This window comes from Pseudophryne corroboree, chromosome 5 (assembly GCF_028390025.1).
Source record: "Pseudophryne corroboree isolate aPseCor3 chromosome 5, aPseCor3.hap2, whole genome shotgun sequence".
Classification (NCBI taxonomy): domain Eukaryota; kingdom Metazoa; phylum Chordata; class Amphibia; order Anura; family Myobatrachidae; genus Pseudophryne; species Pseudophryne corroboree.
This window is the reverse complement of record NC_086448.1, coordinates 474,007,357-474,151,535: the sequence shown is the minus strand read 5'-3', so window position 1 is coordinate 474,151,535 and position 144,179 is coordinate 474,007,357. Positions and strand designations below refer to the sequence as shown.

General features: G+C 43.9%; 2 long non-coding RNA genes across 2 annotated transcripts; one reads left to right on the top strand and one right to left on the bottom strand.

The window, feature by feature from the left end:
• Nucleotides 1-25,130: 25,130 nt before the first annotated feature.
• LOC134929139 (uncharacterized) lies at nucleotides 25,131-111,335 on the top strand. The gene is made up of 3 exons (XR_010178316.1): nucleotides 25,131-25,321; nucleotides 110,497-110,614; nucleotides 110,848-111,335. It is a non-coding gene; the product is annotated as an uncharacterized LOC134929139 (long non-coding RNA).
• Nucleotides 111,336-115,894: 4,559 nt separating this feature from the next.
• Nucleotides 115,895-124,459, bottom strand: LOC134929138 (uncharacterized). Its single transcript, XR_010178315.1, has 2 exons — nucleotides 124,388-124,459; nucleotides 115,895-116,248 (listed from the first exon to the last, which is right to left on the bottom strand). It is a non-coding gene; the product is annotated as an uncharacterized LOC134929138 (long non-coding RNA).
• Between the last annotated feature and the right edge of the window lie 19,720 nt (nucleotides 124,460-144,179).

The following is a 144,179-nucleotide window of genomic DNA, read 5'->3' as shown; positions in this document are numbered from 1 at the left end:
TCACCCACCGCCACCAGGGGTGTGGGGCATAGCACTGAGCTTTCAGCCCAGTGCTGGTTGTTGCTCAGGAGGGGGGGGGCCCTCTCAAATTTGTGGGGTCCGTACTTTCTGAGGAATGCCAACCCTTGGCTGACTGGTTTGGGGAATGTTAATGTTATGGCAAGGGGAAACCATACAGAGTGTCTCCCCTGCTATGGGATTATCCCCCTGGCTGGTTCAGCCTGTTGCTGGTTTTAGTGATGGAAGGGGGACTCTACGCTTTTTTTTGGGGGGGGGGGGTTGGGTAGTAGCAAGTGCCTCACCAGCCACTGACCTCACCGCACGTCACTGTTAGTACTGTATATGTTCTATCACCCACGCCAATGGTGAGGGATTCCATGGGTTTACTACAATTACAATCCATTCTAGAGTTACAGTATGACCACATTTTTCTACATTGCAAAAAGTCTGTTGATCAATTTTATTTTGTACGTTATACATTTTTAAACATTTTAGTTAGGTCTCAATCAATATAATGCAATTTAGTGCTGCTTTTATTAATAAGGTTGCCTTCATCTGAACCTGTTTAAGTTACTATTATTGCTGAAATCTTAGGCTGTCTATCCCCTACCTGGGTTGGCCCTATCTGAGGGCCGTGTGCTAGCCAATCATCCTTGCATACCCAGTTCTGTAACCTTCCTCTGGGTCCTGACTGCCCATCCTGCTAACCCTGAAAGGCATATTTGGTGCTGAATAGACCTGTACCAGAGGAGTATATAGGGGTCTGAGTAAGGGTCCGTCACCCCCCCTCCCATATTTACATTGTGAACTTACAGTATAACTCTCACTCACACCTCCCCCTCACACGTGGTCAGTCTAGCCTCACTTTGGGTGAGATGTATGACACTGGTCCGGATTGTGCTAGTAAAAGTCATCCCGCTTTGCTTCTTTACCGAGGCAAAGCAGGAAGCAGTATCGACAAGATGTAAGAACATCTTGTTTGCCAGAGAGGGGGAGTGAAAACTTCCCCCTCCAGCAATCCCTTTCAGGACCACAACGTATCAGTCTAGTGTTACTTCGCTGTGTGTAACTATCGGGAGATAGTACTCGATACTATTGCGAGATCACCCGTATGAATTCTGGTGCTGGTAGCTGCAGCAGCCGCTACAGTGGCAGTCAAAGGGGCAATGACACCTGCAGCTGTTGAAATTGATAGCTGCAGGTGTCTTAATGGTTAGTGCCACTGACCATTCTTACATTGTCCTACACATTATCGTGCTATCTATTACAGATAGCAGCTTGTCATTCAGCATACACCACTGAAGTAATACACGGGGAGAAGGATGTTATCAGTGCATATAACATAATGAATATTATTACAGCTACCCCTTTAATATCCCTTTAACACCGCAGGCTTTGAACACGGGTTTTTGCACATGAGCGCGCATAACCTGTATTGCTGTGCAGCATAAAAGGGCCCAGTTGCAATAATCTGGGTCAAGTGACCCAGTATTCCAACTCGGGTAGCTTGCAGGGTTGAACACAGGTTCTACCTGGCTTGCTGTGCTTTGTAAATGGGAAGCCAGGTCAATACAACCCATTTCCCGTTCATCTGTGTGGACGGGCAGCACTTGGAGATCATGTGATCATGTGATCTCCAAGCGCCGCCACCGCCGCCGCATCACTGATGACGTCACCAACCCAGCAATATGCCAGGTTTAAAACAGCAAGGGCTTAAGGCAGGTCGCAGCCGGGAAGCAGTCGTCACAGGCTCCCAGGTGCTACCAGCTTCATGTTGTCTAAAAAGAATATAACAAACTAACGGAAACCCTTTCAGTTTGCCCTCTTATACCCTCATATCCTAATTATACACATTGCCCTCCTACACGGCAGTGTATGTAAGACCCCCATAGTACCCCTTAGTATGCACTGCACCCTCCATAATACCCTTCAGTATACACAACACCCCCATAATACCTTTAAGAATACACAGTGCTTTCCACCATATTTCCTCTCAGTACACATAGTGCCCACTATGGTATTTATTCCTACAGTACACAGCGGGATGCGGTTATTATCCCAGCAGTTGGGATCCCGGCACATGACATACCGGTGCTGGAATCCCAGCACACAATGGGGACAGGACACTGATGCCGGAATCTCGACAGCTAAGGAACCTGATCACACAGGCAGCAGACCAGATATGTAATAAACTGGGGATGGGGTGTTAGGTTTAGGTGACACCGGGGGACTTAGGGTTAGGGTGTGGGAGGAAGAGGGTTAGGTTTAGGGTGTGTTGAGGGGAGGTTAGGGGCAGACACCAATGAGGAAGGGGGGTTAGGATAAGGTTGCGGAGGGGGGATGGTTATGGTTAGGGTGTGGGGAGGGGGGGTATAGGTGTCGGCGGGGTTTTGGTTAGGCTCTTAAAAGGGAGGATTAGAGTAAGGGGAGGGTTGCCAACCCCTGTCAGAATTTTAACTGTTGGGATGCCACTGTCGGCCTCCTAACAGCCAGCATTTCATACCCAACCCCACAAAGCACCCCTATATAACCCTTAGTATGTACTTACAGCACCCTGATATTATCCCCAATACACACAGCACATCCAAAATACTCCTAGTATATACTGTACCCCAGCACCCCCATATTATCCCCAATACATTCAGCACTCCCCATCTTACCCCTTCATACACAGAGCACCACTATATCATCCCAAGTACATTCAGCACCCCCACATATCCCCACTACACTTAGCACCCCCATATTACCCCCTAAAACACAGTGCCTCCATGGTACCTGTCTTTTTTCTTTCCTGTGAAGGGCTGTAAGGGTAGCTGAGTTTGCGGGTGACACAGGATCACAGCCGCATGGCTACCATGGAATAACAGTATCGGTTCTGGCGGCACAGACTGCCTGGGGGTGAGGCTGCAACCACTGCCAAGTTCTTCCCTGTGAGCCACCAGTGAGGAAGGGTAGGGGGCGGGACCATGTGATGTGGCCATAGAGGCTTGCACTGATGCTGCTGCATGGCCCCAACAGACATCTCCAGGTTCCAATATTAATGTAATGTGAGAGAGTGCTGACGTTCTGACTCTATTATGTTGTATGTTACTAGTGGCACCTGTTGAAGAAGAAAGGATTCGTTTTTTATAAAATGTTTACACTCTTTTAAGTGATAATGTGGATAGCCTGCAGACCATATCCTGTGGATGACTTTTGCAGATGGTGAATCTCCCTACCTGTCTGACCCTGCTTTGATGGTGTTGTAGCCACTGATGTTCATTTGCCACGGCTCTGGGCTCCGTTCTGTGCAGCCGATGGTGGGGCTGTCAGCGCTCTGAGTCCCACTGCATTCAGCAGGCTGTGAGCAGCGTGACATCACTCATTTTGTCCTGGATGTGGCTGATGTTGTGGTTCATGATGCGGCCGATGCTGGGGCCATGCAGAAAGCTTTACGCTTGTTAGTAGAGTATCCAATGCATGTCATGCGACCCAAGCTCACTTTTTCGAGGATAAATTCTTATTAAAAGATACTTTATTTTTATTTGGCTTTATTGATAAAATACTGTAACTTCCGGATTGAAATTACCTCACTTTTTGTGGGAACCATGTGTTTCATTATAAACTATTCTTTAAAGTTGAATTAAAAAAACATAATTCATATACTTTTTAAAAAAAAATCTCTAGTGCCACTTGTTATACTAATATTAATAAAAAATTTAATTTATTAAATAAAAAATTGGTTAATTTGTTAAGATTGAAAGAATGGATTTAACTCAATGTTAAATTGTTAAACAATGTTAAACATCCCGCCCTAAATGTTACCGCACTAAGTTCAGTAAGAGGACTCGCTTTCCGTTGGAGATAGATATATTAAGCGGTAATACACGGAGTGACTCCAATACTGCATCAGCAGGGACAAGCACTTCCCAGGTTCATCACCCTTTGGGAGTAAAAACAAGAGCACAGAGAGAGGCGGCAGGAGGAGCTGTACCAGAAGGGACCACCAATGCGAGAGGCAAAACAAGAAAGCTGGCAAAAGCCAAGAAATAGTCTATAACTTGTCATCCAGTACTTTCACTGATATTGAACTGGGGGTTTTACAAAAAGGACTGAGTTTTGTGCAAACTAATGAGTTTAATGATCTGTCTAGTAAGATTGATCTTGCCAGGTTTGGCAGGCAGCTACGATTACGAGAATTCTATGATAAGAATGAGCAGGTAACTAATACTGTTTCATCCTGTCCTATTAGACCTAAATCTACATTTGATCCTATATATCTGTTAACTCAGCTATTAAGTCATTTACGCGGACAATGAGAAATGAAGTTGATGACATCAGTAAACATTCTACTAAATCATTACATAATTTAACTAGAGATGAATACAAGGCTTTGAATAATATTGGCTCACATAGAGACATCATTATCCACTCTGCGGATAAGGGTGGAGCTATAGTAATACAGGATCTCACTGATTATAGTGAATAAATCCACCGTCAATTGTCTGATTCATCTGTCTATGTTAAATTAATGCATGACCTGAGTAATGAGTTTTCTGTTGTTCTAGAAAGGGTGTTAGATGAGGCTATTTCCAGGAATATAATTAATGATAACATCAAGAGAGCCATTTTCATATTTTACCCTTGTGTACATATTTTTTACACTATACCTAAACTACATAAAGGCAGTTACCATCTACCTGGGCGTCCGATTATTTCGGCTCGCGATTCTATTTTTTATCAAGTTTCAAAGTATATCGATTATTATTTACAGCCAGTAATTCAGAATGAAAATACTGTCAGGTTTGTGACGGCACTTGGTTGTGCACGGCTGACGTCATCAGCCTGTATACCGATATACCCTTGTTAGGGGTATAAGTGCAGTCAGAAAGCTGATTACCGATAATCCCCTCTATCATGGTCCAGACATTGACTTTTTTCTTCAGTTATTACACATGATTCTTACTATGAATTATTGTTTGTTTGATAATGAGTATTATTTACAGGTCCTGGGCTGCGCAATGGGTTCTTGCGCAGCCCTGGAATATGCTAATTAATTTATGTTTGATGTAGAGCAAAAGCAGTTTTTTCATTAATTGGAATATCGGTCAAAAAATTTATTTTTTACATGTTACATAGATGACTTATTTTTTTATGGTCTGGTACTAAGCAAAGGTTCATTGATATGATGCATAATATAAATGGACTTGATGTCAATGTAAAATTTACTTCTAACATTCTTGAACAGGACATACATTTTTGGGATGTTAGAGTTATCTTGAAAGATGGTGGAATTCAAATATCATTGTACCAAAAGCCCACTGATTGCAATAATTTTTTGTCATCTCCTAGTTACCATCCAGAGCCATTAAAAAGAGGCTTGCCTTTTTCTTAGTACCTTAGAGTGCACCATATATGTAGTGATACTGCAGATGAGACATTGCAGATGCCGAAAATGACTGTAAAGTTTTTACAAAGAGGTTACTCTAATAAGCTGTTAACTGAAGCTAGAACAAAGCACTTTTGGAGCCTAAAATTGAAATGATAGGACAGACTAAGGATGCTACTCAATCTCTTACTTTTGTTAATTAATTTACCACGGGCAGCACGCGTTTGGTTGCGAAGGCTAAAAGAATCTGGCCAGTTATACAGAATGATCCAGATTTAAAATCCTTGTCCGAGACGAATATTCTACCTTGTTTTAAAAGAGGTCGTAATATAAGGGATTAAGTAGTTCACGCAGATATCTCAGGTTTCGATAAAAACCTTAGTGAACATTTCCTTACTAAACGTCCCAGTAATTACAAGTGTTTGGGATGCACTACGTGTATCTACCTTGAAACAGGAGATACGGTAGTGCACCCACGGTCTGGACTAAAGTTTAAAATTAGGCACATCCTTACTTGTACCACTTGGTTTGTAGTCTACTACATACAGTAAACTGCCCTTGTGGGCTGTATTATGTAGGGAAGACTTCATGTTCATTCAGAGAAATAATGGCTGAGCCCAGAAGTGCAATTAAGCAAGCCATAAAAGGTAGATCAATTGATCAACCTGTGTCTAAGCACTTTAAGTTTCACAATCATAGTTTGTCAAATCTGCGATACAAAATGATTGACCATACAGTAGAGAACACAAGAGGAGGTGATAGGAATAGAAGCTTGCTGCAGAAAGAATCCTTCTGGATTAACCATCTCAATATGGTAATCCCTTATGGGTTAAATGAAACCTTGTCTCTCAGCTGTTATTTTTAAGTATTTTTTTTTTGCTCTGAATCTTGAATATGGGGTTCTGTATTCTAGCACATTTTTCTTAAGCCTATAGACAAGTTGTCCTGGAATAATGCATATATCTGTATGTCTACATTTATATTATGTGAACATTGTTTCCATTTTAATTGCTACACCTGTATGTGTTCGAATAGAACTTCTCTTTAAAATGATTGAATAAACTGAAATGTTGCTATGCACAATGCCCTGTGTGTTTGTCATTTTTACACTGTGGAGTGCCGCTTCTTATGGGAACATATATATATATATATATATATATATATATATATATACACCAGCATATAGAACACCACAGCACTCGCCACCCGAGGAGTGGGGTGCAGAATCCGGACTTGCCACTAATAGGGTGGGGTGCATGTAGCCCATGGCCACCTACTCAAAAATATAGAAACAAAAAGTACAGCACTCACCAAAATAGGCTCAATTATCCTCACAACATCTATGGATAAATGAATAAACGATGGGGGTTTAGTTAGTGAATTGGCCAATGCACGGAAGCCTGCATACCGCTTCACGATACCCCACCTTCATGCAGGTCCTACACTATCACCAAATCATCTAAATTAAAACCTGGCAACTGTATCTCATAATATAACTGCAAAAATGCCCACTTGGTGTTAGGTATACCTGCCATGAACTGCATGGCTTTTAAAGGTACACTAGTCACCTGACACTGGCGAATCATTTACTAAAGGGCAGCTGACACAGGTTTAAGATAATTGGGGTGCATGAACAGAGTTTGTGGCCACAGTTAATGAGTTAACCAGGGGTTAACCCTAAAATATACCAGCATATAGAAAACCACAGCACTCGCCACCACAGGAGTGGGGTGCAGTATCCGCTCTGGCCAGTGCTGTGGTTTTCTATATGCTGGTATATTTTAGGGTTAACCCCTGGTTAACTCATTAACTGTGGCCACAAACTCTGTTCATGCACCCCAATTATCTTAAACCTGTGTCAGCTGCTCTTTAGTAAATGATTAGCCAGTGTCAGGTGACTAGTGTATCTTTAAAAGCCATGCAGTTCATGGCAGGTATACCTTACACCAAGTGGGCATTTTTGCAGTTATATTATGAGATACAGTTGCCAGGTTTTAATTTAGATGATTTGGTGATAGTGTAGGACCTGCATGAAGGTGGGGTATCGTGGAGCGGTATGCAGGCTTCCGTGCATTGGCCAATTCACTAACTAAACCCCCATCGTTTATTCATTTATCCATAGATGTTGTGAGGAAAATTGAGCTTATTTTGGTGAGTGCTGTATTTTTTGTTTATATATATATATATATATATATATATATTTGCAGAAAAATGGCTGGCACTCATAGGAGACTAAATTACAGCACACAAATCCTGTCAGTGCGTACCGCCATATCTCCATAGTCCAAGTAGTCACTTAGAGAAACGCATGTAATCGAATATATCTTAAATTAAAACATTTTCCTATTGAACACTATTATAGATATATTTATATACAGTTTCAAGAAGATGACTCACTTCATTCAAATTTGCTTTATCTATAGATATTAAACTAAACAAACCTTTATTTTGAAACAGATACTTAGAAATCTTTGCTCCAACTTTTTAGTAGAAAATAGAAAAATAAAATGTTTAAGGGTCATATGTTTCATAGATTTGAGATTGAAGAAGCAGAGAGAAATAAAATACCAACCAATCAGCTCATAACTGTCATTTTTCAAACAAAGCCTGTAACATGACATTTAGGAGCTGATGGTTGGTACTTTATCTCAATCCACTTTATCTCTTTGCAAGGTTTGATGCATGTGCCCCTAGGTGAGAGCAATGTTATCTAATGGAGGTTCCATTCAGGATACCAGCATTCGGCACCCCAGCAGTCGGTATACCAATGCCAGAATCCAATCACTGTTTGGAATGCCATCACCAGCATTCTGACGTGGATTGAAATGCCTGCACCAGGATCCCGAATGCCGGGATCCTGTAAAACCTTTGCCAGGAGTCCAGATTGGTAAGCTGTGATAGGGGGTTAGGTTTAGGCTGTGAGGGCAGGCTTAGGGATAGGATGCAGGTATGGGGGGTTAGGGTTAAGCTGCGGTAAAAGAGGGTTAGGGTTGGGGCATTAAGGTGTGAGGGCATACATACTTACCCGACTCAGGATTCTCTGCTTTTGGGTCACATGATCACTGGCATGCCATCCACCAGGATATCGTAAGTATCCCAGCTAATGTATAAATGTTTCAGAAATCATCCAATGGAAATAGATAAGGTCATTATGTTGTATCTTGTTTTTTATCTGTACTTGCCTCAAGCCTGTATCATACATATGTCTACAAAAAAAAGTGTCCTGCATGAGACATATATGTAAACAGAAACTTACTGTACATTGCTTATATATGAGTTCCTGTGAACACCTGCTTTTTGCTTGTACTTTTAAAAGAGTAGATGCTTTGAAAATGCTTTTTACTAGAGATGTGCAGAGTTGAGTCCAGGTTCATTTCTTCCCTTCAGACTCGGGTCCAAAAACAAGGCAAAATGTCATGCTCACAGCATCGTACCGCACATGTTTTGGACTGGATAAATCCCCTCCCTTGTGGGTCAAGCACCATTTTACACAAGACACTGAGGGGGGAGGGTGTGGGATTGTGGGCTCTGAAGGACAAAAATAAAAAATAAACATGCACAACACATCACTATCACTGACCTGGTTTGAGGAGGCTGTGGACTCGGGGTTTCTTCCGATGACCGGGAAGTGGAACCGCAACTGGGCCGCAGCAGAGATGGCTGGATGTAAGTCTTCCTCATGCAGGATCAGATCGGCGGACAGGAGGCACGTGCGGACGCTGAAGGTCTCCTGAAAGAGAGAACTTGACAGGTGCTGGTAAATCACGAAGGTGCTGGAGGCACGGAAGTGCTTAGAGGCACAGAGGTGCTGGAGGCACGGAGGTGCTTGGAGGCACGGAGGTGCTGGAGGCACGGAGGTGCTTGGAGGCACGGAGGTGCTGGAGGCACGGAGGTGCTTGGAGGCACGGAGGTGCTTGGAGGCACGGAGGTGCTGGAGGCATGGAGGTGCTTGGAGGCACGGAGGTGCTTGGAGGCACGGAGGTGCTGGAGGCATTGAGGTGCTTGGAGGCACGGAGGTGCTGGAGGCACGGCGGTGCTTGGAGGCACGGAGCACTGGAGATCACAGGTACAGTAGCACGATGATACTCAGGTGCCGGAGCACTGCCCGGCGTCTGAATTTAAACTTCCCGCCAGGGCCTGATTGGAGGACGGGCCGATGACGTCACCCGCAGCTCCCGAGGACGTCGGACGTGGAGGCCTGCTAGATGGAGCGCCGGACGCCGGGACCCGCCAGCGAGGACGGCCGCACGGAGACCCAGCGCGCCCGGAGAGGTAAGTACAAAGACCGCAGTGCCGTGACAGTACCCCCTCCTCTAGGAGTGGCCCCTGGACACTTTCCCGGCTTCGTAGGATGTCTAGCATGGAAGATCCAGAGGAGCCGAGACCTCAGAAGCCTTTATCCAACTTCTCTCCTCAGGACCATATCCTTTCCATTCCACCAGATATTGCAGATTCTTGTGAAGGTAACGCGAGTCTAGAATATTTTTGATCTCGAAGTCTGTTCCTGTTTCAGTCTCCACTGAGGTGGGGCTAGAGGTCTTTGAATGGAAACGATTAAGGACGAGAGGACGAAGAAGAGAAACATGGAAGGCGTTAGGTATAAGTAGGTGCGAAGGTAAACCCAGCTTGCAGACTACAGGATTCAGGACTTGTTGCACAGGGTAAGGACCGATGAATCTTGGAGCAAATTTCATGGTGGGCACCTTCAACCGGAGATTACGTGTGGACAGCCATACCCTGTCGCCAACCTTGTATTGTGGAGCGGCTCGCCGTTTCTTATCCGCAAAGAACTTGTACCGGACTGAAACCTTCTTAAGATTAGCATGAACCTTACTCCAAATTTGTCTGAAGTGTAGTAGAGTGGACATTACAGCTGGAACCTCTTCCATCGGAAGGCTTGGTAATTCTGGAACACGTGGATGGAACCCATAGTTGATGAAAAATGGAGATTCGCCAGTGGAAGAATGAAACGAATGATTATGGGCAAATTCCGCCCAAGGTAAAAACTCCACCCAGTTGTCCTGTGAAGGGGAGAGATAAAAATGGAGGAAAGTCTCTAGATCTTGATTGACTCGTTCCGTTTGTCCATTCGTTTGGGGATGATAAGCGGAGGAAAACTTAAGTTTAAACTGTAGAGTCGAACAGAGGGCTTTCCAAAACCTTGCGGTGAACTGTACCCCACGATCAGAGACTATTTCCTGTGGCAACCCATGCAACCGAAAATGTTCTTGGATGAACAGTAGAGCTAGTTTCGGGGCTGTTGGTAGACCAGTCAAAGGAACGAAGTGTGCCATCTTCGAAAAACGGTCGACGATTACCCAAACGGTGTTGCAACCCTTGGAATGGGGAAAGTCAGTGATGAAGTCCATGGAAATATGAGTCCAGGGTTTCATAGGAATGGACAGAGGACGAAGCAACCCAGCAGGGGGTAAACGGGGAGATTTATGCTGTGTACACTGGGGACAGGAATTAACGTAATCCTGTACATCCTTCCTCATGGAGTCCCACCAGTAAGATCTTTGCAGAAACTTGTACATCTTCTGGGCGCCGGGATGACCGGAGAATTTGGAGATATGGGCCCACTGAAGTATTCTCGACCGGAATTTGACCGGTACGGACATTCTTCCAGGAAGGGGACCTGGAGTAGTCGAGGCAGCAGAGACAGAAATTGGATTTAGAATTAAACTCCGTTCAAAGGAATCCTCATCATCTGTGGGAGTTTGTGAATGGGACAGTGCATCCGCTTTGGTATTGAAAGTCCCGGCTCGGTACTTGATAACAAAAGAAAATCGAGTGAAGAAGAGTGCCCATCTAGCTTGGCGAGGATTCAAGCACTGTGCGGTTTTGATATACAACAAATTTTTGTGATCAGTGTAAATGGTAGTCACATGTTTGGCCCCCTCTAAGAGATATCTCCACTCTTCCAAGGCAGATTTAATCGCCAAGAGTTCCTGGTCTCCAATAGTGTAATTCCGTTTAGCCGGAGAGAATTTCTGAGAGTGAAAGCCGCACGGATGTAATTTCTTATCTGAGGCATACTGAGAGAGAACGGCCCCAACTCCGACCGAGGATGCGTCGACTTCTAGGAAGAAAGGTTCCTCGAAATTTGGTTGTTGGAGTACTGGAGCAGACATAAAAGCTGATTTCAAGTGGGAAAAGGCCTCTATGGCTTCGGGAGGCCACAACCCAGGGTTGGAACCCTTTCTCGTTAGGGCGGTAATGGGTGCAACAATGGTGGAGAAACCTCTAATGAACTTTCTATAATAGTTCGCAAAACCCAGGAACCTTTGTATTGCTTTCAAGGAGAGTGGCTGTGCCCAGTCCCGAATGGCAGAGAGTTTCTCTGGATCCATGCGAAGCTCCTTCCCCGAGATAATATAACCGAGGAACGGTATTGATGTTACTTCAAAGGTACACTTGGACATCTTGGCATAGAGATGATTCTCACGTAGACGGCGGAGTACCTCTTTGACTTGTATTCTGTGTTCAGCAAGGTCTTTTGAAAAAATCAGGATGTCATCCAAATACACCACGACACTTAGGTATAATATGTCTCAGAATATTTCGTTGACGAATCCCTGGAAGACAGCAGGAGCATTGCTAAGACCGAACGGCATCACCAGGTACTCATAATGCCCATCCCGGGTATTGAAGGCGGTCTTCCAAAACACATCTCTAAATTCTTGGTACGCCTCTGGAATAGGTTCCTCCTCGCCTTAGAAGAAACACGAAGTGGACAGACAGGGGTGAGACATTAACGTGAGAAAAAGAACCCCAAGACCGAATCTGTGCAGTCTTCCAATCGATATGGGGATTGTGACTTTTGAGCCAAGGTATTCCGAGAACCAGATCATGATGCATTTCCGGGATCACCATGAACTCCAAATATTCTTGATGTAGAGCCCCGACCTGTAGTTTAACTGGAACCGTGCGTTCTGTTATGATACCCTTGGATATCCTAGTACCATTGATGGCTGTCAAGGAAATAGGCCGTTCGATGGACCGTACTTCCAAATTCAGGCTTTGAACACAGAGGGAAGAAACAAAATTTCCCGCAGCTCCAGAGTCCAACAGGGCTTCAAAAGACTTGGAAGTAGCCTTGGTGATTAACGTTACAGGAAGCAAACAGTCCGAAGTGGGAGAAGATTTGGTCATAACCCCCAACTTGACTCCTCCGGAACAAGCTAGGCCTTCTCGTTTCCCGGACGGGATTTGCAGGACTTGATGAAGTGACCCGCAGCTCCGCAGTACAGGCAGAGCTTACCCTCATGACGACGTTGCCGCTCCTCCGGGGACAATCGGGATCGGTTAATCTGCATGGGTTCGTCTGGACTTGGAACCACCGCTTGTCTTGCAGGAGGAAGCCGGAACCTAGAACGATCCGATCGAGTACGATCTCCTCCACGTTCCTGCATCCGGAGATCTACCTTGACACAGAGAGAGATCAATTCCTCTAAAGAATCCGGAAGCTCTCGAGTGACCAACTCATCCTTCAGGCGATCAGAAAGACCGTTCCAGAAAGCAGCTCTCAGAGTCTCATTATTCCAACGAAGTTCAGAGGCAATGGTTTGGAAATGAACCACATACTGACCCACGGATCGGGAGCCTTGACGGATGCGGAGTAAGTCAGTAAAGGCCGAGGTCCTCCTGCCGGGCTCGTCAAAAATTCGTTGAAAAGACGTGATGAATTCGGAGTAATTGGAAACCAGTGAATCAGAACTTTCCCATAATGGAGACACCCAGTCCAAGGCAGATCCTTCCAGCAGAGAAATAATATATGCTACCTTGGACCGGTCTGTAGGAAAGTTGTGAGCTAGTAACTCGAAATGTACCTCGCATTGGTTTAAGAAACCACGACAATTCTTAGGATTCCCATTGTAACGGGATGGTGTAGGCAGCTGAAGGCGCGGAGTGGCACCGGCCGATGGTTTGACATTGCTGGAGGTGGCAAGTGGTGCAGCTACCGGAACTGGTGACGGAATTACTGAGGCTAGAGACGCCTGAATCTGATCCAGACGTCCGGACAACTCCTGGAGGTACTGCATCACCTGACCTTGTGCCGCTTCCTGACTTTGTACACGGGAAGCCAGGTCCTGGATGGCACTTGAGTCCGTGTTCCGATTCCCCGGGTCCATGTGGCATTAGTATTCTATCACTGACCTTGTTTGAGGAGGTTGTGGACTCGGGGTTTCTTCCGATGACCAGGGAGTGGAACCGCAACTGGGCCGCAGCAGAGATGGCCGGATGTAAGTCTTCCTCATGCAGGATCAGATTGGCGGACAGGAGGCACGTGCGGACGCTGAAGGTCTCCTGAAAGAGAGAACTTGACAGGTGCTGGTAAATCACGAAGGTGCTGGAGGCACGAAAGTGCTTAGAGGCACGGAGGTGCTTGGAGGCACGTAGGTGCTGGTGGCACGGAGGTGCTTGTAGGCACGGAGGTGCTGGAGGCACGGAGGTGCTTGGAGGCACGTAGGTGCTGGAGGCACGGAGGTGCTTGGAGGCACGGAGGTGCTTGGAGGCACGGAGGTGCTGGAGGCACGGAGGTGCTTGGAGGCACGGAGGTGCTTGGAGGCACGGAGGTGCTGGAGGCAAGGAGGTGCTTTGAGGCACGGAGGTGCTGGAGGCACGGAGGTGCTTGGAGGTACGGAGGTGCTTGGAGGCACGGAGGTGCTGGAGGCATGGAGGTGCTTGGAGGCACAGAGCACTGGAGATCACAGGTACAGTAGCACAATGATACTCAGGCGCCGGAGCACTGCCCGGCGTCTGAATTTAAACTTCCCGCCAGGGCCTGATTGGAGGACGGGCCGATGACGTCACCCGCAGCTCCCGAGGACGTCGGACGTGGAGGCCTGCTAGACGGAGCGCCGGACGCCGGGACCCGCCAGCGAGGATGGCCGCACGGAGACCCAGCGCGCCAGGAGAGGTAAGTACAAAGACCGCGGCGCTGTGACAATCACACTGTATAAAATAATAATACACAGACAAAACATGTCGCACACCAGTGTCAGTGACCAGGGAAATAGTGCGTGGGGCTGTGGTCTCTGAGGTATAGTGTTATGTGTTCAAGCACCATGTAAAATAAAAATAAAACTGTTATGTGTTCAAGCACCATGTAAAAAAAAACATTGAAATAAAACTTTTGTGTGTATTCAGGCACTGTGTCAATAGTAACATCATTAGGGTGCCATTAGTGGGAGTGCTGTGAGTCAATACGGATAAGTCAATAGAAGAGCAGAAGCAGAAACCCAGTACTAGTGCTGCTGCTGCCTGTCATGATAGTAAAAGCAAAGTTATCTGGAGATTAATTTATTTTACATATATTGTATGACACATGTGTCTCTAGCTGCCACTACACGGTAGACCACTCACCTCCCAAGAAGTAAGCAGTGAAGAACATGGAATTGAAGGCCTATTTGATTGTGTTGACCAACCGGTATAATATTGTATGTATCTTTTATAATTTTATAAAACAACTGTGATTATTTTCAAAAAAGTACACCTGTTTTGAGTGCCCTTCAATTCCATGTTCTTTACTGTCATGATAGTACTTCAACATCTACAAGACACAACCAGCACACTGGCAAAGCACATATATACACTGTATACAAAAAAAGAGTGTTTAGGAATTTTAAGAAATCACATTATGGGAGTGATTAATGATGTCAAATTTACATTTTCAGTGTCCTTCATACACTTTAACTGACCCAGTTTTTTCCTCCAAAACAGAATGAACACCAACACCTGAAGGTTATTTTTCGGGGGCCACATTGGAGGCTGATGTGCATCTCCCAGTGATGTGTGTCCATATATGGCTGGATCGCCTTGGTGGGGAGGTAACTGGGGAAATGATAGGAGTTATAGTTCCTGAGCTGGTGCTTGGTTGTAATGCTTGTTGGGAACTGAGGTTTTAGCATTGAGTTCTCTTGTAGCTGCAGTGTGACTCTCTTTCTATTTAACATTTGGTTGGTTTCCAAAATGTTGAGGTAGTTTTGATGCTGTCTGTGTTGTTCATTCATTACCCTCTGGAATGTGTTCATCATATGTGTGTTGTCGGCATGCATTAATTCCATTGTGTTGGCGATTCGAGTGACTTGCACATTTAGCCGACTACTATTTTGACTAATTCAGGGAAGATGATGCGGCAGACTATCTAGAAATTGTGTCTGACTACACAGACAATCCAGGTTATTTGCCTGCTGGGTTGACCAAGTATTCCAACAAAACTGATCCTGTGTTGTCACTTGTGGTGATGGTGGACTGATTTGTGGTGCAGGTGTCGTTTCTGTTGGAGGCGTACTCACAGGTGGTATCGTAGGTATTGTTTGGTCGATTGGTTGGAGATGTAATACAAAGCTTTCTTCCATTTGTGTGTCATGCTGGGGGTCTGGGGTAATGCTGTCATCATCTGTATGGGCTGTATTGGAACAAAATTTGAGTTTATGTAGACATATTTTGGTTTAATATGTGTTTTTAATTTTTTTGTGACAAGACATGATAAAGATGATTCAAAATGGGGTTATTTCCAACAACATCAATACTCCAGTTACATTGAGGCCATGCCTCTCTACTATATTAGATGTGTTGCTTTAAAATGTAATATTAATCCAAATCCATCTCAGAAATACACAACATACTGTGCAAACACTGTTTATGGCTTGTTTAAATGTGTGTTAAACTAGGATTGCTTACACAAATTTTTATATGGGTATGCAGGATCTCCACACTACATCTAACTACATCAAAACACACCAAAAGCTTGCACTTGTGCTTTTGTTGCAGCATTTTCATCTAAATATGCTACTCTATTGCTGAAGTGGACACACATATATTTAGTGTAGAGCTGTAACTCCATAACATTCTTTAGGCATTTTGTTGCTTTTGTTGTACAGCCATACGTATGTTATTGTGTTGTCTCCAACCAGGCTAATTATTTTTAAAGTGCCCTGTGTAAGTATGTGTACTAATGTTTGTTTTTTTCTACTCACCAAGCAGCTGACGGGATTGTGGTTCCCGTGTTGGTGGACTCTCCAATAGTTGAAATGGTGGCCTTGAGGACACATTTGATATATGTCGTTGAGGTGGTGACTCGTGTTGTCTGGTGTGCACATCCGGCCTGTGTCTCTTGTGGACCATATGTCTTTGCCTGCCAGAATCCTCAGGATGCCTCCTTCTGGAAATGAGCTGTTGCGTGGATTGTCCTTTACCCCCCAAAAAATTAATGTTGTGCCAAATCATTTGCACTCATAATATGTCCATAAATTGTAACTTTACCTGCTTCACCATCATCATCATCTTGTGCCTGAGTGGGGGCAGGGCGCACTGTTGTTGTTTTTTTGTCACTGTGAAGATATGACAAGTGAGTTTTTTTGTTAATACTGTGTAATCAAAATTTGTACATCATTACCTTTTCTTTATTTCTTAAGTAAATACACATTTTTTTTTATTAAATACACAGCCAATTTTTTGAAAGTGTATATTGTGTGTACTTTGTCCATGAACCATACATAGAAAAATGCACACATAATTGGTCCATGTGCTTAGTTCACATTTCCAACCACTCTAATGTTTAAGCACTAATAGTAACACACAAAAAACACATACATTAACACACAACACTACAAATGACAATCATGTTTTTAAAAAATGTGGCATGTAAAAGAATTAATGTAGGAAGAAACAAAACAGTATGATGTGTTCAATTCCACAAATACTATTACACCATCCCAAAAATGTGAATAAAAATAGTGCTACATTTTTTTAAAACCTAAATGCAGAAAACGTTGTACAGAATGAAACAAACAAACAAACAAACAAACAAACAAACAAACTAACTAACCAAAAAGAGTACTTTTCTCACATGGCAAACAACGTGAACATCACCACCAAATAACGTAAAACAACAGTAAAAAAGGACAAACACACTCAAAAAAAAAATGTAAGCTATTTTTGAATGCAAGACATACATTTTACATTTGCAGACAATTTTAAAATGCATTGTAAGTGCCTCTGCCTCATTAGCCACACAAAAAAGTATACAGTATGAAAACATAGCCATTCAACAAAAACAAACAACTGCAGTAATGTGATTATGTTTTTCCAGACACAAATTAAATATGCACCCTCTAATCTGTGTGAAAAAAACCCAAGAACTACTAAACAGAAATGCATAAAGTCATTTACACAAACAAATACAGTAAATAGAAGATGTCATCTTTGTAGAAGTTACAAACGCACTTAGAAATGATAAAATATATATAAAAAACCCCTCACCATCCTGCCTAGACTAATCCGAATCCCGGACATACTGTAAGTAGCCCCGACAACTTCAGGAAGAAAAAGGCTCCTCATGGTCTCCTCGTATTCCAGATATTTTGCAATACAGTTTAAGATAGTTGTAAACTGCGCTATACATATAAGGGTATATGTGAGTGGCAGCAAATTGTAACCAATGCTAAACCCAAAGCCTCAAGGGAATACACAAAGTAATATGGGTTTTTACAACTGCGCCTGAACAAATACTGATAGTAATAATAATATGACACAATTGACAATATTGAATAAAGTATAAATATTTATTATGTCCACTTTTCAAAATGGTTGCTAATTGACCCAATGGAAGTGAACGTATATCAAAATGGGGATAGAAAAAAATTAGGAGGGGGAGGGGGGGGGGGAGAAGAGAAAAGTTTATGATGGGGGACAGGACTATGTGCAAATTATAAGATAAGTCCAGAAACTGGTGCAATGGAGTGTGGCGTCCCACCTCCTTATATTGCATTGATTGTGTATCACAATGTTTTTATACGTGTAACAACACAGTCCCAGATATAAAATGGAGCTCAAAATATGAATAATTATGAAAATTTAAGGTGGAAAGTCTATTGCGGAGGATAAGTGCTGTCTTCCAGAGAGTAACACCACTCCCGGCAGTGGTCGCAATAACGGGGTACCCCTGATTGATATGCGGGGGTTAAGCCTGCAGAAAGCTTGGTGAACTATTTGCTCTGGACTTGCCACCCTTTACCTCCGTCCGTGGTGGCAGAAAGCGCCCGTGTCCACAGACGCCTGTCACCAGCCGTATCGGAGGGATGTGGTCCTGTCTCTGAGGGGAAAGTGACGCTAGCTTCTAGACCCGGACCGGGACTGTCCCCTCTTACAGAGCTGTTACCTTCATCTTCTGTGCTTGATTCCCGGCGTCCGCTTCCACCTTGCTCCTCCACTACCACTGCACATCACACACCAACCACACACACACACACACACACACACACACACACACACACACACACACACACACACACTGACAATAGACTAAAATAAAATCTGACAAGGAGCAAAAATAAGACTTAAAAAAAATAACACAACAAGAATAACAAGACTACTTTAAAACACAATACAGCACTCAGAACTTGCAAAACCTCACCAAATCCACAAACTAACTCCCCAACTCCACAAAACAACCTCTCACCTCTCCACTAACAAAACCCACACGGTTTCAGATGGTTTGGGGCTTATTTATACGGTGCCGCACAGACTCTCCTACATCTGAAACACAACTAATTATGTTCGAGGGACAAAAAAGAAAGTACAAGTGGTCTCAAAATCCTAAAACACTGCTGCGAATGTAAACTATGAATCTGAGAAAAAAAACTCATCTTCAGCCAGAAAACACTAATCCGGCCATGAATTAAGGAAAAAAAAAATATGAATAACATCGACATCAAAAATACGAAAAACGAAAACCCAGCAGCTTAGTAAATTTGAAAAATTATTTAAAAAAGTTGCAGTAAACTCTGTCTGATAAAATTTGAGTTCAAAGTCCCACCGAATCGGCAGAAACACGAATCTTAGTAAATATACCCCTCTGAGTCTAGCAGAGTTGTCACCTTTAAAACAGACATACTGTATCAGTGCCCCATCCTAAAACAGAAGAATGTTAAGGTGGAATTTAATTAGAGAGAAAATGATTTGCCTAATTTTTTTAATCTTAAATTTAACTAATGCTATTTTTTATAGAACAATTTACCCCTTTCAGTGCAAAAAAACACATTGATGCAGGATAAATTCCCAGATTCATGTGTTTTCATATGTTACAGCTGTGAAAAAAAAGCACTTATCAGGGTTTTTGTGTCTCTTGATTCTGTACCAGTGAAAAAAATCCCTTATAGTGTTGGCTATTAAAGATCATTAAATTACCCACTGGGGATCAATTAAGGTAATATACCGTAGCTAATTTAATTCTTCCTTAAGGCTGATGAACAAACTGTGTGGTAGAAATTTCACAAATCCCTGAGGAGAGTCTAGGGATGCCCATGTTAGCTATTTCTGAGTCTGACATGTTCCAAAAGAGACATTGAATAAAAACACTGTTAGCCGCCCTAAACCCATTAGTAGATTGGTTTATGGGGGCCCAAACAAACCAAGGCCCAGATTTATCAAGCCTTGGAGAGTGATAAATTGCCCTATGATAAAGTACCAACCAATCAGCTCCTAACTGTCATTCTTCAAATACAACTTGTAACATAGCAGTTAGGAGCTGATTGGCTGGTAATTTATCACAATTCAATTCACCACTCTTCAAGGCTTGATAAATCATGGCACAAGTCCACTCTTCAAATCTTGATAAATCAGGCACTGTTGCTGTAGTGCTTTGATTGTAAAACTGTGCATGTCCTATTTAATATCCAACATAGAAGACAAAGTATTATCCCTCTTACTCAGACTCTGGTACACCTCGTAAATGTACTACAGGGTTATGTTGCACAATTAGGAAGGAGGGGGGTTGTAGAGCCAGCAGGACAGCCTTCTAATATTTGTTAGTGTAATATTTGGAGTGTGGAGTAATTTTCTTCATTATTTTTATGTTTGTGCCCCTGCTCTGTCACTTTGATTAGCTGAGAGATGGTCAAAACTGACTGGACATGCATGGCTTGAAAATTTTAAAAATTATTCCATTGTTACTGCTGTAGTACTTTGCACTGTGTCCTAGAACTGTACTGCAGGGAAGAAGCACATTTCAAGGAGCTTTGTGCCAACTGAAAAATAAAGTTCTAAATGTATAACAGTACTACATGTGATGATGTCCCTCACTGGTTAATAACTTTGAGCCATAATTCAGTATTTTAAAATTAGCACTTTGTGTTTAGCTACAAGCAGGATGTTCAGAGACATAATAGTAAGAAAATGAAAATTAGATTTTAGTAAATAAAATTGCTTTGAGTTATGTTGCTGGAAATGTACATGATTCATTTATACAGTATATCAGTATTGTTCCATTAAAAAAGCCCTTACACATTGTTTTGCAGAAAACTGTTAGATTCTATCAGCAGACTTTGTTGATTTACCTAGTAGTGGGATCAGCAATTCTGCTGCTACTGTAATTCTCTTGCTGATTTAACTTAGAAGATAAAATACAACTATTGATTTAGAATGTGCCATTTTAGTAAAATGTAGATATTAGAACTTAAATGTTCAACTGTGCCCTTTTCTGTGGAGAAAATCTGAGGAATCTTCATTTTTCATTCTCCAACAAAAAGGTTGTTATAGAGGAAACATAATTTGAGTTGCTAAATGGAAGCATTAACATCACCAGCACAAGTTCTGTTAGGTGCATGGATAGTGGATAGCTCAATTTTTACTAGAAATAAGAAATAGATCATATTATTTTTAGAGATAAGAAATATGAAACAAACTTGCAGATTTATTTTGAATTTACATTACTTCTAAACTCCTAGAGTTAAAAAGAGAATATGCTATTTAATGGGCATTGGGCCTAATTCAGCTTACCTGCAAAATTGCAGATTTGCAAATTGAGCGATTATTCATGACTGTGCATGCCCTGTGACTGCATTGCATATGCATGAAGGCCAAAATGCATTCTCACTGAAATCACAGGACCAGCAAAATGCGATCACATAGCGATTGCCGGTAAGTGATCATTTGCAGGAGGTTACATGGTGTTTGTGGGGAGTGATTAGGAAAGCACAGGCGTGTCATGGCCATTTTCAGGGCATGCATCTGACATAATCTGCAATTGCTGTGATCAAAAATATTGCTCCGCTACAACTGCAGCCATGTATATCCTGCTGTTAGGTTCCTGGTGCTCAGAACAAGGGAGATGTTGCATAGTGAGTCCTGAGCACCAGAACGTGATGCTGAAACAAGGTGTGGTGTGGAAATAGCCCCTAACACCCTACTACCGTTGTCTTACCCATGTGGTCAATTCACGCCTGAGTGACTATGGTTTCTTGGGCCCACAGCAGCCGCGTTTGAAGGGCGGATTAGGTCTGCCCAACTCCGATGCCCCCAGGTCTTAAAGTGAGACAAAGCGTGAACCGAGACAGGATAATAACAAGGGGACCTCTAACTAAAACAAACAGAAGGCTAGGGGCTACTAACAACCCTAAAACTAAATATATGTGCGGCACGCCGCCAAAGGAAAAGAACAACCAAGGAAATGCTGTCCACTCGCCGACACAATACTGTTGTGTACCGGCGGTGACAGCATAAGCAGAACCCTCTGCAAAACACCAGTAACCAAATATAACCAAAGAATACTGCGGCCTAGGCCGACGGACGCGGCGAAGCCGCTACTCACGGAACTGGTACAAATACTGGCAAATGGACAGGAACCCCCAATGCAGCCGACACAGACTATCAGGACCGGAGGAAAGGCAGAATCCCAAACGACAGACCGGTGGACACCAAGAGGCCAGACACTCGCCCAGGCACAGACAAAGCCACAGGACTCCTGGACAGGAACGCTTCACGGCAGGACACAGGATCAGAAACTGGAATTGACACAGGAACCGACACTCAGGAACCGACACTCAGGAGCCGATACTCAGGAACTGACACTCAGGAACCGACACTCAGGAACCGACACTGGAAGCAGCTAGACAGATACTGCTAGACAGGAGCTCAGGAACTGGCAGAGACTAGCTCAGAACTCAAGAACTCTGGAACTCAGGAAATATCACCAGCGTCTGTGAATTGCACTGAGCCAGCATATAACAGAGATGCCTAATTAATTATGTTGTGCAGCTGCCCTGTTGCATGACTCCAAACTGACAAGATGCAATTAACAGATAGGTGAGGATGAACACATGGGAACAAGCTGCAATTACACAGACTTACCACTGGCAGCAAACAAGAATCTTCTTAAACCAGAGCAACGGGAAATCCTGGCCTGCAAGACAACTTATAAACATAGATAGGAATGAACCACTACCTGTGGTTCATAACAGTACCCTCTCCTTAAGGGTGAGCTCCGAACACCCAATGACACCCGCAGGGAACATAAACAGAAGTATTAACATAAAATACAAAACAGGAATGAGCCACAGCCGTGGCTCATAACACCTGCGTATGCATGGGTCAACCGGAATTGTTGATTGTACTCAATTTATGCATATGTGAATACATCTGTGTCCATCTATTACCTTTTCTGGGAGGCTCTTTACATGCATTTTTTTTTAGCAAAATTAGTTCTGGGAAAATTGTATGTTCCTTTCTCAATAGCGATCCAAGCTGAAAAAGTTTTTGCTATCACCACCCTTGAATATATTATTTTAACATGTAGCAGATGAAAAAGTGGTTCTGCCTAACAAACATACATGTGCAGAAGTGCTAATGTGCATCTGATGCATTTTTTTTGCAAGCCTTTACTATGCTTGACCTATGTCAAAATGCCTCTTACTTACCTCTTTATGCCTCTAGAGATATAAGTCACCACAAGTTCCAGATACATGTCTTCACATTATGCAAAATAATTCATTCAGTTGTACAATGGTAAATGAAGTAGCAATCTAATTGTTTTGCAGACTACTGTATGTGCCAAAATACTTACTAATGTTTTGTTTCCCATTGTAAAAAAATATAATTTATTATTTACAAATATCTTTGTATAACTGAATATTGTATATAATAAGTTATTTAATATTTATAAATGCTGTCTCTAATAGCTTGCCAAAGAGTTGGCACATGTTCTATCTCCTCAGTTAATGAGCTTGCCATGCCAAATACATTAGTATGCTGTAGAGGTTGTACATTATCATTTTAACTCAATGTAGACTATTAGTGATCTAAATTGTCACTTAATATCCTCATTTACATGGATTTTTATGTGACTTTTTAGATATAATTTACAATTAGACCTGTGTGTTGGTCCATTTTTTTTGTAATTGGAGGGTTTTGTTTGGGATTTGCACCTCATTGGATCTGCTTTTGGATCCGGATATTTTATACTGTATATTTTTTTTAATTGATAAAAACAGCTGAAATCATGTTATTTTTGTAATCCAAACTGAATCAAAAACCCCAAATTCTAATTTAAAATCCGAAATCCAAACAGCGGAAATATCCAAACCAGGACTTGGTTTGGTTTTGATTTTCTCCAGAGATCTGAACTGGGTTTTGCTTCTGTCCGGATCCACAAAATTCTGGTGGATTCAGATTTCTGGAGATCTAAAATGCACATTTCTATTTACAATATTTTGGTTTGCTTCTTTGAACTTTCAGTGTTTACTGATTTTCTGTGTACAGTAATACAATTGCATAAATAAGATGAAGAAACACCACTGGACAAAAATATGTGGAAGGGATAAAAATACTGCAGGGCAAACAATGTCAATACTAGGGAGATTTAGGAATAGTTTTAGTACAGTAAGTCTGTTCAAAAGATTGTTCTTGGATCACATATCATTATATCCAGTCAAGGTTTAAATATTTGGTCCTATGGCCCTTAAACATTAGATGAAATTTTAACTTTCTGCTTGATCATTACATGTTTACTATAGATTGATTCACAGTATAATTTCTAGAGGCAATAAAGTACTAATTAAATATTGATGATGAGTAGTCCAGTCCTGCAATATCCATTAAGAAATATTTTCTGTATTTGCACATTTCACTAGTGGCATTTAGCCCAGAGTCATGTCCCTAACACACCACACAGCACAATTAGTAAGCTGTCACTGTCTAAAAAGATTATAAATGTCAAATACATGTACTCATGCATATTTGGAAACAAACACACATTGCATATTTTTTTTCTTTAAGATTTTTTTTTTTGCCAGAGCAAATGCATGTCTTCACAATGTGCATCTTTTTTTTTTCAGGGAAGTTGCACTTATGACTTCATAAAACAAGGGGGCTAAGATGGCCATTGAGAAAGCACAATTGCACCTGTATGAAGGGAATGATGGGAACTTATTTTTTTTTTTTCAAATAAAATATGAATACTCCTGTTTATCAATGTAAAGGCATTTTTAAAGGCATTTTATATTTAGTAGGCGCCAAGCTACAGTATGAATACACTTATGTGAACTCTGGACATTTACTGTAAGTGTATTAATTGCAGAAAAATCATACAACTGAATCACATAAACTAGAGGTTTATTGGGAAAAACTAAAACTAATGTTTTTGACGAACAGTAAGTTGCATACCATATATATATATATATATATATATATATCCGGGGTGTAAGACCAGCACTCACAAACTGAGTATAAGCAACTGGCTGGGTGCCTTACTCACACCGTGGGATGTAATGTAGACAAAAACAAAGTTGGCACTCCAGGCAAAATGAATGGAAACAAACAACTGTTCAGATCAATGTTTCAGGAACCTCCATCCCTTTTATCAAGACATACAGAATGAAAACTGACAAAACACTTAAATAGACTCCAGCCGGGTAGGTGCGGCTAGTTGCTATGGAAACCTGTAACCTGGTAACCAAACAAAGCATGTTTGAAAAGAAGAACACAAACTAAACAGGGCTGCTGAAACACCTCTCCTGAAATCCACTAAACGAATATGCAGTGATATGTTCTGACTAGAGAATAAAATTTAAGACTGCTGCATGGGGCAGTCCGGACCTCCGGCGCAGTGTCGTGCCGATGACATCATCGGCTTCGAGCAGGACGGCGTGGCTGGAGCATCTACACCACTTGGTGAGTCTATTTAAGTGTTTCGTCAGTTTTCATTCTGTATGTCTTGATAAAAGGGACAGAGGTCCCTGAAACGTTGACCTGAACAGTTGCTTGTTTCCATTCATTTCGCCTGGAGTGCTAACTCTGTTTTTGTCTACATTACTTCCCACGGTGTGAGTCAGGTACCTGGCCAGTTGCTTATACTCAGTTTGTGAGTGCTGGTCTTACACCCCAGCTATAACAAGGACACCAATTTTTGGTTCTTTTGTGACAAGGCACCACAATAATTTTTCAAGGACAGGGTATCAATTGGTGAGTGGTTCCTATTACATGCTGCATCATCCTCTATTGTCATGACCACACAGGAAGAAGTGGCAGGCTTCAGTAGCTTTACACTACCAATTGGAGAACAATTGTCTTTAACAGACACAGAAGCAGAAGCAATTTTATTCACAGAATAAATATTGGACATTGCTGGGATGGAAACTGCTGAACAGCTGATTTCACAATTAAACAGATTGAGAAAGATAGAAATAGCTTTTTGTCCTCCATGGGGTGTCTCTTTCTGACTATTACCACGACAAATGTATTCCCCAAGGATTTAGAATCAGGAACATCCCCACGATTGGACGTTATAACCAAGACTTTTGCAGAAAGTGGGCTGCAGAGCTCAATAAGTGCTCATTGGACCTTATTTTGCTTGTGATTGAGGAATCAAGGAGGGAACTGAATGTAGTGAGAGAAAAAGTAACCTCATTTGAAATCATCCATTTACCTAAGATTCAAGCGGAGGCTCCCCAGGATTGGCTTATCAAATTAAACGAACAGTTGAAAAAATATTGGGCTGATCCCATCAATTTAAAAAAAAAAATTAGCCATAGTCACCCGTGATTACTAACAACATCAAATATACAGTTGGTAATACAAAAAGCACCAACTTATCCAAGGGTTCACAGATTCAGAAGGAAGTTCAAGAAATTTCCTCTAGAAACGGATAATTCAACAGCAGCTGAATCTTCCACAGATACAGAATATGCCAGCACATCAACAACAGGGACTATTAAGAAACCCACAACTGGGGTTGCTCACACGGTCAACAAATGACAACGTGAAAGAGGGAGGACCAGAAGGGCAGGACAAAACACAAGGAAAGCGCTCAAAGAAAACAACACAGAAAGCGTAGTCTTTAACCTGCCTAAGCGACAGCTAACTGATGATGAAGTACGCGTACTTAACAAAGGTCTGTTCTCCGTACCCACCCACACACCTGACATATTCAATGACAAAGTGAATTTATTCAAATTCAACAGACGTCTCAAGTTAAAGGAGCATTTAAAAAATGCACTTCCTTTATGCAACACTGTACTGGTGTATGAAAAAAATTGCAGTTTGACCCACACTCTTCTAATAAAAGCATCAAGACATTCACATCTTGCATGGATTCTTTCATTGAAGATGTTTGCCGTACTTCTAAATCCAGTCACTTCAACTGCTCAAAGGCAGAATAGAAGGCATTAAAAGATCTTGGTTCGTATCAAGACATTGTCATTCGCCCTGCCGATAAAAGTGGGGGGATCATTGTCCTGGACTTATGCCAATATAAAGAAGGGGCGTATAGAAAACTGAGCAGTACTGACACTGTTGAATTATTGTCTAGTGACCCAACAATAAGTTATAAAAATGAATTAGATCATATTTTACAACAGGCTGCATTAAATAAGGTCATCAAGCAAAACACTGTATCATCTCTCTCACAGGATTGGCCAGTGGTACCGGTCTTTTACATGATCCCAAAATTACATAAAGTTCAAGTTTCCCCTCCTGGGCGTCCTATCATAGCTGCCCGTGACTCACTCTTTTACTCAGTCTCCCAATACTTGGATTTCTTCCTCCAACCATTGATCCAAAATCAGCCAAGATATCTCAAGGACACTACCATTTTGATCAAGAAATTTCAGGACATCTTGCATTGGCTGCTTTCTTGTCATTTTTTTATGATCCATGTCCGGAGACCTCATTATAATCACAAGTTGAAATCTTCACCTGAAAATTGAAAGATACCTTGATAGAAGTTATACAGTACTTCCACTTTTGAGTTGCGGTACGCTATTGTTGGATTACCATTTTCCCTGAAGGAGAGAAAGATACTGTTATATGCTTATCACCAGTCTATCGAGTGTGAGTGATGTTTTACACATCATCTGTCTCCTCCAGGAACTTGTTGCAAGCCACTCTTCTGTCTGACTGAGATCCCTATATGTCACACTGGGTGTTAAGAGGTTAACCTCATAAAGATACCTTGATGTGCTTAATATCCCTATTCTAAGTGTGAGTGGGGTATGCTTTGAATCTACTTCAGTCATCTAGAGGCATTGTTATGAACTATAATAAGTCTTGGTAAAATTTACTACCCATTGGTCATCCTTGTTCTCTTGTCTTTTTTATGACATCTATACCTGGCGAGTCTACATCCTGCTGATCCGAGTTGGGGAGATACCCCAGAGAAAAGAACCCCACCTTCAATCTAAAAGGAATGTTATGGTGATATCTCCTCCATTTAGCACTTGTGGTGTATAACAGTGTTTAAAGTTGTTGGTTTCTATTAGCTGCTTATAAGGTGCCAGACTTTGTGGTCACCGTGGCTGCGGACATGCCCCCAGTGCCAGATAACAAACTATATGGGCCTGGAGCTGGAATTTATGAAAGGCCCATTGTGTGCCGCCGCAGAGGATGTGACCAGTGTTGTTGGGGTGTGGTCTGCACAGAAGTTATAATAATGTATTGTGAGAGCCTATAAATGGAAAAAAACATTGTTAATGGGACCATAATCTGATAAAATAAATGAAAATGGCACTTAGTGATGCTGTAAATCTGCTAAGGTCTGTCCTGTCTCTGACATGCATGCGAAAAAGGAGACAGGACAAATCTAGCCTAGGAGGAGGACCTGGCTGCCCGATGGAAATGGGGTAATTATGGGAGAGGGCTAGGGTAAGAAAGAGAAAGAGGCAATACCAGACCGAACGGGGCAGGAGTGGGATCATGATGGAAGCAGCAGATAGAGGGGTTGGGGTGGAGCTGGGGGCATACTGAGATGACCTGACATATGCTAATGGATCTAATGTGTGTGTATAGATAGGCAGTATATTTCTATATACAGCACACACATACGTATATAAATATATACATACTGTGTGTATATATATATATATATATTTATATATATATATATATATATATATATATAATAGTGATGAGCGGGTTCGGTTCCTCGGAAATCCGAACTCCCCCGAACTTCATCCATTTTACATGGGTCCGAGGCATACTCGGATACTCCAGTATTGCTCGGTTAACCCGAGCGCGCCCGAACGTCATCATCCCACTTTCAGATTCTCGCGAGATTCGGATTCTATATAAGGAGCCGCGCGTCATCGCCATTTTTCACTTGTGCATTGGAAATGATAGTGAGAGGACGTGGCTGGCGTCCTCTCACTTTGTTTCAGAACTTTCAGGGGGCTGCAAATATCTTTATTCTGGGGACCAGCAGTATTATAGGAGGAGTACAGTGCAGAGTTTTGGTGACCAGTGACCACCAGTATTATACGTTCCCTGCCTGAAAAACGCTCCATATCTGTGCTCAGTGTGCTGCATATATCTGTGCTCACACTGCTTTATTGTGGGGACTGGGGACCAGCAGTATTATATAGGAGGAGTACAGTGCAGAGTTTTGCTGACCAGTGACCACCAGTATTATACGTTCTCTGCCTGAAAAACTCTCCATATCTGTGCTCAGTGTGCTGCATATATCTGTGCTCACACTGCTTAATTGTGGGGACTGGGGACCAGCAGTATTATATAGGAGGAGTACAGTGCACAGTTTTGCTGACCAGTGACCACCAGTATTATACGTTCCCTGCCTGAAAAACGCTCCATATCTGTGCTCAGTGTGCTGCATATATCTGTGCTCACACTGCTTTATTGTGGGGACTGGGGACCAGCAGCATTATATAGAAGGAGTACAGTGCAGAGTTTTGCTGACCAGTGACCACCAGTATTATACGTACTCTGCCTGAAAAATGCTCCATATCTGTGCTGCATTGTAGTATATAGTAGGAGTACAGTGCATAATTTTGCTGACCACCAGTATATAATATATAGGAGTACGGTACAGAAGGCCACTTCTCTACCTACCTCTGTATCGTCAAGTATACTATCCATCCATACCTGTGGTGCATTTTAGTTTTGCACAGTTTGCTGACCACCAGTATATAATATATAGTAGTACGGTACAGTAGGCCACTGCTCTACCTACCTCTGTGTCGTCAAGCATACTATCCATCCATACCTGTGGTGCATTTCAGTTGTGCGCAGTATATATAGTAGTAGGCCATTGCTATTAATACTGGCATATAATTCCACACATTAATAAATGGAAAACAAAAATGTGGAGGGTAAAATAGGGAAAGATCAAGATCCACTTCCACCTCGTACTGAAGCTGCTGCCAATAGTCATGGCCGACACAATGAAATGCCATCAACGTCGTCTGCCAAGGCCGATGCCCAATGTCATAGTAGAGAGCATGTAAAATCCAAAACACAAAAGTTCAGTAAAATGACCCAAAAATCAAAATTAAAAGCATCTGAGGAGAAGCGTAAACTTGCCAATATGCCATTTACGAAACGGAGTGGCAAGCAACGGCTGAGGCCCTCTCCTATGTTCCTCATGACTAGTGGGTCAGCTTCACATGAGGATGGGAGCACTCATCCTCCTGCTAGAAAACTTAAAAGACTTAAGATGGCAAAAGCACAGCAAAGAACTGTGCGTTCTTCTAAATCACAATTCCCCAAGGAGAGTCCAATTGTGTCGGCTGCGGTGCCTGACTTTCCCAACACTTTACGGGAAGAGGTAGCGCCTTCCACCATTTGCACGCCCCCTGCAAGTGCTGGAAGGAGCACCGCAGTCCAGTTCCTGATATTCAAATTGAAGATGTCACTGTTGAAGTACACCAGGATGAGGATATGGGTGTTGCTGGCGCTGAGGAGGAAATTGACAAGGAGAATTCTGATGGTGAGGTGGTTTGTTTAAGTCAGGCACCCAGGGAGACACCCATTGTCCGTGGGACGAATGTGGTCATTGACTTGCCTGGTCAAATTACAAAAACAATCACCTCTTCGGTGTGGAATTATTTTAACACAAATGCGGACAACAGGTGTCAAGCCGTGTGTTGCCTTTGTCAAGCTGTAATAAGTAGGGGTAAGGATGTTAACCACCTTGGAACATCATCCCTTATACGTCACCTGCAGCGCATTCATCATAAGTCAGTGACAAGTTCAAAAACTTTGGATGACAGTGGAAACAGTCCACTGACCACTAAATCCCTTCCTCCTGTAACCAAGCTCCTGCAAACCACACCACCAACTCCCTCAGTGTCAATTTACTCCTTACACAGGAAAGCCAATAGTCCTGACGGCCATGTCATTGTCAAGTTTGACGAGTCCTCTCCTGCCTAGGATTCCTCCGATGCATCCTTGAGTGTAATGCCTACTGCTGCTCGCGATCGTCATCCCAGAGGGGAAGTTGGAAGACCACTTGTACTACTTCCAGTAAGCAATTGACTGTCCAACAGTCCTTTGCAAGGAAGATAACATATCACAACAGTCATCCTGCTGCAAAGTGGATAACTCAGGTCTTGGCAGCCTGGGCGGTGAGAAATGTGTTTCCGTTATCCACCGTTAATTCACAGGCAACTACACACTTGATTGAGGTACTGTGTCCCCGGTACCAAATACCATCTAGGTTCCATTTCTGTAGGCAGTCGATACTGAAAATGTACACCAGTGTCCTAAAAAATGCAGTTGTACCCAATGTCCACTTAACCACGGACATGTGGACAAGTGGAGCAGGGCAGACTCAGGACTATATGACTGTGACAGCCCACTGGGTAGATATATTGCCTCCAGCAGCAAGAACAGCATATGCGGCACCAGTAGCAGCATTTCGCAAATGCCAACTCGTTACTAGGCAGGCTACACTTTGTATCACCACTTTCCAGAAGAGGCACACAGCTGACAACCTCTTACGGAAACTGGGGAACATCATCGCAGAATGGCTTACCCCAAATGGACTCTCCTGGGGATTTGTGACATCGGACAACGGCAGCAATATTGTGTGTGCATTACATGTGGGCAAATTCCAGCATGTCCCATGTTTTGCACATACATTGAATTTGGTTGTGCAGAATTATTTAAAAAATGACAGGGGCGTGCAGGAGATGCTGTCGGTGGCCCGAAGAATTGCGGGCCATTTTCGGCATTCAGCCACCGCGTGCCGAAGACTGGAGCACCAGCAAACACTCCTGAACCTGCCCTGCCATCATCTGAAGCAAGAGGTGGTAACGAGGTGGAATTCAACCCTCTATATGCTTCAGAGGATGGAGGAGCAGCAAAAGGCCATTCAAGCCTATACATCTGCCTACGATATAGGCAAAGGAAGGGGAATGCACCTGACTCAAGCGCAGTGGAGAAGGATTTCAATGTTGTGCAAGGTTCTGCAACCCTTTGAACTTGCCACATGGGAAGTCAGTTCAGACACTGCCAGCCTGAGTTAGGTCTTTCCCCTCATCAGGCTTTTGTAGAAGAAGCTGGAGACATTAAAGGCGGATCTAAAACAGAGCGATTCCGCTAGGCATGTGGAACTTATGGATGGAGCCCTTAATTCGCTTAACCAGGATTCACGGGTGGTCAATCTGTTGAAATCAGAGCACTACATTTTGGCCACCGTGCTCGATCCTAGATTTAAAACCTACGTTGTATCTCTCTTTCCAGCAGACACAAGTCTGCAGAGGTTCAAAGACCTGCTGGTGAGAAAATTGTCAAGTCAAGCGGAACGTGACCCGTCAACAGCTCCTCCTTCACATTCTCCCGCAACTGGGAGTGCGAGGAAAAGGCTAAGAATTCCGAGCCCACCCGCTGGCGGTGATGCAGGGCAGTCTGGAGCGGGTGCTGACATCTGGTCCGGACTGAATGATCTGCCAACGATTACTGACATGTCATCTACTGTCACTGCATATGATTCTCTCACCATTGAAAGAATGGTGGAGGATTATATGAGTGACCGCATCCAAGTAGGCACGTCAGACAGTCCATACGTATACTGGCAGGAAAAAGAGGCAATTTGGTGGCCCTTGCAGAAACTGGCTTTATTTTATCTAAGTTTCCCACCCTCCAGTGTTTACTCCGAAAGATTGTTTAGTGCAGCCGCTCACCTTGTCAGCAATCAGCGTACGAGGTTACTTCCAGAAAATGTGGAGAAGATGATGTTCATAAAAATTAATTATAATCAATTCCTCCGTGGAGACATTCACCAGCAATTGCCTCCAGAAAGTACACAGGGAACTGAGATGGTGGATTCCAGTGGGGACGAATTAATAATCTGTGAGGAGGGGGATGTACATAGTGAAAGGGGTGAGGAATCGGACGATGAGGAGGAGGTGGACATCTTGCCTCTGTAGAGCCAGTTTGTGCAAGGAGAGATTGATTGCTTCTTTTTTGAAGGGGGCCCAAACCAACCAGTCATTTCAGTCACAGTTGTGTGGCAGACCCTGTCACTGAAATGATGGGTTTGTTAAAATGATGGGTTTGTTAAAGTGTGCAAGTCCTGTCCTGGGTGGGAGGGCCCAAGGACAATTCTATCTTGCACCTCTTTTTTCTTTCATTTTTCTTTGCATCATGTGCTGTTTGGGGACTATTTTTTTAAAGTGCCATCCTGCCTGACACTGCAGTGCCACTGCTAGATGGGCCAGGTGTTTGTGTCGGCCACTTGTGTGGCTTAGCTTAGCCATCCAGCGACCTTGGTGCACCTCTTTTTTTTTTTTTTTTTTCATCATGTGCTGTTTCGGGACTATTTTTTTGAAGTGCCATCCTGTCTAACACTGCAGTGCCACTCCTAGATGGGCCAGGTGTTTGTGTCGGCCACTTGGGTCGCTTAGCTTGGTCATCCAGCGACCTCGGTGCAAATTTTAGGACTAAAAACAATATTGTGATGTGTGAGGTGTTCAGAATAGACTGAAAATGAGTGGAAATTATGGTTATTGAGGTTAATAATACTATGGGATCAAAATGACCCCCAATTTCTATGATTAAGCTGTTTTTGAGGGGTTTTTGTAAAAAAAACACCTGAATCCAAAACACACCCGAATCCAACAAATATTTTTTATGGAGGTTTTGCCAAAACGCGCCTCAATCCAAAACACGGCCGCGGAACCGAATCCAAAACCAAAACACAAAACCCGAAAAATGTCCGGTGCACATCACTATATATATAGTCTAAATACGCTTTTAACACCGTTGGTCGCCAGAACCCCTATTTTCCCACATTTTACTTCAATTTGAAACAGCATCTTACCAATGCTGAACCTTTAGGGGACGGCTGAAGCCCTATAGCATATCAGGGAGCGTTATATTGTCAATACCAGACTGTTATTTTATTTTTTTCACCCTCACACGTGGCGCTATACTTATATATATATATATATATATATATATATATATATATCAAAAAAGGGGTGACCTCACCGGGTTTTGTTAAGGTTCCCAAAGTTTTATTCAGCAAAAAGTCACAGTGGTCCAGGAGGCAGGTACAGCTAATTCTAAACCTCCCTCCCAGCAGCCTAACCGTAACCCTCCCCTACCTGCAGCGTAACCCTAATCTCTCCTCCCTGCAGTCTAACCCTAACCCCCCTTCCCGCAGTCTAACCCTATCCTTCCACTCCCCGCAGCCTAAACCTAAACCTCCCCTCCCCGCAGTCTAACCCTAATCCGCCCCTCCCCGCATCCTAACTTTAACCTGTCCCTGTCTGCCAGGATTCCGAATGCCGGGATCCCAACTACATCCCATTTTAGGACCTTTAGCACCTTGACATTTTGCTGAATAAAACTTTTAAAACCTTTTTAAAAAATATGGTGAGTGCACCCATCTTTTGCATTATGTTAGATACTGGACTGATATCCATATCTCTTATGTGATGCACCCCTGTGTTTTAAACTTTCTGAGGACACCATAATAAGCAGCCAGCAGGACAAAGACACCTAAAGATCAGTTACTTGACAGAGAGATGATCTTGGGCTTGACTGATTATGGGCGCTGTGGTGGGAGGCACCTATATGATGTCACATGGAGAAGGCGCTTGCCCGAAACACTGTGTGGTGCAGGGAGGGCCAATGAATGCGCCCGGGCCATAATTATGACTTTTTTGGCACCATACCAAAATTTTAAAGTTGCCCTCAATGCCTCTAGAGAGACGCATTGCTCCGCAGCATTGCACAGGTGCTCTTTATAACATTGCCTACTTGGTAGACATAGGTGTATCTATATTGAGTGCATGGTGTGCACTGCACAGGAGCCCCTGGGTCCTGTGCATTGCATGCATTTGCCACAGCGATGGGAATGCAGAGGACTTAGAACAGGGAGGGTAATAATGGGCAGGAGATGGGAGGAGAGGAGTGGTTGAGGTGACCTGGCAGGTGATCCATTTATTTACTTAAGAGAGAGAAATAGTGTGTTAAAAACAGTAGAGAAAAGTGGTGATGAAGATAATGCTGTATTAAAATGACAATAATATGAAAGGTATGTACTCACATTTACATAAAAAAACAGTATATGGTTACTCCTTCCCAAGCTGAAGCTGTCTGTTATAACGCTTGGTATCTTCTTCCAATTTTCTGCTGGACCAGTGTGAGTGAGGACCAGGAAGAGGAGGAGGAGTGTGTGTGTGTGTGTGTGTGTGTGTGTGACACTGTGTGTATGTTGAAGGGGGGGCGAGAGGGGCGGGGCATTTAGTGCTCTGAGGGGAGGGAGAAGATGAAAGGGAAGCTAAGGAGAAAGGAGGAAGCTGATGGGAGAGGGGAGGGACATACTGTACTAAGCAGGAGGGGTGAGCAGATGGCTAATAGAACAAGATTGGTCAGCAGGGAGGGAAGGAGGACCCACCGAAACTAACTACTGTATCCTCTGCTTGTGCTGATGCTGGACGAGCTGTGTGTGCAGGGAGAAGTGAGCCCCGGAGCAGCTTCATGCCTCTGCATATTTCACAGTATTCCACAGTGAGTGAAACAGTATGCTTGATGTTTGCCCTCTCGGGGTGGAGGGAAGGGCTGGGGAGGGGGAGAGAGAGGTGGGGGGCATCTGAAGGACAGTGCTGGTCGCAACCTGACCCAGACAGCTGCAGGGACATTTGCAGAGACACGGGAGAAGCGGGGATGGGGGAACAGGAGCACAGAGATCTGTGCACCTGTCAGACACAGAGTCCAGAGAGGTTTGTGGTAACGGTTGGGCCTCCCCTGCTCACTGCCCAATCACATCTGTTTCTGTGACAGGGGCGTGCTTTCATATGAGCTGACAGCACGCCCCTTTCACAGAGGCACTGCAATTAGGTGCCGCTTAGAGGGTTTTTTGTAATGGGTTTTTGATGCCCGATGCTTGGCCCCACCCCCCGCTTCCGGCCCATTCACTGTGAGATCGGGAGGCACCAAGAGGGGTGCCTCCAACACACATTATAAACTGTTTTATACATCGTAAAAAGAAAAAATAAATTTTAAAAATATAAAAGCAAAAGGATTCATTATTAAAATAATACTTAGAAGATATTCTGTATCATAAGTATCTTCTTAGTATTATTTTAATCCTTAATGACAGGGGAGGCACTGCCTCCCCTAACTCCCCTGACTGCACGTCCCTGCGTACATCTCTACTATAAAACCACTTTCCGCAACATGCCCATACTACATTATATGTGTGTCTAATTAGCCAACGCCCTGACTTTGTACTGCAACTCTATATATATAACATAGCTGTCACAGACTGGGGTTTTTGTGAATCTGAACTTGGGCTTGGGTGTACTACACCCAGCACATTATCCGGAATTGTTCTCTGCCCGCTCTGTCTGGATCTACCTGGAGCCGCTTGCACAGGCTTCCCTGCTAAATGGAAAGCCACGGCAACATATATTGGGTTTGAGTGTCTACAGCCTTGTTACATTAAGCGGCTCACATACCCCTTCAGTGCCGCACACTTGGCAGCTATCCAAGTGGTTAACCGCAGCACATCGGGACACTGATCCTACATCAAGCGGTCCACGGATTCATTCAGTGCTGCCCACCGGGTTGCCCCGTCACATACAAGCAAGCTGCGGCACACCAGGACACTGATATCCTATCTACCAGCACCGCCCGCTTGGCTGTCCCACAAAAAAGATATAGCGCCACCTTGGGATGCTGACACTGGATGCCTGCATTTATTTCTTAAAGTGGGGATCAGAGTCGACATCACCTTGCTCTAATTTCCCCAAACTGTGAGAGGACCATTATCTTACCTTCACTACATCTATACATGAGCCAGCGGTTTGGGCATTTTTTGGTCTAAAAGGGCAAGTATACCTGTTGCTATTACTCATTAATACAGAAACAGCAATACAAATGTTATTTGGAAATCCATTGGAGTATCCTAGTTCAATCTATTTAAGGAACTGATTACACCAAACTAAGGAGAAATCTATATGGATTGTATCTTTTTTATACAGATAACAATTTTAAAGTTACTATTTAACTCATTTTATTAGTAACAAATTGCAACTGTGGATTTGTTCATTATAAAGTGGCTGATGTGCATGTATTAGTGTGTTTAAATTAGGTTGTGAAATTCATCAAAAGGCATAATTCCCCTTTTTTTTATAATAATATTTTTTTTATATATATTATTCTTTCTGTTTGCGCTCCCCATTTTCTTTTGTTTCCTTTGGTATTTACAAGGTTGCTAATACCCTGGTTCGTGGAAGCAGCAAACAGAAAATTAGCAGAGAAATCTGTGGATTATATGCGCCTTGTTTTCTTTGGACTATCAGACAGTACTGATGTTTCTGTAAAAATTGATCGGAACCATTGTTGCTATGACGATCAGACAGCACCATTGTTGTTTGTTAGAGTCAGTGTGAATTGATATAGCCAGGGGTGCAAGATGTAACAGCACATAATCTTATAGGAGTCAAATAACTAGAGTGCTCTCTCCCACAATGCTAAACCTGGGTATACAGTGGCACTGGCAACCTGAGACTCCCCCCCCCCCCCCCCCCGGTCTCTTTTATCTCCCCTGGACTGCAGGGATTGGCTGTGGAAGTCAGCTAGCTTAGAGTTATCTCTAGAATGACAGAGATCTGATCAGCTAACTCAGAGCAAGATGGCGGTGCCCATGTCCCGCCCAGCACTGCCACCGTGCTTTTGCACAATCAAGCACTGCCCTGCCCCATATTGTCTGCTGAATTGAGAACCACCGGAACCCCGCTGGAGCCCTGATGCAACAGAGCCGCAGCACCCAAAGCAGTGAGTAATGTGGATTCCCCTGCTCTACCTACGGCCTGTTACAATAGCTTCCACTGTTATTTGGAAAGCAAAGTGACACCAAAAGGTTTTATATTTCTTGGCTGTAATATTTATGTAGTGCTAGCATATTCCATTGTACTTTATTTCAAAGTCGGGCAGGGGCAGATTGAGAACTGAAAGTGGCCCTAAAAAAATTGTAGAAGTGTCCTCACATGGGCAGCACCAAAGGTATACCATGTAACCATAGCAATAGCACTAGCCCTCACATGTCGAAAAACAAAAAAGGCCACAGATGCACATCGACCCACCAGGAATGTACCCAGGGACCCTATGGCCAATCTGCCCCTGCTAATATCTACGGAAATATATTTATCCATATGTTTGAAGGATCAAATAAATATGTATCCATGTTATGTGCCTTGAATGGATAACCCTTGAGGGTACCATCTTATATTACACCTACTAGATCTAGAAATATACCTATCGGTAGGCCCCTTATTTTGGAACCTCTAAAAAAGAAACATTACTAGCCCATATTTTATATTCAGCAAGTGAGGTAAAACTCACATTATATTATCTACCACCATTTGGTGTTTTTTTTCCAACAGGCTATGCAGTGTCAAGCAGTTGTAAATTTAGTAATATTAAAATAAAAATTGCACATCAATTATTTATATACTCTGGATGATTTGATACATTGTTCAATATTTTTGTCACAACTGTACAGTATGTAGTGATAGAAAATGCTCTCACACATACACACATATACTGTAGAATACATTTGTCAATGTTGAGTAAAAACAGTACACAGCAGTTTTTAGTTTGACACCTTTCTTTTAACACTTTATTTTTTAGATCTTAATTTTTCACATACTGTATTTGACCCCTATTTAGTGTACACTACTTATTTGTAAATACTGATCATGATAATATACCTTGAACATTAGTTAAATTATTTATTAACTTATATACCATAATATGTTTCTGATAGCCTTATTTTAAGACATGCACAATAAAATTTGGTTATAATGAAATTTATGATTAAAAGGGACATGAGTGCGCATCATTTAAACTATCATATCTGTCCAAGTGTGGACATAGCAACAAAGACACACAGCATTGCCATGGCGGCAACCATCCCTTGACTGGACAGCCCAGGGCTGGAATCCCTAAGTAAATGGGGGTGCCTCCAAAAAATGTGCCATCCGGTCCCCAAGGGCAAACAGCTGTGAGCTGAAAGTCCAGGCTTTTCTCTGCACAATAAGGGCTTAGGTGCTGAAGTAAAAATGTAGCCACCCTCATTTAGCCTTCAGCTTCGCGTATTCACATCAGTCAAGGTGCTGCAAGTGTGCCCATGGCTAGGACATGCAAGTGCGTGTAAGTATGTGTGCCCATACGAATACATGTATGGGCACATGGGTGGCGTATTAAGCTGCAGCTCTGCATACTAAATCACACCCACACCTCGGTGCGGTGCGTCTGCCTGTGCAGCCATGCTGCAGACTGGATGAATATTGTTACATCTGTAATAGTGTTAATAAAGTTATAATTCTATTGTCTTTTACAGGTGGGCTACAGGTAACAGCAAACTTGTCCATGCATGATGGCACTTGTCAAAGCACAAGTACCAGCATGTCATAAAAGGCCTGCTGTCACCACAAAAATTCCCATGCTCTGATAATCTAGGGTGGCCCCATACATTCTATGGATTGTTCTCCTGGAAGAGTAGAAGTTGCTTTTTTTGTGTTTTTGGGATGTTACAGGGAATGAAGAGGACATGATCCATTCATTTTACTAGTAATACAAGTGTAAATGAGAGTTGTGTCGGAATGTGTTTATTTATTAAAAATAAATTACAATAGTCAGTGTGTGAGTCCTGCCTTTTGTTTAATAAAGTCATTTTTTTACAGGTGGAGTTTCAGTGCAGTAGGCCCTTGATGTATGAGCATGGAGCATGGGCATTGTCAATTATCATAGAAATCAGATTACAAGCTCATGACCCTCCCATGTCTCCCATAAGATGTAACAGTTCTGTGATTCTGCATGGTTGTCACCCAGTTTCCACCCAGAATTGCCAAATTCATCGACAGAATGATGGATGGATGGATGGATAGATGGATGGATGGATGGATGGATGGATGGATGGATGGATGGATGGATGGATGGATGGATCAATCAATCCATATACATTTGCAAACTCTGTGTGCGCGAGCATGGTATGGTGCAATTGCAGATTTCTTTGTGCAGCACATGCACATTATACAGGCAGCAGCAAAATCTGTCCACATTTCCACTTACATCTGACCAAGAATCTGGCCCTTTGTGTTGTCCATATAGTGAATTATGGTGCTTGCAGCATCATGCGATCAATGCTTCTCATTAGTAACTAAAATATAATATAGCAAATGAAAAACTATGCATGACATAACCTCAGTGCACTGTCATCTACTGCAAATATCTACAGAAATAGCTATAGCTCAGATTTTAATAACGGACTACTGACTTTATTCTGTAAATGGAATAAAGTACAATACTTTTGATTGTGATGTTTGTTTCCTGATAGAACAAAACTCAAATCTTCTTATGCTTTTTTATGACTTCCTACATACAGTATATGACTGTGTAAAAAAATAATGCTATAAAACCTATTTATTATGTTATTCCCCTCAGCATTCACATTGATCTTGATAAAGTAGAACCAGTCAAGAGTCCTGTCCCAATTGTAAAATTGCAAGTTTATACATTCTACAGAATCCTGAGCTGAATGTCAAAAATGTAATTAATTTAAAAAATGAATTAGAACTCTAAATAAAGGTCGTTTCTTAACTTGCAGTAGTTTTCCATTTGTCTACCAATGAGCAACTCATTTGCTGATCATAAACTGTTCAGTAAGTGGAACAGCACATTGAAAGCTGTTGAAACTAATGAAAAGATACTGATCACAAGGATTAAATATTATGGTTACGCCTCATTTGTTAAGATAATATACTTTAAAGAGTTTCTGTTATAAGTTCACAGAACTGATTACAAATTCGAAAAAGGCAAAATACAGTACATGTGAAAAGAAATTGAAAAATGTAAATGAAAATTAATACATTTACATTATCCACATAGCATAAGTAATTAAAGGTTTATTTAGACATAAATCAATTTCAGAACGTGCACACATTTTGAGTGTGTGTATGTATACAGTACTGTGCAAAAGTTTTAGGCAGGTGTGGAAAAAATGCTGCACTGTAACAATTCTTTCAAAAACAGAAGTGTTAATAGTTTATTTTGATCAATTAACAAAATGCAAAGTCAATGAACAGCAGAGAAATCTAAATGAAATCAATATTTGATGTGACCACCCTTTGCCTTCAAAACAGCATCAATTCTAGGTACACTTGCACAGAGTTTTTGAAGGAACTTGGCAGGGAAGTTGTTCCAAACATCTTGGAGACCTATCCACATATTTTCTATTGATGTAGGCTTGAACAGATCCTTCTGTCTCTTCATGTGATCCCAGACAGACTCGATGTTGACTCTGTGGTGGCCATATAATCACTGCCAGGACTCCTTGTTCTTCTTTACGTGGAAATTTTGTCTTAATGACATTGGCATTTTGTTTGGGGTCATTGTGCTGCTGCAGAATAAATTTGGAGCCAATCAGATGACTACCTGATGGTATTGTATGATGGATAAGTATCTGCCTGTAACATTTGAAAGAAGTTCTTCCAACTATCATCCACTCTGACCAACAGGCTTCATTTTGGGCAGGCATTCAGTGCTCACTGTCACATTATTCAACATGTGAAAGATGCTGGGAACCCTGTTACTACTATGATACTATCACTTGATGCAGAAAAATTTGATTTAATCTTGTGGCAACACTTTTTTAATTACCTTAGGCTTTGTGGATTCCCAGCATCTTTCATAGATATCCTGAAGATACTTTCCAGCCTCTCATGCAAGTTTCTTGTAATGGTCATCTCTCATCACCCTTCCTAATTCAGGGAGGGAACTAGACAGGGATACGCTTTGTCCCCCCTCCTTTTTCAGATAGCCTTAGAGCCCTTAGTGGTTGCCCTTTATTCCTCCACCTTATTTCAAAGGATTTGCATTGCCAAAATTGATCTTAACCTTTCTCTCTTTGCAGATAATATGTTGATGTCCATTGCATGCCTTCCTGTTCACTTCCAGCAATTATACACCCCTAGTAATGAGCATTACCTGTGGCAATGAGCAGGAATCCTAGAGCATGAAACCCCTAGCATTGAGCATTACCCTTGGCAATGAGCATGCATCCCAGAGCATGAAACCCCTGGCAGGAAATATTACCTTTAGCAATGAGAATTACCTTTGGTGAGAAGCAGGAATCCCAGAACATGAAACCACTAGCAATGAGTATTACCCTTGGTAATGAGCATTACCCTTGGCAACAAGCATGCATCCCAGAGCATGAAACCCCTAGCAATGAGCATTACTCTTGGCAATGAGCATTTCCCTTGGCAATGAGCATGCATCCCAGAACATGAAACCCCTAGGAATGAACATTACCCTTGACAATGAGCATTACCCTTGGCAATGATCATGGATCCCAGAGCATTAAACCCCTGGCAACGAGCATTACCCTTGGCAAACATGCATCCCAGAGCATGAAACCACTAGCAATGAGCATTACCCTTAGAAATGAGCATGCAGCCCAGAGCATGAAACCCCTAGCAGCAAGCATTACCCTTGGAAATGAGTGTTACCCTTGGCAAAGAGCATTCATCCCAGAAAATGAAACCCCTTGCAACGAGCATTACCCTTGGCAATGAGCATTACCCTTGGCAACAAGCATGGATCACAGAGCATGAAACCCCTGGCAATGAACATGCATCCCAGATCATGAAACCCCTGGCAATGAGCATGACACCCAGTGCATGAAGCCCCTAGCAATGAGCAGGTAATTAAAAATAATTAGAAGCTTTACTATAGGGCACAATGTATCACAGGCATTGCGGTGCATGACATAATATGGTGCAGGGGACATAATATGGTGAAAGGGGCATTACTGTGTGGGGATTAGCAATGAGCAGGTTATTGAAAAGTAATTAGAAGCTTTACTATAGGGCATAATGTATCACAGGCAATGTGGTGTATGGCATAATATGGTGCAGGGGGAAATATGGTGAAAGGGGCATTCATGTGTGGGGGTTAATATGGTGTAATGTTTTTTTTTCTCCAGTTGTGGCCGAGATATGTTGTTGCAGGGTCAAAAACTGGGGTGTAAGGTAGTGTTTGCATAAGAGGCCATGACCATTTAGCAAGGCCACACCCATTTTATAGAGACAACACTCCCATATTGGGAGCATGCGCTCCTTCAGCATGCGCAAACATTTTTTATTTTATGTCTATGGGTGGGGATATTTGAATGTGTATGGGGGGACACATTTTTTTAATGCTTGCACTGGGAGCCAAATTGTCTAGAAACAGCCCTGACTACAAATCTCAGCATGGTAGCATCTCTCATTATATTTAGCATTAGAGTGTAAAGTACAAGCCCCCCTCCATATATGCAACTGAGGTCCTGCAGTGCCTAACAAATTACATTAGCAAATAAGCAGAACAAAAAAACTGTGATTTACAGTACAAAACAATGTAGGATAAAAAGCATTGTTCAGACACATTGCTTCACCAGCGGTCATAACACACAGGGCAGCAACAACCAAAGAGTAATATGTACAAATTATTTAACATCAGACACAAACAAAATAAAATATTCATACTTTAGAGCAGAAAGCAATCTAATCTGATTAAAAACTAGAGATGAGCGGGTTCGGTTCCCTGAGAACTGAAGCCTACCGGAATTCACTACCTGACCCCGGTTCCAAGCCCGGCTTGGGTGTTCTCGCCTGACTTGGAAACCAGAATGAGGCAAAACATCATCATCCCGCTGTCAGACTCTCGCAGGTTCTGGATCCCACATAAGGAGCCACACGTCACCGCCAATTTCACTGGAGAGTGTAGCGAGAGGCCGTGTTTCCGTCCTCAGTGTCTGTGCAGGAAGGAAAGTGAGGTGGCATTTCCAGTGCTGTCTTGTGCTGCTCAATACAGTGTAGTGTCTTATGCTACATCAGTCCAGTCACAGTGGTGGTGTCCTCTGCTGCCATATGTCCAGTGTAGCTGTATAAGTCCAGTGCAGTGGTGCTGTGTTGTGCTGCATCGGTACAGTGGTAGTGTCTTGTGCTGCATCAGTCCAGTTACAGTGGTGGTGTCCTCTGCTGCCATATGTCCATTGCTGCTGTATAAGTCCAGTCCAGTGGTGCTGTGTTGTTCTGCATCAGTCCAGGGGTGGTGTCTTGTGCTGCATCAGTCCAGTCACAGTGGTGGTGTCCTCTACTGCCATATGTCCAGTGCTGCTGTAAAAGTCCAGTCCAGTGCTGTGCTGTGTTGTGCTGCATCAGTCCAGTGGTAGTGTCCCTGTGCTGCCATATAAGTCCAGTGGTACTGCCGTATAAGTCCAGTAGTACTACCGTATAAGTCCAGTTACACTACTGTATATGTCCAGTGATACTGCCGCATAAATGCAGTCCAGTGGTACTGCCGTACATGTCCAGAGATACTGCTGTATAAGTCCAGTGGTACTGCCGTATAAATCCAGTGATACTGCCGTATATGTCCAGTGGTACTGCCGTATAAATCCAGTGGTACTGCCATATAAATCCAGTCCATTGATACTGCCATATAAGTCCAGTAATACTTCCGTATAAATCCAGTGATACTGCCGTATATGTCCAGTGGTACTGCCGTATAAATCCAGTGGTACTGGCGTATAAATCCAGTCCAGTGATACTGGCGTATAAGTCCAGTGATACTGCCATATATGTACAGTGGTTCTACTGTATATATTCAGTCCAGTGATATTGCCGTATATGTCCAGTGGTACTGCCAAATAATTTCAGTGATACTGCCGTATATGTCAGTGGTACTGCCATATAAATCCAGTGGTACTGGAGTATAAATCCAGTACAGTGATAATGTCATATATGTCCAGTGGTACTGCCATATAATTCCAGTGATACTGCTGTATATGTCCAGTGGTACTGCCATATAAATCCAGCATACCGGCGCCGGGAGGCTGGCCACCGGCTTACCGACAGTGTGGCGAGCGCAAATGAGCCCCTTGCGGGCTCGCTGCGCTCACCACGCTACGGGCACGGTGGCGCGCTACGCGCGCCACACTATTTTATTCTCCCTCCAGGGGGGTCGTGTACCCCCACGAGGGAGAATAAGTGTCGGTATGCCGGCTGTCGGGCTCCCGGTGCCAGTATGCTGGTCGCCGGGAGCCCGACCGCCGGCATACTGAAGGCCACCCGATGAAATATGACAGCAGTCATCCTGTTGCAAAGCAGATAACTGAAGCCTTGACAGCTATTTTGGTGTTAGACGTATGTCTGGTATTAATGCAGTGGGACTGCAGTGCCAACCCTAGATGGGCCAGGTGTTTGTGCCGAACACTTGTGTCGCTTTGCTTAGTCATACAGCTACCTCATTGTGCCTCTTTTACTTCTTTGCATGATGTGCTGTTTGGGGACTAGTTTTTTTATGTGCCATCCTGTCTGCCACTGCAGTGCCAGTCTTAGATGGGCCAGGTATTTGTGCAGCACGCTTGTGTCGCTTAGCTTAGTCATACAGCTACCTCATTGCACCTCTTTTACTTTGCATAATGTGCTGTTTGGGGACTATTTTTTTTTTAAGTGCCATCCTGCCTGGCACTGTAGTGCCACTCCTAGATGGGCCAGGTGTTTGTGACGCACACTTGTGTCGCTTAGCTTAGTCATACAGCTACCTCATTGCACCTCTTTTTCTTCCTTGCATGATGTGCTGTTTGGGTCCTAGTTTTTGAATAGTGTCATCCTGTCTGGCACTGCAGTGCCACTCATAGATGGGCCAGGTGTTTGTGCCGCACACTTGTGTTGCTTATCTTAGCCATCCAGCTACCTCATTGCACCTCTTTTTCTTCCTTGCATCATGTGCTGTTTGGGGCCTATTTTTTAAATCTGCCATCCTGTCTGCCACTTCAGTGCCACTCCTAGATGGGCCAAGTGTTTGTCCCGCACACTTGTGTCGCTTAGCCTAGTCATACAGCCACCTCGGTGCAACCTTTTGGCCTTACAACAAAATTGTGAGGTGTGAGGTGTTCAGAATAAACTGGAAATGAGTGAAAATGAATTTTATTGAGGTTAATAATACTGTAGGATAAAAATTACCCCGAAATTCTGTGATTTTAGCTGTTTTTATGTTTTTTTTCAAAAATCATCCAGATCCAAAACCAAAACAAAACCAAAACATGAAAAGGTGGTTTTGGTAATACCAATCCAGATCCAAAACACGAGCATGGAACCAGAACCAAAACACAAAACACGATAAGTGCCTGCCGCACATCTCTATTAAAAACCATTGCATCTAATTCAATCAGGTTTACAAAAGGCAGTATAATACACCACAAAGCATTTCAAGAGTTCATTGTAGGAAAAGCACCATGAGACACACAAGGGTGCAGGCAAATAAAGATACAGTAGATAATAAAGGAAACCTATCTGGTAGCCATTTTCAAATGGTCTATATATTTCTAACATAGTATATATTCGCCATTTTTATTATAAGCCAAATTTTAAATCAATATAAAACCAAAAGATAACAAAAAATTGTATGTCAAATAGCTAAACGACTAAGGGCCTAAGTTTATGGACGGACAGTGTGGATTCCATACAAACACCTGCAGGCTGTCCGGAACCCCTCTATGCCAGAGGACACCTTGGAGGAATCACCTGAAATCAGCTTTGAAAGTGTGTACCCTCCCCCCGTGGACGCTGCTGTTACCGCCGCTCCCGCCGGAGAACTTTGGTACTAACCGTTTAAGATCTAGCCGCACTGAGGCTTCAACATACGGCTGTGGTGAGCAATAATTATTAGCGGTGGGGAGAGAAGGGGACACTAGCTGCTGTGCGGCAGGCACATTGTGAATGCTTGTAGTTCCTACAAAGCTTATTCCTCTGGCTTATGGATACAAAGTAACAACGTATTTTATTACAAATTAACCAGTTCTTCACCGGGGAGTTACATAAATAGCACTATGTGTGCTTAAAGAATATCCTTATTGGAGCTCCAGCGGTATACGGTTATTTGGACGGTAATAGTCACAGTTTTCTGGACTTTTGTACTGCAGTATTTGGTGTGTTTTAAAGTTTTATATTATGCTGTGCATTATTAAGAAAATTGATAATTAAATAAAAAATATCTAAATTTTTAATCAAACAGATTATATATATGCGCTTCCTTGTAATATGTATTTTTATATGTTATATGTTTTAGTGTTTATTTTTTGAGTAAGGTAGAATACTCTATTGGGAGCTGCAAATATACTATTTAAAATTGGTACCCATCTGAAGAGTTAGTTCCAGTGCGCTTGATTTCTACACAGGTTTGACAATTGAAACCATTAGTGGTTGGACAGTCAAAACTGTGTGGTTCTGTTTTAATAAAGGAAACCTATCTGGTAGCCATTTTCAAATGGTCTATATATTTCTAACATAGTATATATTCGCCATTTTTATTATAAGCCAAATTTTAAATCAATAATAAAACCAAAAGATAACAAAAAATTGTATGTCAAATAGCTAAACGACTAAGGGCCTAAGTTTATGGACGGACAGTGTGGCGATGCTCACACTGTTTTCCGATGATCTGAAAACTGTGCATGAGTGAGTTACAGTCTGCAGCCATTTGGAGGGTAGGGAAGGTGGTGATGTACTCTTTTTCACAAAATGGAGGTGTGACTGACAAAGACTTCTTGTCCCAAGCAGAGATGTTGTGGCTGCTATTCTGAGTAACATGAAGGTTACTCAGAAGACCGATTAATCCGCGGACTGATCCAATGCTGTATCCTAGGACGCAGCTATGGTTTCCAGAAGCAGCCAGGAGGCCCCGTCTGCATGATCATAATTTACCATAGTAGCTGTGTATAAACACACAACTACTGTGCTACTGAATCTGTCAATAAAACCGGCCCTAAATGTAGAAGCAACAAAATCCATTTTGCAAAAAACTAAGCAAATACTGTGAAGTGCAGAATATATTATGATGGGAAGTAGCTACTTTCCCAGCTATCGGGATCCCGGCATCCATTATGATTTTAGCACACCAGAGAACAACATATAAGTACATCATACATTTTAAACAGAAAGGAGTGATATAAAGGCTGTTGCTAAGAGCCTGGGGTAACATATTAATCAACTTTAAATCCAGGGCATCTCTCAGTGAGAGTAGTTGTAACAGGTCACCACATCTTTCTCCTGATATAGTTTACAATGAAAGCTACAGTAACTTATATTATGGACTATAGGCCTAATTCAGACATGTACCCAAACCCAATTGTTTTCGTACATCTCTGATGGGTGTTGATCTGCCATTGTACACACAGTACACCCAAAGCTGCAGCATGGTTGACATGCTGTGGTTGTTTGAGGATGGGGAGGGGCAGCAACAGGGATAGTTTCCAAAATTATGGCGTGTTGCCTCTGTTTTTTTATGTGAGTGTGAGGCAAATATCTGGATCTTCTATTGCAGATTAAATAGCCTTGGCAGTGGAGATGAGGTGGAAATTGTCTCATTCAGATGGCCGATGCTGTAAATGGTGGTTACAATGGTGATCAAATGCTGCATCTCAGATCTGCAATGACTGCAAAGGGCATCTTTTGCATTCAGATGTCTCCTGCGGCATAAGCATATTTTCATACAGCAGCTGTGTACAAAGACACAGCTGCTATGCTCTTAGCTTACATCTCTGAATCAGACCCTTGATTATATACCTACATGTCATAATAATCTCCTCAAGATAGTACAGAGGGTACAGAAACATGTTGAGCACCTGCTGTCAGCATTTGCTGTCTCTAATTTCAACTGCAGGATGACTATGGCAATTCTAGCCCCATAACTCCAACCTATTTGTGTTATCACTGAGAAAGGCCAAGCCAGACATGGAGACACTTGCAGTCATCTTCTATGTTTGTAATCCATCTGGCTGCAGCAGCACATTCTCAATACTGCAGCTGGCACTACTGCTCTGTCTACCAGGCTCTGTCGGAACTCACAGCCCATTACAAAGGCTGCTCTAACAGACCCCCTAGCTGGTACCATTATCTCCTTTGCCAGGACATGAAGTGGGACTGTACAGTTTACAAAGCCACTGATGGAACAGAACCCCGGTGACAGCTGCTGCTTACACCATTAACTCAAGTCAACCCACCATCACCTGCCCTGCTGCACAAAAGGCACTGTTCTGTACCCACTTCTTCTCAGTGGATACAATCATTATATAGCCAGGGAATTCACCACACAGCAACTCTGCAGTTTTGTAAAACCTTATTGGTGATCCTCTAAACTTATTATGCTGGGTACACACTAATAGATATGTCTGCAGATCATTTGGTCTGCAGCTATGTTTATGGACAGACCGAGCAGTGTGCTGAGCATACACAGTTCCCGATCCATATGGACTGACATCATGAACTGGGTGCACATTCCCACCCAGTTCAGCCATCAATCACTGCCAGCTGCTGCAACTTGAGTACGGGCGGGTGGCTGACTGCCCGTACACACACAGACAGCGATGCGCCAATATATCATTAGATATATTGGCCATCATCTGTGTTGCAGGGCCAATGAGATATGTCTGTGAAGAATGGCATTCACAGACATATCGCTTGTGCACACCGGCGACGGACCTGCAATATATATTCAGTTCAATAGAACGGCAGGTAAATCGGCCAGTGTGTACGCACCATTAGAGATGCTGCATATCGACTAACTTAATCATGGCTTCCTTACCTATCCAACTGACTATCTTTGGAGTATCACCCAATACTTACACCCTAAGGATTAACAATTTCAGTTTGGGATTGTCCTTATTCAGTCCACCATTGATAACACTTAGCATCACAACTGGTTCTGTAGTTAGTTTATTTCAACTTTGTTCAATGATGACATATATAAATTGCTTCTACCCAGCAGTTATTGCCATATACATTATTTCATTTATGTGATATTTACCTAGAATAGAATAAGAGTTAAAGTAGTACTAGTGGAAACCCGTTGAAATTGACAGTTAAAAAAAACAAACCCTAATTTCAATCAACAAAGGTAAACTTGCTCTCGTACATTTCTACCACAGACTTAACATGGGAGCTTTGCCGCTCTGCAATGCCTGAACCATTGCTCCAATATACACTGCTCAAAAAAATAAAGGGAACACTTAAACAACACAATCTAACTCCAAGTCAATCACACTTCTGTGAAATCAAACTGTCCACTTAGGAAGCAACACTGATTGACAATCAATTTAACATGATGTTGTGAAAATAGAATAGACAACAGGTGGAAATTATAGGCAATTAGCAAGACACCCCCAATAAAGTAGTAGTTCTGCAGGTGGTGACCACAGACCACTTCTCAGCTCCTATGCTTTCTGGCTGATGTTTTGGTCACTTTTGAAAGCTGGCAGTGCTGGTAGCATGAGACGGAGTCTACAACCCACACAAGTGGCTCAGGTAGTGCAGCTCATCCATCAATGCGAGCTGTGGCAAGAAGGCTTGCTGTGTCTGTCAGCGTAGGGTCCAGGGCAGGGAGGCTCTACCAGGAGACAGGCCAGTACATCAGGAGACGTGAAAGAAGCCATAGGAGGGCAACAACCTAGCAGCAGGACTGCTACCTCTGCCTTTGTGCAAGGAGGAACAGGAGGAACACTGCCAGAGCCCTGCAAAATGACCTCCAGCAAGCCACAAATGTGCATGTGTCTACTCAAACGATCAGAAACAGACTCCATGAGGGTGGTATGAGGGCCCGACGTCCACAGGTGGGGGTTGTGCTTACAGCCCAACACCGTGCAGGATGTTTGGCATTTGCCAGAGAACACCAAGATTGGCAAATTCGCCACTGACGCCCTGTGCTCTTCACAGATGAAAGCAGGTTCTCACTGAGCACATGTGACAGACGTGACAGAGTCTGGAGACACCAAGGAGAATGTTCTGCTGCCTGCAAAATCCCCCAGCATGACCGGTTTGGCAGTGGGTCAGTAATGGTGTGGGGTGGCATTTCTTTGTGGGACTGCACAGCCCTCCATGTGCTTGCCAAGGTAGCCTGACTGCCATTAGGTAATGAGATGAGATCCACAGACCCCTTATGAGACCATATGCTTGTGCGGTTGGCCCTGGGTTCCTCCTAATGCAAGACAATGCTAGACCTCATGTGGCTGGAATGTGTCAGCAGTTCCTGCAAGACGAAGGCATTGATGCTATGGACTGGCTCGCCCGTTCCCCAGACCTGAATCCAATTGAGCACATCTGGGACATCATGTCTTGCTCCATCCACCAATGCCACGTTGCACCACAGACTGTCCAGGAGTTATCAGATGCTTTAATCCAAGTCTGGGAGGAGATCCCTCAAGAGACCATCTGCCACCTCATCAGGAGCATGCCCAGGCATTGTAGAGAGGTCATACTGGCATGTGGAGGCCACACACACTACTGAGCCTCATTTTGACTTGTTTTAAGGACATTACATCAAAGTTGCATCAGCCTGTAGTGTGTTTTTCCACTTTAATTTTGAGTGTGACTCCAAATTCAGCCCTCCGTGGGTTAATAAATTTGATTTCCATTGATAAATTTTGTGTGATTTTGTTGTCAGCACATTCAACTATGTAAAGAACAAAGTATTTAATAAGAATATTTCATTCATTCAGATCTAGGATGTGTTGTTTAAGTGTTCCCTTTATTTTTTTGAGCAGTGTATTTTTTTTCTTCAGCTTACACATCTATTTGGTAAGACATTCATTTTTATACCTCAATCATATTTTTACGTTTCAGCTGTTCTCTCAAAATAGGACTCACAGGTAAAAACCTTATAGAATGAATATATTGATAACTGACAAGGTGCTACAAAGGGTTCTGTTTTCCAGGTAGCATCTGCTAAAGGTAAGAGACAGTCCTCCCATAAAACAATAGCTATAAATAATAACAGCACTCAGGGGCGACTTAAGAGAGGAGGGGGCTCCGGCATGTCAAAGTCGGAAAAATATCATGCTACACGTTGCCATATATTCACCCCATGTGCTTGCCCGCTGCACGTGCACATTCTCTCCCGTGCGTGCGCATATTCGCAGTTGCGTGATGGCGCCTCCACGGCCATGCGCTCGGGCGCGTGGTATGTGCATTTACGGTAGAGTTTGTGTGCGTCTAGCGGGCGACTTAATCGTTAAATAATAAATCCAAATAGTATGTTTTATAGGTAATGTTCCCTTTAATAATAGCTGTAAGTTTGTTTAATGTAACTGGTTTATGGACTTGGGAATCCCTCTTTTCATGATACAAAGGGTCTGACAAAGGTTGAACAGTGGTGTCTGGTACCTAACCGAAGAGTATTTTATTAGTAACAATCCGGTGTTGGTTAGGTAGAGATTAAATCGATCCTGCGTATAGTTTTGTCTATTAGTAGTTTCTGGACATTTACTATATTTGCGGTTCATTATCCATGCGGCGGGAATCCTGAGATTCCCTCCCACCTGAGCAGTTTGTAATAGTCACAGCCCACCTGTTCAAATCCACCTATGACCTTTTGTTACAGTGCAGAGAGACATTCCTGTGTCCAATGAACAATAAGATTGTAGGGCCCTTTGTAGTGTGCTGTATGTTGTGTATATAAAGGTCACTGTCCCCAGACCGGCCAGTACTCTCTCTCTCATCAACATTTATCTCTGATAATTGGAGGACTGGATCCGGTTGTGCTAGCGAGTGTTCCCCTTATGGTATGTTTCTCTGTGGCCACTTTGTTACCTGTGTAATGTTAGCCATTCATTCTTAGTCTATGTATTTGTGTTTACGATTGTGCCGCTATTGTATATTCATGTGTAGTTATTCTGTTAGATATTGATGTTAGCCTGTAGTGTATAAAATGTTAACTGTGTTTCCCCTTTTGATATAACTAAATCTCGTTAGTAAAGGTTTTGGAGCCTTAGCAAGGTATTGTGTGTTTATTACATTGCTGAGGGTATTCGGAGCGTCTCAATCGCTCAAGCAGCTTTTATATTAACAGGGTTAAGCAGTGTTATATCGCTACAGTATTTCAGTAGTATGGTTTACAGTATATACTCAATCTTTCAGTGTGTTGCATACAAGGTTTACTGAGTGTCATCCCCTGAGCGTCTGCGCCGCTTGTGTTTCGTTCGTGGTCACAGCGTCCGCTACGCTAGTAGCGTAGCATTATGGTAGTCGGCCGCCTATAGCGTGCTCAACACCAAGCGTAAAGCTGTGAGCGAGCGTGCCGCTCGTGCGTCTCGACCACGGCTAAGCGTCTGCTACGCTAAGTGCGTACCCTTACGGTACCCCATACGCCAATTGCGTACTGAGTCTCTTACCCACATATAGTGAATGTTATAAGGTAAATAATCAGCTTTATCAATAGGGCCTTGTCCGTCCTCCACATATCTGCACTAGCAAACACAGACTTTATCTGTCAGCAAAGGGCGGGAAAGCAGTATCCTTTCGTATCCGTATTGGTGGTGAGGGATACAGTGGTGCTGAGTAGATAAGCGTCTGTTACGCTACGCTGTAGGAGTGCTGGTGGAATCCGGAACCGGAAGGTAAGAACAATACGCTATTGTCTTTTAAAACTGTTTATTTCTGTTTTGCGTACGCACACACGCACGCACGCACACACCTGCATTTCTTTTCATTTGTATATTGTTACATCTCACTCTCTTGTTGCCATTAGAATCGATTATTAGACACGTGCTGAGGAAATCTGGTGCTATTTAGTTGAGATTATAAAGGATAATTTTTAAGGGAATAATTGTAAAGGACACGCACACAGCATAGCAGATACTGTGTTGTGTACGGTAAGCGATTACAGTTGAACATTGTTTACATTTATAGAAACGTGTTAGTTGTGTTTCAGTGGACATATCTGGCCTGCGTACACGTGTCCCTAACAAAGGGCGGGACTAGCGTACGTGACACAAGGGTCGACGCACGGAGCCTATATTACGCAACGAAGCGTACGGATACGCCCACCGAAACTCTAATCACACAATAGCATTGTTTTGGTGTGGGCGGTATAGTATAGCCACCTGATAATAGCACAGGTTTGTTCAGTTTCCAAAAAGTTTAGTTAAAAGAGAACCTTTTTCTATTGCCAAACCCAGGGATTGGACTACTGCCTGTATGAAAGGAATTTCTGTACAGAAAGGTTAGAGTGTATATGAATGAACAGGAGTGAGTGTGGAAATAAAGGTATTATTTTGTGAACCCAGAAATCGGGATCCCGTCGGAGACCACATCAGGTGAGTGGACACTTGGTGGCGTGGGACTGGCTTGCCCGCGTTAACATTATATAAGGTAAAAAGGAGCAAGTAGTATCCGCAGACAAAAGGACTGCGAAGGTTTAAGCGCAGCCCGGGGGGTTTGCGTAGTACCCATATAGACACAAGTTGAGCTCCGGCTGAAGGTTTCGCAGCCTAAACAACCGATTCCGTTGGTCGTACAGCGTATAAATATTAAGTTACTTATGCGCAGTGCGACTGTACCGCACGTAAATGTGTGCATTAGTTTGTTACCTTGATACCCATTAAAATTCTACTGTGGGATCATAAACGCTATTTGTACACTCTACCGTGATTTGTGTAGGTTTTTGTTATTTTAAGGGAGTTTCGCTGGTCACTCAGGAAATCTCCAACAACCAATACTTACTGGGGAGGGTAGCATACTCCCACACGCCCCAGTAAATAGAGGTTACAAAAAGATCCTGCAAATTGGGTACGACCAGTGGTGGGCACATTGCTGGAACTCGTATTGGCCAATTGGGGCGTAAGTGAGTGAAGGCACTAGTTGAACTTTCACCGTCGCCTTACCGCGGGCAACTTGGTTTGTTTTGTAAGAATTCACTGAGACAGCAATATCTGCAAACGATGGGGGCCAGTTGCTCAAAGAAGGGACGTCCAACAAGGGTTCACGTTTGTATTTGTTGGCCCAAAGGGTCAGCACGGTATATAATGTGTGAAAAATACGGATCACACACACAGGTATTATGCAAAGAATGGGAACGAATGACTGAGGATGATGGGGAACAGTTTCCCCGGGTAGGCAGTTTGAACCCTGAGGTATTGAAAAATCTAAGAAAAAGGATAGGTCTAATAAAATCTGCAAAGCAGAGGATTAGACATTATGATTGTTTACAGGTATGGCAACAGGAAAGTGAAATACAACAGGAATTAGCTCAGAAAGCAAATTCAAATCCTGGTAGAAGTCTGATAGCAACGGCACCACCACCGTATATAGTAGGGGAAAAAGTGGCTGCAGAGAATGGCATGCGGGTGTACGATAAGGGTGCACTTAACCAATGTAGTAGTGATAAGAATAAAATGAAAGTTAATGCAAATGTTGATACTAACGCTAACCCATGCAAGTTGTATCCCATTTTAAACTTCCCCCAGGAATGCGACCAGGAAGATGAGCCCACTACAATTTCAGCTCTCTCTCTAGCGGCCACCATAAACGATACTCCCGTGGGCACCGCCCAACCAGTAAGAGTGGTATCAAGGGCCCATAGTTCAGGGACAGGTGAGGTTGTGTCTAAAGGTAAGTACGGCACTGTACAATATGCTGAAACTGTTGCACCACACACCGTAGAATCAACCAAGAGTGAAGTAATTAATCTTAATCCTGTTAGAGTGATAGTGGTCCCCAATGGGAAGACTGACACAAGTGGGGTCACACCCATCAGGAATATTGCAATGCACTGTCCCTGGTCCTGAGCAGAATTAAGAACAATTTTATCTGAATTTCCTGATCCCAGAAAAGATTTAGCCGCATGTCAGAGGTTCATTAAGGACCTGGGTAACTCCACTGAACCTAACAACAAAGATTGGCGGACACTACTGCGGGCATGCCTGCCCTCTAGTATTGACCCTGTGAAATTTATAGCTGACTGTAAATTAGATGAAGAGGTACCCCTTACGGATGAGTATAATCAAGATAATGTAACCAGAATCAATCTGCAGTTGGGAGTATACTCCCCAGCTGTGGTAAAATGGAACAAAATTTTCTCCATCAAACAAATGGAAGGGGAAACTGCCTCTGACTATTTCCACCGGGCACTGGAGAAAATGGCTAAATATACTGGGATCATTGACATTGAGGCAAATATACACCATAGAGAGGTAGCGGTGTCCATCTTGATGGACGGTTTAAAGGAGGTATTAAGGAATAGGGTACAAACCACTCAACTTAACTGTAGAGGTATGTCGGTGGCCGCCTTAAGAGAGACTGCTGTTGGGCACGACAGGAACATCACAAGACGCAGGGAGTCACAGGGTGATAAACTGATGGCTATAAGTATCCAAGCCCTTACAACAAGGCCGCCTCAGTCTAAATCTCAGACCCCTGGTGGTAAGCCGTATATGGTAAAATGTTACAATTGTAACAGGGAAGGACATTTTGCACGTAACTGCACCAGTAACTCACACAATGCATATAAAAACCCTAGACAACGACATGACATACGAGATTGGGATCAAGGACCGCAGAGACGGAGTTATGAGCCACACGCAGGGGAAACAAGAAGGTATCCCCCAAGAAGAAACTGGCAAGTCTCTGATAGTTCCCATTTACCCCCTTCACAGGTAATAGCTGCCAGTGCGATGCAGGGAGGTCACCACGCACCATAGGGGTGGGGCCACACCTGTAATCTGCAGCCAGTGAAATTAATTGTGAGCCTTGGAAGTGAACCCGAGGTCACAATTGATGTAGCTGGTAAATCTCTAAATTTCCTTGTAGATACGGGGGCGGCCAAGTCAGTGATAAATTCGACCGTGGGCATGAGAACCAATGGTAAAACAATTCCAGCCATGGGAGTAACAGGAGTAGTACGACACTATCCTTTAAGCAAACCAGCAGAGATTACGATAGGACCTTTGCATACCAAGCATTCTTTTCTGCTGGCTGCATCGGCTCCGACTAATCTCCTAGGGAGAGATTTACTGTGCAAAATGGGATGCGTCATATATTGTACTCCTGAAGGTGTGTTCTTGGACATACCCGAAAACCACGCTCAGGAAGCGCAGGATATGCTAGACTCCCCAACAAGATTAATGTCACACACTGTTATTGTAAATAGGTGTCTGTCCAAGGTAGAAGAAATGACTTCCCAGATACCGGAGTCACTTTGGACCAAGGACGGACAAGACACTGGATTAATGGCAAACGTAGCCCCAGTAGTTGTGCAAGTAAAAGATGGTAGGATAGCTCCAAAAATCCCACAATACCCTCTGAAGCCAGAGGTGGAGTTAGGAGTTTACCCTGTAATAGAGCGCTTGCTACAACAGGGCATTCTGGTAAGGACGTCCAGCACTGCCAATAGTCCCATCTTCCCTGTTAAAAAGAGTGGGGGGAGGGGTTACAGATTAGTGCAGGATCTAAGGGGGATCAACAAAATAGTTGAGAGTCAATTCCCCGTAGTGCCAAATCCAGCTGTCATCCTTATGCAAATCCCTCCCACTGCCAAATTTTTCACTGTGATTGACCTCTGCTCCGCCTTCTTCTCGGTACCTCTGCACCCTGACAGTCAATACTTATTCGCATTTACATACAGAGGAGTTCAGTACACCTGGACTCGCTTACCACAAGGTTTCATAGACAGTCCAAGTATTTTCTCACAGGCCTTGCATGATTGTTTACAGTCTTTCCAACCTGAGAGTGGATCAGTATTAATACAGTACGTGGATGATTTACTGCTGTGTTCTGATTCACTAGAAGCGTCCCTGAGAGATACGAAACAACTCCTGTTTCATCTTTCAGACACAGGACACAAGGTTTCCAAAGATAAGTTACAATTATGCCAGACCAGGGTGAAGTATTTGGGACACTGTCTGACACAAGGACTGAGACACCTCACCGCTGATAGAATTCAAGCAATTCGTGACATGACCCTGCCACAAACCCAGCAACAGATTAGAACGTTTTTTAGGAATGTGTGGGTATTGCCGTAACTGGATCCCAGGTTTTTCCATATTGGCCTTACCTTTGCAGGAGATGGTCTCATCAAGCAAACCTGATCGGATTTCGCACACAGACGAATCTGAGATGGCATTTGAGAGACTTAAACAGTGCCTAACGCAGGCACCGGCATTAGGTATGCCAGACTATGGGAAACCCTTTGAGCTGTACGGAACAGAGAGTGCTGTGTGCACAGCAGGTGTCTTAACCCAGAAGCATGGTGATGCCAGCAGGCCGGTTGCCTACTATAGTGCTCAGCTAGACACGGTAGCGCGATCCCTCCCCACATGCTTACGAAGTGTTGCAGCAATAGCATTGCTAGTTACAAAAAGCAAAGATGTAGTGCTAGGACACAACCTCACAATTCATACACCACATGCAGTGTCAGCTTTACTGAATTCTGCCCAAACCAGGCACGTCTCATCAGCACGATTTACAAGATGGGAATTGGCATTAATGGCCCCGGTAAACATTACTATAAAGAGATGCAGCGCACTAAATCCTGCAACATATCTCCCAGGTGTGCCTGGACAGCCACAAAGGGTGGAGGATGAGAGTGATGGTGAAGGAGGATTTAGTAAGGACAGTGACACACATGATTGTATGGAATATTTGACCCAAAATTTCACGGCAAGGCCTGACATCAGTGACAACCCACTGGAAGATGTAGATTTTACTTTCTATACTGACGGTAGTTGTCACAGACAGACGGACTCGGGAGACTTGTGTACTGGATACGCAGTCGTAGATGACCGGAGTACCATAGAAGCAGAACCGCTAGGCCCACCACACTCAGCACAAGTTGCTGAACTGGTTGCCCTAACCACAGCATGTGAATTGGCTAAGGGCAAGTCAGCCAATATTTACACAGATTCTAGGTACGCCTTCGGAGTAGTCCATGATTTTGGGGGCCCTATGGCGCCCAGAAATTTCGTGACGGCAGCTGGCACACCCGTAGCGCATGCAGCCCACATCAAAAGACTTCTAACAGCGATACAGGAACCCGACAGAGTGGCTGTTAACAAGTGTAAAGCTCACACGTATAGCCAAGACCCGGTATCACTTGGTAACAGCCGAGCAGACGAAGCTGCTAAATCAGCAGCCGGTATCCCCAGGCAGACAGACATCACACAACTGATGGTATTCAATACTGTCAACACACGGAAATTGTGTGAAATGCAAAACTTGTGTTCCCCACAGGAAAAGGCAGTTTGGAGGTCAAAAGGATATGGCCAGGAGTCCTCAGGACTCTGGACAGATGGATAGGGTAAGCCAGTGGCACCCAGAGCATACCTTACAAGTCTAGCGGAAGCGGCACATGGGCTGACTCATCTAGGCAAAGAAGGAATGTGTAAGTTGGTAAGAGCTTATTGGTGCGCCCCAGGATTTTCTTCCCATGCGGGTAAAAGAGCGATGACATGTCTCACCTGCTTAAGGAAGAATATCGGAAAGGCAATACCGACAGAGCCATCCCATATCCCTCCGACAGATGGCCCTTTTCAGGTAATACAAATTGATTTCATACAATTGCCACCTTGTAGAAATTTAAAGTATGTATTGGTCTGTATTGATGTGTTCTCAAATTGGGTTGAAGCATTTCCCACGGCCACAAATACCGCTGTGTTTACTGCAAAGAAAATTGTGCAGGAATTTGTGTGCAGGTATGGTATCCCTAGAATCATTGAGAGTGATAGGGGTACCCATTTTACAGGTGAAGTCTTTCAAACAATGTGTAAGTTGATGGGAATTAATAGTAAGCTGCACACTCCGTACCGCCCCCAGGCGAGTGCGAAGGTGGAAAGAGTAAACAGCACTATTAAAAATAAATTGAGCAAGGTAATGACTGAAACAGGACTGTTATGGCCCGAAGCTTTGCCAATCGTATTATACAGCATCAGAACCACTCCCAGGTCCCCTCTTAATCTGTCTCCTTTTGAAATTCTGTTTGGTCGACAACCCCATGTTATGATTAACCCCCAGGATGATTTGAAATGTAACAATGAAGTAATCGTAAAGTACTTGGTTAAGATGAGTAAGCAATTGAGGAATCAGAATGATAATCTAAAGTTGGTGATTTCTGATTTGCCAGACAGTAATTGTCATGACATTGAACCTGGGGATTATGTAATGATACAGAATTTTCTATGCTCAGGTTGCCTTATTGACAGATGGGAAGGACCATATCAAGTCTTATTGACCAGCACAACTGCATTGAAGATTGCCGAGAGGGAGACCTGGGTCCATTCGTCTCATTGTAAAAAGGTTGCTGACCCAGAGAGGTCCCGTGATAAAGAACAGATGGTAGAGGTTGTATCACTAGAGTGTCTGTTCAGGGAAGATTGAGACGACACCTGAGCACTGAGAATAATAAGACCAGAGGTATTTGTCGAGCCAGATTTCTTTTTCCCATTTTATATTCTCCAGTTCCCACATCCCTCCTATTTCCCTTCCCCCTTCTTATTTTTCTCCTTTTACTCCTCTAAGATGGATTTGCCCAAGAGACTGTGATCTGGATTTTCCTGTTGACCATGATGTTGACCAGAGCAGTCTGTTTCGGTGAGAGTACCATGGAGGTCGAGAAAGGATCTGGAATGGGTTCTGATGACCAGGATGGAGGCGTAAATTTCCAAGAACAACATAATCACCGAGTAAAGGCGAGTATCAGAAAACGATCTGATAGCATTGACAATAGAAGGAATTGTGAAGGATTGTTAGCTGAAGAGAACTGCATATGTAGGCACTGTGACAATATAGTTGAGGATGGGTGCATCAAGAAATGTCAGTCCAGTTTTAATATCCACATGGACCGGCATCCATTGAGTGACTATCACTCCTTAGTGGGTAAAGTGTTAAACCAGACAGACTGTTGGGTATGCTCTCAAGTACCTCAAGGTCATAGCAAATCAGGACTAGTACCATTCCCTTTAACTGTAGGAGAGGTACTTGAGCTAAGTGGTGAGAGGCCGGTGGACAAGAGGTTTAATATCTCTAGTCCTCCTAGCTTGAAGCTCCACCAATATCATGTGGATAGGTCCTTAGTATGCTTTAACATTTCCAAGCCCCGAAAGCCGGGAAATTGGGAAGTGTCATGGAGTAATCAAACCATGACCTTTTCATACAGAGCCGACAGAATGCCCATAGACACAGAACTTATACGCCAGATAGCCGACAATGGAAGATTTTTCCGGTATAGGTACACTTTAGGAAGTAGGACCATGCGAGTTGGAGAAGTATCACCAGGATACTGTGCACATATCGTACAAACAGATACGTGTACTAAACAGATGAAAGAATTAGGGTTAGGAGATTTCACATGGAAAGTTTGTAACATGGTTATGACATACTCCGTCCCATATGTTCTCCCCGATGATGCATATTTCATATGCGGGAGGTAGGCGTATAAGTGGCTTGCCCCAAACTCAGAAGGATTATATTACATTGAAAAAGTACTGCCTGAAGTAATGACTGTATCCCATAACAAAATGAAAGATATTCACCGTGGTCCCCAAGCTCCTTATACTCACACTCATTACGAGCACGTCGTTAAAAGGCACCTGATAGAAAAGACAGAGCATCATGCCTCTGACCTGATCCATGAATCCACCGGGATTCAAGTCCTACTCGCGTTAGATATCACTCGTACCGCCAGAGGAGTGTTAAACTATAGATATATATCTGCGCTTGCAAATTTATTAGACAATATCACCGAAATGTATGACGACACGTTCAGGTATACTGGGAGAGAGTTACAAGCCTACAAAACAGAAATGGTTCAGCATAGGATGATTCTAATTTACCTCACAGCTGTGACAGGCGGGTATTGTGTTACCCTAGCAACTCAATATGGAATAAAGTGCTGCACGTACATTACAAACAGCACAGAGGACCCGGCCGAGGTCATAGACCAAAAGATGGATGACATTTTGCAATAAAAGTGGGAGTTCCGAAGGAGACATAATCTCACTCTCGCCGCTGTGGGCAATGAGCTGACCGGTTGGGTGTCATGGTTGAACCCACGAAATTGGTTCTCGGGTTTAGGAGAATGGCCCAAGGTATTATTATGGATGTAGGGAAATTTCGCTTGTGTATTCTGGGAGTCGTCATATTGGTCGGTCTGATATTTAGATGCGTTTGGACTTTAACGAAGTGTAAAGGTAATACCAGAGTGATGAGTCTGAGGAGCGAAGACACTATAATAACAACAACAAATTTGATTTATGACCCAACGATAGAGACAATGTTGTGATGAAAACGTGATTCCACGGTCCGTTTCTTTCACCCGTTTCTCCTTTGTTTTCCTCCAAGGTACAAAGACATCCGCTTGGAAGAAGAATTTGACAACCTCTTTTATACAGACCAATGATGGACTATACCACAGACCCCCAATATCCCTAGTGACTTTAAATTTTAACGAAAGCCCAAATACTTTAGTGACTGTAATTTTCTGGACAATGGAAAAGCTTTTGTCGCCATTTATAGCAAAAGCATCGAGAGACATCAGACAACATGTACATCAAGACAAGACACAAGACAAGACCTCAATCGGCGAATGCATACTAAACTCACATAGTTTATGACTGCATTTATAATAATTGCTTCTTATCTTCACCTCTACAACCTTCAGGTAATGACACACATAGTCGATAGGGAATATAGACACAGATATCAGCACTCACATATCCCCCCATTCATGTATCATCAACTAAATGTGCTCCCCCATTTGTTGCAACAAAAAGCCGAAAAGAGCTCGGTAAAGTTTGACAGCCCATCCACAGACCCTTAATACGTAATAAGAAGGATTCAAATGTATACTTCGCAATACCTCGAAGCTTGATTTAAAACACGTACGGCACGATGATACATGACCCCTCAAACATGGATTCATACACACATGCTTCTACTATCTCACTAGGTCATACCTTTTCCCACCTTCTCCTCTCCTCCCTTTACCCAATCATAAAAAGGTATTTACATGATGACATATATTTTTCTTTTTGAACTGTTTTAGGAAGTGGCAGTTATTGATGACTGCCAAAGGGTGGACTGTCAAAGTCGGAAAAATATCATGCTACACGTTGCCATATATTCACCCCATGCGCTTGCCCGCTGCACGTGCACATTCTCTCCCGTGCGTGCGCATATTCGCAGTTGCGTGACGGCGCTTCCGCGGCCATGCGCTCGGGCGCGTAGTATGTGCATTTACGGTAGAGTTTGTGTGCGTCTAGCGGGCGACTCAATCATTAAATAATAAATCCAAATAGTATGTTTTATAGGTAATGTTCCCCTTAATAATAACTGTAAATTTGATTAATGTAACTGGTTTATGGACTTAAGAATCCCTCTTTTCATGATACAAAGGGTCTGACAAAGGTTGAACAGTGGTGTCTGGTACCTAACCGAAGAGTATTTTATTAGTAACAATCCGGTGTTGGTTAGGTAGAGATTAAATCGCTCCTGCGTATAGTTATGTCTATTAGTAGTTTCTGGACATTTACTATATTTGCAGTTCATTATCCATGCGGCGGGAATCCTGAGATTCCCTCCCACCTGAGCAGTTTGTAATAGTCACAGCCCACCTGTTCAAATCCACCTATGACCTTTTGTTACAGTGCAGAGAGACATTCCTGTGTCCAATGAACAATAAGATTGTAGGGCCCTTTGTAGTTTACTGTATGTTGTGTATATAAAGGTCACTGTCCCCAGACCGGCCAGTACTCTCTCTCTCATCAACATTTATCTCTGATAATTAGAGGACTGGATCCGGTTGCGCTAGCGAGTGTTCCCCGTATGGTATGTTTCTCTGTGGCCACTTTGTTACCCGTGTAATGTTAGCCATTCATTCTTAGTCTATGTATTTGTGTTTACGATTGTGCCGCTATTGTATATTCATGTGTAGTTATTCTGTTAGATATTGATGTTAGCCTGTAGTGTATAAAATGTTAACTGTGTTTCCCCTTTTGATATAACTAAATCTCGTTAGTAAAGGTTTTGGAGCCTTAGCAAGGTATTGTGTGTTTATTACATTGCTGAGGGTATTCGGAGCGTCTCAATCGCTCAAGCAGCTTTTATATTAACAGGGTTAAGCAGTGTTATATCGCTACAGTATTTCAGTAGTAAGGTTTACAGTATATACTCAATCTTTCAGTGTGTTGCATACAAGGTTTACTGAGTGTCATCCCCTGAGCATCTGAGCCGCTTGTGTTTCGTTTGTGGTCACAGCGTCCGCTACGCTAGTAGCGTAGCATTACGGTAGTCGGCCGCCTATAGCGTGCTCGACACCAAGCGTAAAGCTGTGAGCGAGCGTGCCTCTCGTGCATCTCGACCACAGCTAAGCGTCTGCTACGCTAAGTGCGTACCCTTACGGTACCCCATACGCCAATTGCGTACTGAGACTCTTACCCACATATAGTGAATGTTATAAGGTAAATAATCAGCTTTATCAGGCAATATGTCATAGTCTACTGCGCATGCGCAGGTCTCCCAAAACATGGTGCCCGCCATGTTCCGGAGACAAAAGTTGTACTACGCATGCGCGGCTGCCATTTTTAAGTGTTTTTTGGTGCTGCAGTGCCCGGCAGTGGACACCTGAGAGGTGAGTATGAAAATATGGGTGCAATGTGTGTAGTCTGTGCCCCCCCCCCCCTCCGGACCCACACATTGCACCCATGATTAGATATCATAGTCCATTCCTGGATAAATCTTAATACAATCGGTATCAGTCACAATAATTAGGAAGATCTGTCCAGTTATTATAGTATTCTGTATTACCAGAACATGCCGGTGAATCTGTGATACTCTAGCAGATACAAGTCCATGGAAAGGGGTTGTCCCTTCTGTTGCATTGTGTAAAGTGCTGGTGCTCATAAGATAAGTGCAAATAGTTAATCCAGATAATTGGTTGACATACCATAGCTGCAGGTCTATGTTAGAGAAACACGTTAGTTGGGTCATTTCACTGCATGACCCTGACCCCAGATGGCTGTGGACCTTTTGTGGACCTGTTGTGGACTTGACAATTATCTGGATCAATGGCTCGACACAGAAACTCACGGTGGGTTAGTAAATCTAGGCATTCATTGCAAACAAGGAGGATGATATTTACCTCCACCTATGATGTTGCATCTAAATGGGCAGAAAAAAACTGTCAACGATTCTGGCCCATCATTACTATGGATCCTGTATTTAAAGAAGTAAGTCCACAGCGACCACTTGCTTATCGATGCTGACCAAACCTAAAACAAATGTTGATGCAACTAACACTGCAACTACAGGATGTACAGGGCAATTGATTGCCTACATGAAGGAGTGGTGTTATAGTGGTCCAGACTGCGTTAATTGCAGGTCTATGATAGTTGGAATGAATGTTGCACACCCACACAATGCCAAAAGAAAACCAAATTACACTGTATGGTGGACTATGTCATCTACATTATAATATGAAAATGTGGGTAATATGATGTTGGCATAACAAATCGCTGTTTTAGGGCCAGTAAGGTGAACCATTGGTAATCAATATGAGCTGCACTTCTTACCAAAGATTCTGACAAACCTGTGGTGAAACATTTTACACTAATGGGATGCTCTCTTTCAAGCCTCAAGTGTATGCTTATCGAATATATTACTAACCCTTTTCATGGTGGTGACCGGTAAAAGCTATTGCAGCTCTGTGCAAAAAGAAGGATACATTAGCTTGATATCTTGGTTTTATGATGATTGGATGAATATATTCCATACCATATTTTTTTCATTAGTGCTATAGTGTACTTCAAAATCCATAGAAAATTAAAAATGTATAAAATGCAAAGAAAAATTCTCTATATATAAGTGTTTTGATAATAAATTTGTCTATATAGCTATTGAGTTTCTTTATTTCATTAGGGTTTTTTTGTCTGTTTTTGGTCGTTTATTTATATATTTTTTGTGGTACAGATAGGTCCCCTTTTTTAGTGATGGTATACATTTTCTAGTTATATAATTTTTTATAGTACTATAATCTCTTTAGTGTATACTGTAGCTTTAAATGTTTTTATATTGACCCATAAATTTGCCTTTATTTATTATGCTGGTGTGTTGCTTTTTGTTGTAAATTCAGTATGAATACAGACCTCTTTTGCATTGCATACAGAGCAGTATACAGTATACCCCCAGCAGTGCCAGATACACATTGTGCCCCCAGCAGTGCCATATAAACGTAATGCCCCCATCCACATCTGCTCTGTTTGCCCCATCATTGCTCCCATTTAAACCTTCTTGCATGTTGATACAGCTCTCTGTATTATATGGAGGTCACTATGAGGCTCCCTGTATTATATGGTTGCTACACACTTTTTCTTGTTATAGTTAGCTGTTAAGTGTTTGAAGGTAAGCACTAGCTATGACTACCATGGAGATAAAAAGCCACATTCATGACACAGGCAACACCCACTATTAAGACAACACCCACACCACATTGGCCACACACCCTCATCGCTAGTTACATCACTGCAGCGCCTGTCACACCTCCTTCCGAGGCACACAATAGGCCCTTCATATATTTCAGCTCCAGGGTCATGTAGACCCTTAGCTGGCACTGGTAACAGAGACTAGAAATCATACAAAAGAAAGCAGTATACAGCAACACTGAAAGACAGAAGCATGATACAAATGGCACATAGTTGCAACCCTTCCAGTTTGAAACTGGGTTTACCATATTCCCATATGATCAGAAATATAAGGATTAATTCAGACATTTCAGTAGCAGCAGAACAGACTGATACCCTAATCCAGAAATGTATTGAGAGAGGGTATTCTCATAAAGAATTGTTGGTTACCAAACATTCTGTTCTTAAACTGCAGAGTGGTGATCTGCTTTCCAAACATAATAAAAATCAGGACAGGAAAAGCCTACCATGGGTCAATAAATGTAATGTATTGTCACCAAACATTAAACAAATAACTAAATCTAATTGGCCAATTCTTAGATCCGATCAAACTAGAGATGAGCGGGTTCGGTTCCTCGGAATCCGAACCCCCCGAACTTCACCAATTTTACACGGGTCCGAGGCAGACTCGGATCCTCCCGCCTTGCTTGGTTAACCCGAGCGCGCCCGAACGTCATCATCCTGCTGTCGGATTCTCATGAGATTCGTATTCTATATAAGGAGCCGCGCGTCGCCGTCATTTTCACTCGTGCATTGGAGATGATAGGGAGAGGACGTGTGCAGCATTCTCTCAGTTGTGCTCAGTGTGCTGCAAATATCTGTGCTTAGTGTGCTGCAAATATCTGTGCTCACTGTGCTTGCAAATATCTGTGCTCAGTGTGCTGAAAATATCTACGTTCTCTGCCTGAAAAATGCTACATATCTGTGCTCAGTGTGCTGCAAATATCTGTGCTCAGTGTGCTTTATTGTGGGGACTGGGGACCACCAGTATTATATAGTAGGAGGACAGTGCAGAGTTTTGCTGACCATTGACCACCAGTATTATACGTTATCTGCCTGAAAAACGTTCCATGTCTGTGCTGCATTGTAGTATATAGTTGGAGGACAGCGCAGAATTTTGCTGACCAGTGACCACCAGTATTATATCAGTACGGTACAGTAGTCCACTGCTCTACCTACCTCTGTGTCATCAAGTATACTGTCCATCCATACCTGTGTTGCATTTTAGTTGCTGTGCGCAGTATTATGAGGACAGTGCATAATTTTGCTGACCACGGTATATAATATATAGCAGTACGGTACAGTAGTCCACTGCTCTACCTACCTCTGTGTCGTCAAGTATACTATCCATCCATACCTGTGGTGCATTTTTGTTGTTGTGCGCAGTAGTAGGAGGACAGTGCATAATTTTGCTGACCACCAGTATATAATATATAGTAGTATGGTACAGTAGTCCACTGCTCTACCTACCTCTGTGTCGTCAAGTATACTATCCATCCATACCTGTGGTGCATTTTTGTTGTTGTGCGCAGTAGTAGGAGGACAGTGCATAATTTTGCTGACCACCAGTATATAATATATAGCAGTATGGTACAGTAGTCCACTGCTCTACCTACCTCTTTGTCGTCAAGTATACTATCCATCCATACCTGTGGTGCATTTTAGTCGCTGTGCGCAGTAGTAGGAGGACAGTGCATAATTTTGCTGACCACCATTATATAATATATAGCAGTACGGTACAGTAGTCTACTGCTCTACCTACCTCTGCATCATCAAGTATACTATACATCCATACCTGAGGTGCATTTTAGTTGTTGTGCGCAGTAGTAGGACAGTGCATAATTTTGCTGACCACCAGTATATAATATATAGCAGTATGGTACAGTAGTCCACTGCTCTACCTACCTCTGTGTCGTCAAGAATACTATCCATCCATACCTGTGGTGCATTTTAGTTGTTGTGCGTAGTAGTAGGGGAACAGTGCATAATTTTGCTGACCACCAGTATATAATATATAGCAGTACGGTACAGTAGTCCACTGCTCTACCTACCTCTGTGTCGTCAAGTATACTATCGATCCATACCTGTGGTGCATATTAGTTGTTGTGCGCAGTAGGAGGAGGACAGTGCATAATTTTGATGACCACCAGTATATAATATATAGTAGTACGGTACAGTAGTCCACTGCTCTACCCACCTCTGTTCATCAATTATACTATTCATCCATACCTGTGGTGTATTTTAGTTGTTGCACGCAGTAGTAGGTGGACAGTACATAATTTTGCTGACCACAAGTATATAATATATAGCAGTACGGTACAGTTGTCCACTGCTCTACCTACCTCTGTGTCGTCAAGTATACTATCCATTCATACCTGTTGTGCATTTTAGTTGTTATGCGCAGTATATATAGTAGTAGGCCATTGCTATTGATAAATATATTACTGGCATATAATTCCGCACATTAAAAAATTGAGAATAAAACTGTGGATTGTAAAGTAGGGAAAGATCAAGATCCACTTCCACCTGGTGCTGAAGCTGTTGCCACTAGTCATGGCCGAGATGATGAAATGCCATCAACGTCGTCTGCCAAGGCCGATGCCCAATGTCATAGTAGAGAGCATGTAAAATCCCAAAAACTAAAATTCAGTAAAATTACACAAAAATCTAAATTAAAAGCGTCTGAGGAGAAGCGTAAACTTGCCAATATGCCATTTACGACACGGAGTGGCAAGGAACAGCTGAGGCCCACTCCTATGTTCCTCATGACTAGTGGGTCAGTTTCACATGAGGATGGAAGCACAGATCCTTCCACTTGAAAAATGAAAAGACTTAAGCTGGCAAAAGCACAGCAAAGAACTGTGCATTCTTCTAAATCACAAATCCCCAAGGAGAGTCCAATTGTGTCGGTTGCGATGCCTGACCTTCCCAACACTGGACGGAAAGAGGTGGCACCTTCCACCATTTGCACGCCCCCTGCAAGTGCTGGAAGGAGCACCCGCAGTCTAGTTCCTGATAGTCAAATTGAAGATGTCACTATTGAAGTACACCAGGATGAGGATATGGGTGTTGCTAGCGCTGAGGAAGAAATTGACAAGGAGGATTCTGATGGTGAAGTGGTTTGTTTAAGTCAGGCACCCGGGGAGGCACCTGTTGTCCGTGGGATGAATATGGCCATTAACATGCCTGGTCAAATTACAAAAAAAATCACCTCGTCGGTGTGGAATTATTTTAACAGAAATGCGGACAACATTTGTCAAGCCGCGTGTTGCATTTGTCAAGCTGTAATAAGTAGGGGTAAGGACGTTAACCACCGAGGAACATCCTCCCTTATACGTCACCTGGAGCGCATTCATCAGAAGTCAGTGACAAGTTCAAAAACTTTGGGTGACAGCGGAAGCAGTCCACTGACAACTAAATCCCTTACTCTTGTAACCAAGCTCCTGCAAACCACACCACCAACACCCTCAGTGTCAATTTCCTCCTTAGACAGGAATGTCAATAGTCCTGCAGGCCATGTCACTGTCAAGTCTGACGAGTCCTCTCCTGCCTGGGATTCCTCCGATGCATCCTTGAGTGTAACACCTACTGCTGCTGGCGCTGCTGTTGTTGCTGCTGGGAGTCCATCATCATCCCAGAGGGGAAGTTGGAAGAACACTTGTACTACTTCCAGTAAGCAATTGACTGTCCAACAGTCCTTTGCGAGGAAGATGAAATATCACAGCAGTCATCCTGCTGCAAAGCGGATAGCTCAGGCCTTGGCAGCCTTGGCGGTATTAAACGTGTTTCCGGTATCGGCCCTGTTTCCGAGTTGTTCGCTCGCTAGCTGCTTTTAGCAGCATTGCACATGCTAAGCCGCCGCCCTCTGGGAGTGTATCTTAACTTAGCAGAATTGTGAACGAAAGATTCGCAGAATTGCAATTAGAAATTTCTTAGCAGTTTCTGAGTAGCTCGAGACTTACTCCTACACTGGAATCAGTTCAGTCAGTTTCGTTCCTGGTTTGACATCACAAACACACCCAGCGTTCGCCCAGACACTCCCCCGTTTCTACAGACACTCCCGCATTTTTCAGAGAAACGCAAGCGTTTTTTCGCACATGCCCAGAAAACGGACAGTTTCCGCCCAGAAACACCCAATTCCTGTCAATCACAGTACGATTACCAGAACGATGAACAGTCCTCATTATGCCGTGAGTAAAATACCTAACTTTTGAGTAAAATAACTAAGCGCATGCGCTCTGCGAACCTTGCGCACGTGCAGTAAGCGACTAAAATCGGCAACGAGCGAACAACTCGGCATGACTACCATCCACCGTTAATTCACAGGAAACTAGAGATTTGCTTGAGGTACCGTGTCCCCGGTACCAAATACCATCTAGGTTCCATTTCACTAGGCAGGCGATACCGAGAATGTACACAGACCTCAGAAAAAGAGTCACCAGTGTCCTAAAAAATGCAGTTGTACCCAATGTCCAGTTAACCACGGACATGTGGACAAGTGGAGCTTGGCAGACTAAGGACTATATGACTGTGACAGCTCACTGGGTAGGTGTATTGCCTACCGCAGCAAGAACAGCAGCGGTGGCACCAATAGCAGCATCTTTGAAACGCCAACTCGTTCCTAGGCAGGCTACGCTTTGTATCACTGCTTTCCAGAAGAGGCACACAGCTGACAACCTCTTACGGAAACTGAGGAACATCATCGCAGAATGGCTTACCCCAATTGGACTCTCCTGGGGATTTGTGACATCGGACAATGCCACCAATATTGTGCATGCATTACATGTGGGAAAATTCCAGCACGTCCCATGTTTTGCACATACATTGATTTTGGTGGTGCAGAATTATTTAAAAAACGACAGGGGCATGCAAGAGATGCTCTCGGTGGCCCGAAGAATTGCGGGCCACTTTCGGCATTCAGCCACCGCGTGCCGTACACTGGAGCACCAGCAAACTCTCCTGAACCTGCCCCGCCATCATCTGAAGCAAGAGGTGGTAACGAGGTGGAATTCAACCCTCTATATGCTTCAGAGGATGGAGGAGCAGCAAAAAGCCATCCAAGCCCTTCATTCGCTTAACCAGGATTCACGGGTGGTCAATCTGTTGAAATCAGAGCACTACATTTTGGCCACCGTGCTCGATCCTAGATTTAAAACCTACATTGGATCTCTCTTTCCAGCAGACACAAGTCTGCAGAGGTTCAAAGACATGCTGGTGAGAAAATTGTCAAGTCAAGCGGAACGTGACCCGTCAACAGCTCCTCCTTCACATTCTCCCGCAACTGGGGCTGCGAGGTAAAGGCTAACAATTCCAAGCCCACCCGCTGGCCGTGATGCAGGGCAGTCTGGAGCGAGTGCTGACATCTGGTCCGGACTGAAGGACCTGCCAATGATTACTGACATGTCGTCTACTGTCACTGCATATGATTATGTCACCATTGAAAGAATGGTGGAGGATTATATGAGTGACCGCATCCAAGTAGGCACGTCAGACAGTCCGTAAGTATACTGGCAGGAAAAAGAGGCAATTTGGAGGCCCTTGCACAAACTGGTTTTATTTTACCTAACTTGCCCCCACTGCAGTGTGTACACCCTGAAAGAGTATTTAGTGCAGCCGCTCACCTTGTCAGGAATCGTCATACGAGGTTACTTCCAGAAAATGTGGAGAAGATGATGTTCATCAAAATGAATTATAATCAATTCCTCCATGGAGACATTCACCAGCAATTATCTCCAAAAAGTACACAGGGACCTGAGATGGTGGATTCCAGTGGGGACGAATTAATAATCTGTGAGGAGGGGGATGTACACAGTGAAAGGGGTGAGGAATCGGACGATGAGGAGGAGGTGGACATCTTGCCTCTGTAAAGCCAGTTTGTGCAAGGAGAGATTGATTGCTTCTTTTTTCGTGGGGGACCAAACCAACCAGTCATTTCAGTCACAGTCGTGTGGCAGACGCTGTCGCTGAAATGATGGGTTTGTTAAAGTGTGCATGTCCTGTTTATACAACATAAGGGTGGGTGGGAAGGCCCAAGGACAATTCTATCTTGCACCTCTTTTTTTCTTTAATTAATCTTTGCATCATGTGCTGTTTGGGGACTATTTTTTTAATCTGCCATCCTGTCTGACACTGCAGTGCCATTCCTAGATGGGCCAGGTGTTTGTGTCGGTCACTTGGGTCGTTTAGCTTAGCCACACAGCTAACTCATTGCACCTCTTTTTTTCTTTGCAGCATGTGCTGTTTGGGGACTATTTTTTTAATCTGCCATCCTGTCTGACACTGCAGTGCCACTCCTAGATCGGCCAGGTGTTTTTGTCAGCCACTTGGGTCGCTTAGCTTAACCATCCAACGACCTTGGTGCACCTCTTTTTTTCTTTGCATCATGTGCTGTTTGGGGACTATTTTTTAATCTGCCACCCTGTCTGACACTGTAGTGCCACTCCTAGATAGGCAAGGTGTTTGTGTCGGCCACTTGGGTCGCTTAGTTTAGCCACACAGGTACCTCATTGCACCTCTTTTTTTATTTGTATCATGTGCTGTTTGGGGACTATTTTTTAAATCTGCCATCATGTCTGACACTGCAGTGACACTCATAGATGGGCCAGGTGTTTGTGTCGGCCACTTGGGTCGCTTAGCTTAGTCACACAGCGACCTTGGTGCACCTCTTTTTTTCTTTGCATCATGTGCTGTTTGCGGACTATTTTTTGAAGTGCCATCCTGTCTGACACTGCAGTGCCACTCCTAGATGGGCCAGGTGTTTGTGTCGGCCACATGGGTCGCTTAGCTTAGTCATTCAGTGACCTTGGTGCAAATTTTAGGACTAAAAATAATATTGTGAGGTGTGAGGTGTTCAGATTAGACTGGAAATGAGTGGAAATTATGGTTATTGAGGTTAATAATACTATGGGATCAAAATTACCCCAAATTCTATGATTTAAGCTGTTTTTGAGAGTTTTTTGTAAAAAAAAACACCCGAATCCAAAACACACCCGAATCCGACAAAAAATTTTCAGGGAGGCTTTGCCAAAGCGCGTCCGAATCCAAAATACGGCCGCGGAACCGAATCCAAAACCAAAACACAAAACCCGAAAAATGTCCGGTGCACATCACTAGATCAAACATTACCATTTGACGACACTCATCTTATGCCTAATTAGTCCCATGGGAGAAATATCCGGGATTTACTTGTTAAGGCAGATATACAGTAACTCAAACCGCTGATAATGCTCCTAAACATTTTTTGTCTGAAAAGAAAGCAGGATGTTTTAGATGTTCATGCACTTACTGTTGGTACAGTACCTCATCTCTGTGAATCAGTGAGTTTGCTATAACTGTGCGCAATTAAAACTAAAGTGCTGCTGTTATATAAAATACAAAAGTATACATCCAGAGAACACTTGAATAGATATTGCAAAATAAAGATAGTATTTAAACAAATGCACTCAAATGGTAAAACATACACTTTTATGAGACATACATAAGATACTATAGGTAGGAATCACTATGAACAAATCCGAGGAGTTTTGAAATTTGTAGCAAATAACCCCTAGTCCTCCTTTGTATCTTGTAATTAATCTGCAATAAAATAGCCCCACTTAACATGTTTCAGAAGTGTCTGATGAAGGACAACAATGTCTAAAATGCGTTAAGTGTTCTCCTTCACAAGCGTGGTATCCTGAGCAGGGGTGTTTCTTCCTATTGGCCAGGATGGCACTTGCCAGGGGCACCGGCCAAGAGAGGAGTGACACTTAGCAATACCACCCATGCCAGGGGGTAGAATGACATAGTAGTTCTGACTGAGTACATCCCTTAGCAGTGCTCATCCACTGCCGGACTCTCAGAAGCGTATTGCACTCTGACACTCTCTGTGACTATAGTCACAATGATGGTGAATATAGCCGGGGAGCGGGGCACTTCCAGGTATGGGGAGGGGCGAGGCACCTCCTCTTCCTCTCCTGCACCCCTTCTTATTGGTCCCACGCAGTCTGTCACCAAACACCAGCCACTACAATCAGCACCAGTCAGTAGTCAAGCGTGAGCATACCTGTACGTTTTCTGTGGTACCGTAGCTGCACTGCATGGTCTATCCTGGCAGTCTGGATCACAGGTTACAAAGAGCTCTGTATGGAGAGATATCTAGACCAGTGACTGCTTGTCCAGCTGTGTTGAGACTACAAGTCCCAGCACACCTCTTCAACTAGATTTGCTGGGACTTGTTGTGCCATCACACCTAGAGAGGGGTTTTAAATAGAGATGAGCGGGTTCGGTTCCTCGGAATCCGAACCCGCCCGAACTTCAGCTTTTTTTACACGGATCCGAGCGACTCGGATCTTCCCGCCTTGCTCGGTTAACCCGAGCGCGCCCGAACGTCATCATGACGCTGTCGGATTCTCGCGAGGCTCGGATTCTATCGCGAGACTCGGATTCTATATAAGGAGCCGCGCGTCGTCGCCATTTTCACACGTGCATTGAGATTGATAGGGAGAGGACGTGGCTGGCGTCCTCTCCATTTAGATTAGAAGAGAGAGAGTGAGATTGAGACAGAGACACTTGATTTACTGGAGCTTAGGAGTACTAGAGAGTGCAGAGTTTACTAGTGACTGACCACTGACCAGTGACCACCAGTGCAGTTTTATTTAATATAATCCGTTCTCTGCCTGAAAAAAACGATACACAGTGACTCAGTCACATACCATATCTGTGCTCAGCCCAGTGTGCTGCATCATCTATGTATAATATCTGACTGTGCTCACACAGCTTAATTGTGGGGGAGACTGGGGAGCAGTTATAGGTTATAGCAGGAGCCAGGAGTACATATTATTAAAATTAAACAGTGCACACTTTTGCTGCAGGAGTGCCACTGCCAGTGTGACTGACCAGTGACCTGACCACACTGACCACCAGTATAGTATACTATATTGTGATTGCCTGAAAAAGTTAAACACTCGTCGTGTGACTTGTGTGGTGTTTTTTTATTCTATAAAAAACTCATTCTGCTGACAGACAGTGTCCAGCAGGTCCGTCATTATATAATATATACCTGTCCGGCTGCAGTAGTGATATATATATATTTTTTATATCATTATTTATCATCCAGTCGCAGCAGACACAGTACGGTAGTTCACGGCTGTAGCTACCTCTGTGTCGGCACTCGGCAGTCCATCCATAATTGTATACCACCTACCCGTGTTTTTTTTTTTCTTTCTTCTTTATACATACTACATCTCATTATCATCCAGTCTATATTAGCAGCAGACACAGTACAGTACGGTAGTCCACGGCTGTAGCTACCTCTGTGTCGGCACTCGGCAGTCCATCCATAATTGTATACCACCTACCCGTGGTTTTTTTTTTTCTTCTTTATACATACTACATCTCATTATCATCCAGTCTATATTAGCAGCAGACACAGTACAGTACGGTAGTCCACGGCTGTAGCTACCTCTGTGTCGGCACTCGGCAGTCCATCCATAATTGTATACCACCTACCCGTGGTTTTTTTTTCTTTCTTCTTTATACATACTACATCTCATTATCAACCAGTCTATATTAGCAGCAGACACAGTACAGTACGGTAGTCCACGGCTGTAGCTACCTCTGTGTTGGCACTCGGCAGTCCGTCCATAATTGTATACCACCTACCCGTGGTTTTTTTTCTTTCTTCTTTATACATACTACATCTCATTATCATCCAGTCTATATTAGCAGCAGACACAGTACAGTACGGTAGTCCACGGCTGTAGCTACCTCTGTGTCGGCACTCGGCAGTCCATCCATAATTGTATACCACCTACCCGTGGTTTTTTTTTTCTTCTTTATACATACTACATCTCATTATCATCTAGTCTATATTAGCAGCAGACACAGTACAGTACGGTAGTCCACGGCTGTAGCTACCTCTGTGTCGGCACTCGGCAGTCCATCCATAATTGTATACCACCTACCCGTGGTTTTTTTTTTTCTTCTTTATGCATACTACATCTCATTATCATCCAGTCTATATTAGCAGCAGACACAGTACAGTACGGTAGTCCACGGCTGTAGCTACCTCTGTGTCGGCACTCGGCAGTCCATCCATAATTGTATACCACCTACCCGTGGTTTTTTTTTCTTTCTTCTTTATACATACTACTTCTCATTATCATCCGGTCTATATTAGCAGCAGACACAGTACAGTACGGTAGTCCACGGCTGTAGCTACCTCTGTGTCGGCACTCGGCAGTCCGTCCATAATTGTATACCACCTACCCGTGGTTTTTTTTTCTTTCTTCTTTATACATACATACTACATCTCTTTATCAACCAGTCTATATTAGCAGCAGACACAGTACAGTACGGTAGTCCACGGCTGTAGCTACCTCTGTGTCGGCACTCGGCAGTCCATCCATAATTGTATACTAGTATCCATCCATCTCCATTGTTTACCTGAGGTGCCTTTTAGTTGTGCCTATTAAAATATGGAGAACAAAAATGTTGAGGTTCCAAAATTAGGGAAAGATCAAGATCCACTTCCACCTCGTGCTGAAGCTGCTGCCACTAGTCATGGCCGAGACGATGAAATGCCAGCAACGTCGTCTGCCAAGGCCGATGCCCAATGTCATAGTACAGAGCATGTCAAATCCAAAACACCAAATATCAGTAAAAAAAGGACTCCAAAACCTAAAATAAAATTGTCGGAGGAGAAGCGTAAACTTGCCAATATGCCATTTACCACACGGAGTGGCAAGAACGGCTGAGGCCCTGGCCTAAGTTCATGGCTAGTGGTTCAGCTTCACATGAGGATGGAAGCACTCAGCCTCTCGCTAGAAAAATGAAAAGACTCAAGCTGGAAAAAGCACAGCAAAGAACTGTGCGTTCTTCGAAATCCCAAATCCACAAGGAGAGTCCAATTGTGTCGGTTGCGATGCCTGACCTTCCCAACACTGGACGTGAAGAGCATGCGCCTTCCACCATTTGCACGCCCCCTGCAAGTGCTGGAAGGAGCACCCGCAGTCCAGTTCCTGATAGTCAGATTGAAGATGTCAGTGTTGAAGTACACCAGGATGAGGAGGATATGGGTGTTGCTGGCGCTGGGGAGGAAATTGACCAGGAGGATTCTGATGGTGAGGTGGTTTGTTTAAGTCAGGCACCCGGGGAGACACCTGTTGTCCGTGGGAGGAATATGGCCGTTGACATGCCTGGTGAAAATACCAAAAAAATCAGCTCTTCGGTGTGGAAGTATTTCACCAGAAATGCGGACAACATTTGTCAAGCCGTGTGTTCCCTTTGTCAAGCTGTAATAAGTAGGGGTAAGGATGTTAACCACCTCGGAACATCCTCCCTTATACGTCACCTGCAGCGCATTCATAATAAGTCAGTGACAAGTTCAAAAACTTTGGCCGACAGCGGAAGCAGTCCACTGACCAGTAAATCCCTTCCTCTTGTAACCAAGCTCACGCAAACCACCCCACCAACTCCCTCAGTGTCAATTTCCTCCTTCCCCAGGAATGCCAATAGTCCTGCAGGCCATGTCACTGGCAATTCTGATGATTCCTCTCCTGCCTGGGACTCCTCCGATGCATCCTTGCGTGTAACGCCTACTGCTGCTGGCGCTGCTGTTGTTGCTGCTGGGAGTCGATGGTCATCCCAGAGGGGAAGTCGTAAGCCCACTTGTACTACTTCCAGTAAGCAATTGACTGTTCAACAGTCCTTTGCGAGGAAGATGAAATATCACAGCAGTCATCCTGCTGCAAAGCGGATAACTGAGGCCTTGACAACTATGTTGGTGTTAGACGTGCGTCCGGTATCCGCCGTTAGTTCACAGGGAACTAGACAATTTATTGAGGCAGTGTGCCCCCGTTACCAAATACCATCTAGGTTCCACTTCTCTAGGCAGGCGATACCGAGAATGTACACGGACGTCAGAAAAAGACTCACCAGTGTCCTAAAAAATGCAGTTGTACCCAATGTCCACTTAACCACGGACATGTGGACAAGTGGAGCAGGGCAGGGTCAGGACTATATGACTGTGACAGCCCACTGGGTAGATGTATGGACTCCCGCCGCAAGAACAGCAGCGGCGGCACCAGTAGCAGCATCTTGCAAACGCCAACTCTTTCCTAGGCAGGCTACGCTTTGTATCACCGGTTTCCAGAATACGCACACAGCTGAAAACCTCTTACGGCAACTGAGGAAGATCATCGCGGAATGGCTTACCCCAATTGGACTCTCCTGTGGATTTGTGGCATCGGACAACGCCAGCAATATTGTGTGTGCATTAAATATGGGCAAATTCCAGCACGTCCCATGTTTTGCACATACCTTGAATTTGGTGGTGCAGAATTTTTAAAAAAACGACAGGGGCGTGCAAGAGATGCTGTCGGTGGCCAGAAGAATTGCGGGACACTTTCGGCGTACAGGCACCACGTACAGAAGACTGGAGCACCACCAAAAACTACTGAACCTGCCCTGCCATCATCTGAAGCAAGAAGTGGTAACGAGGTGGAATTCAACCCTCTATATGCTTCAGAGGTTGGAGGAGCAGCAAAAGGCCATTCAAGCCTATACAATTGAGCACGATATAGGAGGTGGAATGCACCTGTCTCAAGCGCAGTGGAGAATGATTTCAACGTTGTGCAAGGTTCTGATGCCCTTTGAACTTGCCACACGTGAAGTCAGTTCAGACACTGCCAGCCTGAGTCAGGTCATTCACCTCATCAGGCTTTTGCAGAAGAAGCTGGAGACATTGAAGAAGGAGCTAACACGGAGCGATTCCGCTAGGCATGTGGGACTTGTGGATGGAGCCCTTAATTCGCTTAACAAGGATTCACGGGTGGTCAATCTGTTGAAATCAGAGCACTACATTTTGGCCACCATGCTCGATCCTAGATTTAAAGCCTACCTTGGATCTCTCTTTCCGGCAGACACAAGTCTGCTGGGGTTGAAAGACCTGCTGGTGAGAAAATTGTCAAGTCAAGCGGAACGCGACCTGTCAACATCTCCTCCTTCACATTCTCCCGCAACTGGGGGTGCGAGGAAAAGGCTCAGAATTCCGAGCCCACCCGCTGGCGGTGATGCAGGGCAGTCTGGAGCGACTGCTGATGCTGACATCTGGTCCGGACAGAAGGACCTGACAACGATTACGGACATGTCGTCTACTGTCACTGCATATGATTCTCTCAACATTGAAAGAATGGTGGAGGATTATATGAGTGACCGCATCCAAGTAGGCACGTCACACAGTCCGTACTTATACTGGCAGGAAAAAGAGGCAATTTGGAGGCCCTTGCACAAACTGGCTTTATTCTACCTAAGTTGCCCTCCCACAAGTGTGTACTCCGAAAGAGTGTTTAGTGCCGCCGCTCACCTTGTCAGCAATCGGCGTACGAGGTTACATCCAGAAAATGTGGAGAAGATGATGTTCATTAAAATGAATTATAATCAATTCCTCCGCGGAGACATTGACCAGCAGCAATTGCCTCCACAAAGTACACAGGGAGCTGAGATGGTGGATTCCAGTGGGGACGAATTGATAATCTGTGAGGAGGGGGATGTACACGGTGATATATCGGAGGATGATGATGAGGTGGACATCTTGCCTCTGTAGAGCCAGTTTGTGCAAGGAGAGATTAATTGCTTCTTTTTTGGGGGGGGTCCAAACCAACCCGTCATATCAGTCACAGTCGTGTGGCAGACCCTGTCACTGAAATGATGGGTTGGTTAAAGTGTGCATGTCCTGTTTTGTTTATACAACATAAGGGTGGGTGGGAGGGCCCAAGGACAATTCCATCTTGCACCTCTTTTTTCTTTTATTTTTCTTTGCGTCATGTGCTGTTTGGGGAGGGTTTTTTGGAAGGGCCATCCTGCGTGACACTGCAGTGCCACTCCTAGATGGGCCCGGTGTTTGTGTCGGCCACTAGGGTCGCTTATCTTACTCACACAGTCAGCTACCTCATTGCGCCTCTTTTTTTCTTTGCGTCATGTGCTGTTTGGGGAGGGTTTTTTGGAAGGGACATCCTGCGTGACACTGCAGTGCCACTCCTAGATGGGCCCGGTGTTTGTGTCGGCCACTAGGGTCGCTTATCTTACTCACACAGTCAGCTACCTCATTGCGCCTCTTTTTTTCTTTGCGTCATGTGCTGTTTGGGGAGGGTTTTTTGGAAGGGACATCCTGCGTGACACTGCAGTGCCACTCCTAGATGGGCCCGGTGTTTGTGTCGGCCACTAGGATCGCTTATCTTACTCACACAGCTACCCCATTGCGCCTCTTTTTTTCTTTGCGTCATGTGCTGTTTGGGGAGGGTTTTTTGGAAGGGACATCCTGCGTGACACTGCAGTGCCACTCCTAGATGGGCCCGGTGTTTGTGTCGGCCACTAGGGTCGCTTATCTTACTCACACAGCGACCTCGGTGCAAATTTTAGGACTAAAAATAATATTGTGAGGTGTGAGGTATTCAGAATAGACTGAAAATGAGTGGAAATTATGGTTTTTGAGGTTAATAATACTTTGGGATCAAAATGACCCCCAAATTCTATGATTTAAGCTGTTTTTTAGGGTTTTTTGAAAAAAACACCCGAATCCAAAACACACCCGAATCCGACAAAAAAAATTCGGTGAGGTTTTGCCAAAACGCGGTCGAACCAAAAACACGGCCGCGGAACCGAACCCAAAACCAAAACACAAAACCCGAAAAATTTCCGACGCTCATCTCTAGTTTAACTGTATGTGTGCATATATCCCCTATATGTCCCTGCCTGCACCCTCCTTGTAATTCCCCCTTAGTGTCTCTGCCCGCACCATCCCTGTAACTGCCCCCTCAGTGACCCTGCCCATACAATCCTGTAATTCCCTCTCAGTGTCCCTGCCCTCACCCTTCCCATAATTGCCCTTCAGTATCCCTGCCCATACCTTCCCCGTAATTCCCTCTCAGTGTGTCCTACCTGCACCCTAACCGTAATTCCCCCTCAGTGTACCTACCCGCACCATCCCTGTAACTGCCCCCTCAGAGACCATGCCCATACACTCCTGTAATTCCCTCTCAGTGTCCCGGCCCTCACCCTTCCCATAATTACCCCTCAGTCTCCCTGCCTGCACCCTCCCCGTAATTCCATCTCAGTGTCCCTGCCCGCACCCTCCTTGTAATTCCTCCTCAGTGTCCCTGCCTGCACCCTCCCTGTAATTCTTCCTCAGTGTTCATCACCTCAGCCTCCCAATGACTCCCCCCTCAGTGTCCCTGCCCACACACTCTTGTAATTCCCTCTCAGTGTCCCTTCCCGCGCCCTCCCTGTAATTGCCCTTCACTGTCCTTGACCTCAGCCTCCCTGTAGCCCCTCCATTTCATTTTCCATACCCGAACCCTCCCTGTAATTCCCCCTTAGTGTCCCTGAACTCAGCCTCCCTGTGATTCCCCCCTCAGTGTCCCTGCCCACACCCTCCTGTAATTCCACCTCAGTGTCCCTACCAGTACCCTCCCCGTAATTCCCCCTCAGTGTCCCTGCCCGCACACTCCCGTAATTCCCCCTCAGTTTCCCTGCCCGCACACTCCTGTTATTCCCCCTCAGTGTCCCTGCCTACAACCTCCCTGTAATTGCCCCTCAGTGTCCCTCACCTCAGCCTCCCTGTAAGCCCTCCACCTCATTATTCCTAACCACACCCTTCCTGTTGTTCTCCCTCAGTGTCCCTGACCTCAGCCTATATGTAACTCCCCCCTCTGTGTCCCTGGGTGGGGGCGGTGGGGGTGCCATTTAATCACTTTGCCATGGGTGGTCAGACCCCTAGAAACACCCCTGATCCTGAGTGACTGGCAACACTGAGGTCAGACCTGGTCCACTGTATCAGGATCTATGGTTCAATTTTTTACTGTTACATCTAAAGACAACCAGGAAGTAATCCAAAATTAAGATGTGTGCCACTGGGGATTAATGATCATGCTTGTTTTCTTTTATGTATTTTAAGTGCATTGTGTGAATTAAATTGCTTGATTTTAATAGGATTACTGCACTATTATCTGATTGCATCTGTGCCCATCTAAACTTTTTCTATGCAAAGTGCACTGTGGGAAGTGTGGCTATCTTGTTGCAGATTTATTACAAGGTACAAAGGAGTACTAGAGGTTATTTACTACGAAATCCCAAACTCCTTGGATTTGTTTATGGTGATCATTCCTACCTATAGTATCTTGTATGTCTCCTAAAAGTGCATGTTTTACCATTTGAGTGCTTTTGTATAAATACTACTATCTTTATTTTGAGGTACATCATCTCTGGCAATGAATTTTGCTATCCACTTTTTTGAAAAAAAATATAATATTCATTGCCATCTTACCTGCAATAGCACACATGTTGTCTACCATGTATTGTGCTCTTTTGGCCTTTCCTATGTTTGTAAAACACAATGTAAATTCGAAGACAGGATGACAGGGCATCAGTCTACTATCAGGGCAGCCTTGGCAAGTGTCACCAATGACCAGCCGGTCGCTAGGCATTTTGTTGAATCTACTGTAGGCATAATCTTGTCAGTATGCGATATCGAATGATTGACCGCAATTTACGTTTACTACGATGAGAAACACGGTGGATTCTCAATTTAGATGTCATTGCCCCTAATGAAGCTCTGACATTGTTTCACTACTAGTATATTAGCTGTCTTTTTATATATATATTTAGTTATTTTCAGTATACAGAGTGTTGTGACAGGATTACTGTACATGTGTCTAGTTGTATGTGAACTTGTACCTAGATGGATAAAGATTCTTTTGTGTTATGTTGCCAATATTGGGAATATGGTAAACCCAATTTCAAACTGGAAGGGTTGCAACTATGTGCCATTTTGATCATGCTTCTGTCCTCCATTGTTACTGTATGCTGCTTCCTTTTGTATGATCTCCAGTATCTGTTACTATGGTGAATGTATCACTTTGTCATTCCCTGGAGCTACTGTTATGCGGGATGATGTCATCATGTTCACATTTTTTGTGAGTCAGTGTAGGGACTCACCAGAAAGGGAAGACCATGAAGTGGTTGGTGAGCTTTGACAAATGATTGCAATGTTTTGGAAATTAATGTTCCCTGATTTTTTTTTTTTTTTGAGAAAAAGTTTTATTGATTTTTAACATTTAACAAGCTAATCGTAAAGCATGGATTACAAGCATCAAACAATGGCCCATATCGCACTCAATAGCTAAATAACAGTAGCAGTATATCTGCATGGAGATGAAAGCGGGAGTGCAGTAGTCCAAACAAATAGGTATACCTATGCATGAAGAACCACAAAGAGGTGGTAATGCGCATAAAGTATGAACCGTAGCTAGGGGCAGAGGAATATCTTTCAGTGAAACAATACAAACTACAAGAAAGGAGCAATAAGTAAATGTAGCGATAGGAAAAAGAGTGAAAGAGGGGGGAAGAAATAGAGAGGGGGGGGATAGCCGGTCGGTCCCAACCGCTGGAACAGTGCGTCAGGGTAATACAAATTGGATAGAATATTATGCTAAATTATATTATATTATATTATATAGTAGCTAACGTAGGTTCAGCACCAAAATATGTCGTCCAGGGAGACCACGTGGCAATAAAGTTGTCTGGGGTGTCACGGAGTACCGCAGTAATACGTCCTAGTCTATAGGCTTGCCATATAGCGTTTATGGTAGCAGGGATTGTAGGGGGTGATACAGATTTCCAGTTAGCCGCAATTTGACATTTGGCTGTATTTAGAATATGCTGAGTTAGCTTTTGTTGTTGGCGAGGAGTATGAGGAATTTGACGAGAGAGCAGGGAATAGAAAGGTGATATCGGGACCGCTAGGCCAAGAATGTGAAGGATAAGTTTATGAACCCTAGTCCAATATCCCTTAATCTGCGGACAATTCCACCAAATGTGCAGCAGGGTTCCGCGTTGACCACATTGACGCCAGCATCCATTCGAGCAGGAGGGATAGATTGAATGGAGACGCGAAGGCACCAGGTACCAACGGTAATATAATTTGTAGGCATTTTCTTTAATTCGAACCGATATGGAGCTCGTGGAGATTTCCTGCCTGTCAGACCAATCTTCTGGCGTCAGAGTTTCACCCACCTCCCGTTCCCAATCCGTCTCATGCGGCTCTTTCAGGGGCAGTTTGTGAGCTAACAAAATTTGATATATAGCTGAGAGCAAGCCTTTGGTTGATCAACAGGTGTAACACAGAGATTCAAAGCTCGATTTACTGCCCATGGATGGTGGTCTAGGAGTAGAGGTAAAAAAGTGACGTATCTGTAAGAATTGGTAAAAGGTTGAGCGTGGGAGGGAGAAACGGGATTGCAGGTCAGCAAATGTGGGGAACATGTGAAGTGGAGCAATGTCCAGAATAAAGAGTATATTATGGCTGGTCCATGAATCAAATGCTAGATGGTTCTCACCCGGCGGGAAGCCAGGGTTGTTCCACAGAGGGGTGAGAAGAGGATGGAAGGAACGTAGCTGGTAGAGCCGAGAACAAAGGTCCCAGATGGAAAGGGTAAATCGCACCGTAGGCGACAGAGAGGAAGCGAGGGGACGATGATTCGTCCGACACCATAGCAAGCTATAGGGGGAATACCTGTGGAGTGTGGCAGCCCCCAGATGTGTCCAGACTCTGTGTCCAGGATTATCGTGCCAAAGGACACACGTGGTTAGGTGAGCAGCTCTATAATATTTAAGAAGGTCAGGAACTCCCAAACCCCCCTCTAGGTGATGCTTCTGAAGGATTCGCATCTTCACTCTGGGCTTCCTCCCTGCCCAGATGAATCTGGTAAGATCAGCCTGAAGATTTTTAAGAACTGAAGTGGGGACGTGAATGGGGAGAGTTTGCCATAGGTATAGTAGACGGGGTAGTAAAGTCATCTTAACAGCCGTCATTCGTCCAAACCAGGACAGGATATATTTGCTCCAATTGGTCATGTCATGTTTAATAGAGGATAGTAACCTGGGAAAATTAGCAGCATAGAGACCCGAATAGGAATTAGTTAAATAGATGCCCAGGTATTTGAGTTTATCAGCTTGCCAAGTACATGGGAAGGAGGCCTGTAGTAGCCGAAGATCTGGGTCCGCGACATGTAAGGCCAAGATTTCGGTTTTGTCTGAATTAATATTATAATTTGAGAACCGACTGTATGTAGCTATCACCTCCATCAAATGTGGGAGGGAGGCATGAGGGTCGGTCAGGGTAAGGATAACGTCGTCGGCGTACAGTGCAATCTTGTGATTCTGGGTTCCCGACATGATACCAGATATATTGCGGTTCAGTCTAATTCTAGCTGCTAACGGTTCCATAATGAGGGCGAAAAGTAGGGGGGAAAGGGGACAGCCTTGTCGGGTGCCGTTTCGTATAGGAAGGGGGTCGGAGGAGAGGCCATTGATTTAGATGGAGGCTGAGGGGTTCTGATATAGCGATGTGACACCTTTATAAAAGGCCCCATGTAAGCCCATATTGAGAAGCGTCTGTTGTAAGAATGGCCAGGCCACCCTATCAAAGGCCTTCTCTGCGTCAAGGGCCACCACTAGTGTCGAGAGAAACTTATCTTGTGCCAAATGGATAAGGTCGATGAGACGCCTGGTGTTATCTGCAGCCTGTCTTCAGGGAATAAAGCCGACCTGGTCGGGGTGGATGAGAGAGGGCAAAAATGGGGCAAGTCTGTTAGCCAAGATTTTAGCAAAAAGCTTCAGGTCGACATTTAGGAGCGAGATAGGTCGATAGTTCTTCATCTCCAAAGGATCCCTATCAGGCTTTGGGATGAGGATAAGATTGGCCCTAGTGGTGGCCACATCGAATGAACCTCCGTCCAGGACTGAGTTAAACAGAGATTGAAGCATGGGGAGTAAAGGGGTTGTAAATTTTTTATAATACAGAGCAGTAAAGCCATCAGGGCCAGGGGCTGTGGTGCAGCGTAGCTGTTGAATGGCTGCCGAAATTTCCTCTATAGAGATGGGGGCATTAAGCGTCGACACGTCCGATTCGGAGAGCTTAGGAAGTTTACAAGAGGATAGATAGTCTCGAAGTTCAGTGACATGATGAGAGTCAGCGTCTGAAGTGGATGGAAGGTTGTACAGAGATGTGTAATAGTCTCGAAATTGGGAAGCCATTTGTGTCGGATAAAACGTGGTGGAACCGTCAGCACATCAGAGAGAGACAATGCGGTTTTGAGTGCGTTTCGCTCTAAGTTTCTGGGCTAGCAGGGTATCGGCCTTGTCAGATTTCTCGTAGAACCTCTGACGTGCCCACAAGAGTGCCTTGACTGCCTTTTTGGTGAGAATTTGAGACAACTGGCCCTTAATTGCTAGGAGTTTGGAGTACGTTTTCTTTCTGGGGCGGCGTTGATGCAAAAGGGTCAGGGCAGCAAGTTCCGATTCTAAGTCTCAGATCCGTTGAGCTTCAGCTTTCCTTTGAGCAGCCGAGAGGCTTATAAGGTAGCCTCGAATGGTGGCCTTGTGCTCCTCCCATAACAAGGAGGGTGGGATGTCTGGGGTCGCATTGTCTGCATAATAGTTATTCAGTGCGGTGGTAATATCAGCAACAGTGCATTTCTTGAGTAGGAGAGATTCATTTAGGCGCCAGAATCTGGTTGGGGGGGTGAGGAAGATGAAATTTCAAGCAGAACAGCTGAGTGATCTGACCAGGAGATGGGGAGCGTCTGAGCACTGAGGAGTTTACGGGTCGTGTCCCGGTCGACAAACACATAGTCAATACGGGTGTAGAGGTCATGAGGTGAGGAGTAATGAGTAAAACCCTTTGCTGAGGGGTACACAGTTCTCCAACTGTCATATAGATTATAAAGTGATAAATGTGCTTGCAGACGCTTAGCTAGTTTAGTGGGAGTAGAAGCCGTAGCACCGGGACGAGACCTGTCCTGGACGGGGTCCATAGTAACATTACAGTCTCCAACAATTATAGTCATGCCTGTCAGGAGACGGGAAAGGCTGTCAAAGAAGGCTGTAAAAAGAGAACCCTGCTGCGCATTAGGGGCATATATGGAAGCCAAAACCAGAGGAACCTGGTTTTAGGAACATGAAAGGATAATGTAGCGGCCCTGGGGATCTGAGATAGTATCGTGAACAGTTATAGGGAGGCTTCGACGAATCATAATGACGGTGCCCCTACGTTTGGCAGGCATATTTGAATAATAGACGTGTGGAAATTGTTTGCAAGACATGGAGGGGTGCTGGGATTTAAAATGGGTCTCCTGGATCAAAACAATATCAGACTTTTGTCTATTAAATAATTGGATGGCCATGGCTCGTTTGGTGGGAGAGTTAAGGCCGTTAGCATTAACCGAAATAACGTTCAAAGTCATGGTGGGAAGAAGTGCGGGTGACGCAGAGTGGAGGGCGGGAAGGGACCGAGCCGGCTACGGGGATGGGGAGAAGGAGAGGGGGAGAAGGGAAAGAGAGAAAAGGGAAAAGAGTCCGTATAAGAATACAGAAGGGAGAAACCCTTTCCTGTAGAAGGGCCGGGTTTAACAAATAAAGGATAGGCGCCGTCCGGGCGCATCCTTCGGTGGGGGGCGTGGGCTTGTAACAAAACAACAAGGAAGGTGAGGAGAGACATAGGAAAAAAAGGATATAGTGAGAGCGACCAAGCGACAGGGGTATAGAGGAAGCTAACAGAGTTGCATTATCAATATAAATAGGGACAGTGCGAGCGCCAGAAACATAATGAGGGGGCGGAAGAGAACATGCAATTATATCAGATATTGAACAGACTTAAATCTTACCGGGATAATATGAATAAGAACAAATAAACACCAAACTAATCAGAGACAAACATGAAAATGAGCTTTAGAAATAAAAAGCTAGGTGTCTCTCGCGTGTTGCCGAGTGGATAGCACCGCCCATGGCGTCACAACCATCAGGCCACATGGAGAGTATGAAAAACAAATGTGAATACATAGCAAACTGAAATGATAGAGAGATCAGAAACCATAGAAATCACATTTAACAAAAGTTGTGTCATTAGGTGTCTGAGAATGTTCATGTGGAAGACCATTCCGGGGCTGGGGCCCTCGGGCCTGGGATAGAGGACGACAATTGATCCCGGATCGACTCAGGGAGATCCTCAAAAATGCCAGGAGTCTTAAGCAAATCAGCTCCTTGCGTCGGGGTCTTGACTGCAAACGCCTTTTCATTCTGTGTAACCTGCAGTTGAAAAGGGAAGCCCCACTTGTATTTAATGGAATGGGCTCGAAGCACCTTGGTTATATGGACGAGATCTCTGCGCTTTTTGAGGGTGGAGGGGGCCAGATCTTGGAAAAGCTGTAGCTGGGAACCGGCATAATAGACCAACGGTGACCCCCTGGCCGCCAGCATGATTCGTTCTTTGGTAGCATAGTAATGGAAACGTATAATTACATCACGTGGTGGTTGAGTCGGGGGCGGTCTAGGTCGAAGGGCCCTATGGGCACGGTCCAGCTGGAGAAGGGCCTCGGGGACATCCGGAACTAGTTGTAGAAAGATGTTCTCTAGGTATTCGGGGAGAGAGTCCGAGGACACACTTTCAGGGATGTTGCGAACTCGTATATTGTTCCGGCGATTGCGATTGTCCAAATCTTCTAGGTGGTCTCTGTACACTTCCATATCAGCCCGAATGTCCAAAAGTTCCTGTTCAACCACCGTCTGAAAGTGGCAAACGTCATCCCACTAGCGTTCCAGTGTGTCCGTGCGGGAGCCCAGGTCGGCTATCTTGGACCTGAACTCTGTTAAAACCGACCTCATTTCAGACTGGATCGTTTTCGTAACAATAGCCACAATATCCTGGGTGGTTAATGGGGCACTGGAGGTGGCAACGTCAGCAGAATCAAAGGATTGTTCAATTGACGGCAAGCTCTGGGTAGAAGAGCCGGCTTTCTCCCAGGCAAGCAGGATACTAGGTTTAGGTGTCTGAGAGTTCTTGCGATTCTTTTGAGACATTGTAAACACAGAGCTCCGTATCAATATAGTAGAATAATGCAATATATACGGCAGGGCCCCCTGTCACTACGTGGTCGCTATGATTAGGAAGACATGAGCCCCATGTGGCTCACCGGGTGGTTAGAGAGGTTTTAGTAATAGCGTGTGGGTCACCCCAGTGGGGAGTACATGAAGCAGGATCAGTCCATACGCCAGCAACGCGGTCTGCAGCTATCTCTGCAACCCGCCACCGAGTCTGGGACAGTCAAGCGGGCGTAGACTCCCGAGGAGCGAATGCTACAGTAGGCGGGGAGGGCAGCCAGGGGCATGCAAGGTGGGCCAGGCACTTATCCTGTGCTGTGAATGTGGCCCTTCCACTGGTCCTATTTATGGTGGCACCAGGACGATCCGCGGCTGCGCGTAGCGGGGCCCCGCGGGAGCAGGAGATCAACAGTTTAATTCAAGGGGAGGGAGGCCCTCGGTCTCGTATCCCCGGAGCGCAGGCTCTCACAGGCACAAAGCACTAAGTGCTGGGTCGTGGTAGGCCCGGGGATCACGGGTTGCCGGCTCCACTGGGCCGCAGTTCGCGGAAGCAGGGTGCAGAGGTCACGGGTCCTGCGGTAGACAGCGGGCCGCTCGAGGACTCACCTGTGGGGCAGGAGGGCATCCAGCGTTCGGTCCGGTAGACGGGAGGTGAAGAGGTTGGAAAGAGACCGCAGGAGGATCCAGCAAGATGGCCGCCGCGCGTCTCTCCTGGTGGACACGCTGGTCGCAAGTCGTCACCCTCCGGGGTGGTAAGTAGGGCCGGGATGTCGGGGGAGCCTCCAGGCAGCTGCAGGGGGTGTCTGATAGAAGGAACAGACAGCTGGCGGACGGGTCCACGTCCCCGGGGTTCAGCGCCGGCACTCTTTCAAGATGGCCGCCGCCGTCGATCCGCAGCCGGTCTGGACTGGCAGGCAAGTTGGCTCAGAGGCCCCCGGGGTGAAGCGCAGTCCTCCTCCAGCCCCACCGAGGGATGCACTCCGCCAGCTAGTGTGATGTGAGCCGCCCAGCCACTCACCGTGTCCGCGCGGCCCTCCTCGCCTCCTCCAATATGGCCGCCGTCACCAGATCCCCCCAGACACCTCGCGGCTCCGTCTAGCACCCGGCTGCAGGGGCCTGTGAGTACTATTTTCAGCTCTCGGAGCGAGTCCCCAGGGAGGGGGGGAGAGCGTAGGCAACCAGGGCGCCGAGCACCGCGTGGCTCTTGCAGTTCCGTCTCGTCCGGCTGGTGGGGGTATAAAATCGAGGCCCCGGCTTCTATGGGAGATGAGGGCCGCAACCTGCAGGAGCACGTAAAAACCTGCTCCCCGGCTCCGCAGCTTCCTCACTCCGATTGCCCTGGGTTAGGGATGTGACAACTGGGCAATAGCAGCCCCAACACCGCTGATTTCTTTAGTATATGGAGGCTTTCAGTAGGAGCTCACTCAATACACCTCTGCTCCCTCAGGCTGCAAGCCACGCCCCCTCAATGTTCCCTGATTTTAAATGAAATACAATAGAGAATTTAATCAGGTAAGTGCTGAGTATGTATTATTTTTTTATTTAAATGGTGTGGTCTCATACCACTGGCACCACAGATGTCTGATAGTTTGTTATATCCTCTATGTTAAAATGATAAAATAAAAATGTTCTTCAAGTTTCTTTACTGTCCTTAGGTTAAATATAATATAGAATTCAGTTAAAAGTACTACGTGTGTTTTATTCCAGCTACTGTGTCATTATTACTGTTTGATGAAAATGAAATCCTTTAGAATCAATACTTCTTCAACACGAAATGTGATACTGAGATAAAGCAATTAATATTAGACAGAAAATAATTGAGTTTCATGTTCTCTGTTGTAGAAAAGTTTAGGAATCGTTGACCTCTTCAACCATGTTATTTTACAATAAAATAAGTCAAGATATATAGCTTGGTTAAAGCTATAAAGAAAAAATAATGAATGAAAACTAATTTTGTAATTCATGCATGACTGAAAACCATATTAGAAAATCTGGTAAAGAGATCATAAAATGCTATGTAGTGTATTAAAGTAGGCTACAGTATGCAGTTTATATTCTAGTTTTGTATAAAATATATATAATATACTTATTTAAGACTCAATTGAGTAACTTTTTTTGTGGTTTAACAACAATTATGAAACAAAGCTACAGTAAATTCACATTTACAATAAATTAATATTTGAAACAATTAAAAGATAATATTTATTATTTAACAGTTTCCTATATAGAGCTAATGGCGTCACAAAGGGGGTGCGGGGGGGGTACGGCCCACACCCGGGTGTAACCTGCCAAGGGATGACAACAAAATGTCAGCTCCTGTTCAGGAGCTGAGTGCTGCACTGTTACATTATGTGCAGCACTCGGCTCCTGACACTGTGTAGGAGCCGGCACTACAGCCACGGCATTCCCCGGGGGGCAGTCCCACCTCCCAAACCCCTGGAGTGATGAAAAAATGGGTGTTGGGCCTCAAAACCCTGCCCCATCTCATGAAGCCCCACCCCTTTTCGCCCCAACCCATTTCTTCCTGCACCATATTGGGTGTACTTATAGTAAGTGATGCCTCTGTATAGTGCAGAATATTCCATTATGCTTAACAATTGGAACAACAGTAATAGAGCAAAACTAGGAAATAACAAACATAGTTAGAAAGGCCCTGCTTGCAAGCTTACAATCTATAGAGAAATAGGCATTGATACACAAGGATAGATGCTTACTATTGCATAATGGTCCTGCGATTGCAAAGGTTCTTAATGGGTTGTATGACATGGTCATCCAACAATGTTGGCCAAGGGTCAGGAGGATGTAAAAGTAAAGAATGACAACATAAATAAGGCTATGTGTGGATAAAGAGGATATCATTTGATAGGGAGACATTGAAGTTAAATTGGGTGAGTCTGGAATTTGACAAGCTTGTCTGAAGAGATACATTTTCAGGGAACACTTGGAAGTTTGGAGTAGTGATGTGCACCGGAAATTTTTTGGGTTTTGGGTTTTGGTTTTGGATTCGGTTCCGCTGCTGTGTTTTGGATTCGGACGCGTTTTGGCAAAACCTCCCAGAAGATTTTTTGTCGGATTCGGGTGTGTTTGGATCCGGGTGTTTTTTTACAAAAACCCTCAAAAACAGATTAAATCATAGAATTTGGGGGTCATTTTGATCCCATAGTATTATTAACCTCAATAACCATAATTTCCACTCATTTCCAGTCTATTCTGAACACCTCACAATATTATTTTTAGTCCTAAAATTTGCACCAAGGTCACTGGATGACTAAGCTAAGCGACCCAAGTGGCCGACACAAACACCTGGCCCATCTAGGATTGGCACTGCAGTGTCAGACACAATGGCAGATTAAAAAAATTGTCCCCAAACAGCACATGATGCAAAGAAAAAAAGAGGCGCAATGAGGTAGTTGTGTGGCTAAGCTAAGCGACCCAAGTGGCCAACACAAACACGTGGCCCATCTAGGAGTGGCACTGCAGTGTCAGACAGGATGGCAGATAATAAAAATAGTCCCCAAACAGCACATGATGCAAAGAAAAAAAGAGGCGCAATGAGGTAGCTGTGTGACTAAGCTAAGTGACCCAAGTGGCCGACACAAACACCTGGCCCATCTAGGAGTGGCACTGCAGTGTCAGACAGGATGGCACTTAAAATAAATAGTCCCCAAACAGCACATGATGCAAAGAAAAAAAGAGGCACAATGAGTTAGCTGTGTGACTAAGCTAAGCGACCCAAGTGGCCAACACAAACACCTGGCCCATCTAGGAGTGGCACTGCAGTGTCAGACAGGATGGCAGATAAAAAAAATAACCCCAAACAGCACATGATGCAAAGAAAAATGAAAGAAAAAAGAAGTGCAAGATGGAATTGTCCTTGGAATTGTTGTATAAACAGGACATGCACACTTTAACAAACCCATAATTTCAGCGACAGGGTCTGCCACACAACTGTGATGGAAATGACTGGTTGGTTTGGGCCCCCACCAAAAAAGAAGCAATCAATCTCTCCTTGCAGAAACTGGCTCTACAGAGGCAAGATGTCCACCTCCTCCTCATCATCTGATTCCTCACCCCTTTCACTGTGTACATCCCCCTCCTCACAGATTATTAATTCGTCCCCACTGGAATCCACCATCTCATGTCCCTGTGTACTTTCTGGAGGCAATTGCTGGTGAATGTCTCCATGGAGGAATTGATTATAATTCATTTTGATGAACATCATCTTCTCCACATTCATTTTCTGGAAGTAACCTCGTACGCCGATTGCTGACAAGGTGAGCGGCTGCACTAAACACTCTTTCGGAGTACACACTAGAGGTTGAGCAACTTAGGTAAAATTAAGCTAGTTTGTGCAAGGGCCTCCAAATTGCCTCTTTTTCCTGCCAGTATACTTACGGACTGTCTGACGTGCCTACTTGGATGCGGTCACTCATATAATCCTCCACCATTCTTTCAATGGTGACAGAATCATATGCAGTGACAGTAGACGACATGTCAGTAATCGTTTGCAGGTCCTTCAGTCCAGACCAGATGTCAACACTTGCTCCAGACTGCCCTGCATCACTACCAGCGGGTGGGCTCGGAATTCTTAGCCTTTTCCTTGCAGCCCCAGTTGCGGGAGAATGTGAAGGAGGAGCTGTTGATGGGTCACGTTCTGCTTGACTTGACAATTTTCTCAACTGCAGGTCTTTGAACCTCTGCAGACTTGTGTCTGCCGGAAAGAGAGATACAATGTAGGTTTTAAATCTAGGATCGAGCTTGGTGGCCAAAATGTGCTGCTCTGATTTCAACAGATTGACCACCCGTGAATCCTGGTTAAGCGAATTAAGGACTCCATCCACAAGTCCCACATGCCTAGCGGAATCGCTCTGTTTTAGCTCCTCTTTCAATCTCTCCAGCTTCTTCTGCAAAAGCCTGATAAGGGGAATGACCTGACTCAGGCTGGCAGTGTCTGAACTGACTTCACGTGTGGCAAGTTCAAAGGGTTGCAGAACATTGCACAACGTTAAAATAATTCTCCACTGCACTTGATTCAGGTGCATTACCCCTCATTTGCCTATATTGTAGGTAGCTGTATAGGCTTGAATGGCCTTTTGCTGCTCCTCCATCCTCGGAAGCATATAGAGGGTTGAATTCCACCTCGTTACCACCTCTTGCTTCAGATGATGGCAGTGCAGGTACAGGAGTGTTTGCTGGTGCTCCAGTCTTTGGCACGCGGTGGCTGAATGCCGAAAGTGGCCCGCAATTCTTCGGGCCACCGACAGCATCTCTTGCACGCCCCTGTCATTTTTTAAATAATTCTACACCACCAAATTCAATGTATGTGCAAAACATGGGACGTGCTGGAATTTGCCCACATGTAATGCATGCACAATATTGGTGGCGTTGTCCGATGTCACAAATCCCCAGGAGAGTCCAATTGGGGTAAGCCATTCTGCGATGATGTTCCTCAGTTTCCGTAAGAGGTTGTCAGCTGTGTGCCTTTTATGGAAAGCGGTGAAACAAAGCGTAGCCTGCCTAGGAACGAGTTGGCGTTTGCGAGATGCTGCTACTGGTGCAGCCGCTCCTGTTCTTTTGCGGGAGGCAATACATTTACCCAGTGGGCTGTCACAGTCATATAGTCCTGAGTCTGCCATGGTCCACTTGTTCACATGTCCGTGGTTAAGTGGACATTGGGTACAACTGTATTTTTTAGGACCATGGTGTCTCTTTTTCTGAGGTCTGTGTACATGTTTGGTATCTCCTGCATAGAGAAATGGAACTTAGATGGTATTTGGTACCGGGGACACAGTACCTCAATCATTTTTCTAGTTCCCTTTTAATTAACGGTGGATACTGGAAACACGTTTCTCACCACCCAGGCTGCCAATGCCTGAGTTATCCGCTTTGCAGCAGGATGACTGCTGTGATATTTCATCTTCCTCGCAAAGGACTGTTGGACAGTCAATTGCTTACTGGAAGTAGTACAAGTGGTCTTCCAACTTCCCCTCTGGGATGACGATCGATTCCCAGCAGCAACAACAGCAGCGCCAGCAGCAGTAGGCGTTACACTCAAGGATGCATCGGAGGAATCCCAGGCAGGAGAGGACTCGTCAGACTTGACAGTGACATGGCCTGCATGACTATTGGCGTTCCTGTCTAAGGAGGAAATTGACACTGAGGGAGTTGGTGGTGTGGTTTGCAGGAGCTTGGTTACAAGAGGAAGGGATTTAGTTGGCAGTGGACTGCTTCCGCTGTCACCCAAAGTTTTTGAACTTGTCACTGACTTCTGATGCATGCACTCCAGGTGACGTATAAGGGAGGATTAATTAGGTGGTTAATGTCCTTACCCCAACTTATTACAGCTTGACAAAGGCAACACACGGCTTGACACCAGTTGTCCGCATTTCTGTTGAAATAATTCCACACCGAAGAGGTGATTTTTTTTTTGTATTTTGACCAGGCATGTCAATGGCCATATTCATCCCACAGACAACAGGTGTCTCCCCGGGTGCCTGGCTTAAACAAACCACCTCACCATCAGAATCCTCCTTGTCAATTTCCTCCCCAGCACCAGCAACACCCATATCCTCATCCTGGTGTTCTTCAACAGTGACATCTTCAATTTGACTATCAGGAACTGGACTGCGGGTGCTCCTTCCAGCACTTGCAGGGGGCGTGCAAATGGTGGAAGGCGCCACCTCTTCCCGTCCAGTGTTGGGAAGGTGAGGCATCGCAACTGACACAATTGGATTCTCCTTAGGGATTTGTGATTTAGAAGAACGCACAGTTATTTGCTGTGATTTTGCCATCTTAAGTCTTTTAAGTTTTCTTGCAGGAGGATGAGTGCTTCCATCCTCATGTGAAGCTGACCCACTAGTCATGAGGAACATAGGACAGGGCCTCAGCCGTTCCTTGCCACTCCTTGTTGTAAATGGCATATTGGCAAGTTTACGCTTCTCCTCAGACAATTTTAATTTTGATTTTTGGGTCATTTTACTGAACTTTTGTTTTTTGGATTTTACATGCTCTCTACTATGACATTAGGCATCGGCCTTGGCAGATGACATTGATGGCATTTCATCGTCTCGGCCATGACTAGTGGCAGCAGCTTCAGCATGAGGTGGAAGTGGATCTTGATATTTCCCTTTTTTACCCTACACATTTTTGTTCTCCTTTTTTTAATGTGTGGAATTATATGCCAGTAATATATTTATCAATAGCAATGGCCTACTACTATATATACTGTGCACAAAAACTTAAATGCACCACAGGTATGGATGGATAGCAAACTTGACGACACAGAGGTAGGTAGAGCAGTGGCCTACTGTACAATACTGCTATATATTGTATACTGGTGGTCAGCAAACTGTGCAAAACTGAAATGAACCTCAGGTATGGATGGATAGTATACTTGACTACACAGAGGTAGGAAGAGCAGTGGCCTACTGTACCATAATGCTATATATTATATACTGGTGGTCAGCAAACTGTGCAAAACTGAAATGCACCACAGGTATGGATGGATAGAATACTTGACGACACAGAGGTAGGTAGAGCAATGGCCTACTGTACCGTACTGCTATATATTATATATACTGGTGGTCAGCAAACTTTGCAAAACTGAAATGCACCACAGGTATGGATGGATAGTATACTTGACGACACAGAGGTAGTTAGAGCAGTGGCCTACTGTACCGTACTGCTATATATTATATACTGGTGGTCAGCAAACTGTGCAAAACTGAAATTCACCACAGATATGGGTGGATAGTATACTTGACGACACAGAGGTAGGTAGAGCAGTGGCCTACTGTGCCATACTGCTATATTTTATATACTGGTGGTCAGCAAACTGTGCAAAACTGAAATGCACCACAGGTATGGATGGATAGTAAACTTGACGACACAGAGGTAGGTAGAGCAGTGGCCTACTGTACCATACTGCTATATATTATATACTGGTGGTCAGCAAACTGTGCAAAACTGAAATGCACCACAGGTATGGATGGATAGTATACTTGACGACACAGAGGTAGGTAGAGCAGTGGCCTACTGTACCGTACTGCTATATATTATATACTGGTGGTCAGCAAACTGTGCAAAACTGAAATGCACCACAGGTATGGATGGATAGTATACTTGACGACACAGAGGTAGGTAGAGCAGTGGCCTACTGTACCATACTGTTATATTTTATATACTGGTGGTCAGCAAACTGTGCAAAACTGAAATGCACCACAGGTATGGATGGATAGTATACTTGACGATACAGAGGTAGGTAGAGCAGTGAAATACTTTACCGTACTGCTATATATTATATACTGGTGGTCAGCAAACTGTGTAAAACTGAAATGCACCACAGGTATGGATGGGATCGTATACTTGACAACACAGATGAAGAGCAGTGGACTACTGTACCGTACTGCTATATATATAGTTATACTGGTTGTCAGCAAAATTCTGCACTGTCATCCTACTATGTACTGCAATGCAGCACAGATATGGAACGTTTTTCAGGCAGAGAACGTATAATACTGGTGGTCACTGGTCAGCAAAACTCTGCACTGTCCTCCTACTATATAATACTGCTGGTCCCCAGTCCCCACAATAGAGCAATTAGCACACTGAGCACAGATATTTGCAGCACACTAAGCACAGATATTTGCAGCCCACTGAATATAGAAACAGAGAGGACGCCAGCCACGTCCTCTCACGATCATCTCCAATGCACAAGTGAAAAATTGTGGTGACGCACGGCTCCTTATATAGAATACGAATCTCACGAGAATCCGACCGCGGGATGATGACGTTCGGGTGCACTCGGGTTAACCAAGCAAGGCGGGAGGATCCAAATTGCTCGGACCCGTGCAAAAAAAGGTGAAGTTCGGGCAGGTACGGATCCCGAGGATCCGAACCCGCTCATCACTAGTTTGGAGTATAAAGGTGAATTTATTGTGCATGGGCGGGCTTTCCACAGAGTGTATGCAGTCCGATAAAAGTCCTGTCATTTTTTTAGTGGGAGCGAGTAATGAGTTTGGATGAAAGACGCAGATCTTGTGCAGTTTGTAGAGGTCTAGTAGAGAGATATCTTTAAATCAGAAAAGAGATGTACTGTATGTTGGTGCAGTTTGGTTATTAGTATTGTATGTAAGTAAAAGTATTTTATATTGAATATGGACCATGCCGGTAACCAATGGAGGAAGTGGATTCACAGATGATGAACATCTAGCAAGGAAGATCAGTTTTCCAGCTGCATTCAAAATGGATTGTAGTAGTGAGAGACTAATTTTGGGAAGATCAGAAGGAGACTATTGCAATAATCAATGCGGGAGATAATGAGTGCATGAATTAGGATTTTTGTAGTGTCTTGTGTATGGTCGTAATTTGAAGATGTATGCACCATCAGTGCCGTAACTACGTGTGTGCGAAGGGGGCTTCGCACACAGCGCAGTTAGGCTGTAGGCGCACCATCCTCTCCACACTAATTTCTCCTCACCAGCTACAGCACTGCCCGCTGTAGTGTAATGTAATATTAGTAGCGCTGTGCCCGGCACCTTTCCTGCCGGAGGCAGCGCTGCTAAAATACATTACATTAGTCACAGCAGGCAGCGGCGCAGCTCTCTCCCCACACTCAGTCCCCCTCTGCTCAGTCCGCCCCCCTCCTCCTGCTCTAGCACTGTGCAAACACTGCCGGGTACTGGAGATGACTCATCTCATAGACGGCTGCTGCTGGCTTCACAGGAGTGAAGTCTCTCTCCTCCTCTCGGACTCTTATCATGTAGGTATTATTTACTGTCCATTATGTGTTTATTACTGTTTCGGGCAGTAAACTAAATAACATTAACCACAAGGCCAGTCTATCTTACTCATCCTGGAATGTGTCTCAGTGATTTTTAAAACAAATCACGGTGTACAATACAGTGGAAAGATTTGTAAAACAAAACCCAAAACACTCCAAAAACTGCACATACATTAATCTAATGTGTTTGTATGTTTGTGTGTGTGTGTGTGTATGTATACACACACACATTGAGTACTGCTGTCTGTGACTATCGGATGCTGCTGGCTGTGTAATGTGACTGATGGACGCTACCGTGCTGTGTAATGTGGCCGACGGATGCTGCCGTGCTGTGTAATGTGGCCAACGGATGCCGCCGTGCTGTGTAATGTGGCCGACGAATGCTGCCGTGCTGTGTAATGTGGCCGACAGATGCTGCTGTGCTGTGTAATGTGGCCGACGGATGCTGCCGTGCTGTGTTATGTGGCCGACGGATGCTGCCGTACTGTGTTATGTGGCCGACGGACGCTGCCGTGCTGTATAATGTGGCCGATGGATGCTACCGTGCTGTGTAATGTGGCCGACAGATGCTGTGCAATGTGGCCGATGGATGCTACCGCGCTGTATAATGTGGCCGATGAACGCTACTGTACTGTATAATGTGGCGACGGACACTGCCGTGCTGTGTAATGTGGCCGATGTACGTTACAGTGCTGTGCAATGAAATTGACCGAAGCTATCGCACTGTGTATCGCCCCTAATGAACGCCACCACTCTGCGTAACGTGACTAATGGAAACTACCATGCTGCGTAACGTGACTAATGTACTCTACCATGTGGTGTAATGTGACTAATGGGTGCTACCATGCAGAGTGATGTGAGTAACAGACGCTACTGTGCAGTGTAGTGTGAGTAACGGGCGCTACCATGCGGAGTTATGTGACTAATGGATGTTCCATGAAGCCCCACCCCTATTTTTATGTCCGTAACTAACATGGGGGGGGGGGCGTGGATGCTGTTTCTTGCACACAGCGCTAAAATGTCTAGTTACGGCACTGTGCAACATGTTTTGTAGACAGATTGAATGTGGGGAACAAAGGATGTTCAGAGTCAAATATAACACCTAGGCAGAAGACAATGTTGTGTTAAACCATAAAAATACTGTTGTCAAAAGTGTGAGAAAAAATATGAATTGTCCCAGCAAGTCTACATGCTGCATTTCTAAGTTTCACTTTATTAATGCTACAGCTATTATTAACATCACCCAGATACAATTACAGCTAGAAAGCTGCACCACAGATTTTAACTCATAAATTAAGTGATGAGGGATAGCATCCATATAATTGGACTAATTAAAAAGGAACTTTTAGCAGTCATTCAGCTTGAATAAAGATTGCTACTGTACTGACAAAATGCAATAACAGGTGTTTTACTGTTAAGAAAGAGGCTGAGAATTATTGAATGAATTTACAATAACCAGAATCCCTACTCTTGAGATTTTGTGAATAAAACCATACAAACTTTATTGTGAAATGAATATGCATATACTATAGAGCACCACACTCTAAGAATGTAATTTTTTGAATTGCCATTTCAAACGCAAGAGCACTTTAATCTGAGATTATGAATCTGCCCAAACTACAGTAATCATCATATTGTAATTACTGTAAATACACTGTGACTTTAGTGTTTGATAGAAACACTGGTAATATGATAAATGGGCGATATGTTTGCCAAGGTTTTTTGGCCTATGTATTTTAAATCCCCAGGAAATGTCTGGTTTGCTAAACAGACTTCAAGAGAGTTTTGGCTTTTAGTAAAAGGCAAATATGGGTCCTGGCGGTAGTAGTACCCAATAAGTAGTAGTAGTAGTAGTAGTAGTAGTAGTAGTAGTAATATAGGCTGTCCCTCAAACACACACCATCTTGTCAAAGCCCATAATAAAAAGTTGTACATTATGAAATTGTCCTTGCTCCCTTCCACTCACCCATATGTTAAAGAGCACATACACACAACCAAAGACTTCAGCTACAGGGACTGCAACTTCTTGGGCTAAATTTCTTGGTTTGCTTGGGCCTGTACAAAAGCAAACACTTTGGTGGTTTGGTTTAACCACGCTACGAATGGCCTTATGGTCAACAGTGTTAATTATCATCACATCCTCTGCATCACTATTATAACTGGTATATATTGCACAAAAAATGAGCTCATCACCAGTGAAATCCACCATTGCAGAAGTGTCTGTTGTAATTGCTGGCAAAGGTAATCTTCATAGAATTTGGAGTTCATTTTGATGAGCATCATCATATTTTGGAAGTAGCTTGCTATATCGATAGCTCACAAGGTTCCTGGTTGTGCTAAACTGAATACACAAAGGATTGTGGGAAGTTTAAAGAAATCCTAGCTAATATGTACAATGGGTTTCAAATTGCCTTATTATATTCCCAGTATTTAAAGGGACTGTCTGAGATGCTAATTAGTAGATTATCAGCTTGATGTGTAAATCATGATGCCTTGTTGCCATTCCCTAGTTGGAATACAGTAGTAACCAGGTGGAATACCACCTGGTTAGTACTTTGTGCTTCAGATGGTGGGATTGCAAACTGTTTCTTGTAGCTGCTGAATGTTGATACTGCCCAGAAATGGTATTGGCCACAACCAGAATATCCAACACAGACCTATAATTTTTTAACAAATTTCAATCCACCAGTTTATTGTATGTGCAAACATGTAACATGTTGAAACTCAACCAGCTGTAATGCTTATACAATGTTACTTGTGTTATTGAAGAAGACAAATCCTGAAGAGATCCGTAGTTGGGATTTTCTATCACATCCCTGAGTTTTTCCAACAGACTTTAACTGGTATGGGTCTTTTGGAAACAAGTGATACAGAGAGTAGCCCATTTGTGAATGAGTTGGTATTGTGTGTCAGACACTGCTTCTGTTGATATATGAGGTACTGTACACCCACCCAATGAGCTGTCACATTCATATAATCTTTGGTTAGTACAGTAAATGTTCATTTGGTACATTTAGTGGGTAAAACATATTTTTATTTAAGTCCCGGCACATGTAAGAAATTACTGTTCTTGTACATTGCAGATATTGGACACAAATCTAATGCTAACATAGCCATCATGGCTTTAGTGAGTCGATTTGCAGAAGTAGGGCTGCTGAAATACCTGGTTCTTCTTGCATATGAATGTTTCACATAAAATTGGCATGTGAAACTAGTACTTGTCTTCTTTTTGGTCTTCTCTGTTATAACAATTCACCCCAGCTGCAGAAGAGCTAGCATGTAATGAATTCTGGATAGGAAGAGTCAGTTTACCTTTGCAAAATTGAATGCAATACTACCTCAGATTGCTAATGAGGAGGTTAATGATGCAGATGTTAATGGTGGATATTTCATGTGCTGGACTCTATCCATGCTGTTGGCAGCTGGAGCTGAACTGCTTAACATTATTTTATATAATTTTCCAGATTTCGGTAAATAATTTGAATGTACTAGCTGCAAATGAAGTAACAGGGAGAAGGTGCCTAAATGGGTAACATTCCTTTTTCTACTTACTGTACTTTGATTTTACAAATGCCATGGGTGACTCAACTAACATTGTCTGGATTTGGGTAAACAAAATCTCACATGGAAGAGGTGGCTTCTTTTTCCCCAGGCATAACAATGCATTGCTTATCACTGGCAAGAACTGACACCAGTGGATGACTTACTTTGACACAAACAACATCATCCTCCTGAATTTTATCAACATGTAATGTCCAACACATTCATCATGAACAGTCTGCTGTACATATGTGCCCTTTCTCATTTAACTTTCATATGCAATGAGTTGCGTATGCAGGATGCATGATAGCTACCAGCTCCCATATAAGTCAGCGACCTCACGAGCATCTTTTTTTCCCTGAAAATACATCTTCTTCAAATTGCTATGCAGATAAGGTTCACAAGAAGACTTTGCTGATTAAAATGACACACAGCATGACTATATTATGTGTGTGACTGCCGCTGTGTCTGCATATGAAATGCTATGATACAGTGTTTTCATTGCAAGCAGAATTATCACTAAACAGGAACATGATTACCTTCAAGTCTATAATCCAAGGGTACCAACATTCAACCTGCTCTTTAAGATTCACAAATATTCTACAATATGTCCAAGTTGACTGATAATATCTGAACTTAAAGGCTTTTCAGAGAAACTCTGCATTTTTATTGACACTCATTTAAGGCAGCATGTTACTGGTCTGGCATCATATATTCAAGACAATATGTATGTCCTAAGAAAGATACATGACAAATTGGAAAAAAAATCTTCCAGTGAACACAGATGTTAAAGCTCTTTAAACTATCATCAAACATGAACTGGGGATCTCTGCCATCTGATACTTCCTTGAGATGAAAGGCTTCACAGACTTTCACAACTTCCTGCTCCAACTTTGTAAATTTGTATTATTCAGAAGCTATTACATATTTGACCACAAATTATTTCTCCAGTGCAGGGGCACTGCCATGGGGATAGCTTGCACCCTCAGATAAATGTTTTCCTTGGCTGGTGGATGTGAGAGCTAGTGTTCAGAGAAAAGAATGATTACTATACTCAACAGATCACATAATAAAGGTATGTCAATGATATACTCCAAATATGGAATGGTGAAAACTAAGAAATTTGAGTTTTTCATAGGTATCATCAACATCAATAAAAAACCTAAAATGTACCTGTGAGGTAAATTAAATAAGTATATCTTTCTTTGATTTGAAGATGTACAGAAAAATGACAACATTCTGGCTACACATTGGTTGCACGCATGTTGTGGGAAAGTGGAGTGCACGTACCCGTATCCATCCAGTTTACATGGAGGACCCACGTGTGCGATTGAGCACATCATGCTGCAATGCATATGCATCATGGTAACACTATAAAGTGCTATATACTGCAACAACAACCGGACACATCTGTACTACTACAAACCATCTCCTACATTATTCCAGTTCACAATTGCCCCCTACTTTAGATACCATTCCTAAAAGAGACTTTTTTAGACTGAGAATGAACTGTTCAGATGATAGCAACTATGAAGATAAACACATTGAACTCAATGCTTGAAGTCCCAGATATAGCAACAAGACCATCGAGAGAGCAAGGAACTATGCAGCCAAATGCAGTAGAGAATCACTAATTTTTTCTTAGAAAACAAAAAATACCAGTCAGAACTCACAAGAAATTTGATTTGCAGAAGACTTCTGCAACAGTTGGAAGGAAGTAAAAGATGCCCAACAAATACACTAGCATATTCTTACCTCAGACCCAAGTCCTGAGTGAAAAATTAGGGGAACAGGTAACCATGAGCTGCAGTAGGTTGTGATCCTAAGAGACTGACTGATTAGAAGCCATTATACTAGATGTCCCCCAAAGAGGTCATTAGTGATTGGTACGTTCCCCTGTGGTTCCTGCAAAATCTGTAACCACATCATAATTACAGATAAAGTGACAGACAAATCCAACACACAGATTGTCATCAGGAATCACATTACCTGCTATAGCAAAAATATCATCTATTGCAACATATACCCATGTGATAAAAATATATTGGCATTATGACACAGTTGCTAAAACAGAGGATGTTAGATCATTTGAGTATAATTAGGAATGCACAGACAGATTTGATAAAATGAAACAGCTTACTTCAGTGGCAAGACAGTTTCACCATTTCCACAAAAATACATTAATTAAATTGGAAATAGTAAGTTTGGGGATAAGAAGAGGAGACATCACCAAGGAATTATAAAAAAATAAAGTTTTTGGACCTTCCAACTAGATACAGTGGCACCCAAAGGCCTTAATGAACATTAAATGACAGTGTTTTTCTTTAAGTTATGCATCATTCTAGGATTTGGCACTGATACATTATAACCATACCCTGGTATTATGTTCTATTTATCATAATATTGCAATTACTGTATATCATACTATCATCTAGCATATCCCTATATTAATGTTAAAATAAATGTAGGTTCCCACACTGAATTTGCTACTCATTTTTAAACTATGCACTTTCATTCACTTAATGGATTCATTCTGACATTATTTGAATCTTGTAGTTGTTTTCATAGTTTTTACTTCAAACAAATAATCTAATTTTTCTTCATCATTATAATACACCAGATCAGGGGCGGATCCAGAACAAAATGACAGGGGGGGCACCACGATAGGGAAAGGCAGGCGGGCGGGAATGGGGGGGTTGGTCTTTGGATGTGTAGCTGCAGGATTTACAATGTACGGTGACTTCCGCAAGGCACCTTCTGCTACATAAACCCCAAAGCAACACCCTGTATTTTTTGCATGAAGCATACAGAAATTATCAGACAAGGCCATCACCCGGTCTTATAGGCCCTACACACTGGGCGATATCAAACATATGAACAATCTCGTTCATTAATGAACAAGATACCGTTCATATCTTTGAGTGTGGAGGCTCCAGCGATGAACAATGTGCGGCTCCGCGCTCGTTCATCGCTGGTGCCCCGTTGGCTGTGCATGCACGCCAATATGGACGATCTCGTCCATATTTGCTTGCACTTCTATGGAGCCGTGTGATGGGGGAAGTGAAGAAACTTCACTCCCCCCGTCACTGCCCCCCGCTGTTGGGTCGCCCGTCGGCCGTATCTGCTGTCGGGCAGCTCGGCGGCGGATCGATAAATGTGTAGGGCCCTTTACTGTAGAGGGGCCAACACCACGCCTAGGGTGAGCACAATCATATGTCCCAACCTGTTGTGGAACTACAAATCACAGCCAGAAGTTTGCATTGTCCATGCTGGGATAAGTAGTTCCACAGAGATCCTGTGTCTGAGCTATAACAGGGCAAAACCAAGGGACTGGGATAACCCTCAAACAAAATTGTGACTGTCCCTCACCTTAAACTCGCGGCTGTGCTGGGGAGTATACTCCAGGGTCCAGAGGGAATGCAGGATCGTGGCCCAGTGCTCGCTCTGTCACCTCCTTGCGGTCCTGGCCGTGATGTTAGTGAAGCAGGTGTTGCCGTGGCCGGACCTGCCGAGCACCCTGGGGCTAGGAGGGGGGAGCTGCAGAGAGGCCGGCTGGCTGTGGGCCGGGGAGCACTTGGGTGAAGGCAGCCCGAACAGCTTCTTTCCCGCTGCTTCTCGTGGGGGCAGCGCTGGAGACACCAGCTACGCTAAGCTCCAGCTTCTGCTCCGGAGATACAGCGGCGGTGAAAGTAATAACCTGGGCTGGCAGCTTTATTGGGCAGGCGGGCTGTGAGCGGCGGGTGGTAGTGAGCGGCGGCCAGCAGTGATTTCAGCAGCGCCCTCACAGGTCCGGCGCTCAACGCGGCTGCTTTTGCCGGGCCTGGTAACGCGCTGCTAGTGTAGCCCTGCTGAGCCTCCTGCCGGCATGTACACCACAGCGGTACTTGCAGCTAGTGATCCTAAATGACAGGGGGGGCACGTGCCTGGGTGCCCCCCCCCCTGGATCCGCCACTGCACCAGATACTTAGCTCACACAGCATTAGTCATTCATATCACAATTTAATTTATAGCTACACACAATGTATTCCCACCTCTCTTTTATTCTCACCTCACATTTTCACTGTCCAAGCTATGCTTATGTGACACTATTAACACAATGCAATTAGCATAATGCACCACATAATTCACCTGTCATTTTTCACACACAGCCCTTTGTCAATAATTTATAGTACTAAGCGCAGATGCAAGATCCTAGAAGTGAATGCTCTGGTCAGGATTCTCATATAGTGTATACAGTACTCCTACTTTATTCCAAGGCACTGTGGTTGGTATCAGCATGCATGTCCAGTGTGTCAGCACCCATTTAACTTGAACATTATGTTAGTGGATTAAGAGCTAGATGCATCATCACTTGGAGAGTGATAAAATGGAGAGAGAAAAAGTACCAGCCAATCAACTCTTAACTGTCATTTTGCAAACCCAGTCTGTAACATGCAGTTAGAAGCTGATTGGCTGGTACTTTTTTTCTCTCTATTTTATCACTCTCCAAGCAATGACGCATCTAGCCATTAGAGTGAGAAAGTGAGCTGCACAAGCGGTGCAGCTGAAAGATGATCTACATAGTAACATATAGTAACATAGTTTCTCAGGTTGAAAAAAGATAATTTGTCCATCAGGTTAAAACCTATAAGGGATTTCCTACACTTTATCATTTTTAGGACCAATTTTATCTGTTGTGGATGTCGGCCATTCTGTTTATTCCTCTTTTTTATTTTTTAACTAGAGTGCACGATCTACCCACCATAACCCTTTATATTCTTATCCATCTGGAATTTATCTAGCCCATTTTTAAAGTAATGACGAGTCCGCCATTACTGCTCTCTCTGGCAGGGAATTCTAAATACGTATTGTCCTTACTGTGAAGAAACCTTTCCATCTCTGTGTGTGAAATCTCCTAAGTGGATGTCCACGTGTCCTTTGTGTTGTTCTTACCAAAAGCAAATCCTCCACAAGCTCTGTGTATTGTCCCATTATATATTTGTAAATGTTAATTATGTCCCCTTTTAATCTCCTCTTTTCCAGTGTGAACATGTCTAGCCTATCAAGCCTTTCCTCATATTCTAGCATCTCCATCCCCTTAATCAATTTGGTCGCCCATCTCTGAACCTTTTCTAGTTCCAGGATATCCTTTTTAAAGTATGGTGCCCAAAATTGGGCACAGTATTCAAGATGTGGACTCACTAGGGATTTATATAATGGTAGTATAACACACTCACCCTTGCATCAATTCCTGACTTTATGCATGCTAATACCTTGTTTGCCTTCTTTGCTGCAATCCTACTTTGGGTACTACAGCTAAGTTTGTTATCTATGTGAACACCTAAGTCTTTTTCCAGTACAGAAGAATCTTAATCTGTTGAATTAAGTATGGGATCTCGATGGTCTGGATCCCCACTGTCATAAAGCCAATGCCAGAATCCCAACAGACAGGATCCTGACGGCGTGTGTAGCGTGTCCCCTCATGGGCTTGATGCGCTCACCGCACTTCGGGCTTGGTGGCAAGCTTAGCTCACCACATTGATTTATTCACCCCCGGGGGTGGCGCGGTCCAAGAGGAGACTCCGGGCCCCAGTCAGGATTCCAACTGCTGGGATTCCCTTGGCTGTCGGGATTCCGGCATCAGTATCCTGACTGCCAGGATCCTGACAGTCAGGAAACTAACTGCTTCCTGATTTGTCATCCTTTCACCCAGCTATGATAGTACCTCTTCTACTGGTGACCTCTGTGGTACCAAGGGCACATGCCTCACCAGCCCTCCATAGCATTGTCTTGTCCTCTTTTAAACTCTAATTCAATACACTGTCTTTATTGCGTAACTGTAAAATAAATATAAAAACAACACACTATTTTATACATACTCAATCAAAGTTTATGATTCAGAAAATGAAAAGTAAAAGACAGGAGAAGTTTTACTACACCGGGGAAAGTCTCTATTCGGTTGCTTATGAAAAACAATTCTTACAAGTCAAAATAGTCAAACAATATAATAATGCAGCTATAAAACATTCCTACAGTATGTAGACTTTTATTATATGATCTGTCTAAAACAATTTTTTTTTACAAAGGAATATCTTAAATCAATTCAGTTTTAATAATTATATTTAAAACATACATTCAGTATTCAATGTAAGGTAACAGTATGTGTCTTTAAAAATTATATGTATTGTTTCCTCTGCCATGAATATGTTCTTACACTTTTTTTTAGTCTTCTCAACAGTTTTTTATTTGAATTTTTAGTATGATTTCAACAGGTATATAAAAATGTAATCTATCATTGTGTATTATTAGATATAATATGTTTTAAGTGTAGCCAAAAGTTCATAATCAACACAAACACTGTAAAGCAATAATAATGTTTATCCAATTATTCAGCAAGAAAAAAGATAAAGTTATGATTAAATAATAAATGTTTTAAATAAGTGAATCTAGCCAGCTTTCACACTTTAAGTTATTTGCTATATTACACGGTAAGCTTTTCATATTAGACATGCAGAGAGTTCCAAAACAGATGGTCATTTTATTTGGTTATGCAGTATTAAGACACACGGGTATATTTACTAAAAGCTGATTTGGGTCGATGTTGATCATTTTTTTGGTTGAGGTTGGGTCAATTTTTGAACAATTATGTGTTTCAGGGTCTCAATTACACAATTACTGACAGGTGATATTTTACATTGTCTTTAAAAAAATGTAAAAAATCATCTGTTAGTAAATGAAGGATTTAGAGGTTCATTTACAAGAAAATTGATCTGTGTCTATTTTTGGTCGAATTTGTTTTTCAGGGTCTTAATTCCACATGGTCTAAATTCCATAACAGATGATTTTGTAATTTTTTTTTTAAACAACGTCAAAAATCATCTGTTGGAAAATGTTTTTTTACAATAAATTTAACACCCATGCAGAGCTTTTCCGCACAATTGCAGTAAATGCCGAAGTTTAGTCATCTCACCATCATTGCTTCTTCAGTGATAAGAAGTGAAGAGTAATACCGCTTTCACATCGCTAACCCGGTAAAGAACCGGCTTTTGAACACGCTTCCGACCCGGGTCTGAACACGCTATACCCCTTTCACATCGCAGTTTGGAGCCGTGTTATTACCGGGTTATTCCCGGGTTGGTGCCTTTCACATTGAACCCGGTTCACCCTTTGAAAACATTTGTGATGTCATTATAAATGGACTTTTCTGTCTCCTATTGATGAGGTTTGAAAGGTATTACAAGGAGGGGCTGTGGAGTGCTCAGTAGTGCAGCAATCATGGCCGACACAGCACATGTCTCTATAGACTTTATGATAGTCTCAGCTGTACTGCTCTTGGATTCAGCCTGTGAGAGGATATTTGAGCTTCTCACATTTTGTAGCTTGTTCAGCAGCTATGTTATGAGGAGGCTGCAGTATTTGAGAGACACCGCCATTCGTCGCCGACAATACCTGCGCAGGAGGAGATCGTTTATATCTGCTTCTGTGACCACCATACTCAACCTTAACCTCACTTCTCAACGAAGATTGTGGTCTAGAGAATGGCAGCATGGACAAGTTTTTATGCAAAGTGTGCTGAACTTTCAGGATGTTCAGTGGAAGTGTCACTTCAGAATGTCGCATCACACATTCCACTAGCTTTTGGATTTAATGTCCCCAGCACTCTCTAGACAGACCACAAACTTCAGGTCACCAATAGAGCCAAGCAGGAGGCTAGCTATAGCATTGTGGTGGTATGCCACTCCAGGTGAATATTGCACAATTGCTTGCCTGTTTGGTGTGGGGATATCTACCGTTTGCACCATTGTACATGAGGTGACCAGAGCATTGGTGGACAACCTATACCACAGATTTATTTCTCTTCCGCATGGCCAGCATTTGGATAAAACAATTAAGGGATTTGTGGAGTCTGGATATCCGCAGTGTGCAGGTGCAATTGATGGTACCCACATCCCTATAATCGCACCTTATGATAATCCTGCCGACTACTACAACAGAAAGGGATGGCATTCCATTGTTTTGCAAGCTGTGGTGGATCATAAGTATTGGTAATGTTCTTGTCAGTGTGTTTTCTTAATGCTAATTGTTTATAATTAATTTACAACTTAATATATATTTTTATATTAGCTTCACAGACGTATTCATCGGTTGGCTGGGACGGTCACATGACGCTCGAGTGCTTGCTAACTCTGATCTGTACCGGCTAGCAGAGGACAAGCAAGGGGGCTACCTTTTTCCAAGAGAGGTGATTTTGTTTAATCATTTTAATACTTTTGAAAACATGCCCAAGAAAAGATGTGTTAAAATGACGCAATGTTCATGAATCAAGCAGGTTATAGATGAATGCAATTGGGACCAATTAGTTGTCGTTACCTTCCTATGTGCCCAACAGCCTGCCCATCACGGAGGAGTCTGCTCATATTTGTATTCCAATTTCTTGTTGCTAACGTACATTTTTTTTATCTATATTCCTACTAGAAATCCAAATTTGTGGACGGAGTGGAGATCCCGGTACACATAATTGGTGATGCAGCCTACCCGTTATGACGATGGGGTTCACCTAACATGTCCAGCTGAGCCCCAATCAAATTACATATACGCACACCCTGAGCTCGGCAAGAATGGTGGTCGAAAATGCAGTTGGACGATTAAAAGGACGTTGGCGCTGTCTTATGAAGCGCAATGATGTAGACATTAATATCATGCCTAACATTGTTGCAGCATGTTGTATTCTCCATAACCTATGTGAGTTTCAGAGGGAGGAATTCCTACCAGAGTGGACGGTGCAGGCCTCCGCTGCGTACCCTGCACTTGATTGTGAGGCCTATCTGGGCGACCATTCTGGAAGTGCAGAACAGATGAGGTCTGCTATAATGGCCAACCTTCCCTCATTACTCTGTTAATTTTTTTCAGTTTATATATTCTGTTAATTGTTGTTGCTACAAAAAATAAACCTGTTTAGTTGACGTTCTGCTACTGTGTCGATAACAAATGTACAACATCAATATCCAATTTGAAATGGATGTATCAAGCATTTTGTTTGTAAGTAAAAATAGGACAAGTCCAAAGATTAACAAAAGGTCAGAGACCTTAGAATTTTAATATGTATAAAACTTTGGAAAATAAAGTAGTGAAATCTTAACAGTAATAAAAGTCAAACCAGTAATTGTGTAAGAAAAAGACTCCTCTATGATTTTAAAACCAACTTTTTTTTAAAAACAATAACCATTTAAGATAAATTATGGTAAACAGGAGACTCTGTAGTTGTCTCCGTTTCAGAAGGTGATTGGGTGTGTTGAGGTTGTGTATGTTGAGGATGGGTATAGTGAGTTGGAGTTAGTGGAGGTGGGGTGTGTTGAGGTTGTGTATGTCGAGGATGGGTATAGTGAGTTGGAGTTAGTGGAGGTGGGGTTTGTTGAGGTTGGTTATGTCGAGGATGGGTATGCAGGGCTGGATTAAGCACTTGGGGGGGCCAGGGCTCCCAAGACATGGGGGCCCTATCCCCAACCAGGAATCAATCCCCAGCTGCAACCACTGATCACCTCCCCTCCACCCCAACGGGTTGCACACTGCTAGGGGAGGAGTGCATTATGTCCCATACCGCATGCGACTGTACATGCGGCTTCCTCCCCCTTTTCTTGGGCAGCAAGGTTGGGGACTGATCCATGCAATCTCCCCTCCGCTGCTGCCAGGAGAGCTGCTGCTGGCGGCGGAGGCTGGAGAGTTGAGACAGCAGCCAGTGGCAAACGCAGGATATGCATAGGGGGGGTTTCCAAATATATAATATACGCACACACACAGTTTGATGTGGGCGTCATTGTCCCTGATGACGGTGGTCCACCCCGGGGTGCGGAATTCTGCTGAGTGCCGCCTTGCACTGCACTGTGGATGGCATTTTATATATATATACAGATCTGGAAACCCCCAACCCCCTGTAAAATAAATTAAATATATACTGTGTGTGTATATGTATATATATATATATATATATATATATATATATATATGCTTTAATTCAACATTTCGGGCATCAGCCCATCGTCAGGAATAACAAAAAGTGTGAAGTACATTAAACAGTGTTATAAACATGCACTAACAGACACATAATTACCTGATCAGTTGCATCTGTGTGTACGCTCCCGGGCGCCGGCCTCCACGAGTCCCGCCGCGTCACTTCAGGCACATCCCCGCAGTGTCGCTCCCGGATGACGACAACTTTCACCAAGTCCCTGAGTGCCGCCACCTGCTTGTATGTGTGTATACATATGTATATATATATATATATATATATATATATAATGTGTGTGTGTGTGTATATATATATGTGTGTGTGTGTGTGTGTGTGTGTGTGTGTGTCTGTATATATATGTATGATATACATATATATATACATAATAAATACTTACATACAGAAATCATCTGCAACTGAAGCTGGATAGACTAGTGCCTCCCTCTCCAGAGTGCAGTTCATCCAACTGCTCGCTGCCCCCGCAAGTCTGCCCGCAGCTCCCCTCGGCTGGCTGCTGCTGCTACTGAATGCCTCAGCTACCGAGTGCCTCAGCTCCCATCGGCTGGCCACTGCTGCTGAGTGCTGACCCGCAACTCCTCTCGTCTGCCTGGCTGCTTGCCGCTGCCCGCGGCTGCCTGCATTTCCTATGCTGTGCAAAGCATAGAGAGCTGCCGGCAGCGCTGTCTCTGTAAAAGAAAAAAAAACACTTGACCCGTCGCGGGGTGGGGGGTATTCAGCACCAGAACTGTGCAGTCTCCAGCCGGGGGGCCCTTAAGACAGGGGGGCCCGGGGTACTGACCCCCTGGGCCCCCCCCTTAATCCGGCTCTGTGGGTATGGTGTGACGTTGGTTGAGGTGGGGTATGTTCATAGTAGGGGGGGCCAGGGTAATATTGGGTAGTTTGGTGGCACTGTGTGCAGCCCTTCAATGCATTGGAACATTCGGTCAAATATGGACATTTGAAATTCCTTCATTTCCCTCTGACGTTCTCTTGCATCCCTATTATAGGTTTCCTGCATAGAGATCAGCTGCGTCATAAATGTGTTGTTCATGTCTTGCTCTGCCTGCAAAAATCGCTCGAGACGTGCATCTTCTCGATCAGCCATGGCAGCGTCCATCTGCTCTAATTTCTGCACCAGGACAGTGGTCATAATTCTTGCAGCTTGCTCCGTTTTGTTTGGGCGGCGCCTCGTTGGTGGAACAGTATATACTGCAGACACAAATCAAATAATTATGTTATTGGAATTTGCAAAGAGCAGTGCTCGCAAACGTGTTTGTGGCCTCCTTCCACCTACACACTGCACATACTCTGCAACATTTATCATTTTTAATTGTATGGATTTATTGTTAAGATTTAATGACGTTAATGTTTAGAGTTGTTAGTTTGTGTTTAGTTTACGTTAATTGTTAATGTTAGTTATTATGCTTTTAGGATTGTTGTACTTACTGTTTCCACGCAAAGGCTGCGTTTGTGCAACTGGGGCCATTTGACTTGGCCCAGCCTCTGTGTCTTCTGGCGCATCAGTGGTTTCAGTTCTGCTGGGCTCCTGTACAACTGGGTCAGGCATAGTGGTTTGCATCGGTTGCGTATCATCCAGTACGAGTAGTGGAGATGGTGGTGGTGGTGATCGGGTGTCTGGGTACTGTTATCTGGTGTCTGGGTCCTATACGCTGCAGGTGGAAGCAGCACAGGCCTGTCTTGTTTCTGCTGCTGCTATGCTGGAGGATAAGCTAACCAGTGTTGCAAGTGCTGTGTGGCCAAATATTTTGGCACACTGCTCGTAATATTGCCACTCCATATGGGCAGAAATTTGAAGGAATAAACAGAACAGGACACTTGTCCTTAACTGTTATTCTTCCGGCGCTGATATCAATTAGTAATTAGTTAATAGTGCATCAAAAGCAGCTGAGTAAGACAACTAGCTAGGTTGCCAAATATATAGAAAACAAGGAAAAGTGTATACTCCGCGCTATATGTACACTGTAACAAGTTTAAACTATAGTGTGCAGTCTGTCATATAGAATAATTGACTCAGTAGAACTAAAAAATTACGTATAAATAGATTTTATATCCAATATCTTTAAAAATGACACATTTCATACGGGCAGCACCACTTCTATTTCTGTTGTGGTCGTGGACCTTATGGAAATTCCTTTTAAGGGCCTTTAGTTTATTGATTACCTGCTGGGAGGTACAGTGGAATCCAGAGGCTGCAAGCATCTTTGTTATGTTTTTGTACGTGATTGCATCCTTAACAGTCCCTGTCATTTGTTGGGTGATTTCAGACTCCCCTCTAATCCGTAACAGCTCCCTAACCTCATCCTCACTCCAGTTTGCCATATTCTCCAAGCACTGTAGCAATGTAGCACTGTGAATGTAGTATAAATAAAAACACACTGTTTAAAGCGTGCTGCCTGTTTATTTCCGGGTTCAGACAGGTGACATCATGCAGGGAGACAACCTATCACCTCCTTTTTAAGATTACCGGGTTGAATATAGCGGGTCTGAGGCTTTCACACTGCCAAATGAACCGGTTCCGAACCATGTAGGATCCTTCTTTTTACACGGGTTGAAATACCGGGTTGTTTGACACGGTAAATTCATAATGGTGCTTTCACACTGCACCTCAAACCGGGTTGACACGGCTCAAACTCGGCAATATACCGGGTTATTTTTGCGATGTGAAAGGGCTATATCAGTGTCTAAAGCATTTTACCTTGGTCTTGACCAGAGAATAACAAGATAAATTGTGATAAATGGATGCATAATATTATTACTATTACAGGTTGAGTATCCCTTATCCAAAAAGCTTGGGACCAGAGGTATTTTGGATATCGGATTTTTCCGTATTTTGGAATAATTGCATACCATAATGAGATATCATGGTGATGGGACCTAATTATAAGCACAGAATGCATTTATGTTACATATACACCTTATACACACAGCTTGAAGGTTATTTTAGACAATATTTTTTATAACTTTATGCATTAAACAAAGTGTGTCTACATTCACACAAATCATTTATGTTTCATATACACCTTATACACACAGCCTAAAGGTCATTTAATACAATATTTTTAATAACTTTGTGTATTAAACAAAGTTTGTTTACATTGAGCCATCAAAAAACAAAGGTTTCACTATTCCACTCTCACTCAAAAAAGTCCGTATTTCGGAATATTCCGTATTTCGGAATATTTGGATATGGAATACTCAACCTGTAGTATTATTATTAAAACCTAGTGCAGCTGGAACTCTTACTAAAATGTGATGTTGCTACTCTACATATCCTGTACATTTTGCAACATTGCTCACATCAATAAAATTTATCCTGAGTGACAGGACAAAGTTTAGGAATTGAGTCTATATTCTATGACCTCTGAAGTCTTCATCCAATCAGATGGTGATGTGAACAGTTCTATGATATTTTATGAGTAGTGGGAAATTACTTTAATTGTTCTCACTACTTACTGATGCATCCACATTTAAAAAAAAGAGTCTATAGCACTCACGTGAGAAAGTACAGTATATAATATTTCATCCATATCAAAGTATATCTAAAAGGAGATTTTACATGGGATTTTCATTCACTACAGTATATAACAAAATAATTGTCCTTGGGTAGTAAGTTCTGTTTCTTAATTGCTTAATTTAGCAGTTTTCATAGAGTGGCTAGAATCTCATACTGGGTGCCGCACAGTACAGGGCCACCCAGCAGGCTAATGGTGATGCGATTGCGATATGAATAGATTGGTGTCTTCAGCCACATATTTGATTTCCTCTAAGCACATTCGTGAAACAGTTTTGAAGCACTGGCACATAGTTCAGTCGGATGATATCATTGGACCTTTTTGCTAGAAGAATCCCCTTTTTGTTATAAAAGGAGTCAAAACATCAAGGACATTGTGGCCAAATCAGATATCGGGCCTATTTAAAGTACAACTTGGTTGCGACCCAAGAATGGAGTATACAGATGTCATGGGTGTGTAAATTGCCATTTTTTGTGCTTGGGGGATAAGTTTGTGGACCCTGCTAAAGGAACTGTATATGATATAAAACATCATTTGGACTGTGATAGTCGATTTGTAATATACGTGATTATATGTCCCTGCGATAAAGTCTATGTGGGGAAAACAATTTGCTCACTTAAGGAACGGATTACCATGCACCGATCATCCATTAAAAAGGCCATGGTAAAAATGGACTCTAATACTCCTCCAGTGGTAAGACACTTCCAGTTGTACAACCATACATTCAGGTAGTTTCGCTGCCTGCCAATTGACCACATACCACCCCTCAGAAAAGGTGGGGATCGGAGAAAAACTTCTTCTGCAGAAGGAATGTATGTGGATATATCGCCTTAATGCTGTTAGTCCTAATGGTCTCAATGAGGCACAATCTTTAAATTGCTTTTCGTAGGGGAGGTTAGGTGAACCTGATGGTGGTACATATTAACATTAATATATTGAGTCTTGATGTTGCTGCTCTTTTTTCTGTATATGGATGTTCTCTAGTTGTTTGCATTTGTCTGTATGTGTTTGTATTTGAGTTGTGTGGCCATCTTTGAATATACACAGGGCGGAAACAATATCTAATATAGTACCTATAGCCGGAGGTGTCATTATAGACTTTTTGTCTGTTTTTTGTCTGCATTTTGCCAGGGTCACTATGGTAGCAGCTCCCAATTGGGGGCTATGGTTTCCATGGTAACGCGGCTGTTATTTTGGCATGTTCTCCGTTTATAATAAGATTTTACTCACCGGTAAATCTATTTCTCGTAGTCCGTAGTGGATGCTGGGAACTCCGTAAGGACCATGGGGAATAGCGGCTCCGCAGGAGACTGGGCACAACTAAAAGAAAGCTTTTAGACTACCTGGTGTGCACTGGCTCCTCCCACTATGACCCTCATCCAAGCCTCAATTAGGATACTGTGCCCGGAAGAGCTGACACAATAAGGAAGGATTTTGAATCCCGGGTAAGACTCATACCAGCCACACCAATCACACCGTATAACTTGTGATACTATACCCAGTTAACAGTATGAAATATAACTGAGCCTCTCAACAGATGGCTCAACAATAACCCTTAGTTAGGCAATAACTACATACAAGTATTGCAGACAATCCGCACTTGGGATGGGCGCCCAGCATCCACTACGGACTACGAGAAATAGATTTACCGGTGAGTAAAATCTTATTTTCTCTGACGTCCTAGTGGATGCTGGGAACTCCGTAAGGACCATGGGGATTATACCAAAGCTCCCAAACGGGCGGGAGAGTGCGGATGACTCTGCAGCACTGAATGAGAGAACTCAAGGTCCTCCTCAGCCAGGGTATCAAATTTGTAGAATTTTGCAAACGTGTTTGCCCCTGACCAAGTTGCAGCTCGGCAAAGTTGTAAAGCCGAGACCCCTCGGGCAGCCGCCCAAGATGAGCCCACTTTCCTCGTGGAATGGGCTTTTACTGATTTAGGATGCGGCAATCCAGCCGCAGAATGCTCCAGCTGAATTGTGCTACAAATTCAGCGAGCAATAGTCTGCTTAGAAGCAGGAGCACCTATTTTATTGGGTGTCTACAGGATAAAAAGCGAGTCAATTTTCCTGACTCCAGCCGTCCTGGAAATATAAATTTTTAAGGCCCTGACTACGTCCAGTTTCTTGGAATCTTCCAAGTCCCTAGTAGCCGCAGGCACTACAATAGGTTGGTTCAAGTGAAAAGCTGATACCACCTTAGGGAGAAACTGGGGACGAGTGCTCAATTCTGCCCTATCCATATGGAAAATCAGATAAGGGCTTTTACATGACAAAGCCGCCAATTCTGACACACGCCTGGCCGAAGCCAAGGCCAATAACATGACCACTTTCCATGTGAGATATTTCAAATCCACAGTTTTAAGTGGCTCAAACCAATGTGATTTTAGGAAACTCAACACCACGTTGAGATCCCAAGGTGCCACAGGAGGCACAAAAGGGGGCTGAATATGTAGCACTCCCTTTACAAATGTCTGAACTCCAGGCAGTGAAGCCAGTTCTTTCTGGAAGAAAATCGACAGTGCCGAAATCTGGACCTTAATGGAACTCAAGTTTAGGCCCATAGACACTCCTGACTGTAGGAAGTGCAGAAAACGACCCAGCTGAAATTCCTCTGTTGGGGCCTTCCTGGCCTCACACCATGCAACATATTTTCGCCAAATACGGTGATAATGGTTTGCGGTTACTTCTTTCCTGGCTTTTATCAGCGTAGGAATGACTTCCTCCAGAATGCCCTTTTCCTTTAGGATCCGTAATACAACCGCCATGCCGTCAAACGCAGCCGCGGTAAGTCTTGGAACAGACAGGGCCCCTGCTGTAGCAGATCCTGTCTGAGCGGTAGAGGCCATGGGTCCTCTGATATCATTTCTTGAAGTTCTGGGTACCAAGCTCTTCTTGGCCCATCCGGAACCACGAGTATCGTTCTTTCTCCTCGTCTTCTTATTATTCTCAGTACCTTTGGTATGAGAGGCAGAGGAGGGAATACATAAACCGACTGGTACACCCACGGTGTCACTAGAGCGTCCACAGCTATCGCCTGAGGGTCCCTTGACCTGGCGCAATATCTAGTTTTGTGTTTAGGCGGGACACCATCATGTCCACCTGTGGCCTTTCCCAACAGTTTACCAACAGTTGGAAGACTTCTGGATGAAGTCCCCACTCTCCCGGGTGTAGGTCGTGTCTGCTGAGGAAGTCTGCTTCTCAGTTGACCACTCCCGGAATGAACACTGCTGACAGTGCTAAGACGTGATTTTCCGCCCATCGGAGAATCCTTGTGGCTTCTGCCATCGCCATCCTGCTTCTTGTGCCGCCCTGTCGGTTTACATGGGCGACTGCCGTGATGTTGTCTGATTGGATCAGTACCGGCTGGTTTTGAAGCAGAGGCCTTGCCAGACTTAGGGCATTGTAAATGGCCCTCAGTTCCAGAATATTTATGTGTAGGGACGACTCCTGACTTGACCAAAGTCCTTGGAAATTTCTTCCCTGTGTGACTGCCCCCCAGCCTCGAAGGCTGGCATCCGTGGTTACCAGGACCCAGTCCTGTATGCCGAATCTGCGGCCCTCTTGAAGATGAGCACTCTGCAGCCACCACAGTAGAGATGCCCTGGTCCTTGGAGACAGGGTTATCAGCCGATGCATCTGAAGATGCGATCCCGACCACTTGTCCAAGAGGTCCCACTGAAAGGTTCTTGCATGGAACCTGCCGAATGGAATTCTGCTTCGTAAGAAGCTATCATTTTTCCCAGGACTCGTGTGCAGTGATGCACCGATACCTGTTTTGGTTTCAGGAGGTCTCTGACTAGAGATGACAGCTCCTTGGCTTTCTCCTGCGGGAGAAATACTTTTTTCTGTTCTGTGTCCAAAACCATCCCCAGGAACAGTGGGCGTGTGGTAGGAACCAGCTGTGACTTTGGAATGTATAGAATCCATCCGTGCTGTTGTAGCACTTCCCGAGATAGTGCTACTCCGACCAACAACTGCTCCTTGTACCTCGCCTTTATAAGGAGATCGTCCAAGTACAGGATAATTAAAACTCCCTTTTTTCGAAGGAGTTTCATCATTTCTGCCATTACCTTGGTAAAGACCCTCAGTGCCGTGGACAGTCCAAACGGCAGTGTTTGGAATTGGTAATGGCAATCCTGTACCACAAATCTGAGGTACTCCTGGTGAGGATGGTAAATGGGGACATGTAGGTATGTAATCCCCCTCCTCCAGGCTTGCAATAACCGCCCTGAGCGATTCCATCTTGAACTTGAATTTTTATATGTATGTGTTCAAGGATTTCAAATTTAACATGGGTCTCACCGAACCGTCCGGTTTCGGTACCACAAACAGTGTGGAATAGTAACCCCGTCCTTGTTGAAGTAGGGGCACCTTGACTATCACCTGCTGGGAATATAGCTTGTGAATTGCCTCTAGCACAGCCTCCCTGCCTGAGGGAGTTGTCGGCAAGGCAGATTTGAGGAAACGGCGGGGGGGGGGAGACGCCTCGAATTCCAGCTTGTACCCCTGAGATACTACTTGAAGGATCCAGGGATCCACCTGTGAGCGAGCCCACTGATCGTGAAATTTTTGAGGCGGCCCCCCACCGTAACTGGCTACGCCTGTGGAGCCCCCGCGTCATGCGGTGGACTCAGAGGAAGCGGGGGAAGAATTTTGATTTTGGGAACTGGCTGACTGGTGCAGCTTTTTCCCTCTTCCCTCTTCTCTGTGCAGAAAGGAAGCGCCTTTGACCCGCTTGCTTTTCTGAAGCCGAAAGGACAGTATCTGATAATACAGTGCTTTCTTAGGCTGTGAGGAAACCTGAGGTAAAAAAATTTCTTCCCAGCTGTTGCTATGGATACGAGGTCCCAGAGACCATCCCCAAACAATTCCTTACCCTTATAAGGCTCTATGTGCCTTTTAAAGTCAGCATCACCTGTCCAGTGTCGGGTCTCTAATACCCTCCTGACAGAATGAACATTGCATTAATTCTGGATGCCAGCCGGCAAAATATCCCTCTGTGCATCCCTCATATATAAGACGATGTCTTTAATATGCTCTTATGTTCGCAAAATAGTATCCCTGTTTGACAGGGTCACAGACCACGCTGCAGCAGCACTATCTGCAGGTCTCAGTCTAGTACCTGAGTGTGTAAATACAGACTTCAGGATAGCCTCCTGCTTTTTATCAGCAGGTACCTTCAAAGTGGCCGTATCCTAAGACGGCAGTGCCACCTTTTTTGACAAACGTGTGAGCGCCTTATCCACCCTAGGGGATATCTCCCAACGTGACCTTTCCTCTGGCTGGAAAGGGTACGCCATCAGTAACTTTTTAGAAATTACCAATTTCTTATCGGGGGAACCCATGCTTTTTCACACTTCATTCACTCATTTGATGGGGGATCAAAACACTGCCTGCTTTTTCTCCCCACACATAAAACCCTTTTTTAGTGGTACTTGGGTTAATGTCAGAAATGTGTAACATATTTTTTATTGCCGGGATCATGTAACGGATGTTCCTAGTGGATTGTGTATATGTCTCAACCTCGTCGACACTGGAGTCAGACTCCGCCATCTGAGGGAGCGGGCGTTTTTGAGCCCCTGATGGCCTTTGAGACGCCTGGGCAGGAGCGGCTGCAGTGGCGGAACAAGCAAGCGGTGGGCCCAGGTGCAACAAAATGCTTTGGGCCCCCCCCCCATCCCATCCAAGTCCACCCCACGGGCAGTGCGCGCCGTAGGCGCGCGCAAAAATACATAGTGGCGTGGCTTCGTGGGGAAGGGGTGTGTCCACAAAATAATACCAATTCATAAAACGGTGCACAGTAGTCTCCATTCTTCAAATTACGCCGCACAGTAGCACCACTACACCAGGTAGAGACCCTTTTACTCCTTACAGCGAACAGATTCCCCTTTTTACACATAACGGCAGACAGCGTGCACTTTTTACACATAACGGCAGACAGCGTGCCCTCGTTACACATAGCGGCAGGCAGCATACACTTTTTACACAATGGCAGACAGCGTGCCCTCGTTACACATAACGTCAGACAGCGTGCACTTTTTACACATTACGGCAGACAGCGTCCCCATTTTACACATTACGGCAGACACCATACACTTTTACACATAACGGCAGATAGCGTGCCCTTTTTACACATTACGGCAGGCAGATTCTACCTTTTTACACATAGCGGCAGGCAGATTCCCCATTTTTATACATAGCGGCAGGCAGATTCTACCTTTTTACACATAGCGGCAGGCAGATTCCCCATTTTTATACATAGCGGCAGGCAGATTCCCCATTTTTACACATTGCGGCAGGCAGATTCCCCATTTTTATACATAGCGGCAGGCAGATTCCCCATTTTTACACATTGCGGCAGGCAGATTCCCCATTTTTACATTGCGGCAGGCAGATTCCCCATTTTTACACATTGCGGCAGGCAGATTCCCCATTTTTACATTGCGGCAGGCAGATTCCCCATTTTTACATTGCGGCAGGCAGATTCCCCATTTTTATACATAGCGGCAGGCAGTCCCCCCTTTTTACACATTGCGGCAGGCAGTCCCAACAAATAAAAAAAGAAAGAGAAAGAAAGAAAGAAAGAAAGAAAGAAAGAAAGAAAGAAAGAAAGAAAGAAAGAAAGAAAGAAAGAAAGAAAGAAAGAAAGAAAGAAGAATTATACTTACCCTCTCTGTTGGCTCAGGCTCCTCGGTGCAGCTTCCCGGGCAGTAGAGAAGAAGGAGGAGGGAGGTGAAGGAGGGAGCCGCAGCAGCGCTGTGTTACTGGTGGAGGCGCTGCTGCTGCTGCCCCTCTGCTTCCCTATAGGCTGTTCTCAGAGACAGCCTATAGTGAAGCAGAGGAGCAGCAGCAGCAGCGCCTCCACCAGTAACAAAGCGCTGCTGCGGCTCTCTCCTTCACTGAGAGACTGTGACCTGTTTGTATATGAGGGAGGGAGGGATGGACCCTCCTCCCTCCTTCGTGTGTGGGTGGCCAGAATCGTTCCTTATGACGGACGGGTCACGGGAGCGCTGGTGTGCGGCTGCGGCATGACATACAATGAGTCATTGTGACTCATTCATGTAATGCCGGCCGGCGGCTGTGGGCCCTTGAGTGCGGCGGGGCCCCAGTGCAATGCACTGCCTGCCCCGCCAGTAGTTCCGCCCCTGAGCGGCTGAGAAGCCGGCTGTCCCACAGCTGTTACGTCATCCAGCCTTTTATGTAAGGAGTTGACACTGTCGGTTTATACCTTCCACCTATCCATCCACTCTGGTGTCGGCCCCACAGGGGGCGACATCACATTTATCGGCATCTGCTCTGCCACCACATAAGCCTCCTCATCAAACGTGTCGACACAGCCGTACCGACACACCGCACACACACAGGGAATGCTCTGACTGAGGACAGGACCCCACACAGCCCTTTGGGGAGACAGAGAGAGAGTATGCCAGCACACACCAGAGCGCTATATAATTTAGGGATTAACACTATATTGAGTGAATTTTTCCCAATAGCTGCTTGTATATACAATATTGCGCCTAAATTTAGTGCCCCCCCTCTCTTTTTAACCCTTTGAGCCTGCAAACTACAGGGGAGAGCCTGGGGAGCTGTCTTCCAGCTGCACTGTGAAGAGAAAATGGCGCCAGTGTGCTGAGGGAGATAGCTCCGCCCCTTTTTCGCTGACTTTTCTCCCTCTTTTTTATGGATCCTGGCAGGGGTATTTGTCACATATATAGCCTCTGGGGCTATATATTGTGATATATTTGCCAGCCAAGGTGTTTTTATTGCTGCTCAGGGCGCCCCCCCCCCCCCAGCGCCCTGCACCCTCAGTGACCGGAGTGTGAAGTGTGTATGAGGAGCAATGGCGCACAGCTGCAGTGCTGTGCGCTTCCTTGGTGAAGACTGATGTCTTCTGCCGCCGATTTTCCGGACCTCTTCTTGCTTCTGGCTCTGTAAGGGGGACGGCGGCGCGGCTCCGGGAACGAACACCAAGGCCAGTTCCATGCGGTCGATCCCTCTGGAGCTAATGGTGTCCAGTAGCCTAAGAAGCCCAAGCTAGCTGCAAGCAGGTAGGTTCGCTTCTTCTCCCCTTAGTCCCTCGATGCAGTGAGCCTGTTGCCAGCAGGTCTCACTGTAAAATAAAAAACCTAAAATAAACTTTCTTTCTAGGAGCTCAGGAGAGCCCCTAGTGTGCATCCAGCTCGGCCGGGCACAGAAATCTAACTGAGGCTTGGAGGGGGGTCATAGTGGGAGGAGCCAGTGCACACCAGGTAGTCTAAAAGCTTTCTTTTAGTTGTGCCCAGTCTCCTGCGGAGCCGCTATTCCCCATGGTCCTTACGGAGTTCCCAGCATCCACTAGGACGTCAGAGAAAATGGATTTTTAACTTATGTCTTTAATTACTCTGACATTGCAGAACTACTGATTGCGGCATTTCTGGCTATTTGTTACTTGTTTTCTTATGTTTTTGATTACCCTGACAACATGGAATAGTCACCTGCTCTTTTCCTCTGTTGCTTAGTGACACGGCCGTTAGTTCCTATTCGGCCGCAACACTTCTGGTCACGCGGGACTAGCGCTGTTGTTGGGTTGCCTTGACAACCTGACGCTACATCCTGCCTTGTCCTATGCGCGTACTTCCGGTCTCGTGGAAGCAGGGACGCAGGTGTAGTTTGTTTGCTTGCAGGTGAGTTTATTGATTGAATCATGTCTTATATAGGAGATGGCTGCACAATGGTTTGTTATGCTCATGACTAAGGTGCTGTTGCAGCACCAAAAAAGCTGTTGAGCTGTTAAACCTTTTGGGATGACTGGTACTGTTTTACCACCCTGACATCTGCTGGATAAGTACTCCTTTTATGATGCTTTCTGATTGTGATATTTGAAATCCAGTCTCCCATGTTTTGATGCAATTTATTTAAAATGCATTGCACTTTTTCATTGCTATATGCATAAATAAATACCATGTGATTTTTTCTATTGAAATTGGATGCTGCTGGCTATGTTTGTTTGTTTATATATATATATATATATATATATATATATATATATATCGGTATAGGAATAGGGAAAAAAGCGACCAACGGTGATTAAGCTGCTATATTCTGAATTAGAAGGCAAAAAGGGTCTGGAGAATAAAATATTAATAAGATATTCTATGTGGATAAAAGCAAGCCCATTTTTTTAAGTAGAAGATAATAGCAATATTTTAATTTAAATACATAGGTAGCCACATTTAAACAGTTTATAGACCATAAAAAGATGCATATTGGACAATAAAAAATGGGACATAAAATACATAAAATCATATAAGACCATCACAATACTAAAAAACAGTGCAATCTAAAAATGAGAGTTTTTGAGCTTATTTTAGTATATGGAATCAGTGAGGTACACCCAATGCGTTTCGTCTCGGCTGACTTCATCAAGAGTGATGGAAAAATGGCCAGGTTAGTTATAGTTTTAACTGGTTACATTATGGGAATAGGCTATGACATAATTTCCTGTTATAATTAGTAAACCGTGAAATTCATGAATTTTTCACTACAGGATAATTGGAGCTACAGTAATGCACATTTCATATTGAGAGACATAATCTTAACAGTTATCAAAAATTAGTGGTATAGAAAGAGAATTTTGACAAAGAATATAAAGTACATTGAGCAGTGGCACTTCCGCCACACTTCCTGTGTCCATAAACGTCCACTGCACATGTGCAGATTCCCCACTTCCGGTCCGCAGGTATTGGCAATGTCTGTGAATCATAGTTTGCCACACTTCCGGCTGTGCAGCTCTGTACTTCTGCCCCACTTCCGGTTTCGGAAGATGAATATCTATTAGAAGTACACAGGCTCTTAGAGTTAGATGGCGGCGGCCATTTTGGAGAAGTCCTAGGCTTCAGACCTCATACAATGCATAATGTGCATCCCACAGCATGAAAGTAAAACAAATTAAAAAAGCATTAGTTTTTATTAATAGAAGTCTATAAAGCACAATGAAAAGTGTTATGTAATAAAGAGAAAGAAGTTTTTTTTCTGTAGAATCATTATATATATATAGGAAGTATGTATTGTTTAAATGTGATTTATTCTTGCATTATATAATATCCTCGGGACTTGATAGAACAGGGCAGAAGCCATATAAATAAGGTATTGTATGTGAATTATATGTGTAATATATTTCTGTTTGTATATGTATTTATTATTTTTGTGTCCAATAGTATAGATTTCTAGAGGATTAAATCACTATCAAATAAATAATAGATAATTAGAAAACAGTAGTAGAAAAAGCAAAATGGAAATTGCAGTATGCAAAATATATTGTATTAACTGTAGGTGATTATGAGTATAATATATTAATATTAGGTGACACTAACAGAGAGAAAAAACGTGTTGGTGAGCATATTATATTTTTTTATATTTAAAACTGTGCAAGCACAAGAGATTACAAAATGTAGTGAACACCAAGCTGCACAACAATAAAAAAGCATGAACCATAGCCAAAGCATAATGAGTCCGGTGCTCAAAGTACTTAAAAAATAAAATAGTGATTGTCAGAATATTCATAAACTTGGCATTCAGATCCATATCACGCCATGAGAAAATACTGGGCTACCCAGCAATCATCGCATTGCACTGCTATATAGAACAATAATACTAAAGTGATGGCACTGAAATAAACACCACAACATTGGTATACAGTATAACATATAAAGAGAGCCAGGGTATGCAGATGGTGACTCACCCAATATTGCCCTGATCCCTTTAAATTTTAAATTAATAAAACCTTAATCTGGCAGGCTGTATCACACTAGATGTATTGTTTCAAGTACACCATTTGACAGAGTGGATAAATACAGTACAGGTTTATTACAATACAGGAATAATTAATCAAAATGAATAAAGGTTTTGGACAAAATTAAAAAGTATGAATACAGCTGGATTGGAAATAAGTCATAGCTGTGAATGTAAGGAAGCCGCAGATATGGAAAAGTCAGGATACCCCGAGAAAATACCCTTCTGGTGGCTGCCAAAGTCTGATTCCCAAATTGCAGCAAAGTCAGTCAAAGCATCGGTGGGTTGATAATAGCACTGTGGTGTTATACTGATGCGTTTTGGGGCATCCTGGTCCCTTCTTCAAGGCTGTATACCCCTGATGCCCTTGTGTCTAGTGAATAAACAATATCCTGTCCAATGGGCACATTCCAACTGAGCGATCACCTCAACTTCTGGTCCAGACTTTACTGGAACTGGAAGTGACGATCGATATGCATTCCACCAGCTGGCATCGTGGCTGGAAGTAACTGTGTTCCACCCGTGGCGGCCGGGAGCAGACTCAGGATGTCCATTGGGTATGGAGTGAACGTGGGCTGTTACCCGGAAGTCCACGTCAGTGGTCGCTTAGGATATTGTTAGCCGGTTGCCAAAGAAACAAGGCTGGAAACATTAAATGTGATCTTCACATAAAATGAAGTTTTCTTGATAAATATGGATTCTCTTCATATTATTGTCTCCATGATATGTGAAAATTAGAGATAAGGACAACACCAACTTATCATTCACTCCATTCCGAGCCCGTATCCGAGCCCAGCTTGGGACTTCTCGCCAGACTCGTAAACCAGAACAAGGCAAAACATTATCATCCTGCTGTCATAATCTCGCAGCTTTGGATCCCATATAAACAGCCATGTGTCACCGCCATTTTCACTCCGGACTTGGAGAGGGAGGGAGATAGACCTCTGCCTCTCTGTGGGTGCTGGCGAGGGGTTAGTGTGTGCTCTTTTGGGGTGCTGCTGCAGTCACTGTGGTTTATCTGTGCTGTTTTAGGGGTGCTGTCCTGGCTGTCCCTGCTGTCCTGGCTGTCATTGGTGTTACTGCCGGGTGCTGCAGCTGTACATGTGTGTTGCTGTCCTGGCTGTCACTGTGTTGTACAGGGGGCAGGGGTACTGTGAACTATAGAGGTGCTGATGTCTTAGCAATATTACATTGGCCCTGCCTGCTATAAAAATTTGGGTGCAGTTCTTATAAATTAAAAGCACACTGCTCCTGTATGCTGTGAAATATAGGGGTGCTGATGTCTTAATAACATTACACTAGCCCTGTCTGCTATAAAGGTTTGGGTGCAGTTAAAAATTAAAAGCATACTGTTCCTGGATGCTGTGATATATAGGGGTGCTGATGTCTTAATAACATTACACTAGCCCTGTCTGCTATAAACATTCAGGGGTGCAGTTCTTACAAATTAAAAGCACACTGCTACTGTATGCTGTGAAATATAGGGGTGCTGCTGATGTCTTAATAACATTACACTGGCCTTGTCTGCTATCAAAATTCAGGGGTGCAGTTCTCACAAATTAAAGGCACACTGCTCCTGTATGCTGTGAAATATAGGGGTGCTGCTGATGTCTTAACAACATTACACTGGCCCTGTCTGTTATAAAAGTTCAGGGGTGCTGCTGCTGTTAGAATAACATTACACTGGTCCTGAATGCTATAAGAATACAGGGGTGCTGTGAAAATAAAGGGGCACTGCTCTGTGTGCTGTAATAATAAAGGGATGCTGTCCTGTGAAATGTAGAACCACAATTTAGAGGAAAAGGAGAGGTTAAGACCTTGGCCTTTTTTCATGACTGGTGGCTCAGCTTCTCATGCTTAGCTTAGCCATCCAGCAACCTCGGTGCACCTCTTTTTTTCTTGCATCATGTGCTGTTTGGGGCCTAGTTTTAAATCTGCTATCCTGTCTGACACTGCAGTGCCACTCCTAGATAGGCCAGGTGTTTGTGCTGCACACTTGTGTCGCTTAGCTTAGTCATCCAGCAACCTTGGTGCGCCTCTTTTTTTCTTTGCATCACGTGCAGTTTGGGGCCTAGTTTTACATCTGCTATCCTGTCTGACACTGCAGTGCCACTCCTAGATGGGCCAGGTGTTTGTGACACATACTTGTGTCACTTAGCGTAGTCATCCAGCTACCTCATTGCACCTCTTTTTCTTCTTTGCATGATGTACTGTTCGTGGCCTAGTTTTTAAAAGTGCCATCCTGTCTGTCACTGCAGTGCCACTCCTAGACGGGCAAGGTGTTTGTGTCTCCCACTTGTGTCGCTAGGCTTAGTCATCCAGCGACCTTGGTGCAACCTTTTGGCCTAAAAATAATATTGTGAGGTGTGAAGTGTTCAGAATCGACTGGAAATGAGTGGAAGTGAAAGGTTTTGAGGGTAATAATACTGTAGGATCACAATTACTCCCACAATCTGTGATTTTAGCTGTTTTTTTTTTTTTTAAATCATCCAGATTCAAAATCAAAATCAAAACCCGAAAGGGTTGAGAAGTTCGATATACTTCTTGGAAAGTAGCCACTAACCCCTATTGCACACTGTAACTGAAGCCGCTGCGGCCGCTGTATTAAATCCTTTACCTACGTACTCTGTCCCCAGTTAGCGTACACAGTCCCATGCTGTGCACGCACTTCGCGTACACACGCCGGAATAGCCGTGCAGCTTACACTCAGTGCGTACACACAGACCGACACGCTGAGAGCACGAGGCAGCTCTAGGTGTGGCAATTACACTATACAAACGCTCAACAGAAACTGAACGCGACACCAGTATTTGATTGTATGTTGTGGTCCAAAGCAGCAACAAGTAATAATATATTTGTAGAAGGGGGTTACAATAAGTTAAAATATAAATGGTACAACACAATACAATTCAATCACAGAGAGAGAGTCACACCCAATGATACGTACGTTTGTCCGCCTGCGCAACCCGGATCCGGTCCTCTAGTCGATCTGGCAAGATGACCTTAGAGCAAGAGAGAGAGAGCGACCGGGCCAGGTGCAAGGTTTATATACCCTTGCCCAAAATACAATACAATGGGGTTGTATGCTCTCCACCGATTGGTTGGAGGGATGTTCGTTTACAGTACAGGAGAGGTCATTGGTCGGTTTGAAGATATGGGCGATGCCTTGATCCAGGGGTGTGTACTGCTGGTCAGCTCTGGATTCCCACTGCATACCAAGTACATAATAAACACAAATATACCTTTAATCTGCCTTTGCGAATAACTATTCGCAACGACATGCGATCTTCTCCAAACCAACACCGGATTATTACTCATAATTATCCGAACACGTAGATACCATGCATGATGCTCTGATCAGTTACTGTCCCCTCGCATACTGTAAAGGTGTATAATTCCCTTGTTGTGCCTTCCAAATAAGTAAAAGTTGCATGAGGGGAAAGGGGAGACTATGTGCAATGTGTGCACCAAGTTTGGGAAACATGCAATGTGTGACAGATATTTCCATGTTCATTATGTTACCCTGTCATGCTATCTCCAAGCAACATGATCCTACACATGAAATGACCAACCATTCTCAAGATACACACAAATATTTATATATATATATATATATATATATATATCCATAAGTGTTTCCCTGCTATTATATCAAAGGTTTTCTAGACTGCAGGCTGCCTGTAGTTAATAATTTGAAAACGCAGGCTTATGTGTATCTATTGGGATATTTGTCTCCCATTGTTCTGGCTCCCACCAAACGATGACTTGTTCGGTTTGTGTTGTCTTCAGTATACACTCTGAAACAATAAGGATAACTAGAGATATTTACTTTCCTCACAGATCAGGGTGCCTGTTTCATGATCACAAACCTTTGCGTAAACAAGACATGTCTTGATATATTCAAGACATTGTTTTAGAAGAATGTGTATGTGTGGTTTGATTAGCTTGTGTGTGAACAGTAACTTGCCTTTGAAGATTACAGTCTGTACAAATTCTGTACTATAAGGATTGAATATGGAACATGGCTTTGGGGGCCTTTCTATGCGACTGCGTATGTCACCGTATTTACCCACACCCCACGCTAATACGCAAGGCTTCACGAGCCAATGTATGCAGCGTCCGGGTGTGTGCACGCACGGCTAATACGCAACCGCACAGAAGCCACTCTGAATGGTTTCTGTATGTGTAGTGCGGGTTTGTAATATTTTCCGACTTCGACAGTCCACCCTTTGGCAGTCAACAATAACTGCCATAATTAATATGCAGAAAATATTTACATAATAATACATAGATACAGTGTTAGAATATGCACCTTGAAGTGAGAGAAAAAGTCATAGGTGAGAAAATGTGTGGCCTATTGTGATAGGAAAAAGCGTGTATGTATTAGTAAATGCTTGAGGGGAATGTATCATCGTGCAGTGAAGCTTCTAGGTTTTGCGAAGTATTCATTATATTCCTTCTCATCCCCTATTAAGGGTCTGTACATGGTCCAACAAACTCCACCAAGCTATATGATAAATGGGGAGCACATTTATCTGATGATACATCGTGGGGATCCATATGTGTTAGCAATTATGTGTCCCTATTATCTAATGACTATGTGTGTTTCACTAACCTAGCCCTACAGAGATGAACAGAAGACATGTAACGGTACATACAAAAATAAAATGACATTTTTGGTGATTGATGAGTTGGGTTCCCGTTTGTGGATTTCCTTTTTCTGATGCTAGCCTTGGTGAAAGTGATACGCTGATCCTGGGGTCCTACCAGCCCATACTCTCCATCAGAACTCAATCCAGATCCTTGCTCCACCTCTCTGGGACCCTCACAAAATTCAAGTTGTCCTTATTAAAACCAAAGTCACTAACAGAACCCGAAACGCAGTCTCTTGTAACCGATCCATTTCGTTAGGGGAAAGGAGGAAAATAAGAAGGAGAAAAGAAATGAAAAATGCAGGGGGATGTGAAAAAAGAAAATGGTACAACAACCGTTCTAACTCTCGTTACTCTCCATGCTCAGATGCCTTTCAACAGTCCTGCCTCTCAACTTTCCCGGAACAAGCACTCTAGTGATACGAGGTTCTCTTCCACCTGCTCTTTGTCACGAGTCTTCTCCGGGTCAGCGACCTTCTTGCAATTGGACGAGTAGACCCAAGTCCCTCTCTCGGCAACCTTCAATGCTGTTGTGCTGGTTAACAAAACTTGGTATGGTCCTTCCCACCTGTCTATGAGGCAACCTGAGCGTAAGAAATTTCGAATCATCACATAATCCCCAGGTTCAATGTCATGACAATTACTGTTTGGTAGGTCAGGAATCACCAGCTTTAGATTTCTTTGTTGATTTCTGAGCTGCTGGCTCATCCTAACCAAATATTGCAGAGTCACTTCATTATTACATTTCAAATCATCCTGTGGGTCAATCATTACGTGAGGTTGTCGCCCAAAAAGAACTTCAAAGGGTGATAAGTTAAGTGGTGGCATGGGAGTGGTTCTGATGCTGTACAATGCTAGTGGCAATGCCTCTGGCCACAACAATCCAGTTTCAACCATCACTTTGCTAAGCTTGTTCTTAATAGTGCTATTCATTCTCTCCACCTTTGCGCTCGCCTGTGGCCGGTACAGAGTATGTAGCTGGCTATTAATACCCATCAGTTTTCACATGACCTGAAAGACTTCGCCTGTAAAATGGGTACCCCTATCACTTTCAATTATTCTAGGGATACCATATCTACACACAAATTCCTGCACAATTTTCTTTGCAGTGAACGTAGCAGTATTTTTGGCAACGGGGAATGCTTCTACCCAATTTGAAAAGACATCTGTGCACACTAGGACATATTTCAGATTCCTACAGGGTGGTAACTGTATGAAGTCTATTTGTATTACCTGGAAGGGTCCGTCCATAGGAGGGATATGGGATGGTTCCGTCGGTATTGTCTTCCCAACATTCTTTCTCATGCAGGTGATACAAGCCATTGCCCTCCTACCTGCATGAGATGAGAACCCTGGTGCACTCCAGTATGCCCTGAGCAGTTTGCACATACCTTCCTTGCCCAAGTGGGTCAGGCCGTGAGCTGCTTCCGCTAGGGCTGGAAGATATGCCTTGGGGGCCACTGGCTTACCGTGCCCATCTGTCCAAAGGCCCGAAGACTCTCTTCCATATCCCTTCGCCTTCCAGACGGACTTCTCCTGCAGGGAACACAAATCTTGCATTTCAATGAGTTGTTGTGTGCTTATTGTGTTAAATGTCATCAGTGGTGTGATGTTGGTTAGTGTGGCTGAACTTGCTGCTGCCTTGGCAGCTTCGTCTGCCCGGCTGTTACCAAGTGACACTGGGTCTTGACTATAAGTGTGGGCTTTGCACTTGATAATAGCCACTCTGTCGGGGTCTTGTATTGCTGATAGCAATCTTTTGATGTGGGTCGCATGCGCCACGGGTGTGCCAGCTGCTGTCATGAAAATTTCTGAGGCGCCATAGGGCCCCGAAATCATGTACCACTCCAAAGGCATACCTAGAATCTGTGTATATATTAGCTGACTTACTCTTGGCCAGTTCACATGGTCTGGTTAGGGCGACCAGCTCAGCAACTTGTGCTGAGTGCAGTCGGCCCAGGGGCTCAGCTTCTATGATACCTCTGTCATCTACGACTGCGTATCCAGTACACAGGTCTCCCGAGTCCGTCTGTCTGTGGCAACTACCGTCAGTGTAAAAAGTTAAATCTACGTTTTCCAGTGGGTTGTCACTAATGTCAGGTCTCGCATTGAAAGTCTGGTTCAGATATTCTATACAATCATGCGTATCAGTGTCTGCACTAAATCCTCCTTCACCATCATTCTCATCCTCCAGCCTTTGTGCCTGTCCAGGCACAATTGGCAGATAAGTTGCAGGATTTAGTGAGCTGCATCTCTTTATGGTGATGTTTACAGGGGCAATTAGTGATAATTCCCACCTTGTAAACCGCGCAGATAAGACATGTCTGGTTTGGGCAGAGTTCAGTAAGGCTGATACTGCATGAGGTGTATGGACGGTCAGGTTGTGTCCTAACACTACGTCTTCACTCTTACTCACTAGCAAAGCTATCGCTGCAACACTTCGCAAGCATGTGGGGAGAGACCGTGCTACAGTGTCCAACTGTGCACTGTAGTATGCTACTGGTCTACTGGCATCACCATGTTTCTGTGTTAAAACACCTGCCGCACACCCAGCACTCTCTGTACCGTACAATTCAAAGGGTTTCCCATAATCTGGCATACCTAATGCAGGTGCCTGTGATAGGCACTGTATGAGTCTCTCAAATGCCAGTTTGGACTCATCTGTGTGCGAAATCCGATCTGGTTTGTTTTGGAGAAGAGACCATCTCTTGCAAAGGTAAAGCCAGTATGGAGAACCCTGGGATCCAGTTTCGGCAGTACCCACACATTCCTAGGAAAGTGCGGATCTGTTGCTGGGTTTGTGGCAGAGTCATGTTGCGAATCGCTTCTATCCTATCAGCAGTGAGGTGTCGTTGTCCTTGTGTCAAGCAATGCCCCAAATACCTCACCCTTTTACTGCACAACTGTAATTTATACTTTGAAACCTTGTGTCCTGTCTGGAAGAGGTGAAGCAGCAGCTGCTTCGTATCTGCCAAGGACGTTTCAAATGAGTCAGAGCACAACAATAAGTCATCAACATACTGTATTAGCACTGAGCCATTTTCAGGTTGAAAGGATTGCAAACAGTCATGCAGTGCTTGGGAGAAGATACTTGGCTGTCAATGAAGCCTTGGGGAAGAGGAGTCCAGGTGTACTGTACTCCCCTGTAAGAGAAGGCGAAAAGGTACTGACTGTCGGGGTGGAGAGGGACAGAAAAGAAGGCAGAACAGAGATCAATGACAGTGAAGTATGAAGAGGTTGCGGGGATCTGCATCAAGATGACAGCTGGATTGGGCACTACGGGGAATTGACTCTCAACTATTTTGTTCACCCCTCTTAAATCCTGCACTAGCCGGTAATCCCCCCCCCCACTCTTTTTCACAGGGAAGATGGGACTATTGGCTGTGCTGGACGTCCTGACTAGGATGCCCTGTTGTAGCAAGCGCTCTATGACGGGGTACACTCCTAATTCCACCTCTGGCTTCAGAGGATACTGAGGGATTTTTGGAGCTATCCTACCATCTTTTACTTGTACTACTACTGGGGCTACATTTGCCATCAATCCAGTGTCTTGTCCATCTTTGGTCTAAAGGGAACCCGGTATTTGTGAGATCATTTCCACTACCTTTGATGGACACTTGTCTATAACAGCAGAGTGCGACATTAGCCTTTGAGGGGTGTCTAATATATCTTGCACTTCCTGAACATGATTCTCGGGTATATCCAAGAAGACACCCTCAGGAGTACAATATATGACACACCGCATTTTACACAATAAATCTCTGCCGAGCAGATTAGTCAGAGCCGATGCAGCCAGCAGAATAGAGTGTTTGGTCTGCAAGGGCCCTATCGTAATCTCTGCAGGTCTACTCAAAGGGTATTGTTGCACTGTTCCTGTTACTCCCATTGCCGAAATTGTTTTGCCCGGTGTCAGTAAAGTGGTTGGAGCTTTGAGTACATATCTGGCCACCCCTGTATCTACAAGAAATGGTTGTAGTGTTCCTGCTACTTTGACCAAGACCTCAGGTTCATTCCCAGGGCCAGCAATCAGCTTCACAGGCTGCAGACTACAGGTGTGGCCTAACCTCTATTGGGGACGTGGACCCACCCTTTGGGCGTTGGCGGCTATGATATGTGAGGGGGATAACGGTAAATATTCGGGGGCTTGCCAGTCCTCCCGTGGTGGGTACCTCCTTGTTTCCCCTCTATGCGGCTCGTACTCTCTCCTGTATGATCCCTGATCTCCTCTATGTGTATATTTACTTTGCTCGTGTTCTTGTCTAGGGGGTCTGAATTTTTGTGTGCTGTTACAATTGCTGGCATAATGCCCTTCCCTTTTACACAGATAACAAACTCTTGGCTTTTTCCATGTGTCAGGGGCCTGGGATTTTGATCGAGTTGGTGCTCCTTCCAGTGCTTGGATGCTCATCACCATCAACCGCTCCCCTTGTGCCTCCCTGGTTTTCTGGATATTACGGTCGTGCTCCAGTGCTGATTCCCTAAGTGCAGTCACCGTAATACCCCTCCAGTTTGGCATAGAAGTTTGCACCCTGGTTTTCAGTGCCTCCTTCAATCCCTCCATTAATACAGAGACAGCTACTTCCCTGTGGTTGACATTGTCTCTAATATCCTCAATCCCAGTGAATTTAGCCATTTCCATCAAAGCTCTGTGGAAATATTCGGATGCCAGTTCATTCTCTTTCTGTCTTATGGAAAAAATCTTATTCCATCTAACTACGGCTGGGAAATACAAACATAGTTGTATATTGATTTGCCTGACATTCTCCTGATTGTAAGCATCAGTGAGTGGCACTTCTGCATCTAGGTTGCAGTCTGTAATAAAATTTGGGATGTCAATGTTAGAGGGGAGACTCGCTCGCAACACCGTCCGCCAATCTTTGTTTGTGGGTTCTTGGGAAAGTCCTAAATCTCTTATATATTTCTGGCAACCGACTAAATCCTTTCTGGGGTCAGGGAATTCTGCCATAATTGACCTCAGCTCCATACGGGATCAGGGACAGTACATTTCAATGTTCCTGATTGGGGTCACCCCCTGAGTGTCAGTTCTCCCGTTAGGGACTGCAATCACCTAACTGGATGCAACTCAACCACATCTTTCTTGTTTGTCTCTACAATACGGGGAGTCACTGTTTCTGCATAATGGACGGTACCGTACTTACCAGTCGCCACAATCTCATCTGCCCCCTCACTGGCTGATGCGGCCACTGCCCTTGGTGGTTGGGCAATGCCCACCCTTGTGTCGTGCATGGTGGCAGCCAGGGCAAGGGCTGAGATCATGCTATGCTCATCCTCTACGTTGCTGTAATCTTGGGGAGAAGGTAAAACAGGGTACAAGGTACAGGCATTAGTTTTAATACATTCGCTGCGCATTTCCCTGACCTCTACCTTTGTATCATTGGTGGTGACACTCTTCTCTCCATCAACATATGGTGGTGCTGGTGCTGCCGCATTCACGCTTCTACCTGGTTTGGAACTTGCTGTACGAGCAAGCTCCCTTTGCACATCCCCCTCTTGTTGCCACAAGTTTAAACAATCTGTATACCTTACCCTTTGCTTTCTGGATTTGAGCAGGCATATTCTAATCCTTACATTGTGTAGTACCTCTGGATCAAAACTAACTATCCCAGGAAATGATGCTTTATCCCCCACAGTCATTCATGTCCATTCATCACAAAAGGTCTCAGTGTGGGGACCATACTTCCCCCACATAACTAACCGAGCTGACCCCCTGGGTCTCAATTCTGCTGTCTGAACCCTGACTGAGGAACGTCCCTGTGTTGTGCACTTGGCTCCCATTGTGGACCCTTTTAACACGGGAAAACTTCCAAAAATGCTCCAAACACAGTAGTCTAATGGTGGAAGTCCTCAAAGTTCTTCCACTAACTTCTTCTGCTCCGAGTACCACGGATCCGCCCTATTTAGCAGACACGCGTAGCCAGTGCAGGCCCTACTTCGGCCTATATCCCCTGGGCCTTTAGGAGTAACTTACCATACCCAGTGAATATCTGCCTAAAAGACAATTTTTACACAAATCACGCTTGCATGTGCTTTACACAACGCGTATGATGACGAGATTTACGCACAAATATGCAAAACTTTGTATCACGTTGCGCCACGTATCGCTCACACAACCGTGCGGTCCAATCGTACCGCTTATAGACACTTGCTATCTATAAGTAGTAGGATCACTGGAGTCTTCACACTGTGCTCCAAAACAGCCGGAGTGTAATACCAAGGAAAAAAAACCTTTAAAACAACAACTTCACAAAGCTTTATCACACTCCGTTGCACGTGTTCACCTAGACCGTGCTCACCAAGTTCACCGAGTTTCACCTAGTTCACCAAGATCACCAAGCGGGGTTCAATACATTCACACCTTTTTCAGCCCACACTAACACTCTATAGTTTTCTGATCAGAAAAATATCCTTTCCTGTTAACTGATAGCTTTCCCCAGAGGTAACACACTTTATCAATGTTATTCTAATCTGCGTTTGAAACCGGATAGTTATGTGCTATTTATAGATAAACATCTACTACTCCGCTTTAAATTGACCTATTGTGTGGTTTGTCCTTGGCGTTAGCGATCTTACGCAACTTGCGTAATTATGCAACCGCACGTGCCTTTTCACGCTTGTGCGCGCTCACGTACTTTGTCCGGGCCACGTGTACAAAAGTGCGCCCGCACTAAAACAAATTACACAGTATAAATGTGAGCGATATAAACTATTGTCGCTCACGAACACACCCCACAATTGCTCTGTTTAACCTAAAAGACTAGGCCAGAGCTGCATTTTATGTTCTTACAACTATATAATTAACACGGTTACTTAAAATGTATATAGCAACACAGATGTATCCGGTTTCACACAAACCTATAAATGACCGTTATAACCTATGGCAACAGTATGTGGGATGGATGCAAAGTTTCGGTACGCTGTGTGCGCCTTTACGCAAGGTTACATGTGCAAAAGAAAAAACAACAAACTTTTAAATGGCTTTTTTTTTTCCCCTTTGTCCTTGCGGTTCACGCCAGCATCCCTAACCAATGCAGTACAGGCGCGGTTCAGCAGCACAAGATAGCTCAACACAATATAATAATGCTAATCCACCCTTGCTGCTGGCAAGCGCCTGTAATGTTGTGCAAAAGCCGGGTATGAGACGAGCCGGATGATACCCCCAACTGAGAAGTTCGATATACTTCTTGGAAAGTAGCCACTAACCACTATTGCACACTGTAACTGAAGCCGCTGCGGCCGCTGTAATAAATCCTTTACCTACCTACTCTGTCCCCAGTTAGCGTACACAGTCCCGTACTGTGCACGCACTTTGCGTACACACGCCGGAATAGCTGTGCAGTTTACACTCAGTGCATACACACAGACCGACACGCTGAGAGCACGAGGCAGCTCTAGGTGTGGCAATTACACTATACAAACGCTCAACAGAAACTGAACGCGACACCCGTATTTGATTGTATGTTGTGGTCCAAAGCAGCAACAAGTAATAATATATTTGTAAAAGGGGGTTACAATAAGTTAAAATATAAATGGTACAACACAATACAATTCAATCACAGAGAGAGAGTCACACCCAATGATACGTACGTTTGTTCGCCTGCGCAACCCGGATCCGGTCCTCTAGTCCAGGCATTCCCAACCACGGTCCTCAAGGCACACTAACAGTGCAGGTTTTAGTGATATCCAGGCTGCAGCACAGATGGTTAAATCAAAATAACTGAGGTGATAATTAAATCACCTGTGCTGCAGCCTGGATATCACTAAAACCTGCACTGTTGGTGTGCCTTGAGGACCGTGGTTGGGAATGCCTGCTCTAGTCGATCTGGCAAGATGACCTTAGAGCAAGAGAGAGAGAGCGACCGGGCCAGGTGCAAGGTTTATATACCCTTGCCCAAAATACAATACAATGGGGTTGTATGCTCTCCACCGATTGGTTGGAGGGATGGTCGTTTACAGTACAGGAGAGGTCATTGGTCGGTTTGAAGATATGGGCGATGCCTTGATCCAGGGGTGTGTACTGCTGGTCAGCTCTGGATTCCCACTGCATACCAAGTACATAATAAACACAAATATACCTTTAATCTGCCTTTGCGAATAACTATTCGCAACGACATGCGATCTTCTCCAAAACAACACCGGATTATTACTCATAATTATCCGAACACGTAGATACCATGCATGATGCTCTGATCAGTTACTGTCCCCTCGCATACTGTAAAGGTGTATAATTCCCTTGTTGTGCCTTGCAAATAAGTAAAAGTTGCATAAGGGGAAAGGGGAGACTATGTGCAATGTGTGCACCAAGTTTGGGAAACATGCAATGTGTGACAGATATTTCCATGTTCATTATGTTACCCTGTCATGCTATCTCCAAGCAACATGATCCTACACATGAAATGACCAACCATTCTCAAGATACACACAAATATATATATATATATCCATAAGTGTTTCCCTGCTATTATATCAAAGGTTTTCTAGACTGCAGGCTGCCTGTAGTTAATAATTTGAAAAACGCAGGCTTATGTGTATCTATTGGGATATTTGTCTCCCATTGTTCTGGCTCCCACCAAACGATGACTTGTTTGGTTTGTGTTGTCTTCAGTATACACTCTGAAACAATAAGGATAACTAGAGATATTTACTTTCCTCACAGATCAGGGTGCCTGTTTCATGATCACAAACCTTTGCGTAAACAAGACATGTCTTGATATATTCAAGACATTGTTTTAGAAGAATGTGTATGTGGGGTTTGATTAGCTTGTATGTGAACAGTAACTTGCCTTTGAAGATTACAGTCTGTATAAATTCTGTTCTATAAGGATTGAATATGGAACATGGCTTTGGGGGCCTTTCTATGCGACTGCGTATGTCACTGTATTTACCCACACCCCACGCTAATACGCAGGGCTTCACGAGCCAATGTATGCAGCGTCCGGGTGTGCGTACGCACGGCTAATACGCAACCGCACAGAAGCCACTCTGAATGGTGTCTGTATGTGTAGTGCGGGTTTGTAATATTTTCCGACTTCGACAGGGTGGTTTTGGGAAAACCAATTCAGATCCAAAGCACGAGCGGGGATCCATATCCAAAACCAAAACACAAAACACGAAAAGCGCCCGCCGCACATCTCTACTTACAAATTCCTTGTTGTAACCCAGGCTGGGAGATTTTATTTACTGTACTGTATGATGCAGGCGATTAGGAGATAAGAATTGCTATTTGGAGACTCCTGCAGTATCCATGAGGGTAGGCAACTAGTGTACTGTGTGAATCAACAGAATACTGTATGTGTGGAGAGAAATTACCCTTCACTGCATAAATGAAGCACTCAGTACAATTGTGCACAGTTCTCAAATGCTTTTTTATTGAATGAAATAATAAATAAACAATTACACACATCATTTATAACTGTGTAACATATAGTATTATATTGAAAAATGTAAGAACAATTGTGACTTGAATATTAATACAGTAATGTACAGTACATAAAAAAATACTGTACAGATTGCAGCTTAGACAAATCATATATCACCATATTGGTGATTATTAGTATTCATGTCACTCTAAAACATCAAATGTACTGTTTACTAGTACTGTATGAGAAACAAATGACCAAGAATCTTGGGGGTGAATAGCTCCTCTAAGTTTGGGGGTCCGGTACAAGCATACTCCTTTTGTCTCCGCTGTTGCCAGACTGGCTGCTGTGTCCACCAGTGACTGACATCACAATACATGTCCGCCCAGTTGTGACATCATGCATGACACATTGGTACAGTCAGGGGGAGATAGGCCATAGGCCTCACCAGGAAGAATCCTGGTAGGCCGATTTGTCTGTGCGGCCTGTATTAGGTTTTGTCATGTGGCCCCAGCTCACACATGACAGGCGGCCCACCCACTACACTCAGTATACTGCATTGTCCCGAATCATGGCTTCACAGTACGTTATACTGTACCTCTTGGGCTGCCCATGTCGGGACACTTCTAGACAATAGTACAGGGCCACTTTTAGTTCCCAATCTGCCCCTCAGACACAGTGGCAGCAAAGATGCAAGGAAAGCTTCACAATCTGCCCTATAAGGCAATTACCCATGGTCAGGATGGCCGATTTATTGTTGTTGGTGTTTTTTTCAAAAATAAAGTATACAGCTCAGTAAATAATGTACAGTAAAGCTACTGTACATAAGTCTTATCAATATACTGTACAGTCTTACTGTAAAAGATACTTTACTATACACAGCAACCTCAGGAGAAGTTAATTTACTGTACTTTAGAAATACTGTACTGTCTCACTGAGCTCGCAGTAGTACTGTACAGTAATTACGACATTGTGTTGGGGATAAGGTTGTACTGTGAGCTGAGTGGCCGAGTGGTACAGTATGTTTATGTACAGTACTCTGTGTAATCGTAAAAGGACCATGGTTAACCAACAGGCAATCATTCATCATCATCGGTGTCATGAAGAAAATCCAAAACAGAAATCTAGTACATTAATAGGTGAATGTACTGTTTAACATTTCCTGCTTCACCTCATTACCAAGGCAAAGCAGGAAGGGACATCGAGAAGATGTACTAAGCGAAAGCTCCCCCCTCTCCCCTGAGCACTTCACCATTGAGTGGAAGCAAGGAAAATGCAAACATCTGCAGATTAGTGAGTTTTACTTCAGTAGTAGGGAAAAGAAACAGTTGTACTGTACAATAGATTATCTCAAATCCAGCAATTTACAGGATCACAAACAGCATTGATTCACTGTGGGAGATGTGGGTGACTAAAGTGATGGCTAAAGTTGGAGCCGTGGATATACAATAGCTTATAGTATATAGACCTTAGTAAGGCTTCTGACACTGTCCCACATTGCAGACTGCTAAATGAACTTGAAAGCTTGGGATTGCATACTAAGATTAATGAATGGGTCAGATCTTGGTTGCATGATAGAAAACAGAGTTGTAGTAAATGGAGTGCGTTCACAGGAGGGAAATGTTACCAGTGGAGTACCGCAGAAATCTGTACTTGGACCAGTGCTTTTTAATATCTTAATGCCTATCTTAATGACTATAATGCCATTTTCCTTGAGCCATGCCTGGATCTCTTTGATACTTATATTTTGTTTTTTCATGTTGTGGATTTTCTTGCTCATAGTTTTATGAATAGTTACTGGCATGTTGTCCAACCGTAACTCCTGTGTAGAGAAAATACATTTGTGAATACTGTATTCAGGTTTAGGCCTAGAAATGTGTGTCTCAATATGCTAGTTAAAATACATGGGGGCTATGGGGATAAGCAAGCTTGATGCACCGTACGATACACCAGACTCAGGGGCATAGCCAGAACTTTGTGGGACCCATAGCAAGATTTTTAAGCACCCCATCCCAATGCTTGTAGAGAGACTCTTCTCTGCAGCAGTTGTTAATTTTATGCCATATAGAGTGTCCTACAGTACTATAGTTCATTTTTTGAAGCATAGCAGAGCCTTATTTAATGTTATGCCCCATAGTAGTGCCCTTGTTTCTTTTATGAATTGTACAGTAGTAGTGAATAATTTCACCCTACAGTACTGTATAGAATATCACATTTCAGAGCTGCCAGTACACAATTTGCTACACAATACCCCCAATTCACATTATTACATAAAGTGCTCCCCGTTCATCTTGTGCCTCATTATAGAGCCCTGGTCCATATTATATGACATTAAAAGGCCCTACAGTTCATTATATACCACACTACAATGAGCAGGTCAAGGGCATACCTAGATAAATTTTGAAGGCCCCAAGGAAAAAGTGTGAAAGGACCCCTACATACCACCTAATGGTGAAAAATGTATATACAGTAACACATGTAACTTTGAAAGGGAAGATGGGCCCCTCTCAGCTCTCGGCCCCATAGCAGCTGCACTGCCTGCACCTACAGTATAATACAGTAGCTACACCCTTGACACAATGGCTGATCCGCCCGTGGCAGGCCTCAGCTATGGAGCATGCGATGGCATGGGTTTTGCAAGTTACAGGGCAATGCTGAAGGAACATCTCAATCCCCTAGCTAAAATACACAGGAGCGATAGGGATAAGCGAGCTTGATGCACATTACTATACATCGGACTCGAACGCATAGCAAGTTGACAAAATTTCTACAGCCTGTGACCCTGCTCCTCGTGGCAGCCCTCAGCTATGGAATGAGCAACAGCATAGGTTTTGCTAGTTGCAGGGCAATGATGAAGGAGCGTCTCAATCCCCTAGCTAAATTACACAGGGGTGATAGGGATTTCACCACTCAGACACGACGCCGCATGATAGATAAACAAGCTCATGTGTAAATGTACTGTAAGCAGTGATCCCCTCATACTGTACAATACAGAACCTATACCTAACGTTAATAGACAATGGTTTGTAAAATGTTCTACAGTCTAACATGATTTGCGTCTGTATACACAATTTATATTAAACGCTCACACCACGGGAATTATGAACTCACGGACCCTAACATCATAAGAACCTTTGTTTTACATGTTCGCTTGCCAGTATGTAAACACTATTTTAAGTGACTGATTAATTGGTTCATTTTTTGGGGAGAATAAATAATTTCTGCAGTACAGAGAATTAATAATTTCTGCAGAACACGGTATTTAGCCACTGCTTCCCCCCTGCCCCTTCCACTTCCAATGGGAGCCTGCTAATTTCACAGACAGGGAGGGAGGTCAGGTTACAATAAATTGACAACACTGTACTATACAGTATGTAAATGAAGAGCTGATAAGAAGTGCAGTCGCTTTGATAGAGAGACGAGTTCTTGTGTAAACATTAGCAGTGATCCCTTTTCATACAGTACAG